The 100,931-nt window shown below is 43.1% G+C and overlaps 1 protein-coding gene across 3 annotated transcripts; it reads right to left on the bottom strand.

Annotated features, from left to right (window-relative positions):
• Positions 1-12,284: 12,284 nt before the first annotated feature.
• On the bottom strand, positions 12,285-95,189 carry SCN10A (sodium voltage-gated channel alpha subunit 10). 3 transcript variants are annotated; one of them, XM_045555659.1, is made up of 27 exons: positions 94,920-95,189; positions 93,311-93,438; positions 90,342-90,422; positions 75,085-75,213; positions 74,049-74,140; positions 71,736-71,927; positions 71,153-71,216; positions 67,722-67,863; positions 67,378-67,575; positions 66,528-66,698; positions 62,936-63,229; positions 59,672-59,783; positions 52,603-52,841; positions 49,776-49,949; positions 39,137-39,496; positions 37,142-37,588; positions 35,600-35,740; positions 33,842-33,965; positions 32,673-32,827; positions 29,551-29,724; positions 25,228-25,350; positions 23,667-23,951; positions 22,343-22,396; positions 21,314-21,451; positions 19,128-19,232; positions 17,356-17,626; positions 12,285-13,498 (listed from the first exon to the last, which is right to left on the bottom strand). In XM_045555659.1, the coding sequence occupies exons 1-27, from the start codon at positions 95,187-95,189 to the stop codon at positions 12,285-12,287; spliced, it is 5,877 nt and encodes a 1,958-aa protein (XP_045411615.1). The 3 variants fall into 3 exon arrangements, with proteins under 3 accessions (XP_045411615.1, XP_045411621.1, XP_045411624.1); XM_045555665.1 differs by having other exon boundaries at positions 35,600-35,737; XM_045555668.1 differs by lacking the exon at positions 62,936-63,229.
• Between the last annotated feature and the right edge of the window lie 5,742 nt (positions 95,190-100,931).

Genomic DNA, 100,931 nt, shown 5'->3' with positions numbered 1-100,931 from the left:
TTGGTGGTTTGGCATTTTCTTCCATTCTGTGAGCTTCCCCATAGCCTTCCAGCAAATTCCTTTTATGCTAGAATTGTTTTCCATTGCTTGTAACCAAGTAACTCTGACTGACACAGAAATTGATACTTAGAGATGGGTGTTACTATTAGCAGATTCTAAAATGTGGCATTGCCCAAACTCAGGCAGGGTATAGGACACTAAGAGTTTCCTATCCCCAGATCCAAATCTGGAAATTTCTATTATGCTTGCTAGCTATAGCCTGTTGCATTTGGATACTGGAACCACCTGCCTCTTGCAGCAGGAGTTTAAGGGCCTTGATAGAAAACTCTAGAATTGGAAAGGTGTGGGCTGATTTTGCAGGCTTAATAAAGTCACACAAAGAAACAAACTTTGTCTAAACTGGCCCATATGAAAGCAGAATGGGAGGGCTTTTCTGTCTATAACCAGGACCCCAAGATTTCTGCACCAAGCTAATAATGGTGGAGAAAAGGCAGGGCGGTTGGAAGCAGTGGTGTGCCAGAGCCAGCTCACACTGGCTCAAGTTGGCAGTGCACGTCTGTGCCCCATTCTGCCTCAGGGATGTCACACTGGGAGCTTCACACAGGCCATGGTGGAAGTATTTACACTGGATAAATCAGAAAATGCTACATATTTAGAGATTTTTGTTTTTCTCCTGAAGAGCTGATTGTCAAATGCTTACCAGTGCACCACTGGCTGGAAACATAGAGATGGGGGTAGGCATGGGAGCTGGGAGAAGCCTAACATCCCCTCTTCCCACCTCCCCTCCTCCCCTAGAGGGTCCTGTTCCTGCGCTCCCCAGAGGGCAAAGAAGACATTGCTCCAGTGCAAAGAGCTGTCCAATGGGATAAGACTGGGGTAAGAGGCAGGTGAACTGTGCCTCCAAACTCAAGCCTATTGTTTTTCAACAACGTCTTTGTACAGTGGCTGACTGAGGCCAGGTTGAAGGCCATCCAGCTGAGGGCTGGGGGTAGGAAGGGCAAGAGGTCTATTGCTAAAAGGCAGTAACATCCAGGTTCCAAGTCTGGATTAAAGGACCATAACCCAACAAGGTCTGACAAGTTAGTAAAACGCAAGAGCTAGAAATCCTACTAGGGGTTAAGGGAGTCATATCTCCAGAGAAACTTCAGTCCAGGCAAGTAATGGCCCATGATTGCTCCACCATAGAGGCAATTTCCAGGGCCCAAGGTGTCAACAGAAAGTGCAATAAGCTACCTATTCCCAAGGAGGAATCTCCTCCCAGTGCTCCTGCCTCTGGAGGAAGTAGGACAGTGGACGAGGAATTATTCCAGAAAGCAGGACCCAGAAAACACTCCACTGCCAGGTCAAGGAGTACCTGCTTCAGGGGATGCTGTGGATTGGCACTTCTGGGTGTGGTTTCTCCTTCTCTAAATAGAATTTTTAAAATTAAAGCTACATGTTTGTCCTGTAGTACTGTATATCGATTGGTTAGCATTTGGGTCTTGGGCCATGAGGAGCTACCTCTGGACTGATCAAAAAAGAAAGCACTTCACTCATTTGACAAGTATCTGTGAATTTACTTCGATACTATTCTAGTTGCTGGAAATACATCAATGAGAAAAATGGGTAGAGTCCTTGCCCTCACAGAGCTCGCATTCTACGGGGGAAGACAGATGACAAGCAAGTGCATACATGATATCCCAGAGGGTGCTATAAGTGCTGTGGATGTGGCTGGGAATTGGGTACATTGGTGAAAGAACTGAAGAAAGTGCGGGGACGAGTCGTGGGGATATAGTGGCTGAGAGAAGAGCAAGTTCCAAGGGCCTGTGCTCCGAGGCAAGGGCTGCCTGGTGTGTTTAAGGAACACAAGGAGGACCGCATGGGTGAAGCATGGTGAGCGAGGGGGAGAGTGGACGAAGTGAGGACCAGGTTATGTAAAACCATTGTAATGACATCTACCCAGAGTACCACAGGAGTCATGGGTGGATTTTGAGCTTTGGTTGCTGTTTTTTTTTTTTTTTTTATTATCTCACTCTGTTGCCCAGGCTAGAGTGCCGTGGCATCAGCCTAGCTCACAGCAACCTCAAACTCCTGGGCTCAAGCAATCCTCTTGCCTCAGCCTCTCGAGTAGCTGGGACTACAGGCATGTGCCACCATGCCCGGCTAATTTTTTCTATATATTTTTAGTTGTCCAGCTAATTTCTTTCTATTTTTAGTAGAGACGGGGGTCTCGCTCTTGCTCAGGCTGGTCTCGAACTCCTGAGCTCAAATGATCCTCCCGCCTTGGCCTCCCAGAGTGCTGGGATTACAGGTGTGAGCCACCGTGCCCAGGTCTGGCTGCTATTTGAGAATAGACTGTTGAAGACAAGAGTAGAAATGGGGGACTTGTTAAATAATACTAGTGAGAGATGATGGTTACTTGGATAAAGTTTACAGAGTTAAAGTGATAAGAAGTGATCAAATCCTAGAAGTATTTTGAAAGTCAAGTTGCCAGGATTTCTGATACCTATTTTTGAAACATTCTCGACTTGAAGCAGAATGCAGTAATTGGACAAGGCTCTAGATTGCCCACCTTTGGGAAAAGGGAGAGTGTTGTTTTATGTGAGATAGTTTCATTATGTTAGGAAGGCATTTTTGATATTGCATGTCTGGAAAGAAGAATGTGTGCTGACACTGGGCAGTTAAGAGGTAGAATGTAGTGGGCAGCTATTGTTTTAGCCTGTTCATCATCTACTTCTTCTTTCATATGGTCACAGAACTTTTCTATTTGAGAACTGCTCTTGGCTGGGCTTCTGATTCCGAGGGTGAGCCCGTGATCCAGGAATGGCCAGTGTGCTGCATGTTCTGGACACGATGTTTGCTTAGCCAAAGGGATGTGATACAGTCAGGGCCAATGGCATGCCTCCCTGGATTTTTGCTGGGATTACTGGGAAGGAATCAAGTTTCCCTTCTCAGGTATGAGGAACTCACAGGGTAATTTTTGCCACACTCTGGAGACAGCCTGCCTGCGAATGGAGCCAATGTAGAAGAAAGCAGCGTCAAGAGGGAGAGATGATATCCTGATGGCATCACTTGAGCTCTAGGATCCAGCTATCCCTGAATCCAGCTGCATCTCTGGGTTTCCTGTTTAGTAGATGAAAATGTTTTCTTTTTTTTTTTTTTTCCATTAACTAACTTGGGTTGGATTTCTATCACATGAAACCAGGACTAACATGTGGTCAGAATGCACAGTTTTGATGAGACATTTCTGTACTGATTAGTAAATAGCTGCTGCCTCAAGCCTTTCCAGTCCCCCCGACCCTCACTGCCTCAGCTGTCCTGGTCCCTCCTTTGGTACCTCCCTCTAGACCTGCCCACAGCTAACAACTAAAGGGTTAGTATCAATACTGAGCACAACAGGGGCTTCCGGAAGCCTGCTTTGGCAATATGGTCAGTCCTTGCTAATCGGTTGGTGCCAGACAGATTGTTATAAATTTTATTATCACCATGATACCATCCAAAATAATTCAGAGGGAGACAAAACTTTGTCCCCGTTGTGAGCATATTCTACCCACTCCCCTACTCCCTGCCATGCTTGCTGCACAACGGCCTGGTCACATTTCCCCAAACTCTTCACCCATGTGCACATCTCCTGTGTCTTTTCCAGTTGTTATTCTCTTTTCCTAGAATTTCCTTTTTTATCACCCACTATTGACCTATTGAACTCTTTCGCCTCCTTTTACAGCTCAGCTCAGATGATCCAACTCAAAGATACAAATGTCATAATTGAGAGTAGTGGAGAGTAACTACTTCCGTGAAGAGGCAGGAGAACCTAAGCTGAACCATTTAAAGTTTCTTTTTTTTTTTTTTAAATTGTGAGATAGAACATAGATACAGAAAATGCATGAGGAAAATATGTGCAGCTTAACACATAGATGTAAGGACAACACTCACAAAGAGAACCACGTGGGTGAGTAATTAGAACACCACCAACATCTAGCCACAAATGCCTCCTTTCCTCTAGCAGTAACCTCTACCCTCACTTGCTTTTCTTTGTGAAGCCCCAAACAATATAGTTTAATTCTGCCTGTTTCTGAATCTCATATAATCATGTAGTAGATATAGTTTTGTGTCTGGCTTCTTTCACTTAATATTATACTTGTAAGATTCATTTAGAGATGCATGACTGTATCTCATCTATTTTCCTTACTGCATAAAATTACATTTAAAAAAAATACACAATTTATTAAATTTATTTTACTGCTGATGGGCATTGAGTTGTTTCTAATTTGAGTCCATTATGAAAAATGTTGATAAGAAATCTTCTTGTACATGTCTCCTAGCACATGTGTGCATGGATTTCTCAGGTTTCATACCTAAGAATGGAAAACCCGATTCATGGGTTTATATATTCAACTTTTCTGTGTAAAGTCAAACTGTTTCCCAAAATACAGTCACGTGCTGCATAACAACATTTCAGTCAATGACGGACTGCATATATGATGGTGGTCCCATAAGATCATACGGAGCTGAAAAATTCCTACTGCCTCGTGACATCATAGCCATAGAAAAGGAGTAGCAATGCATTATGCATGTGTTCATGGTGATGCTGGTGTAGACAAACCTACTGCACCACTGTATGGAAGGATAGGACATACAATTATGTTCAGTACATAATACTTGATAATGATAATAAATGACTATGTTACTGATTTATGTACTCATTATGCTATAGTTTTTATCATTATTTTAGAGCGTGCTCCTTCTACTTACTAAAAAAAAAGTTAAATATAAAACAGCCTCAGGCAGGTCCTTCAGGAGCTGTTCCAGAAGAAGGCATTGTTACTATAGGAGATGACAGCTCTGTGTGTGTTACTGCCCCTGAAGATCTTCCAGTGGGACAAGATGTGGAGGTGGAAGAGAGTGATTTGATAATCCTGACCCTGTGTAGGCTTAGGCTAATGTGTGTGTTTGTGTCTTAGATTTTAACAAAAATGTTTGAAAAGTAAAAAAAAAACCAATTTAAACTAGAAAAAAGCTTGTAGAATAATGATATAAAGAAAGAAAATATTTTTGTGCAGCTGTAAAATGTGTGTTTGAAGCTAAGTGTTATTATAGAAGGGTCAAAAAGTTAAAAAAATTAAAAGTTTATAAATGAAAAAAGTTACAGTAAGCTAAGGTTAATTAATCACTGAAGAAAGAAATTTTTAAAATAAATTTAGTGTAGCTTAAGTGTACAGTGTTTATAAAGTCTATAGCAGTGTACAATAATGTCCTAGGCCTTCACATTCACTCACCTCTCACTCACCGACTCACCCAGAGCAACCTCTGCAAGCTCCGTTCATGGCAAGTGCTCTACACAGGTGTACCATTTTTTATCTTTTATGCTATGTTTTTACTGTATCTTTTCTATGTTTAGATATACAAATACTTACCATTGTGTTACAGTTGCCTACAGTATTCAGTGCAGTAACATGCTGTACAGGTTTGTAGCCTAGGAGCTATAGGCTGTACCACATAGCCTAGGTGTGTAGTAGGATATGCCATCTAGATTTGTTTAAGTGCACTCTTTGATGTTCCCACAGTGACAACATCTACTAATGACACACTTCTCATGTATTCCTGTCGTTAAGCGACACATGACTGTGGCTGTGCCAATTTACAGTCTCTCCAGCAGTGCAAGTATCTGGTGTTCTCCACCTTTGCCAACACTTGATATTTGTTAGACTCTAACATTTTTGCAGATCTAATAGATGTGTGGTGGTATTTCACTGTGGTTTTAATTTGCATTTTCCTGATTTCTCATTAGGTTGCACACCCTTTTAATATGCTTATCAGTTATTCAGATTTCCTCTTTTGTCAAGTGCCTCTTCAAGTCTCTTGCCACTTTTTCTATTGTATTGTCTACTTTGTATTGATTTACAGAAGTTCATAAAAATCTCCTCTCTGAATATTAGACTTTTGTTGAATAAACCTGTTTTAAATATTTTCTTCCCCTCTGTAGTTTGCCTTTTCATTCTTAATGAACTGATGTTCTGGATTTTAATGTAGTCACATTTATCAGTCTTTTCTTTATTCTACAGTCATGTAGATATTTCCTCTATTATCTTCTAAAAGCCTTGTAGATTTGCCTTTCACATTTAGATACACCTGTAATTGATTTTTAAATATGATTTTAGGTAGGGTCTAATTTTTTTCTCTTTCTTATGGAAACACAATTGTCCCAGCACCATTTATAGGAAGACAATTTTTTCCTCACTGCTCTGCTATCCCATCTTGGCCAAAGTGTCCATATATATGCTTGGGTCTGTTTTCTTCTCTTATTGATTCTCAGCTAAATTGTATTATGTTCTGAAAACATACACTATATGCTTTTAATTCCTTGAACATTTTTTGAATCTTATTCTTGGCCAGGTATATGGTCTATTTTTGTGAATATTCCCTAAGTATTTGAATATGAATTTTGCTGTGGTTTGATTAACATTAATATTTACATGGTGCATTTTTTTCTATCCTTTTATTTTTACCCTTTTGGTAACATTGGGTTTTAGGTGTAGCTCTCTGTAAACATCATTTATTTGAATTTTTTAAATCTTGCCTGACTTTCATTGTCTATTTCCTGGAGTCCATTTACATTTAATGTAATTTATGACATATTTGTGTTCAAATATACCACTTTACTCTGTCTTTTCTACTTGTTTCTCTTATTCTGTATTTCTCTTTATCCCTTTCTTACCTTGCTTTTTAGATTGGCTAATTGTTTCTTAAGCATATTTTCCCCCATCCTAGTTTGGAAAGGATATACTTGTTCTTGTTAGTGGCAACCCTAGTATTTAAGTCATTCATTCTTACCACAGTTTAATAGTAATAAAAGCCTTTCTTTTCCTTCTTAATAATAATGTCTTAGAACCTTTATCCTATTCATGTCCTCTCAACTTATGTGTTTTTGTTGCCTGGTATTTATCCAGCGTTTTCTGTATTTTCCATGGGAGAAGTGATTTGAAGAACTTACCTTGTCACTACTGGAAATCTTGGAATTCCCTTTTTAATCTATTTTTGAACCTTCAGCCTGTGTTCAGCTCCAGACTGAGGATCTGTCTTACACTGCGTCCCTGCACTCAGGAAGGTGACTTCAGTTTTGTCTTGAGGCAAACGCTCTAGCCCACCAAGGCTCTGCTTACACCTACCCTTCTGTGTTGACTGGATGTTCCTGAATGTTCTTCACCATCCATGTCTATGTGTTATGCAGTTTAATGGTGTAAAAAGTCAAATCAATGTTTATGGTAGAGGCATATTTTTGAGAACCTGCAGGTTCCAGATATTCATACAGTCAACACCATTGTTCTGTCTTATTTCCCTTCAGTGCTAAAGCATCCTCACATATTCTGGGCCAGAGAAATTCCAGTGCCATCTCCAATGTGTGAGGTGGAGAAGGTAGTTCTGGCTCTCAGGTTTGCTCCCCTAGAAATCTAGTCCCTACCTTGTAACTGGACAACCAGGTGAACTTTAAACTGGATCTAGTGAAATTTTCAAGAGAGAATCTTCCATTTACATAAGATATATTTCTGAAAACTCTGTGTAATGCAAGATATACGTATGTTTGTGTATGTATGAGTGTATATATAGGTGTGAGAATATATATAAAACATCCTTTTTCCAATGGCTCACGTTATAATTTGGGAAATGCATCAGTGTGGGAAAAATGTGGAATCTACTAGTTTCCCAGGACTCCTGTAACAAATTACCACAAACTAGGTAGCTTACAATAACAGAAGTTTACTCTCTTACATTTCTGGAGGTGAGAAATCTAAAATCAAGGTATTGGCAGGGCTATGCCCTCTCTGAAGCCTCCAGGGAGAACCCTTGCCTTTCTTGCCTCCTCCTAGTTTCTGGTGGTTGCCAGCAATTCTTGCCATTCCTTGGCTTGCAGATGCATCCCTCCAATTTCTGCCTCTGTCTTCACATAGCTGTCTTCTTTGTGCCTGTGTGTTTCTGTGTCTCCACATGGTATTGTCTTCTCTGTGTGTCTCTATCCAAATTTCCCTCACATTATAATGACACCAGTCATTGGGTTAGGGTCCACTCTTCACCTTAATTTGATTATATCTGCAAAGACCTCAATTTTCAAATCAAGGTCATATTCACTGTTACCAGGGTTAGGACTTCAAAATATCTTTTTAGGGGATGCAATTCAACCCACAACATGGGACAGAAGATGCAATAAGAATACCTTTGAGAATATTATCTACTTAATAAAAGTCATCTGATGGTTGGGTAAATTTAATTCTTCTACATCACATCATAAAAATAAACCAGTGCCCAAGCTCTCTGTCCACGCAGCTGTCTTATAAACACTTGGGGTAGTACCATCTCAGATGGCTTTTTCATTGACTGTGTGGGGTTTAAACATTGAAGAAGCTGCACAGTCAATGTCTGTGCTCCTTGGTTCAGTGGCACTAGGGAGGAAGAGCCATATGGTTGAACTCTTCTTTTAGATATAAACCAGGTATCCAGAGAATAGCCGGGTTGTGCCGAGATGGCCTATGCCCTCTGCTATCCACCATCATCTTATTAATCCGTATCTGTGGGTGCTGCCAAACCCCAATAAGCATCTGGAAAGCCTCTCTGGCATCTGATGGGCCAGCAGTGACAGAAGAGGGAGAGCAAGTCCCCAGAAAATCTCTGACCATAAGGCATGTAAGGTGGATCCACCTCTATGCTTTGTAATGGTACAAAAGGAAAAATCTTATGAAATGATCAAATCTATATCCATTGAGTTGACCTGATCTTTGTGATTGTGGCTGAGAATGTCCTAAAAGTTAATAGAAGATCACAGCTGTCATTAAGATCCTTATGTCCTATGTTGTCATATAGACTCTTTGCTTTCCTTCCCCTGAAGACCTGCTATGTGCCTTTGGCCTGGGTATAGTCTTCCACCAACCCTTGCTCCATTCATTGCTTAACTCTGATTTGTCTTTTGGAGCTTAACTCCTACGTTATCTCTTGTTCTTGGAGCAGCACTTGTCACATAGTAGGTACTTAATAAGATCTGTAGGATGAATGAAAGAAACTATTGGCCATACCTTTTATCTACCAGATCTTCTTTCTCAAAATGCCCCTTTTCTTTTGATTATACTAATTATGCAGTCCTGGCCCCAGGGGAATGTAAAAACCCTCTTCCTTGAAGTCTGATTATGAGATGTGAAACAGGCTCTGGAGTGTCTATTTTATTTATCTTTTCAAAGAACCAACTTTTTGTTTTATTAATTTCCCTTATAGTATTTTTGTTGTCCTTTTCATTTAATTCTGATTTGATCTTAATAATTTCTCGCCTTCTGCTGGGTTTGGGGTCAGTCTGTTCTTCTTTCTCCAGCTCTTTGAGTCTATTCATTAAGTTGTCTATTTGTAAGTTGTCTGTCTTTTTGAAATAGGCATTTATGGAAATGAATTTTCCTCTCAGGACTGCTTTAGCTGCATCCCATAGATTTTGATAAGTTGTGTCACCTTTGTCATTTAATTCAAAGAATGTTTTGATTTCTGACTTAATTTCTTCCTTTACAAAATTGTTATTCAGGAGAAGGTTGTTTAGCTTCCATGACTTTGAGTAGGAATGAGAGTTTGTTAAAATGTCTATACTACCCAAAGTAATCTATAGATTCAATGCAATTCCTATTAAATTACCAACATCATTTTTCACAGATTTAGAAAAAATAATTGTACACTTTGTATGGAATCAGAGAAGACCCTGTATAGCAAAAGCAATCTTAAGCAATAAAAACAAAATGGGAGGTATTGATTTGCTAGACTTCAAACTATACTACAAAGCTGTGGTTCTTAAAACTGGTTGGTATTGGCACAAGGGCAGGGACACAGACCAGTGGAACAGAACAGAAAACCCAAATATAAAACCATCCTCATATAACCATCTAATCTTTGACAAAATAGACAAAAACATACTCTGGGGACAAGAGTCCCTATTCAATAAATGGTGCTGGGAAAACTGGATAGCCACATGTAGAAGACTGAAACAGGACCCACAGATTTCATCTCTCACAAAAATCAAATCACGGTGGATAACAGATTTAAACCTTAAATGGGAAACGATTAGAATTCTAGAAGAAAATGTAGGAAAGACTCTTACAGACATTGGTCTAGGCAAAGAATTTATGAAGAAAACCCCTAAGGCAATCGCAGCAACAACAAAAATAAATGAATGGGACCTGATTAAATTAAAAAGCTTCTGCACAGCCAAAGAAACAGTCATGAAAATAAACAGACAGCCTACAGAATGGGAAAAAATTTTCGCATACTACACATCAGATAAAAGACTGATAACAAGAATCTATTTAGAACTCAGGAAAATCAGCAAGAAAAACTCAAACAATCCTATCAAAAAATGGGCAAATGACATGAATAGAAATTTTTCAAAAGAAGACATAAGAATGGCTAAAAAACGTATGAAAAAATGCTCAACATCCCTAATCATCAGGGAAATGCAAATCAAAACCACAATGAGATACCACTTAACTCCGGTGAGAATGGCCTTTATCAAAAAATCCCAAAACAACACATGTTGGCGTGGATGCGGACAGGAACACTCATACACTGCTGGTGGGAATGCAAACTAGTGCAACCCCTATGGAAAGCAATATGGAGATACCTTAAACAGATTCAAGTAGACCTACCATTTGATCCAGCAATCCCATTATTGGGCATATACCCAGAAGAACAAAAGTCATTCTTTAACAAAGACACCTGTACCCGAGTGTTTATAGCAGCACAATTCACAATCGCAAAGATGTGGAAACAACCCAAGTGCCCATCAATCCACGAATGGATTAGTAAACTGTGGTATATGTATACCATGGAGTACTACTCAGCTATAAGAAATAACAATGATACAACATCTCTTTGGTTCTCCTGGAGAGAGCTGGAACCCATTATATTAAGTGAAGTATCCAAAGAATGGAAAACCAAGCATCACATGTACTCACCAGAAAACTGGTTTCCCTGATCATCACCTAAATGTACATCGGGGAAGGATACCAATTGGATATCAGACTGGGATGGGGGGTGGGGGGAGGGGATGGGTGTATGCCTACATGACGAGTGCATTGCGCACCCTCTGGGGAATGGTCATGCTTGAAGGTGCAGACCCGGGGAGGTGGGGGGGGAGGGGATGGAGGTATGACTACATGGTGAGTGCCAGGCACACTGTCTGGAGAATGAGAATGGACGCGCTTGGGACTCTGACTCGGGGGGATGGGCGGGACATGAACAATGTATATGACCTGAACTTATGTACCCCCATGATGAGCTGAAATAAAAACAAAACAAAACAAAACAAAACAAAAACAGGCTCTGGAATGTATCCAAAAGATGCCTCTGTAGCAACACAGCAGAAAGGTCCGGCCATTGCAGCCTCTGAAGAGAGTGTTTTTCTCACCTGAACAGGGCAGGGCACAACTCAGACCATGAGATGCGAGACATATAGAAAGTGTCCATTTAGTCACCCCTCCCACCAGTCTTACAAGGGGCGGGGGAGGAGGACTGAGTTTTGAAGGGGAAAGACCGTGGCCCCAATCAGCCAGGCAGTCAGTGGAAGAGTGAGGATTAGAACCTGCATCTCCAGGGCTCAGGACAGTGCTCCTTCCTGCACCACCCGGCCTCAAGCTCAAACTACAAAACATTAGGATCCCTGAAAGTGAGTATTATGTGACACATGTTAGTATCACACAATTGAGAAAAAAAGTGATGCTTTAAGATATAACATTGGTATTAACATACCTTTAAAAATATTAATTTTAATGGACATCTCAAAGGCCTTTCATGACATAGACCACAGTGTTATCCTGGGCCAGAGCAGTTGTTCAGAAGCTCTCGACATGCAGTCATGCAAAATCCTAAATAACATTGCTAGTCTTTATGCGGCGCTTCACAGAGGACTTCCTTGGACCTTCAGCGATGTCCTTGCAATATATCTTTGGAAGTTCTGGTTCTGAGAAATTTGTCTCAGTAAATATAATCTCTGGTCACAACCAAAATAAAAAGACAAGGGACATTGTCTGGAAAGTAAGAGAATCCATCATGTAATATTAAAACTCAGAAGGAAGTCACAGTGGAAGTGCTCTTGGCTTCTGACTCCTTTTGGTATATGGAGGCTTTTTCAAAGGTGGGTGCCAGTTTCATTCCCTGCCCAGTTTGACATTGTGACCAGTGGCATGCATTGGTGAGGTTGTAGCTGGGTGCCATCTGTAGTGGGAAAGAGTTATCACAGGGCAGAAGACCACATCAGAACAGGACAGATCCATGCTGGAGTGTCCTCACTAGGGCCCAGGGGCAGTCACCTCCTTACTGGTGGCTTCATCTTCATTTTGCATTGAGCTAGATGTGCTCATATTGACTCTATCACTAAGGCCTCTAGTGACACTGTCATAGGATGGCGGGAAAGATGTGGCAGATGCAGTTGCAGATTTGTCTGGGAGTACACAATTTTCATTTGCCATGAATGCAACAAAGCCCTCATCTGGGAGTGAGGCAGCCTCCTCCTCAGCCCTGGGCACACGTGGAGGGTTGGAGAGTGTCAAGGAGCGGTGCCGCACATAGCTCCGATAGGCTTTTTGAATGACAGTGGCTGAAATGTCTTCTTGCTTCCACCGGAGGGTGGTTGCTATTGGTTCATAGGATGATTTTGAAAGATTAGTTGCCATAAACTTCTCTTCCATGTTTGCTTTCAGAGAATCCAACTCCCCGGATTCGCCTAGCACGTTCTTGGTGAAAGCAAAAAGGATGTCCAAACAGTGGATCTTATCTCCAGGGACCAAGGGCAGGTCCATCTGCATTAATATATTCCGATTGGGCTTTGGGATTTGCAGGGGACCAGAGAGAGTGTCTGCAAAGTCGGAGAGGGCAGAGAAGGTAATAAACTGGGTGGCCTCGGGATCGAACTTCTCCCAGGTCTCATAGAACATGTCAAAGTCGTCCTCGTTCAGGGGCTCGGTGCTCTCCTCTGTGGCCACATTGAAGTTCTCCAGAATCACTGCAATGTACATGTTGACCACGATGAGGAAGGAGATGATGATGTAGGTGGTGAAGAAGATGATGCCCACAGCTGGGCTCCCGCAGTTCCCTCGGGAGCCATTGCTGTTGAGCAGATTGGGGTCACAGTAGGGGGGCCCCGTGTTGAGGATGGGGCTGAGGAGGCCATCCCAGCCAGCTGACGTGGTGATCTGGAAGAGGCACAGCATGCTGTTGGCAAAGGTCTGGAAGTTGAACATGTCATCAATGCCAGCCTCCTGCCTCACATTGGGAAAGCTGGACATGCCAAAGATGGAGTAGATGAACATGACGAGGAAGAGCAGTAGCCCGATGTTGAAGAGGGCAGGCAGGGACATCATGAGGGCAAAGAGCAGCGTGCGGATCCCCTTGGCTGCCCGGATCAGTCTGAGGATGCGGCCGATTCGGGCCAGGCGGATGACCCGGAAGAGTGTCGGGGAGAAGTAACTTTCAAGTGACTTGAGAATTGCAGAAAACACCAGGCCTTTAAAGAGGGGGAAAATTACCCAATTAGTATCTCCAACCATGAGCTCTGACGAAGTTGGCTGTGACCACACACCCTCATTTCTGCTCGGTACGGACCCCAGTTGAGCAACCATGTGCAAGGACTGGGTCCTCCCAGCCTGGCATGGTGGTTGGCACAAAGTGGGGGCTTACTAAATGTCTGTTGCCTAAATCCTGTCTCCCTCAAGTAAGTCTTACCCTTCCTGCCATGTTCTTATCTTTCTTTCCACCCAGAATATCTTCTCAGTCAACCTCCGTGATCAAAACCCTATCTTCTGTAACTCGTTCAGCCGGAAGTGATTACAGCGCATTCCACATGCCACAGTCCTTTGCCTGTTTTCGTCTGTGACACAGACCCTGCTCCTCCCTGAGACTGCAGGCTGTGGGTCATGCCTTTTCCTCCACCCTGGTCCTGTGCTCTGTGACGGCCAGGACCCCCTGTGATTCATCTCCCTATTTCCCGCTGTGAAGATTGACTCAGTTCCTGGCACATTGTCCCGTGGATAATTGTACAGTGCCTAGTGTGTTAATTACCAGGGGGCCTGAGGAGTGGGGCAACTTGCTGACAGCTAACGCAGAATGGCTTTGAATGGCCAGCTGTCTGCATAATGGCTTAATTCGTTTCTTCCATTTCCAGCTGTGTTTGAACTCTATGTTGAGGCCTGGAGAGGGGCTTTTTTTTAGGGTCAGTTACTGCCCCCAACCCCAATTACAAACAAGGTTGGAAAGAGGAAGAATGTGTATGTTCCCCTATATGATGTCTAATTTGAAAAATTTTGAAACTTGGTCTTGGGGACCTATGGAGACCTATTGGGACCAAAGGCCTCCACCAAAGATGAGGCAAGGTCTTTGGGTGAGAGAAGTGAGGTGAGTACAAGATGTGGTAGCAAGTTCTTTGCAGGGCTGCCTTGACCTCTTCCCCTACCTGCCCTTTGTTGTGTGTATACAGGTGGTCACAATATCATACTGGAAGAAGGAAGGAAATGGAAGGGACTTGAGAAATAATTATATATAATTATACTTTTGGATTATAAAATCTTTGTGAAAACCCTTCTGTCTCTCTCTCTTTTTTTTTTTTTGATTCTTGCTCTGTCACCCTGGATAGGGTGCAGCAGCATCATTGTAGCTCACTGCAATCTCAGACTCCTAGGCTCAAGTGATCCTCTTGCCTCAGCCTCCCAAGAAGCTGAGACTACAGCACATGCTACTATGCCAAGCTAATTTTTCTATTTTTAGTAGAAATGTGGTCTCACTGTTGCTCAGGCTGGTCTGGAACTCCTGAGCTCAAGCAATCCTCCTGCCTCAGCCTCCTAGAGTGCTAGAATTACAGGTGTGAGCCACTGTGCTGGGCCAAAAACCCTTCCATTAAAGTCCAGTTTAACTGGCACATTTTCCCATAACCTACTAAAATTTTCTGCCAGACAACTGGTCTGTGTCTTAATTTAAATTGCCCCAGAATCCTATTTCAAAGGAAAATGAGTCCTCATACTTGTAACAATTAGATACTCAATGTGTGTCTCGCTGGTGAGAAGGAAGAGAGGGAGACAAGCAGGGCGGGCAGAGGTTGACGTGTGGGTTTGTTTGCTTGCTTTCTAGCTCTCTCTGTAAGCGATTTCTGTTCCATGGAGAGGCAGAATGCTGCATAGGTCACAGGAACTGGCAGTTAAGGTGTTCCCATCATAGAACTAAGTATTTTGGATATATTTTGTTTCTATATTACTTACACATACGCAAGCTCCCTTCTCTAATATAAAATCAAAATGGCCTTTAGAGTTTCTGACTTTGGAAAACAAACAAAACAAAACAAAAACAATCAACCAACCAAAAAAACTCCCATTATGGTAAATGAAATAAGCCAGAAACAGAAGGACAAATACTACATGATCCCATTTATATACAGAATCTAAAATAGTCAAACTCATAGAAACAGAGTAGAATGGTGGCTTCCAGGAGCTTGGGGGAGAGGAAGTCAGGGAGGTGTTTGTCAAAGGGTACAAGTTTAAGCTATGCAAGATGAGTAAGTCCTAGACATTTACTGTATAGCATAGTGCCTATAGTTAATAATAGTGTGTTAAAAATTTGCTGAGAGGGTGGATCTTATTTTAGGTGTTCTTAGCACCCAGTAAATAGATAGATAGATGGATAGGGCCAGAGGAAACTTTTGGAGGTGGTGGATATGTTTATGGCATTGATAATGGTGATGGTTTTATGGGTATATACTTACCTCTAAACTCATCAAGTTGTAGACATTAAATATGTAGAACTATTTATATATCAATCATATCTCAATAAAGTGGCTTTAAAAATGTAACAGCAGTATCAAAACAAAACAAAAACAAAACCTCCTCAGCAAATAAATGCAACCCAAGGTTGTGTTTCACCACCAGGGTGGAGAGACTGATTAAACTTTGTATTTAGATGCTATCAGCTTTTGATAGTAAATCAATGAGAAATTCAATCTATATCCATGCCCTGACATAAAAAGTAAGCAGGTCAGAATATAAGCGATCAGGATATATTTATAATGCAAAGTGAAGCTGGTAAGCTGGGATTTGGCCTTCATAGGATCAAACTTTGGCTTAACCACAAGAAGTCCAGGGACAGTCTCTTGGCTGTTGGTGGGAGGCAGCAAGTTCATTAAAAGAACATAGCCTGGTCTAAATTCAGCTCCACCCCTTACAACCTCTGTGACTTTGCATACTTTTTAAAATCTGAATCTCAATATTAAATGTATCAAAAAAGGATAATAACACCTCCTTCCCAGGGCAGCTGTGAAGATTCACAGAGCCCAGCCCAGTGCTCAGAACTCAGTGAGTACTCAATTATGGCAGCTCTGCTCCCCACGTTAGCCTCTGACTCTATTAATTTTCTCTGAACACCACTGGGCCCAAAATACTGGGCCTGTCACTCAATAACACTCAGACTGGGCCTTAACAGCATTGATCTCTTGGTATTGATCCCTTGACTTTTCTATCACTTATATTCCCTAATAGGACAGTTATATAGAAATTGAACTCCAAAGCCCAGACTTAAGAATATTCTTCTTCTTCTTCTTTTTTTTTTTTTTGGAGACAGAGTCTTGCTCTGTAGCTCAGGCTAGAGTGCAATAGCATCGTCATAGCTCACAGCAACTTCAAACTCCTGGGCTTAAGTGATCTTCCTACCTTAGCCTCTCAAGTAGCTGGGACTATAGGCCTGTGCCACTATGCCCAGTTAATTTTTCTTTTCTTTTTTTTTTTTTTAAATTTTTCTATTTTGTGTAGAGACGGGATCTCACTCTTGCTCTGGCTGGTCTAGAACTTCTGAGCTCAAGCAATCCTCCTGTGTTGGCCTCCCAGAGTGTTAGGATTACAGGCGTGAGCCACTGCACTTGGCCAAGAATCTTCTTTGAATAATCTCTTCCTCAACTTTCCTCACTGTGATGGCAACCCATCTCCTTTTCCAGAACCTATTTTATGATTTATCTCACATGATAACACCCACCCCCTGCTTTCAAGACTGTAACAGTAAGGTCCACTGGAAATTCCATCATCTTACGGTCTCAAGTTCTCAGAAGGAGTGATTGTTCCCTGTCAGACCCGAGGTTCTGGCCATGGGCTGTGCCCACAGTAGGTACCTGAAAACACTTCCTGACAGCGTGGGGAAAGCCAGCAGAACCTCTTTATTGCACCGAAAGAGCAGCCCAGGGGCACTTTAAGTCTACTGCTCTTGGAAGGCTGCACATACAGATAAGATACATTTTTAAAAGTTTGTTGGTTGTCCCCTGGGTTTTGAAAGAGTAGCCAAAATGACCCTAAGCAGAGGCTAGGCTTCCCCACCAAGTGGCTGCCCACTTACTCGCAATGGAGAGAACCACCACGATGAAGTCAAACACATTCCAGCCATTGGTGAAGTAGTAATGCCTCAAGGCAAACATCTTCATGACACACTCGCCCGTGAAGACAGCCACAAAGAACTGGTTGATTTTGCCAAGGACTTTTGTCTTTTCTTCACTCTGCTCGTCAGTCTCCACCATCATGGTGATCATGTTGAGGCAGATGAGAACCATGATGACGATGTCAAAAGCTTGTCTGGTCACAATGTCAAAGACGAAGCCCTGGTACTTGTTCTGAGAAAACAAAAGATGGTAGAGTCAGAGCCTTTGGGCCAACATAAACCAGGCATCTGGAGGGACTGGGTACTCCATGGATGAGTTTTGTCTCCCTCACATTCCTCCTCCAAAATCTCACTTTCAGCTGATTCTACCTCATTGCCCCAGTTTAAGTTCTCATTACTTCTCCAGGCCCCTTGTTATAACCAGACACCTCCTTTGTCCTGGTGCATGCTTATCCCTCCATTTGCAATGCCCTTCTAGTCCCCTCTCTTGAGTATCTAAATTTCAATAGCTCTGAGTAATCCATCTCTCTTCAGCCCCACTGACTCCAGGGAGCTTTCTTTAATCTCATTAAACCAAATCGCCCTATTCCTTCTTTGGCTCCCACAGCCTTTTCAGTCAGTTTTGAGTTCTAGCATTTCATATGTGCTTCCCTTCTCCACTAGACTTTGGACTTTTTGAGGTCGGAGGCCCCTGGAGGGATTCACCACCTGCTGACTATAGAGTCCTTGGGCTTTGAATAAACATCAGAAGTAGAATTAATGTCTTGGCCAACAGAATGTATGTCTCCCTAATTCATTTAGAGAAAGGCCTGCTCCTTTGTTGAAGGTCTTTGAACTTTGCCCTTGTGTGGGGAGGGGCTAAAGGGTTTGTGCCACATCTTAGCCACAGAAATATTATGTAAAGGGACAAGATGCCAATTCCATTCACTGGAGTGGATGGCTCAGAAATCCTTTGAAGAAGTTCAGCATAATTTCTGACATATCAACATCTTCACCCCCAAACCTGTTCATCCCTTCCCAACAGGGGTGCTATCTTGGGGCCACCTGGAGGTTTGATGTTTTCTATCTCCTGGCAGAGGGCTGAGGTGATATCATGTATGGTTTGGGTGTTGCTTTTAAGGGAGGAATACAAGGGCATGACTCTTGAGGTCTTTGTGAAAAAAGGAGTCAGAGTAGAGGTTGGCCCTAATTTTTGTCCAATCTTTAAACTCCAGAGAGGGATGACTCTTGGTTCCTATTAGGCCATTTGACCATGACCATGACTGGATCGTGGATCCCAGAAGAGTTAGGTTTTGGCCATTTCCTCTCTTATCGCTCTGGAGTTTTGGGGTGGCATGCAGGGTGAGGCTGGTGATCCTCTGCAACCTAGATTGTGATATATAACCACACAAACGGTTCATCTCTGGGCTCTAACTGCCCTTACTGTCATTTAGCTTAATCTGCTTCTAATTCTGTGCTTGAACCCTAAAACTGTTCGGGGAACTCAGTATTTCCCCAAACAGGTTCGTTTGGAGCACCTGTAGGAGGTATGTCCACTCCAGAAGGCCAGAGTTTCTTCTTTTAAACTTTTCATTCCTTGGGCTTGGGAACCCTCTTCACCCTTATCTTCAAACTTGACCCGGATCTCCTCCTCCACAAACAGCACTGGCCAGGCCCCTACCTGCCATGAGTGGAGGCTAGCAGGTTGGATTCACAGACATGCTCTGCTGCTAGAGGAAAGTTCTGGGGCTTACCAGAGGACGTGGGATGGGCTTCTGGGGCTTCTTGGAGCCCAGTTTCTTCATGGCGTTGTAGTACTTTTTCTGTTCCTCTGTCATGAAGATGTCCTGGCCCCCTAAGTGCAGAGAGGGCCACACTGTTGTTATTAAAGCAACAGGAACACTCAGGGATACCAAAATCAGCACACACAGAGGAAAAGGACTGTCTTAGCCTTCTCCTCTCCTCTGCAGACAGACGTGCCAAGCCCAGGATCAAGAAGTGTCTTGCAACAACCAATGACAGAGCAGAGGGACTGCATTCCATCTCTGACTCCCTGCCTGGGTCTTTGAAGCAAAGCTTGTTTCTATTCTCTGGGAACCTAGAGATGGTGCCTGGACAGAGTGTGGGAGGGCTTGGGAACAGAGCTCAAGGAGCTCATGTTGGTTCAAATCTGAGCCTTGGATGCAGCCTGTTCATTCCAGCCGAATTCACTGGGCTTTTAGAGCCCAGTCCCTGCCAGGGGGCGAGAGATTTCCTCAGGGCCTCTGGAGCAAATACTCTGGGACACAGGCCCTCAAGCCCTTTCTGCAGAGGAGGACCTGAGGAAAATTACTGCCTCATCCTTGGGTCCTTGGTCTCAGAGAGATCTTTGATTGGTTCTCCTGAGGCCCTGCCCGTCATAATACCCTCTGCTGCTGTAGTATCAGAAATGACACCATTGAAGATGTCTTCCTCCCTTAGAATTGGGTATTAGTTTTCTTTAGGGACCTTTTGGACTTGCTTCATTCAAACCTCACCTTTCATTTCCCGACATAATTTGAAAGCCACCCATATCAATGGCATGTTTGTGTAAATTAGTCTCTGCAAATGCTGGGAAAATGGGCTGAGATCTGCAGGGTTTGAGGAAAGATTTCAGAAAATTTGTGGACACAAAGGGCTTCCTAAGAGGATCATCTTAGTGGGAGCCAGAAGCAGTGGGTAGGATCATGCTAAGAATTCTGGGCAAGGATTGAGCCTGTGCAGTTTCACGCCCAGCGTGATCACTGGCTCATCTCACTTAAGAACCTAACATGGCCAGCTCTGTCTCTGGGCCTCGGTCTCCTCCTCTGTAAGATGGGAGAAAGGATTGATTGAATGATCTCCAAACTCCCCAGGGTACTGATCACACTTGTGCACTCTGCTTGCTCCCACAGACCTCTCCTGCCCTCTTCTAATGCCCAGGACCCTGGCTGAGGATTTCCTGTAGACAAGATGCCTGCCCAGTAGATACATATTCTAAATTACAATAGTAACGCTTAGCATCTATGCCCACTGTATGTTCAGCCCTAAACTAGGTACTCTTTGTACAGGGTTTTATTTACCTCTTACTACAATTCAGAGAGTACTTATTATTAACCACATTGAATGAATGAGAAAACCAAGACTCAGAAAGGTTTAAAATATTGCCAGCATCACCCGTCAGGCAAGTAGTTGCGACAGGAATGCAAACCCAGGCTTCAGAGTTTGTGCTATGTGACTTTCCACATGACCCCTTTTCTCTCTGGATCTCGGTTCACACAAATCTAATAGGGTGCCCTATGTACTTCAGAGATATGGAGAGAATTAAGTGAAAGGATAACATGAAAGTATTTTATATCTTTAATGCCTTCATATTCTATAATTAATATAAATATGAGAAGTTATTTGGAATTAGGTTCCTATTAATCAGAGTCAGCACCCTTGGAGGCAAAAGCCTTCCTCCCCTTTCCAAGGAAGTTGGGATTCTGCCAACGCTGGAGCCCTGCTCTTCCTGAGGTGTCCTGACTCAGTCCTCTGGGGGCAGAGCCCCCAGCAGAGCAGCAAGTGCTGGAGAATGTTTCCCCCTGTTTATATTTCCCAAGGGCTCACCTGAGACACACCCAGCATGCCTGGTTCCCATTGGGAAGACCAAGGTCACTTTGGGAAGAGGGTTGGGACCCAAGGGTGAGGATGGGAGGAAGGCACTCTACTGACAGAGAGAAATGCAACTCTTCCAGTAGCAGCAGCAGCTGCCGCAGGCACCAGGAGTGAGGGCGGCAATCAGGGGCCCAAGGTGGGCATTGGTGTCAAAGGCTGAAATTGGGCTTCTGATCAGGCATGAAGGGCTATGAGTAGTGTTGGCTTTAGCTATGAGGCCAGAGTGGGCCAGGGACAGGAAAAATAAGATTCACCTCTGCAGCAGAAACACCCGAGCTGCACTTATCTTTTTTTTCTGTTGATTGAAGTTGTCAATTATGACCCCAACAAAGAGATTCAGTGTGAAGAAGCCGCCAAAAATGATGAAGATGACAAAGTACAAGTACATGTACACATTGTCCTCCCACTTGGGCTGCATGTTGACCTGTGACCAGACAAGGCAGAGGGGAAGGAGGGTGGGTGTCTTAGTTTAGGTTCACCCTACAAGCCAGACCTGAGACAAGGAGCTGGGTGCAGGTAATTTATTTAGAGGTGATCCCAGGAAGCAAGAAGGAGGAGATGGAGAGAATGAGCAGGAACAGGAGAAAAGCTAAGGAAGGGGATGAGGTTAAGCAGCCATGATTATGGGCAAGGGGTGCTCAAGCCTATGGGGCCTCTGAGGAATTGCATAGAACACACCTTGGAATTGCACCACCAAGGGACAGGGAAGCTGGAGTATTTATCTACATGCTCCTAAAACTTACTGGTATGGGTTGCCCCTGGGGACATTAAATCCCTTGTCCTTGGGGGAGGGGCTGCTGAGCAAGCTCAGAAGCACTGAAGACAGTCTTCAGACACAGGATCAGAAAGGCAGCCTGTGGGTGAACTCAAAGATGGGCTGAGGGGCAAGGGAGGGCCTCGACCATGTCTGCCACAGTGGGAAGGGGTCCTTCCCCAGCAGCACCTCCTCACCTGGCTCTCAGGACTATACCTGAAATTCCATCTACTTCCTTCCCATGCCCCTTTATTCTGGCCACCACTCTCGATCCCACCTCTGTCCAGGGAGTGGCCTCACATACACTGTCCTTTAGAGGTTATCTGGTGCTTTCTTCAGTGGTGAACAGAGGAAGACCTTGAGAAGCCTGGGGAGTGTGTGTGGAAGGGGAAACACCCAACAGAAGGGCAGCTGGACATTGCTGCCAGGAGGGAGAGTGTGAGGCTGCTGGGTGATCACCCCTTCTGGTACCAGGGCAATCTTCATCTCACTTTAAACACAGACTTACATTGGCAGGAGGCATGAAGGGAAAGGCTGTAGGCACAGTGGGCCAAGACTCACCTCTCGGGAATCGACAGCTGCGTACATGATGTCCATCCAGCCTTTAAAGGTCGCCTGGAGACAAGGAGCAGAGGCCACTCAGTGTCTGCTCATCCACCTACACTGGAGCCTTCTCAAGCTATGGTGGCCCAGTGAGAGAGGGTAGGATGCCCAGCTAAGAAGTCTTGAGGGGGAAAGGGCTTGGGCAGGAAGAATGAAAGTAAAGGCTCCTGGGGTGACTTGGCTAATCTCACATGAAGGTTTAAAGTAATTCCACAAGTGGCTGTTTCAGAATACAGTGGCATTAAAGGCATGGAGCCTTCCAGAATATAGCACGGACTGGGCGCCTACATGTCTGGCTCTGGTGCCAACTGCTATGAGGCTGCTCTGTGCACTTGATCAAGGCTCCCCCTCTTGAGGCTGCCATTTTCTCAACCACTTTCCTACCTCATACACATGACATAACAGTGTGGTATCTTCCCATCTGCAAGAGGAGGAAGTTGGGAATAGAAGACCTCCACATTCCTGTCTTCAGATTTAGCATTCTCAAGGTCTAGAAACTGAGTTGTGTTCTCCAGCATTTGCATAGAATGAAAGATGTCTCATGTCTTGCACTCCTAGACCTGTTACAGTACTTGATGGACTGTTTTCATTCACTTGTTCATCTGTTTTTCTCATATAGTATCAGTGCCTGGAGCCAGTTCTGACTGTATCTCCCAGGGCTGAGCACAGTGTGTGGCACACCATAGCTGCTCAGAGATTGTTTGTTGAATGAATGCATGAACACATGATAGAATGCAGGAACACCTGGGTAACTGCATGGAAAATGTATAAGTTATTGTATCAACACTTGAATGAATAGAGGGCTGAATGAACAAGTGGATGAAGGCAAGCGATGAATGAATGAATGGTGAAAGAAAATGTGAATGTGTTTGACTGTCATTGTCACTGACATTATCTATCACTACAATAGACTTAATTAGACATAATTAATTATCACCTAAGGAATGATGTGAAGTAGAAGACTGAACATGTGGCTATGCCATGCCTATTTTGTACAGGTAATATGTTCTATGTCATCACCTGATGAAATCCTATGGCAACTCCATCCTTTTATTCTGTTCTGTGAGCCCACACTTGTCTAACTGCCCCAGTGTGAGGTCACACTCATTAATAAGGCCCTCTAGCTTCGTGGTGTAGTCTGTAAGAATAGGGAATGACCTCAGTTCTCACTCAGTGCTAACCCTTGCTAAGTCTCTATATAGCATCTTCTGGGAGACCTCAGACTCTCCATTTTATTGAGTAGCCAAAGAAATAGACATGGTTGATGTCATGGTTGACTCACCACCTGAAGAAGTGCAAGGTAACCCATTGCAACATTATCAAAGTTGACTTTCACATTGACCCAGAAGAAGTTGCTGGTGTAGTTTTGAATCACACAATCAGACTTGTTATTCACAATTGACAAAGGCACAAGAGAAAAATCTTCCTTGGTGGTGTTGATGCACCTCCCAAACTTCCCTGCGAAGAGGTTCACGCCCATGATGCTGAAGATGAGCCAGAAGATGAGGCAGACGAGGAGGACATTCATGATGGACGGGATGGCACCCACCAGCGCATCCACCACCACCTGGTGGGAAAGAGAAAAGGACCTGGAACTCCCAAAATGTCCTAGTCCTCCCTGCTGGGTCCCATTTGTACACTCATTCAGGCTGCTTCATGAGCCAGTGGCCTTTGGATGCAAGAAGAAAAGTGGTTTAATTAGTGCAATAATTCAGCCTCAGAAGACCGAGAGATACTGGCCAGCTGAAGATGGGTTTAAAGCTTTTTCCCTAAACCTTGTTCAGGGCAGGTTTTAGTGTCTTTCCTCAGCATTGAGGAGCTATATGAGGTTATAAGCACAAACATACTCATTTAGGGGTGTGAGTATGTGTGTTGTACTTATACATGTAGACTTCTAGAACCTTGCTTTATTCTCCTTGAACACAATACACAAAATACAGTTTAAAGAATACTTTGATCAAGAATTACTGAAAACCTAAATCCATATTCACAAACTTGCTCATTTGTAAATCTGCAAACAAGGACCTGGATATAAAATAAAATAAAGTTTAAACTATTTCAATCTTAAACTTCTAGCTAATAAAGGTACCTGTTTGTAAAGGTACAAGTTAATTTCAAAAGTCCACTTTTGCTTATGAAGTGGACTTGCTTTGAACCAATGATGGTGGAACAAAGCAAAACCTCACTTTCTGCTCTGGAAGGCTTTTGTGATCAGGAGGAAGGGACAAGGACAATCACCAGTCCCCAGACAAGGCTCAGGCTGTGGGCATTCATCCTGAGGGAGGCTGTGAGGGCAAGGTGGAAGCTGACAGGGATGGATGAGGAAATGTGGATGGAAGGGAGAAATCCACAGGACCTGATGACTGAGACAGGTTGGAGAGAAGATGAATTCCAATGAGCGGTGGCTGAGGTGCTGAGCTGAGGATGTCACTGCACTTCAATGGAGTGTTAGAGGAAAGACTCATTTGTCATGGAGAGACAGAGTACTTGGTATGTTCTGGAGATGTCAGGAATAAGAAGTAGAGGCAGAATTGGGAGACTGAGATAATAGATGCTTGTGGAACCATAAATTGGAATCACTTCACTAAGAGCAAAAGTAAGGTCTGGGTCCTGGTGGCTGTGCTATTTATGGGTGACAAGGAAAGAGGGGCCCACAAAGAGACTTAAAGGAGAACTAGGAGAGTTAGGACATGCAGCACCACCGAAGTCAGAGAAGGAAGTGAAGACTCACAACTGACCTTTGGAGGTGTGGCCTGGAGCTCGTGGTTGGTGGTACAGAGGGTGTTAAGTGGGCAAGGATTACCAAATGCTGCAGATCAGAGAAGTTTTCAGATGGGTCTTACCCTCATGCCTTCAAATCGAGACAGAGCCCGCAGCGGCCTCAGGGCACGGAGAGTCCGAAGGGCTTTGATGGGAGCTATCTCAGAATAGTCCAGGATCTTCGCTGTGAGGCTTGTCAGTGAGATCTGAGAGTAGGAGAGAGAGCAAACAAATCACACTAGGGGTCCAGAAAGGCAGTTGTGGTGGAAGGAAACAGGAAGTCTCTGCCCAGCTTCCCACCTCTACTCCTTTAAGCCTTTGTCCTAGCTCCCACCTTATTACAAATAGCAGTGAGAGGTCTAGAAAGAGTTCAGTCCCTTCCCTTTTATTAAATATTTCATTCATCTGTCATTTGAACATCTGGACAAGAAAAACTCAGTCTCCCGTGTCACTATTCCCACATCACTATGTAGGTGGCCAAGCTCCCGGCCTATCAGATCACCTTCCTTTCCCTCTCGGGGAACCAGCCAGGTCCCACCAACTTTGAAACTTTGATTGACTTTCAGATACTTGGAGAGATGAAGTCCCTTCATGGGGGCTATTGTGAGGGATGTAAAGTTTGTCTCAATTATATTTGCTCAGAAAGGTGGGGTGGAAAGAATCTTGGTCTAGGTGGGGTCTAATTCCCACTTGATTCTTGATTTTTCTGTGACCATGGGTCAATGCCCTGCAAGCTTAGGGTACTTTCACCCCTTGTAAAATGAAGAAGTCAGACTAAGAATTCCAGAGTTCTCACAGCTCTTCAGTTCTTCAGTAAGAGTGACTGGCATGGGTCCATGAGATCTGACTTCAGTAGATATCTGAGACAAAATGACTGAGTTATGAGCCCCTGTTGGTCTGTCAGTTTTCTTTAAGTTGTGGACCTAGGACTGCAAACTAATGTGGAAAAATGGTCACCCTTTCTAGGAATTTGAAGGTGCCAAGAAGACACCATATGTATAGGCTTGAGCCTCATGAAGGGTGTGCTGCAGTCCCATGAGGCCCTAGCTGCACCATGGATGGTGGGATGAATTCAGACCCAGCTTCTCCTGGGAGCTAGGTGGGATGTACACAGGAACTTCAGAATGGGAGGGCTTTCCACTTGGGTGCAACAACCTTAAACAATGCCCATTCTCTGAATGGGTGGCTTATTCCACCAGTACAAAGAATTGGAATGGGAGAGACCCCCTTCCCCTTTATTCCTGCAAGGCTCCAGACACCAGCAGGTGGTGCCCAGCTGCCTAGCTGGCTGAGAGAAGGAGGTTCAGGGCCAGTTCCATGCTGCACCCTATTCAGTCTTTTGCTTAGCCCTGCAGAAGCCTGCCTCATGTGTGAAATCTGTAGCTGGGGCAGATAGGGGCTGCCACCTCTCCAGCAAAGCCCACCCACCCAGGTCCAGCTCCATTCCCATAGCTCAGGGCACTCGCCACCCAACTGGTTTCCAGGCCCCAGTATTGCATCCATCCATCCAGTCTCCACTGCAAATCTGATTATGATCATCTCTCTCTCTTACTGCCAACCTTCACCTGGTACTTTACCATTCTCAGACCCTCAGGGTAGGCTCTACCCTCCTTAACCTGTATTATATGGTTACAATCTAGTTTTCCAGTTATATTTTACCTATACATTCTACCAAGTCAAACTGTTCCCTGGACACACTTGCATCATTACCTTCACTCAGGGTCATCCTTTAGCTAAGATTAGCGCTCCCCAGTTCTTTTTGCACCTCCTTGCTTCTCCTCATTTCTACATCCTGCATCTAATGCCACCTCCCACGTGAAGCCTTCTCAACCAGTCCACCTCATGAGTGGAGGAAGGCTCATATCTCTGTGTCCCCAAGGCACTAATTGTCCCCAACAGTGCTCACCACATCCCCCCTTATAATGCATGTATTTTCCTGTCTGTGTTGTGTCTGCAAGAAGACTAAAGTGTAAACATCTGGAGATAGGGAGCATTTATTTCGTGCTTTTGTCTCTTTTAGAACACTTCATAAGACAATCCTGTATTCAGTAGTTATAAATAGGCGTTTGATAAATGGAAGAAAAGGTAGAAACATGTTGGGATGGATGGAAGGAAGGAAAAAAAGAAAGAAAAACAACTGGATGGAAAGTTGAAGGATGATTGGATAGAAGGATGGATTAAAGGATACAAAGGTGGATAGGACAGATCTAACGTACAACACAAGGACTATAGTTAATAATAGTATATTGTATTCAGGATTTTTACTAAATAAATAATTATAGCTGCTCTTGACACAAGAAGAAAAGTGGGTAACTATGTGAGATGATGGATATGTTAATATGTTCCACCATGGTAACCACTTATATATATAAATATGTATATTAATACATAATATGCATATTACATCATGTTATATACTTTAAATATACACAATAAAAATTATTTAAAAAATAAAAATAAGGGATCACAGAGACAAATAAATATGGACAGGAAGACAGGTGAACAGAAGGATGAAAGAAGGAAGTCAAAGAGAAAGGAAAAAGTATGGAAGTAGGGAATAGTGGATGGATGGATGAGATGAATGGATGGGGGAAGGATGATGGCTGGGTAAATGACGAAAAGATGAAGAGTTGGATAGAAGGGATGAACGGAAGAAATTAGTGGATTACTGGGAGGTTGATTAAATGAATGAATGGATGGATGAATAGAAGTGAAAGGGATGAATGAACAGATAAGTAGAAGAAAGGAAGGATAGATGAATGGGTTAAAGGAAGAATAGAAAGATGGAAGAATGAATGGATGGAAAGATGAATAAATAGAAGGATTCCTAGATAGAAGACACATGAAGCGTGGACAGAAGGTTAGATGATTAGGTAGTTGGATAGAAGCATGAATCGAAAGATAGAAAGATATAAAGGTTAAGGACCAATGGATGAATAGATGGAAGGAAGGTTAGAATGAATGGTTGGGTGAAAGAGAAGATGGAAAGAAGAATGGAAATGGACAAATTGAAGAACGGAAGTGGAGAAGGACAGATGGAAGAAGGAAATACGGATCGATATTTGTGAGGAAGAAAAAAGGAAGAGTGAATGTTGGCCAGATGGAAGTAGGGATATATGGAAGGAAGGACAAATGGTTGGAATGAATAATCAGCAGGAGGATGGATGGAATGAGCGGGTAACCATTTAAGGTGATGAGGACTGAAACTAGTGAGACTTACATAGGCAGGAGTGACTGTGCCCCTACCAGGGGTGGGGAGCAAGAAGAAAACATTTTCCCATCATTTATAAATAATTATTTTATATGCACAAAATTATCACCTGTGACTCAGATTTCAGGCCTCACAGCTAATCCCTATGGTACAGTGGCCTGATGCTGCTAGCGCACTTGCGTTAGGAAAGGAGAGAATTGAATGCACAGGCCTGCTGTGGAGGACCTGCCAACATAGGAGGCTGGACAGAATGTTCTGTACTGGACTCCATCCAGCTTCAGGAGGCCAGCACCAAATACAGACACATTTCCTGACACCTCCGATGTGCAGACCTTGGTGCTGCTGGCTGCTGGAGTGGGGGAGGCAGAGACAAACACAGCACATGCCTTGCCCTGCTTGCAGGAAGCCTCTGCTACACTACAGTGAATAAATAACCAGGTAGCCATGTTGCAAAGCCAAGAGGGCAGAAGCCTAGACAGAGATAAAGCAATGTGGTCATTAAGACGAGGGAGAAATGACTCCGAGGAATCACATGTCTAAGGGTTAATGTCCATAGGTTACTGTGAGTCTGAACACATGAGCTCCAGCTCATTCTCTCTTCAAAGGGACCCTCTGTTCCTGTCAGTGCCACTGGGGAGGAGCCAGTGGTACAAGCTCAGTGGCTCTCAGCCATGGCAGCTGCACACTGGCAATGCCTAGCCCCACCCAAGACCAATCAGATCAGAATCTCTGAGATAGTGGTGTTTGTTCATTGTATTTTTCAGAGCTCTCCAGGTGATTCTGAAGTACAGAGGCCAAGGACCATGGAGTCAGCAGGTGGGCAGATTCTCTGTGCTCACCGGCCACAGCTCCCCTGGGTCCAGAAGCTCTGTCTTCGGAAGCAAGAGACCCCTGAGAGCCTCATATGTCACCTCGCCTTGGATGTAAGCATGCAGAGGACTGCAGTGGTCTCTCTGGATGGAGGCCTAAGAGCAGGGGACTGACCTGAGGGTCACCATTGTATCAGAATCATGTTCTGCCTGGACTTTTCTACTCACAGGTGTGCAGGGCTATTCTCAGACTCCCTGCTGAGTGCTCAAAGCTTTTCTCTGGAGTAGCCCTTGGGGGCCAGGTCTCTGAGCTTCCTTTGCACTGGCTGTGGCCATTCATCAGAAGTGAGGACCCCAAACCCACGTGTGCCCACTGAGCCACTCACGTTCACAATGAGGAAGTCCAGCCAGCACCAGGCATTGGTGAAGTATTTTTTGAAGCCATAGGCCACCCACTTGAGCAGCATCTCAAACACAAAGATAAAGGTGAACACCCTGTCGGTGTACTCCAGCAATGCTTTCACTCTGGGCTTCTCGTCCAGGTAATAGTCTTCAAAGGCCTGGAAGAAAGGAGCAGAATGGCAGGCTGCCCAGATGCACAGCACTGGGGCCCAGACCGATAGCAAAGGGCCCAGCCAGCCCTGCCCGCAGCCCTTGGGAGCAGCTTTGGTAGCCAGCTTGCCCACAGCATTTTGTTGCCTCTGCTCTGGGGAGGTGAGTGGGATATTGAGATACAAGCACGACTTCCTCAGGGCCAAGTGGGAAGGGCAGCCCTGCTGACACCTTGCAGGATTGCTGAGTGCAAGTGAGAAAGGAAACCTTCTCGCATTGAATTTTGGAAGTGAACCAAAGGGATGCTAACAGTGACTCGGTTTAAAAATAAAAGCATCAAAAGATGTTCACAGACAGTTCACAAAAATGAAAGAATCACCAACAAACCTCTGAAAAATGTTCCATTTCACTGGTAATCAAAATAATTCTAATTAAAGGAAGACGCTATTTTTCTTTTATCAGGGTGGAGAAGATGAAAAAGGATGGGGAAACCCAGTGTTGGTGTGACTGTGGGCAGTTGCCACTCCTAAGTGACCAGCAGGAGTGAAAACCAGGCCAGGCTTGTGGGAGGTCAAATTGGTGATATAAATCAGAGATTTCTGAAGCTCAGCAATTCTGCCTTCAAGCACTTACCCTAAGGACACTGGATGCTGTTGGTGCCCACCCAGGTCCCCGTTAGGGGCCAGTGCTCTCATCCCCCAGCTTCTGGGAGTGTTGGCTGCTACCAGGTCATGGATGCAGATGTCCCCTTTTCCTGAGGGCTTCTTTGGCTGAAGGGAACTGTGTCCACCTTAGGAAATACTTAGGTTATATCTTTCCCTGGGGCAGCCCTCAGCCAGTGGCATTGACATGAAAGTTTTTAAGGGTCCTTTTTGCCTCAAGGTGGGACAACTCTGTGGTGCCCTTCATGTTTCAGGGCTGTCTGTGGGATCAGCGATGGCTGGATTTCCTCTGAACCCACATATTTTCTTATCTTCCAGTTCTGTGTACAGTACTCGGACAGGAATCTGTCCAGCATCTCTGAGGGAGTATACACAGGGCTGTCCAGTGCATATTAGAAGCAAACCTAGGGATTGGTTGAATAAATTATGGCACACTCCTATAATGGAATATGTTGCAGCCATTAAATCAGATAGCTTGAAAATATTTACTGAGAATATTTACTGAGAAATTACAGAATACATAAATATGGCTTTATTTTTGTAATATTTACATATTCTGTGCATAGAAGGATGGGAAGGAGGTATACCAAAATCTTTTCAAAGTGAGCTTCTCTTTGAGTGATAGAATGGGTATATTTTTCTTTACCTTTTTCTATAATTTCCAAGTATTTTCTTTTTTTTTTTGTTTTTGCACTTTGTCATGTTATTTTTAAAAAGTACTCAAAGTAAAAGCATAAAGACTAAATCTGGTGCCAGCTTGTTCAGTCCCGTGGCGACAGAGGTGGGAGTGACGGGGAGAGCGGCTGGGGGGCTGGGATGGGGCTGGAGCTGGAGCAGCTGCTGCAGGTCTGAGCTGCCCTGGGAAGGGAGGGGTGGCAGCAGGGGTGTGAGGAGAAGGGGAATAGAGAGAGAGAAGGGAGGGAGAGCAGAGACGAGGAACAAGGAGAGAAGGCCCACGAGCCAATGAGCTAACGTGCAAAGCAGCGGGTCAGCAGACATGAGCTTACTATTTTTACCCAGGAGGACAGGAAGGAGAGGGGGTAGGTGTGGAGAAAGCACTGTTCAGCCTCCCCTTGCCCCTGCAATTTGGCCCCTGCTAGGTGGCATCCTCAGAGGCTGTCATACCTGCCCCCCTGCACCTGAGATGGCAGACCAGGCCCTGCCCTCTTCTCGCCTGGCTTTGTGTCATTCCACCCCCATTTTCCTCCCTTGTCCTTCACCTGTGCTCCTCCCTAAGGCTGAGGCTGCACACTGTGCAGTTTTGGCACCCCTCCTGGGCAACCTGGCATTTAAGTGGGTGCCCCGATGGTAGATTGTTTTCAGGGAGTAAATGCCACACAAGGGGCAAAACAAGTGAAACCCCTGGGAACTGTGAGTCAGGAGAGCAGAGGGCTCTAGTCCTAACTAGCTGGGGCCCCAGGCAGGTCATTTCCTGTTTTGAGGCTCCAACTGCCTCATCTACAAAATGCGGACAAGCAAGGATGATAGATCCCTTTCTGTGTCAATGCTGACTTGATCTATTGGAATGAGTGGTAGGGACTGTGAAATGAGCCCAAGCCACTGTATAGAGAGAACCTTCCTTCTCTGTCCTACAGCATCTGGCATTCGGCCAGGGGCTTAGAGAGTGTCTCCTAACTCTGAATCTTGCCATGAGACCTTGTTGTTCAAAGTGTGGTTCATGGACGGCAGTGCCAGCATCACTTGGGAGCAGGTGGGAAATGCAAGTTCTCAGGCCCCACTCCGGAGCCACTTAATCAGAACCTGCATTTTAACAAGACCCCCAGGGGATTAAATTTTGAGAAGTGCCATCATAATGACCTTCTGTGAGTTTTGAAGGAGTAAGAGGATTTGCACGTGGTTTGATAAGAAAAGGAAGGCTTGTTCCCTTTGTAGAGGACTTCAGGTAAGCTCAGTGTGTTTGGGAGGCCAGATGGTGGAAAGACAGAGGCTTTGAGATCAAATGAGGGCAAAGTTAGCTTTTGTCACTGACAAATTGGGTGACCTTGGAAAAGTCCTTTGAACCCTCTCAGGCTCAGTTTCCCCATCCCTAAAGTGGGATGTATACACTCAGTCACTCAAATGCTTACAGCCAGGTTTAGCAGGCTGCGACGTGGGCACCTTGGCATGCCCTGCTGCTGAGAGGGGCCCTTACTGGGCTGCAGCTCTCCCTCTAGCCACAAGCTGGGGACTTTCAACCCAGGAGTCAGGAGACCCACTGATGCAGCTCCAGGGCCTTTGCATTAGGGGAGATCCCATCTGGGGGGCTTCAGGGCAGGGGCTGCACCTCCCCTCACCAGAGAGCCACTGCTGAGCAGGATCATGAAGATGATGAAGCTCTCGAACCAGCTGTGCTCCACGATGCGGTAGCAGGTCTTGCGCACCTGCCAGCCCGTGGCCCACGGAAGCTTGGTGGTGTCCACTTTACAGCAGGGACAGCGGCGAATGCATCCTGTGGGGAGAGGTGGCTGATGGTGAGTGATGACCCATTGGGAAAAGGGGATCATTTCTGCCCGAGCCCTGCAGAGAAACTGCTCTGTTGGGAAACCATCGCTACCCCTTTGGGAAAGATTTCTTTCCTGGAGTATTAAGGACAAGGGATCTCTTCCAGGTGGCCCCTCAATCCAGCTCTTCACGTTCCTCCCTGTCATTGGTCTCACCCACTCTGGGTCCTCCCCAACCATCCTCCTTGTAGATACCAGTGGCCCCCATCCTCAAGCCCACCTATACCTGGAAGAGTGACAAGCCATGGGGCATGGGCCTGGTGGTGTCCTAGGGACTGAGCTTTGAGCCCAAGCTGAATCGAGGGGCTACCACACGGCTGGGATGGGGCCTGAGTCCAGCCCAGCCCAGCCCAGCCCTGGGTCAAGTGAAAACTAGAAACTCGATGAAGTGGTTTTTAAAAAAATTTCTATTTAAAAATTATCGAGGCCACAATTACCCTCATAGTATGAACTACTTGTTCATTCACTGCACAAATGTTTATGGAGAATGTAATGTGCCTCGCTGTTCTAAACGTTGAGGAAAAAGAATAAGATACAGATTCTGCCTTTAAGAGTTACTCAAAAGATGAGGGAAACAGACACGCCATGGCCCTCCTCTGGGTCCTGGATGGCCCAAATCAAGAGTTTTTGGTGGTGTGTATGGTGGTGACTACCTTCTCTCTTTCCAACCTCAAGAGGTCTGGTTGTAACTCAGGGTGATGAGGAAGGCACAGCACCTGCCTGCCGTGTCTGCCACGGCATGAGATGCAGACACTGCAGCCAGGCAGCTACCAGTTGTGGCACCTGCGTCTGATGCTGGCACCCTCCAGCCTGGGAGTGAGGCAGTGAGGGGCCCTGCTTGTCTGTCCCTGTGGACTCCAGGCCAGGGCTCTGGACGCAGAGGTGCACAGGTGCATGTTTGCTGAACTGGATTCTGGTCCTTATTCACGTCAGTGTGAGGAGGCTGGCGGTTGCCCCTTTACCTTCTGTGAAGCAGTCCTCTGGTTCTTCAAGTTCATCTGCCAGCTCAGGGATCTTCCTCAGGATCTCCTCAGGGTCCGGGCAGTCCACCGTGCTGCCCTCCGAGGAACTTGTGTCGTCCACTCCCTGCAGGGCAGAAGCCCAGGGCAGTGAACTCAACTCTCGGAGGGGCCCGGGGAATCTGCAGGTCTGGCTGGCCAAGAGCCCTCGTGGCCCAGGCCCACTGCTGGTCCCATGTCTGGTGCCTCGCCAGCTGAGGCCAGGAACACTGATGCTCTCCCTGAAGCCCCAGAGACTTAGCTGTGAGAGGCTGTAAACCCCCAGGCCCCTGATGGAGAGCTGGCGATGGCCCGAGACACCGTAATTACACCCATAACGACTCTCAGCATTCTCTGTGCTTGAATATTTAATCACGGAGCAATGCTGCAGGGGCCTGCTGCCCTCCTGGCAGCTCCAGCCCTATAATGTCTCCAGATGAATTCAATTAGGAGTTGAAGCTGCTCTCATATTAGTAAACCTGATAGCTTGGCTAATGGACCCAAATGGTGGGGCGGGTCCCCATCTGTCGCTCTCAGGTCCCTCCCTGCCTAGCCAGGGTCATGGACAAGAAAACAAAAACAAAACCAAAGCCAACACCCAGAAGTTGTGTACTGAAAACATTGAGTAGGGAAAACTAGCCAGGGAGTTCTTAGAACTCATAGAAGGAAACACGACATCCACGTGCAAAACGGGACAACCGTCACTCAGTGGGAGCCAAGTGGTTTGTGTCCACCCCTTGGGGTCTCAGTTCACCCTCTTATCCTACCCCACTGTGGTTAGCCCTGCCTGGGGCATGCAGCCAGTAGCTGACATTCCTCAGGCTGAAGAGCTTGATAAGTTTGGGGATGAATTACGGCTTCCTTATCTTTGCCAAGCCCAGTGCCTGTCACACAGTCAGCACTCAGCGGCTAGGTGTCAAATTAAATTCTTGAATTTAAGACAGCGATATTAAAGATACTAAACCTTAATAGACACCTCTTTCCCTATAACTTGTTTTCTTCAAAGATTTGTAAGCGAAACCACAAAGTGTATTTTTACCTCTTACAAGATGATCCTAAACCCCAATTCTTCCTGCTCAGTCTCTGTAAAGCTGTCAGTTCACCATTCACCTATAGACAGCCTGTCCCAGCCTCAGCCTGTTTTTGGCTAGAGAAAATCGTGTGGACAAAAGAAAGCGGAGGAGAGTCACAGGGGAAGACTCCCTCATGTGCCAACACCTCCAACTTTTATCTGCTGGCTCTGAAAGATTTTTGACTTTCTTTGTGTATTGTCTTTTGTTTCCTTTTTTCTTGGCTGTCATTTTCTGGGCACTTACTTCATTTTGGGTAGGAGCTAAACATTTGACAAGCAGCATCTCATTTAAGCCTCAAAATGATCGTACCAAATAGACATTACCATTCAGTTTGGTAGACGAAGAAACGGAGGCTCGGAGATGTTGAGGAACTGGTCCTAGGTCCCATGACTTGTGGAGCCTCACTCTTTCTTCCCAGCCCTATCACCAGCCTGGAGTGAGATCGTGGTGATGGCATGGTGAAAGCTAAAATTGTCCTGATTAGCCAGAGGTTGGGAGGGACTTAAACAATTCCCAGGATGAGAAATGAGATTGTATGTCTGAGGCAGTCTGAGTTACCCCACCACTACGCCCACCCTCCAGCATCCACCCACCCACTGGTCAGTGTCTGGCTGGCAGTTCAACCTCTCCAGAAAGCTCACATACCTACCTCTGCAGGGGCCTGGGGAACATCCTCCTCTTTCCACTTCTCACCCAGGTATGGATTCAGGTCCTCGGATGACATTCCAGAGCCTGGGCTCCTGGGTGGCAGGTGGTGCTCACACCTCTCGACTTGCTGCAGCTGCTCCTGCTGGTGCGAGAGTGTCCCACCTGGGCACCTGGCCCCAGCCTTAGATGACCAGTTCTAAATTTAAAGGGATCTTGCACATCACAGACTGCCAGAGCCAAGGACCTCATATATGCAACTAATACACATGCAACTAATATACACGCATACATGCACTTGTATGAAGTGAGCACAAAGACTCTACCAGATAGATCTGTGCTGAACTTTTGACTCCATTACTCACAAGGTGTGTGACCTTAGACAAATTATTTAACCCCTCTGATTTTCATTTTCCCAATCTGCAAAATTGAGAAGGCAGGATCTACCTCATTCAGTTATTCTGATGACTAAATATGTTAGTTCTTGTAAAACACTTTGCATGAAGTGCATGGCTCAACAGATGTTAGCCATGACCACTATTACATGTTAAGAGGTCACATTAGTACTGAACTTGGCCATCTGGAGCCCCCTCAAGAACTCCAAAGTAACTGAAAATGCTTCTGAGTGGCAGACAACCGTCACAGAGTTCATGTCCTTTACTCTGGGTTGGTGATGCCCTGCCCTCGGCTGTCACCCAGACAAAGGCATGTAAAATATGGCAGTTGATAACAGCAGCTGCTGGAACACAAGTGACAGCTGCAGGGAAGAAGGCTATGGAAGAGCTACAGACTCAAAGCACAGCTTTCCGAGGCCACTTAGTGGCCTGGCCAGCAGCTCTGCACGTCCCTGAGGCCCCACAGGGACCCCTGCCTTCCCACATTGTGTGGAAGTGCATGCCCTGAGCCACTGACAAAAGGTTGATGAGGGTTGGGGGTTGACATATCAGCTTACGGTAGCAAGTAACAGTGCAAAATATTTAAAAATATGTATTATCAATAGGCTTAAATGTGCTTTAAATTTGTTGGTGTCAAAAGGAATAAGTGTCATTTCCTATAACAAAACTCATTGGGAAAAGCTGGCTAAATGAGTCATGTAACAATGGGGACTTCCTTGAATGCCGATGAAGATTAGATGACACTTGCTCTTGGACAGCATCCTGTCCTTAAAGGAATCTCGTTAGCATCTCACACACAGAGCCTGGTTGGGCAGAGCGAATAGGGCAGGTGTGTGAAAGATGATTCCCAAGCGCCTCAGAGTGGCCTGGGGCTCCTGCTGCCCCTCCCTCCCTGCCCTGTTGCCTGTCTGGGGATTTCTGACCTTTCCTCCAGGCCCTGCTCAAATGCTTCCTCCTCTGGAGAGGCTGGCACGGTTTAAGCGTCTTTATGTCAAGGACTCCTATGCCTGGCTTGCCAGGCAGGGGCTCTTCCAGGCTGTGCCAGCCCTGATATTGGGAAACCTCTTTATCGTAATTTCCCTTCTTCCCTGGGCCCCAGCCCTGAGGCCCCTCCCCACTTCCTGTGGCTCTCCCACGGGAAGAACTCTTACCTGCCCTTTGGGGATCACATCCTGCTGGGAGCTCCAAGCATCCTCCTCACCATCATCCTCCAAGTCATCGAGATCAGATTCACCCTCAGCAATGGGCACAGAGACCGGCACATTGGGGTTGGTGATGAAGTCACTGTACTCATCCCTGGGGCCTCTGGGTGCCGGGAGCCCTCCCAGGCTCCCCAGGACGGCATTGGCAGCAACGTGGTTCTCGGCTTTGGTGATGGAGAGGGGAAGCTTCACCACCAGCTCGGGCTCTACCTTGGGCCGGGGGAGCAGGCAGGGCCTACTGAAGAAGCCGCAAAGGGCCTGCCTGGTGCGAAGGCCAAATACCCGGATCCGTGTCAGGGCCACCTGCAGGTTGTTCACCTCCCCATCGTCCTCTGGGGCTGCGAGGTTGTCGGCACTGAAAGAGTTCAACAGCAGGGCGATGAACAGGTTAAGCACCTGAAGAGAAGGAACAGAAGGGAAGATCAATCAATCGATGAGCTGAGCCCCACCTCGGCCCACCAGGTCAGCAGCTGGATGGCAGGACAGCCACAGCCTGGGCCTCCCCTGCCCACCGGGGCTGCTTTCTCTCCTATAAGAGTGGACACTCCGAGAGCAGCGGAGGGGAGCCGTGAGGATGTGCCACAGTGCCCTGCCTCATGGGGACAAGGCTTGAAAGCACATTCTCCACCAGGGTGGAGGATCACACTGCTGAGAAAAGGGACATTTAGGGCCAACAGAGAGGAGCAGGCATGGGCCTGCCCTGGGACCACCCTCATCTGCCGAAGCCCCAGCCTCTATTCCTGACTCCAGAATCTTGGGCACATCTCCTCGCTGCTCCCACCTTCATACTCTCCACTTGTGAGCAGGGAGTAGGGACTCTCTACCTTTCAGAGTGACTGTGAAGACAGAATGATACGAAGGATGTAAAATAAGTGCTCAGAGGCAAATGTCCTGTCTGAGAGCAAGGGGCACCTGTGGCTCTGCAGGGGTGGTGAGCCCAGCCTGGAAGGACGGGCTTTCAGGCAGCCCTGCACTCAGGCAGAAGATGTAGGCAGAAGGCATCTCTAGCTCAGGGGCCAGGGTGGAAAGACTTTGAAGGGTCTGGATTTGTTGTTTCACCCCTTCTCTTGGTTTAGCTTTCTCCTCTCTGTAAAACGATTCTGAGAAAGGAGCCCAAGTTGGTTGACTTTCCCGGCTATGCGACAGGGGCTTCTGGAAGACCACATTCTCCCACACAGCCAGCCAGTGCAGGGAGGGCAGGGACCCCTGTGACCAGAGTGGGTGGGGACAAGCTGAGGGTTGAGGGCCAGGCTGGGACAGAGAAGAGTGTTGGGGCTAACTGGTAGGCATGTCTCCAGAGGGGATCCCCCCAAATGGGGGGGTAGATGTTGCTGTTGTCATTGTGGCCGTGGATGTTCTCCATGACCCAGGTTCTCTCTTGTGTCTTGTCTAATTGTGGCAGCACCTATGCTCCTAGTTTGCATCTGTGCAGCTTGGAGAAATCGGTCAGCTCTTACTCCCCTGAAGAAAAATAACATCTGAGCCCCGCTAGAGTGAGCAACGAAATTTTTCCTTTAACAACAACTACCATTTATTGAGTTCCTGCTGCAGCCCAGACACTGCACTAGGCAATTTGCATATGTCATCTCCTGTAATTTAATTCTTCAGTAAACCCATTGAGTAAGCATTATTTTCTTTGTTTTAGGGAAATTGGAGCTTGGGGAGATTAAGTCTCTTGCCCTGGGTCACCCATCTAGTAAATGGAAGGGCTGAGATTCTATACCAGGTCTTTCCGGTAGCCTGTGCTTATTCCTGAAAGCCAGGCTGCCTCCTAAGACACACTTCTTATAAGGTGCCCCACACGACTTTGAAAACCTCAAAAACTCTTCAACCAGGGAGGTGCAATATGGGCATAAAAATGTGGAACATCAAAGCTTTTTAGGATAACCCCGAAGCCTCATCCGTGCCCATGAGACAGTGGCCCCAGTGCGGCTCGCCACTCACCACCAGGTTTCCCAGCACCATCACTGTCAAGAAAAGCACAAGACAGATGGATTTGTCGCCGACTTCCATGCAGGCCCACATGTTCTCAATCCACTCTCCACAGAGGATCCGGAAGACGATCAGGAAGGAGTGGAAGAAATCGTACATGTGCCAGCGGGGCCAATCTTCATCGGGCGCGGAGATTTTCCCCCGATTGATGCGGTAGTTTTCCCCTAGGAGCTGCTTGCCAACCAGAGCGAAGACAAAGACAATGATGGCCAGGATGATGGTGAGGTTCCCCAGAGCCCCCACCGAGTTTCCGATGATCTTGATGAGTGTGTTTAAGGTTGGCCAGGACTTGGCCAGCTTGAAGACTCGCAGCTGCAGAGAAACAGAAACTGTGTCAGGTCCGGGCGGCTGTGCTCACTACCTTTCATCTGAAGTCTTGGCTGGAAACCAAAGGTCTGGGAAAAACAAAGCATTGGTTAAGACAGGGCATTCCCTGGAAGTTGCTTCCAGAGCCCTTTTTCCCCATAAGTTACTAAAAACTATGCTCAGCCTTCTATGGTCCCTAAGTATCAATGTGCTCCATTGACTGTGGCAAAGTCGGGGGTCTTATATTGGGGTGGTGGTCTTGCCATCTTTATGCTGTTCTATAGCCTGAGGCCTGATCCCTCCTGAATGTGCCTATTCTAAGGGGTATGATAGGACTCACAGATAAGTGAGAATAAGCTCACTTTGGACCTGAAGAGAGGCTAGCTAGCCTCCTTTGGGTAGGGCATGCCCCACTGCATTGGATAAGTATTTGTGTACCACCTCTTAGGGCATTTCTCAACTTAGGGCAGTGCACATCCTCTGTTGTTCTGAAATTGCAGGTGTCTATGATTTCACGGACCCAGCATTCACATATTTATTTAACTGAGCCACAAACCTAACCACCTTATTGCACGCCAGCCACACAGGTGCACGGAACTGTGCTAGCCTACGAGGTGTATGAAGAAAGGTATCTGGGCTCCTTCATGGAACTAATGGCTTAGTTACTGAGACAAGACAGAGACTCAAATAGAGTTTATTGTAAACGCAAATATTCTAAGTCCCACAAGAGAGCAAAATCTCCATGCATAAAAACGTATAAACACTTAAAAATATATTTGTATGGTTTTCTAATTTGTTAGAAAGAAATATCTGGACTTGACTGCCAGTCCAATCAGCCAAAGTGTGTTTATGGAGCAACTGCTAAGAGCCAGGGCGTCTGGCTCAGGTGCTGGGATGCTGTGTCGAACAGAACAGCGCAGCAACAATTTTGTCACTCACACGGCAGTGAGTAGCAAATCCAAGGGAGGTTTAATCCTCCTATGCAGTCAATACCATATGCACCACTCTCTGTGATGAGGGTCAGGGGGTCCATGTTCACCTAAGACCTAACTGCAAGTTACTCTCCTCATACAAAAGCAGAGCTTAAAACACATGTGAATTGGTCACAGAAACAGCCGATAAACACAAATAAAAATTGCACATAGAAACTAGACCTCTTTTGTGGAGGGTATTGGGGGAATGCAGAATTTCCTTAACAACACAGTTAATAAGTCTCCATTTTCATAGTGAACTCTGAGCAAGTGCAGAAGCAGAGGCCGGTATAGGGCCTGACATGGGGTAACAGCCACCTGCTGCACCACAAAGCCCTGGGGGCACGACTGGGGACTGTGAGGGGCACATGAACGTGCTCTCTGGCATCTGAGCACAAACAGTAGGCGTTGCCCCTTGCCTTAATCACACCTGGCTGACGGTTTCCACTGGCTCCTTAGTTGAGAGGGAGAGGAATTTATAAATTAATATTAGAGTCTCCTTATTTAATAGAGAGCCTTCTTAGACAGCAGTTTGTTGTCCATAACAAAGCTTATACTAAGCCGAAAGCAAGTTGTGTACAATTCTCATTATAGGGTATGAATTGAGTCATCTTCTATTAATTTTTTTTTGTCTTTGTAAAGGGCAAGAAAATAGGATCTCTCCACTTGCTGTTCCAGAGATTTCTGGGCTTGGGGCTCCTATTCTTCATCAGTCAACACACATTTGCACAGTGCCCGCTGCTGGCACTCAGCTGGCTCTTGCTGATGCCTAGAATGAGTGTCCAGGAGAGCAGCCCCACCTGCACCCATGCTCCCAGGTCCTTTGCCTCTGCCCCCAGCCACTTGTTTTCTGTAGTCTTTGCCCCGCTTAGCATTACATCTAAAGACTGTCTTCATGTTGTTACATAATAATTTATAAATAATTACTTTTAGTAGTTGCTGAATATTCCTTCACATTTAATTAATTATTTCTCTAGTGAATCTCAGAATTAATATAAAAACTTCTATTTAGTGGGAAAAAAGACTGAAAAGAAATAAACCAAGTTGGTAACTGCATATACTTGGATAGAAACTGCCTTGAAGTCAATTTCTAATCTTAGAGTTGAACCTTACTATATTTTCAACTTCAGTGAGAATGCTTTACTTCTAGAGTAGAATGAGAAGAAAGTCTAATACCTGTCCTCTACTGGGAGGTCACCACTTGCTGACGAAATGGGCTGTGCATTGTAAAATATTTCAGAAGACAGGGTAACATGGCAGAGCATGTTGGATCCCCTTTGGGGCCCCCTTTCCATCATCTACAAATGCTGGGTAATAAAATCTTAAGTGCACTGATGATCTGCCAATAACGTAAGCGATTTTTCAGCCAAAAATTAAATAAATATGGGAATTCAGAGAGATAAACAGATTGCTGAAGCCAGCTTTTTCTCTGAACACATTTGCAAAATGGAATGACTCTAAGTGTAGTTTTTAATGGTCTCATGAGGTACGGGGAGCAGGAGACAGTCCAGGGCTTGCCCAAGGTAGTGAGTGTAACAGGAATTTCTCCTTGCGTTAAGACTAGATCCCAAAGAGCTATACCCTCCATGTAAAGAGAAACTAAGCAGAAGCCCAGGAGAACGCAAGGAAAATTGCATGTCTCTGTGCTGCATACCAGGTAAAGGGAGAAAGTTGACACTGAGAATCTGGAACCACCAAGTGGTGCTCACACAGGATTTTCGCTGGAATTCACACTGTGTAGGTATCTGAAGCTGAGAATTTAATTTAGTACAATTGTACAAAGTGCCCTGCAGAAGTAAATGCCAATACTCTCTGGAGGAACCTGCCTTCATCCCAGGTCTCAAAGCATTCCCTCAAAACGTGCCTAAGGGTTGCACCAAACAAAACAAACAAACAGACAGACAGACAAAACCAGAAAGAACGAGGCACCAGGAGTGAGTGAAATCCAAGAGAAACCATACATGTGGAAACAGCCATCCAGTGTCTTCAGATAATAAAATTATTAGCCAGAAATAACAGTATAATTAGATATCATATGCTTAAAGAAGGAAAATAAAAACTTGAAGATATGTATAGAGAATAATAAACCATAAATAACAATAAGAAGTTTTACAAAAGAAACTTCTAGAAAAGAAAAATATAATACTTAAAACTAAAAACTTCATGGAGGAGTTTCACATCCGATTTGACACAGTTTAGGAGAGAAATAGTGGGTTGAGGATATATCAGAAGAAATTATCCAGAATGCAGCCCAGAGAGACATAAGATGGAAAATACCAAAAAGGTGTTAGAGACAGAGGACAGACTGGGAGAGTTGAACACACACCTAATCGAAGTCCAGAAGGAGAAGAAATAGGATGTAGTAAAGGCTGTATTTGTCCCAGTAATTTCTGCAAACTTTCCAGAATTGAAGAAAATCACAAATCTATAGAGTTAAGAAGTCAAGGAGTCCTAAGCATTATTAAAAAAAAAAAAAAAGAAGGAATCCACATCTAGACACACTGTGGTGAAATTGCAGAACACTGAAGACCAAGAGAAGATTTTAAAGCTTTTAAGCTTTTAAAGCTTTTAAAGGAACAGCCTTCTCTTGAGTAATGTAGAAATTGGTGTCTTGAAAAGAGGTATTGGGTATTGCCTTCTTAAAGGCATCACATGTGTGGCAGCAGCTTAGTGATCCTGTGGTGAACAAGGAAACTGATTAAGGCAAAGTGTTGATATGTGTTATTCAGTGGCAAAAGCATTGTTTGCAATGATTCTAGGGCAGAACATGAGCCTTAGGAACAAGCAGCCCTAGGGGAAGGGTTTGTAAAACCTTAGTATTGTGTGTAAGTTTATGTTCCTCAAGATAGTACAAGAAATAGATAAGCCTAGGAAAGATTTTTCTGGTTTGTAAGAAATAAAAGGAAATAGAATCCAGAAATTTAGAGTTTTGAAGACTTAGGCAAGTGTACTGCTTCTAGATCCCGAACAGTAAGTGATGTGATTAAGTCTTCGAGCGTTGAAGACCAGTTAAATATTCCAATGAAATGAAGCAACTCTTAGCCAACATTATAGTAATGGTGCAGCCACTATCTCTCTTGAGCAAGAAAGGCAAGGGGAAAGGAAAGCAAAGAAATAGTTGAGAGCTTTGTTAAAGAACACACTTTGCGTGTGTAGCACAAGAGACGTCTGAAGCCATCTAAATTTTTTGAAGGAATTGTATTGCAAAACAAACCATGATCTCTAACTGAAGAAGACTTTGACTGTTTAAATTTTAAAACAGACCTTGGATTCCCATTTTTCCACAAGCAGGAGGCAAAATATGAAGGCTTTCCAGGCCTTCTTCACATGTGGCTGAGTCACTTCTTGGAGTCTCACCTAGAGCTCCTGGCTTGCATCAGACTATGATATGAGTGAGAAATAGACATGTATTGGGTTAAGATACTGAGTTTGGGGATTCTTTTGTACAACAGCTAACATTATTTATCATTGATTAGTAAAAAAATGTTTTAAAAACAAGATAAAATTAAAATACTTAGCACGAGAATAAGTTGGGGAGGGATAACTGAAATGAAAAGTTGTCCAGGAAGGTAAAGACTTTAGCTAACTTTTCATTTTAAGTTAACTACTTATGCTGTAATTTCTAAGGTAACTACTCACAGAATAAAAACAGAGTAGTTTCCAAATTAGTAAACGGGGAAATTTAGACAAGAAAAAATAAACAATCCAATGTAAATTAAGAGAGAGTGAGCAGGAGAATGAGCACAGGTAAAACAAACAGAAAGCCTCAAATATAATGATGGACACATATCCAAACACATCAGTATTCACCATAAATGAGTAGACTAAATGCTTTGGCTAAAAGACAAAGATTGGATTGTCACAAATGAATAAGAATCCAAAATCTGATTGTATGCTATTTGCAAGAGACATAAAAACCCTAAGGATACATGACTGGAAGTAAATTCATGGGTAAAAATGTATATGGTGAATTCTAAACCAAAGAAAGCAGGGTTATTTCATAAACATCAGGCAAAAAAGACCTTTTTGAGGCAAAAAAACATTTCTAAAGAAAAAGAAGGTCAATCTTAATGCTACAAGTTTCACTTTACTAGGAAGTTATAACAACTTAAAATATGTATAATTTTATACATAATAATATTATTAAATATGCATTAATAATACAGCCTCAAGACAGAACCACAGGAGAAACAGACCACACTATAATCATAACGAGAGGTATTTTTATACATCATCGTCTCAGTAATTGCTAGAACAAGCAGCAGACAATAAGCAAGGATATAGAATGTATGTCCCATACAATGAACTTTCTCTACCTACTAGTTATATACAGAGTATTGCACCCTACAACTGCAGAAGATACATTCCTTTCAAGCACATAGGAACATTTTCAATATACTGTTCCAAAAGAAAATTATCAATACATTTCAAGCATTAAAATACAGCATATGTTCTGACTATAATATAATTAAGCTAGAACTCAATGGCATGAAGATAGCTAGAAATACCACATATGTTTTGAAATGAAAAACCATGTTTCCAATTAACCTTTGAGCCAAAGAATAAATCAAGTCTAAATAAGGAATTATTTAGAAAAATAAGGAAATTCTACACATTAAAGTAGTTCTTAGAAGGAAATTGAAGTCTTAAATAAATATATTGGAAAATGAAATAGACTGAAAATTCCATCTTAAGAAGTAATAAAAGAACAAACTATGTAGAATGGAGGATGTAATTAAGATAAGATGCAGGATTAATTAAAATAGTAAAACATCAATGACATAGAGAAGATCAACAGCTAAAAGTTGGTTCTTTGAAAAAACTAATTAAGTTAATGATCTTTGGCAAGATGGATGAAAAATGATGAGAGAAAGCACAAATAATTATTAATAAGGAGGAAAAAGGTGACATAAGTACAGGTGCTATAGATCCTCAGAAGATAAAAGCATAGTATGCACAACTTTATGTCAATAAACTTAAAAATTTAGATAAGAAGGAAAATTCTTAGAAAAATATAACTTACCAACATCAATTTGAAAAATGGAAAACGTGACTAGTTTCATAATCATTAAGAAAACTAAATCAGTAGTGAAAAACATTGACCTGCAGATGGCTTTACTAGTGAATTTCACCAAACCTACAAGGAGCAAATAATTCTAATTTTACTTAAAGATAGGGTATAGATAGAAAAAGAGGAATATCCCTCAGCTCTTCTTATAAAGATTAGCATAACCTTGATACCTTTATATCAAAACCTGGCAAGGACAACTCAAGTAAGGAAAATTATGGTCAAATATTATTTATCAATATGGATGCAAAAATGTTGATCAAATTATTAGCAAACTGAGGCTTCAGATGTATTAAAAATACATCATAATCAACTTGGATTGATTTATCTCAGGAATGCAAAGTTGATCTAACATTTGAAAATCAATTAATATAATTCACCACTTTAACAGATTAAAGGAGAAAATCATGTCATTATCTTAATACATGCAGAACTATTGTCTGATAAAATTAAATAACCATTCATGATAAATATTCTTAACAAAAGAGAACTTCTTAAACTGATAAAGGTTTTCTTTCTTTCTTTTTTTTTTGTTTGATAAAGGTCTTTTTCTTTAAAAAAGCCTGCCATAAGGCTTGGTGAAAATTTTGAAAGCATTCTCCTTGCCACCAAGAAAATGGTAAGGGTGCTTGCTATTAACACTTCTTTCAACAGTGTACTGGATGTCCTAACTAGCACAGTAATGTAGTAAAAAGAACCAAATGGTATAATGATTAGAAGAGAAGAAACAAAACTCGTTATTTGCACATGATATGACTGTTCAAAAATTTAAAACAGTATATGAATAAATCATTAGCACTAATAACAGACATTTCTGCATACAAAAATATTAACTATAAAAATGCTAGCCAAAAAAAGTTAGAAAAGGACATTGAAATAGATATGCAAGAATCTTTACAAGAAAATTATAAAAGCTATGGAAAAATTATAAAACATTATTAAAAGGCTGAAATGAATGGAGAATATACTATCTTCACAGAGCAGAAGACCACATAATGTAAAGGTTACATTTCTTCCCAAATTGACCTCTAGATTACAGTAATTCCAATGGAAAGAAACAACAGGTTTGTGTGTATGTGGGTATGTCACTTGGCAAGCTGATTCTCAAGAGAGTATGAAAGTGTGCAGGCCAAGATATTCTTGAACAAAACAAGGTGGATGACTTTACTTCCAGACACAGACATATTCAAAGCTGCAATAATTAAGACTGTGCTATTAGTACAAGGATACACCAGTGGACTAATGGAACAGATGGAGCAAGGAAGAGAAGTGATGTCATTTTTTTTGGAGGAAGGAAAAACCAAGAAGGAAGACATGGAATCTTCATTTCTTCCTTCTTCCCTCCACCCTGCTTTCCTTCCTTCCATCCTTTAGTCGATCAACAAATATCTGTTGCGTTCCTACGTATGTGCTGGGCCTTGTGCTGAGTCCTTGGGATAGAATGGTAAAGAAGGAAAATGTGGTTCTTGGCTTGTGGAATAGGAGGATAATTGTAAACTGTGAAAAACAGGTTAATTTTATGAGGTTTGGATATGCGGTTTGGGAGGTCCTCTTGAAGGAGGTGACGTGTGAGTTCAACCCAGAGGTTGAGAGTAAGTGAGCTAAGTGAAGATGAGAGGAAAAGCATTCTAGGCAGAGTGAATAAATTTACAAAGACTCAAATCCAGGAAAAGCTCTGTTATATGTGAGGAAGAGGGAGGAGGCCTGTGGCTGGAGCAAAGTGGGCAAGAGGAGACTGTTTGGAGAAATGGGCTGGGTCTGATTAAACAGAACTTTGTACACCATCATAAGGACTCTGGATTTTATTCTCAGAGCTGTGGGAAAGCACTGAAAAGTTACTTGTGACAAATGTACAGTCTAACATAAGATGTTGCTAATAGGGGAAACCGTGTGTGTGTCAGTGTGCATGTATGTGTGTGTCTGTATCTGTGTGTGTGTTTGGGGGGGCGGGGATTGGTATAGGAAAGCTCTCTGTAGTATCTGCTCAAGTTCCCTGAAAATATAAAACTGTCCTGAAAAATAAAGTCTTTTAATTAAAACCAAGAAACCGACCAGGGAAGCTGTGTGATTTTTCTCTAGTAATACCCACAGCTCAAGTGCAGGCATGGCAGAGAGAAATATTTTACTTCAACTCTAGGGTAGGGTTTTGCCAAACACAAAAATGCAAAAAGGCAGAGGGAAAATGTGATTGAGTTTGTTTTCAAGGCCATAATAATATCGGTGGACCATGACATCTAAGCCAGGTCTGAGGGAAGTGGAATAGACCCCAGGAAAGTGTGTGGTTGGTGGGTGTGGTTAGGGAGTTGTGAGCTGATCAGCATGCTAAGATCAGGAAGATGGGGGTGGGGAGAGAGGTATGTGCCTGGAGAATTCTGTAGGACCAGGCTGTGAAGTAAACCTGCCTGTTTTTGATTGTCTGAGACTTTAGACTTTGGAGGATAGAACAGAAATAGCATGCAGACCTTAAAACACCAAGCCTCTGTTTCCCCCAGTGTACCAAAAATGATCTTATTTTATTAGAAAACTAACTGTGGGCCCTGCCAGGGTGCAGGAGGTGTGGAATCTTGCTCCCTGGATGATTGTGCAGAGAGGTCTTACACTGGCCATCAGATTAGGTGCCTTATCATCATTTTCTAGCTCCTTAGAGAAATCTCCCCTTCTAAAAATGTGACTTAATTCTGATCTTCTAAAATTTCCAGGCTATGGATAGAGTCCTGAAGCCCCCTCTGCCCTTCTCCTCCCTGGGTTGGTGAGGGCAGCATCAGCTTAGGCAGATGCCATCAACTAGCGGTTCATGGCACAGATGTGTTTCAGGACATGCTTTAGAGTGTTTTATTAAAAATTGAATTAGTAGCCAATATTAAAATATTCACATAAAAGTCTGGATTTCTGGTTTTTAATGAAAAATTAGAAACTCTGACAATAATGGACAGGCCACCTGTTTGGCATAAGTCACATTGGTTTCTGTGTACATCCCCCTCCCTGGAGTTGTGCACTGCTTTGGGTCTGCCTAGGTGGGACTGAGTCATCTCTGCCTGTTTACTGGGGGCAAATAGCCAGTGCCCAAGCCTCTTCCTCAGCCAGCTTGATTTCATTGCCTGTAGGCACATTTGAGTTTGCTGCCCCTAATCCAGTTAACCAAGCCCAGGAGCTCACTGGCCCCTGAGTAGGGCCCCAAGCAGACAGTCTGTCCTGGTGTCTCTCTGCTCCCCTGCACCACGCGACCTCTTCAACCTCTGGATTGCCCAACACTTGTCAGAACCTTTCAGCTGGCATTTGGTGAGACTGCTGGACACTATCTCCTTCATTTTGTCACCTCTCTCCAAAGCTGGACACTGGGAGCATCCTGAGGTCAAGGGGTTCGTGCTAACTAACAAGTCATGACATTTCTTTAGGCCTCTTGCCTCCTCCCAAGAGTAGCAAGATGCCAGACCTCCTCCAGATGGCCTGGGGACTTGGGAGAACCCAGAGACCCCAGACTCTCCTCCAGGGAATCTGCCAGATTTGGCTGACAAACGTGGCTCTGACAAGAGGGTGGCCTGCAAGGCAATGGGGGCGCAGAGACTTGGATAGGGGAACTTCTCCCTAGAGGGTGGTGTCCCAGGGCTGAGTTTGGAGAAGGGCCCGCATGGCATGTGAGGCTAGCTGGAGGCAGATTTTGGGGTGCGTGATATCTTGGGGCTGTGATTTGGGGCACCAGGGGATCAGAGTATGATCTCATGGAGGCAGGAAGGAGCTGGGACTCTGCAGTCAGACAACATGGATTTGAGATACGAGTCTGTGGCTTGTTTGCTCACTTGGCAGCGGGGAGACTCTGGGTCATCCTTCAGTCATTCTGCCTCAGTTTGCCTCGTCTACCCAGGGGGATATTGAAAGCAGCTATCTCTCCGGGTTGTTGTGAGCATAAAATGAGGCACATTGTATGGAGGGTTTAGCACTATGCCTGACACATTGTAAGTGCTCGATAAATGTTAGCTGCTAAGGTTATTGTTGCCATTGTGATGCCATAAGAGAACTTGGTGCAGATGAGGAGTCCAAGGCCCAGAGAGGCGAAGGCACGTCACCACTTTGTGTCAGTGAAAAGCTGGGACCAGAGACCCAAGTCTCCAGGCTCCCAGGAACCACGTCCTGCCTCCCTCCCACAAGGACTCGGGGTGGGGGCCCCTAAGGACAGTGTCTGCTCCCAGGGGCGAGCTTCCCTGGATCCAGCTGGGAGTGTCCCCAGGTCACCAAGGGAAAACATTACCAAGCGGAAGGTCCGCAGCACAGACAGGCTCCCCTTCTTGACCACACTCAGCTCCAACAGGCTCACGGTGACGATGATGCAGTCAAAGATATTCCACTTCTTCTGGAAGTAATAGTAGGGATCAAAGGCAATGATTTTGAAGACCATTTCAGCAGTGAAAAATATGGTAAAGACCTGGGGATGGAAACAAGTTTTCATCACAGGGGGGTCTTTGGGGTCTGGGGCAATGACAAAAAGGGCAACAAGGAAATGTTTTGTTTGCAAAATAGCAAATCCTCTCATTTTGTTTTTGTTCATTTCTATATTATCTGTGTGCTCCTGAGGGTTGGTTATGGGAACAGTCAGTGTGACAGAATAGAGAAATTTCTGAACCAGTGCTTGGGGACTGTGCATTAGAGCCCACATTTCCGTTTTTCCATGTGAGTGATGGTAAGAGTGGAGTAAGCAGACAGTCATTCGGATAATTATTATCGTGTAATTGTGTCAACGATGGGTCAGTCTGTTTCAGTAGTTTAAAAGTATGGGTTGTGAGACAACACAGACCCAGATAAAAATTCCAGCTGAGCCACTCCCTAGCTTGGAGTGTATGTAAGCTTGGACAAGTAATGCATCCTTCTGGTACCTCGATTTCTTCATCTGTGTAATGGGCATAAAATGAGCTAATGCATGTGCAATGCTTAGCAAAGGGCCTGGCAGATGCTAACTCATTAATAAATAATAGTAATTAGCAAGAACAATACACATTGTCTCTAAGATTCTTTTCAGCTCTGAGTGTCTTTAGTTGTCACAAATAGGGCAGAATTCTGACATTGAGAGAGGCCAGGACCAGACTCAACCTGCAGGGAAGGGAGACGGGGGAGGAAGAAGGCAAAGACCGGAGTCAGGTGCTTTTCCTTCACATGCTGTCATCCGAGCCTCTCACCAGCCTGGGAAACAGGCAATTGCGTCCCTGGTAAGGTAACAGGCTGCGAGTTTAAGTGACTGGCCTAATGCCACAGACTGCAGCTGTGCAACTGAGAGCATCTGTGTTGAGCGCCCTCCGTAGGCAAGCCGGTGTGGTGTGGTGGGCGGTAGCGCTGAGGTCCCGCATCTTCCAGAGACCTGGGTCAACCCTGACTCCACCCTCACCAGCTGTGCAACCTTGGGCAGGGTCCTTAACCTCTCTGAGTCTAAGCGCTCTCTTCTGTGACGTGAGGGTGATGATATCCTCACAGTGCTGTTGTGGTGCTGAGGTAACATTCGCAAAGCACCCGATTCATCACAGGCACCAGACACAGGCAACACATCCTTTCTTTCTTGCTTTTTAAAAATGGCACCGTGCTCTGACACTGTGAGACAGGCCTTTTCTCTCTCTTGCCTCAGCTTTTCCAACTGTAAAATGAGGGTGTGGGATCCAAGATTTTTTCCATAAGATCCTCTGTGGTCCAGGCTGACTTCTTAGAAATAAGTATTTTCCTCTATTTCCACTTTCCCTCTTCATAACAACTTCAAATAGAATGTGACCTCTTAGCCTAGGTGCTGCCAAAACATCAGGCGTGCTGATTCCACAGTGTTCTGGAACCTACTGCAGTCCCTTTCACACCCCTAGGTTATGGGGGAGGGCAGGTTTCTAGGGAAAAGTAGTCACATTTCCTCCGGGACCCCCCCCTACCTAAGCCTGCAGCTATAAGGTGCTGGACAGGAAAGCTGGGTGGTCCTGGGAGACCAGACAGGTCACTTCCAGTGCGGTGGACCCTGCTGCTATGGACCCAGATCCTTCCTAGCCTCTGCTTATCGTGTGTGTGTGTGTGTGCGCGCACACACACACACACACACACACACGCACGTGTGCACACACACACACACACACACACACATAACAGCACGTTCTGTGAGGTGATTTAGCTTAGGGGTTAAGAAGTGTGGGCTTGGGAGCCAGTCCGTCCGCTTCAAATCCTGGTGCTATCACTTACTCACCTGTATGATCTTGAACAAATTATTTAGCCTTCTGTGTCTCAGTTTTTTCATCTGTAAAAGGGGATAATAATAGTACCCACCATACAGGGTTGTTATGAGAATAAAATTAGATAATCCATGGGAAGCATCTAAGACCATGTCCAGACTTGAGTAAGTATTCAAATAAAGCTGGCTATTGTTGTCATTCCTGTGGGAGGGGCAAGGTTGGGGGCAGTTGCCCTCCCTGAGTCAGATACTTTTTTCAGCATGTAATGAAATCCAGTATGGACTGTACCTTGTTAAAAGTAAGTAATACTAACAGATAATGGAGGAAAATTTAAAGCAGTATCATGTCTAAACTAGGTGCAAAAGAAAAGTTCTGACTCCCTGATGCTTTTGTTACAACTGCAGACATGTTTCCATGTTCCCTCCCTTCCACTACCTTCCCCTTCCTTCCCCTACTCTTTCTGTACTTAGGTGACAGCGTTGAAAATCATGGCCATTGTTAATTGCAGTAATAAAAGTAATTAAGCTTGGAGGAAGCTTACAAATCCATAGATTATCTTTAGATGGGAAAGTGACATTTATCCTCATTTCAAGGTAAAGGCAACTGAGACCCAGAGAATTCAAGGGGCTGTCCTATGTTCTGCAAAGAGCAATGAGCTGCCTGCAGTTCAGGGCTCTCTCAGTCCACTTTCCTGTGCTTTTTCATCCCAAAACAATTTCCACCAGCTCAGCCTGTGTCCTTTAGACTTGACCTCCTGAACCCAGTGTCCACACATCTCCCACACTGCTGCTCTGCTCTCAGCTAGCTGGCTCAGCACACCAACGGATGAGGGCATGCCCCCACCCCCCAAAACCCCCAGCCATGACAGTGCGGCAGAGCACTCACAATGTTGCCCGTCTGGAGCATGGCTTCAAAGGCGGGGCTCATGCCGTGGTGTTCCATGGCCATGAAGACTGTGTTCACCACGATGCACAGGGTGATGGTGAGCTCCGTAAAGGGGTCCGTCACAAGCCCAAAGAGAATTGTCTTGAGCTTCACCCATGTGGGGCAGCACTCCCAGATCAGATACTTCTGAGCCAAGCTGGTCAAGCAGGGTGGGCACCTCTGTTCAGACTCCTCGAGTTCTGCATTACAGGGGTGGTCAATGACAGCTGTCAGCCATGTGTCACCTTGGACTCCCATCCCATGGTCATCCCTAGACTTTGTTCTTAGTAATAACTACCACCTCCAACGTCTTGATTTCAGCCCTCCCTCTCCCTGTTACCATTTCCTACTTTTTGAGCTCCTTTAATCCTGCCACTCCAATCTAATCTCTGTCCCCATCCAGTCCTTCAAACCACTGACCTTACACATTTTTCCTGCCCATTACCTATGTCATGTCCTTACTTCATCTTCTTCCTAACTCTAAGTTTCCAACATATCTGCAAGTCCACCCCACATTCTGTCTTCGTGTTCCTCACAGTGCCTGGGTTGCCTGACCTCTCCCACTGTGAGGGGGCCCCTTCCTCCTCACCTACTCAAGGCCTGTATCATCTCCTTCTTTCCCTTCCAGACTGTTCCCATCAGCATGTAAACATGCTTTAATTCTATCTCAACTTTGAAAAACGTCTTCCTGGACCCCATGTTCTCTTTCATCTATTGTTCCCTCAACAGCGAAATACTTTGTAAGAGTTTTCTACACTTAACCTTCTTCAGTTTCTCATCTCCTCTTTTCCTCTCTGCAGCCCCTGGCATCTGGCTTTTACCCTTTCCAAATGCAAATCATCTATTTGCAGTCCTCACCTTACTCTGCCTCTCTCTGATAGCATTTGACAGTTCAGAATGCTCTCTTTGAAACCAGAGTCCACCTGGCCCATAGGACACCATGATGTTTTGTTTTTCTCCTGTATCAGTGCCTGCTTCATCTCAGTTCCTCTTTCTGTCTCCCTCTTCCTTTCTTGTCTCTAAATGTTGGAGAACTCAAGCATTCTCACTGTGGTCTCTCTTTTTTCTCTCTCTCTAGGTAACACCACTGAACCCCATGGCCTTAAAAAACCCTCTGTATGCATTCCCCCCAAATTGTATTTCCAGTTTCTGATCTATTCCTTGAGCACCAGGATCATATCTCTTGCTGCCTACATTAAATCTCCACCTGGATGTGTACCTGGGGCCACCTCTATGAAGGACAATTTCATAGCTTTGGGTTTATCTATAAATTCCACTGCAAGACATGCATCTTGTAGATATATATCAGTCCATGTGGGCAAAGAAATGTGATGTCCTTTGTTTACAATAATAATAAAAAAGAAACAACTGGTAAAGTACATTATGAAAAAGAATGAGGCAGATTTATTTGTGGTGATGTAGAAAAGTGTGTGTGTGTGTTTGTGTGTGTGTGTGTGTGTGTGTGTGTGTATGAGTGCTTACATATGCACAGAATATTGCTTGGAGAATACAAGAGAAACTGGAGGGGATGCATCTGGAAATAGGGGACGGAGCAGGGAGGGTCTTTAGTACATACACATTTGTAGTGTTTAAATTTCTTTTTACCATATGCATTTTTTTTAAATGAGCTTGCAGAAATAATCACATGCTCTCAAATTTTGCTAACAGTCCCCTTTCCCTATAGGTGATTAAAAAATTTGTATATGGTCAAATTTATCCATGTTTTTCTTTGCTTTCTTATGCTTATATCTTGCATATGAAGGCTTTCTCACTGCAAGGCTTGAGAAATACCTATGTGTGTTTTCCTTTTTTTTCTGTAGCTTCACTTTTTACATTTAAAACTTAAATTTTTATGCATTTGGAGTTTATTTTGGATAAGGAGTAAGATATTGATCAAGTTCATTTTTTCCTATCTCTGGTTACTTATACCAACATTACTTATTGAATACTCTCTCATTTCCCCAAGGATTTGAAATGCCATTTTGTTATAAGTTGTTTTCATATATTTTCATATGCATGTGTCCATTTCTCTTCCACAGATCAGACTATTTTTTTTTTTTTTTTTACTATTGTGCTGTTTTAATTACTTACTGTGGATTTTGGAAACTACAGATGTCAAAACTGGGAAAGCGTAGTTCTCTAAACAAGTTGGCACACTAGGGAGTGAAATCAACAATCTCTAGTTGGAACCAAGGAAAGAGCTTCCCTAGACCTATTTTTGGCACTAGAGAGAAGCATAGGAAGTAGTGCTGAATGAGGAAGCTTGCAGACGTGCCATTTTGGCAGGAGGCAGTCTGTCTGTGAGGCACCATGGGAGAAGAGGCTCAGCTTGGTAAGCAGCCTCAACACTGCTGATCTTGATTAACTGGGGAGATACAGAGGCTAAGAGTATCACACACATGCTAGCTTGAAACATGATTATGCCTCCCTCAAAAGAATCTGCTGTAAAAAGTTGATCCAGAAAGAACTTCCCTCCCTTCTTCCTGTTATAATTAAAGAGGTGCCTCTCCTGTTAATGATCAACGTCTCCATTTGTGCATCCTTTCCTGCCACTGCAGGAATCTGTTGAATAGTCACTCTCTTTTCATAATCTTCGATCTTGCCCATTCTCCCAGGTCCTTTCCATTAGCATGTAAATATGCTGAAAACAAACAAAAAACCCTAAACCACAAAAACAAAAAAATCTTTTAATTCTACCTACTCTCTAGTGTCATCTTACTATCTCCTTCCCCTTAGAGGTAAATGTCTTGAAAATGTTGTATATATACAATATCTGCATTTCTTCACCTCTCATACATTCTTCAAGTGCCTTCAGTATGGCCTCTTCCTATCCCCCTACTCCACCAATCCTCTTTTGCTCAGTTAACCAAAGACATTCCTGTGACTAAAGCCCCTAGATAGTTTTCAAGCTTCATTTTACAGGACCTTTCTATAGCATTGCCTCTCTTGGCCTTTCTATTCTTCCTGAAGAAATTAAGACTCTTGGCTCTGCCTTGTATTTTCCTAGTTCTTCTCCTATTTCTATGCAGTCTTTGTCGGCCTCCTCTGCTGGCTCCACCTCTTCTCCTCAATCAGTAGACGTTGTAGTTTCTTAGACCTCTGTCCTGGACCTTCTTCCCTTCTTACTTGATCCCTTCTATGTCATCCTATCCACTTGCACCTTTTCAAAATTACCGTCTATATTCAAACTGCTTTCAAATATGTATCTCTGGACCATCCTTGTCCCTAAGTCCTAGAGCCATGTATTATAAAGCCAACTTCCTAGTGAACATCTCTACCTGGATGTTCCAAGGGCACCTGAGATCCAATATGTCCCAGACTCAGTTCATATCTTCCCTTTTCATCTTTCCCCAGTGAAGCCCCTGCTCCCCCAAGTGCTCCCTTTATGAGTTGCTGCACTTGTATGCCTTTAGTTGCTTATAGCAGACCATACGCATCATCAGGTCCTAAAACTTTTGTCCCTTAGGTAGCTCTCAAATCCTTCCACTTCCCATTATCCCCATGGCCACTACCCCAGAGTCCAGGCATTGCCATCTCTCACCTGGTTTCCTCCTAACTGGTTTCCCTGCCAACGCACCTCTCGTCTTAATTCCATTCTTTGTAAGTATTCAGAGTAACCTTTATAAAATGCCAATGTAGCTCCCCTGCCTCCAATCCTTTAATGGCACCTCAGTCCCTTAGGATGAAGTCCCACATCCTCAATGTGGTCTAGGAGGTTCTTTGGATCTAGACCCAGCTCATGTCTTTAGCCTTATTTTGAGCCCTTCTCCTTGCTCTCTAAGCTACATCAGGCTTTTTCATTCCTTCAAATACTATGCTCTCTTCTGCTTCAGGAACTTTGCAGTCCTTTTAGCCCCAGGCCAAACTTTCAATATCTCCCTTACCATCCTGCACTTCCCTTTTAAGAAAGAACTGAGCACTCCAGTAATGACTTGTCCATTTCCTTCTCTCCCGCTAAGCATGAGGGCAGAGACTCAGTTGTGCTCACTACTGTGATCCTGCTTCTGGTCTTCTGGTTCGGACAACTGTCGAATCTCAGTTTTTATGCCAAGCATATAGATAGTTCACATGCCTTGAGCTCAGTGAATTGCCAAGGTCATATTGGCTCAGGTACAATCACTTTCAAAGAGGTGGCCTTTGTGAATTCTACTACAACTCTGACAGCATGAAGCATGTTTAATGTATCCCATGGATATAATGGATATAACATCCAACCAGAGAATGTTATTAAATATGTGCCTTATGCTCAGAAAACCTTGACCTCTTTAACCTAACCTAAGGTCACCTTTACCGAGGTTTTCTTTAAAATGTCATTGTTCCTCCTGCCTTTCCTAGTCTACTCTTTCCTAGGCCTGAGGGGAAGTCTGTCTTAACCCAAGATATCTAACTATTCCTTATTTTCTTCCTTTTTATCAGTTCACATCATTTTAAATTAGCATCACTCTCCACATATCATCTCTGTATATCACACTCATTCACCATTAAGTCAACAAAATATTTGTTTAGTGCCTACTGTGCGCCATGCACTGCTCTTCTAGGTACTGCAGATACAGCTGTGAGCAAAACAGACATTTTTCTGCCCTCACGGAGTTTACAACCTAATGAACAATAATAGCCAACATGTCATAAGTATTTACTTTGTGCCAGTTATGGTTCTAAGCATTTTGCTTGACCTAATTCATTTAATCCTTGCAAGACTCTATAAGCTAAGTATATTTTCACTACTTTATAGTGAGAAACCTGAGACACAGAAAAGTTAGTGGAGCTCCAAGGTCACATAGATTACCATAAATGGTGGAGCTGGGATGCAAACCCAGGCAGCTGGGCTCCAGAGCAGTGTTCTGAACTCCTGCCTCTGTTGCCTCTCACTCACCCCAAGGACTTCTTTGGCCTTACTTACATTGGGATGTGTGTAGGACACATATTTTGTTCATTTCTATTTTATTCTTGCAAAATGCATTGTATTTGCTGTTTACACCCGTGGAACTGTCTCCCCACAATGCTCGTTCCCTTGCTTCATTCAGATTATTTCTGGTCTCCTTAGAGAGAATGGCCTTCCACAATCCCCTTACCTAAAATAACCCCTTTTGCAACACCCCACTCTTCATCCCCTTCCCTACTTTGTTTTTTTCCCCCACTTCTTATAACCAGCTGAATATTTATTTGTGTTTATTATCTGTGGTCCCCCCTCATGCTAGGATGTGGATTCCATGAGAGTGGGCTTATATCATCTTCAGCCCTGAATCCCCAGCACCTGGAACAATGCCACACACGTAACAGGTACTCAACAAATGTTTGTTGATAAGTGAATAAATGAAAAAAGAGGGAAGGAGGAAGCTTAACAGTTTTGGAGAATAAATGAAAAAAGCAAACCATATTTAACATTTGCTGTTAAAAAAAAAAAAGAAAAAGAAAAAAATCCAAGGAACTCACCTGGACAATAAAAAAAATTGTGGGCATATCAGCTTGGTGAAATTTTTTGCAGCCATGAAAACATGTTAGGAGTACAGATGCTAATACAATGAAAAGTGATTATTAAATAATTATCAATGAGGAAAAATGATATGAGAGAGTCTGTACATATTGCTGTTGATAAATGGGCACACATTTCTCAAAACACAAACTCAGGTATGCAAAAAATGTAATTTAAGGGTGTTTTCCCCCCCATAGTTGAATTTAGTTTATACTCCAGGTCCCCAACATGGGAACTTTCTTTTGGTTAATTCAATGCTTGATACTATTTCATTATCTGAGATGGTATCTGAGTTTTGCGGGGCTCAAGGCTGGTGGAGGGCCCTTAGCCATTGCTAAGTGTATTTTACTTGAGTTACAGTTCCCCTCCGGTCTCTGGTTGAAGGGCCATATCTTGGCCTCTCCAAATTCTCTTTTTGGCCCCTATTAATTTCCTTCCATGCCCTTTGAGTAGCGAGGTTATCACCCAGCTACTCTGCTGCCATCATGGAGCCACAGGTTCTCTCTGAGGCTGCCTCAGAGCTTCTCTACCCAGCTGCATTACCAGCCAGCTCTACTCTACAGCTCTGTGCCTTGCTGGGCATGCGAGTCTCTCTTTAAGACTCGCCACCTCTGGCTTTTCCTAAAAAGTAAAGCACAGATTGGCTGCTTTCAAATCCTTCAGACATTTTTTGCATCTCTATTGTTTATCACAACTTTCCCTCAAATGAAGACTTAGCCCAGAGTAGGGAGGAAAGCACACAGGGCCCCGTCTCAGGAAACATTATCATCTAAGCTCCCATATCCCTCTTCTATCCCAGGACAATTTGATTTATCCAGGGGAGAGAGAGAACTGGGTATGTATGACTAAAGTCCTATTCTCCATACCCTGAGGCAAAGGATTAAGAGGATTAAAGGCTGGATTAGAACAGGCCTCGTGCTCAGGGTGAGGAGGATGCACTCATGCTCTCTGGGAACTTGTGTGGACAGGTGGCCATGACCCATTGCCACTCTCTTCCTCTACCCCTTGGCTTGGAACTTAGACACAGCCCTGGGGAGATTGAGTGGATTCCTCCTTGATTGGCAGAACCCTGTATGGACAAGGATTTAGTTAGATCGACTAATTCACTTACTTCAACTCTCTTGCAATGTTCAGCATAATAGGGGCTTGAGACAGAAATTAAATTACAACTGTGAAAGTTACAGCCATGAAAAGTGTCAGGATAAATTTGTCATGTTAGAAAATTAAAGATGGTTAAATTTCTTGCATACCTGAGAGGTAGTCTGAAATTCTCTGGTGACTGCCAGATCACTTTTAAAAATCTAGTTTTGTAAATACATACAAAGCAGATGAATTAGGGAATTTCATTCTTTGGATTCTACTGTTTTTGAAAAGTTGTGCACATAAAAAACCACATTGATTAAGGACAATGGGTTCTAGGGCGTAAGACAGAGGAGTGTTTAGGACATCAGGACACAGATATGGGCCCTTTGACACAGGTTAGGTGCACTCCTTTTGCTGCTCACACAGGGACTCCCAATGTCACAGTGGGTGGACATTCCAATGAGCAGCACTTACCCTCAAGGACGGAGGTTATGATACTGACAACACTCATTGCCCTTTGGGCTCGGAAAGGTTCATTCAAGTATTCTGCTGACAAGAAAGTCTTCTTCTGTCCCGCATTGAATGCCTGCTGAGACACAAACAAGGTCAGGACACTCCCCCAATCTGAAGTCTTCAGTGGGAAAGACAGATCATTCAGTCTCGTATTGGCCAGTCTCATACATAGTCATGTGTCACTTTACAATGGAATATGTTCTGAGAAATGCATCATTAGGTGATTTTGTTGTTGTGTGAACATCATAGAGTGTCTTTACACAAACCTAGATGACATAGCCTATTATATACCCAGGCAGTACAGTGTAGTCTATTGCTCCTAGGCTACAAACTTGTACAGCATGTTAATGTACTGAATACTGTAGGCAATTGTAACACAATGGTAAGTATTTGTGTATCCAAACATATCTAAACATAGACAAGGTACAGCAAAAATATGGTATTATAATCTTATGGGATCACCATCATCTATGTGGCCCACAATGTCATTAGTGGCTCATGACTATAATTGTGAGGTTCCCAGTAAAGCCATGTTCCTCTGCATTCAGGCTTAGAGAAACAGCTCTGGTGCTTGAACTTGGGGTAAGAGCTCAAGCATGAGGACCAGGACATAGAGTTAGGGTGGAACCAGAGCTCAGGTTGGCAGCTACTGGGGTGACCTAGGCTCACCTGAGCCTCTGCAAACACCAGGACAGAGCCTGGGCACCATAGTGGGGATAGGGCTGCCTCAAGGTTCTCTGGATTTTCTCCCAAAGGTAGGTGAAAGCTGTAGGAGCAGTGTGCCAGGCAGTCATTATAAGACTGACTCTGGGCAGTGCATGTGATGTCTACGTAGAGTTCCTACTCCACAATGAACTTCCCTGACCTCCCGCTCACTTTCCTCCCCAACATACAACCCAAATCCAGTTCCACACAGTCTTTCTTTCTTCAGGGAACATTTGCGTGTCTTGATTGTCCAGCTGTTACTTGTCTGCAATAGACAAAATGTTTGTCTCCTACCCAAAATTTATATATTGAAATCCTAACCAACAGTGTGATGTTATTTGGAGGTGGGGCCTTTTGGGAGGTGGTTAAGTCATGAAGGTGGGGACCTGATGAATGGGATTAGTGTCCTTATAAAAGAGACCCCAGAGAGCTCCCTTGCCTCTTCCACCAGGTGTAGACACGCTGAGAAGATGCCATCTATGAAGCAGGAAGTGGGCCCACACCAGACACTGAATCTACAGGGGTCTTGATCTTAAAGTTCCCAGCCTCCAGAACTGAGAAATAAATTTATGCTGTTTGTAAGTCACTCAGGCCATGGTATTCTGTTATAGGAGCCTAAACAGACTAAAACACTGTCTGACACAATCTTTTTGACCCTTCATTCTTTGGGCCTTCACTGGAAGTTCTGTCTGGGTTCTAAGCCAGGCCCTTAACTATAGTCACATATATATCCTGGACTTAGGGAATCCAAGGCCCACAGCAGCTGATTCAGCACTGCAGAAACCATTGAGTACAAATTCAACAAGCATTTATTGAGTACCTACCACCAGTGAAGCTCCTAGGTATACAGTACACAACGAATATAAAGAAAGTTTAGAAAGTTTCCAAACATGAGGACTCAGCAAATGATACTAGTAGCTATTACACTATTTATTTGTCAGACATGTATAAAACTGTAGGCACTTTATTATTTCATTTAACCATTCTAATAATTAGAAATCTTTTTATAAGTTGAGACAAGGAGGCTTAGAGAATTTAAGGGACTTACTAAAGGTGACTCAGTTGGGAAATGCCATAGCTGGGCCTGAAACCCTGGTCCATGCAACATGGAAGGGCTTAAAGAGCTAATCTGTCAGTAGCATAATTTAACTAGAATGAATCAAGTTAAGAATATCTAGAAATGTGATAATCTCAGGAACAGATGAAAATGGTGAGGGGTCTCTCACAAGAGAGGCACAAAATGCTTCCGATGAGGCACCTCCCAGAGAGCCCTGCAGGCTGGCTTTGACTTTAGCAATCTCTTTTGATGATTCTCTGTTTGCCCTTGAGACTTACTTTCTACCTTCTCTGCCCTGCTCTGCACCCTATACAAAATGCATCACCTTCACCCTCTGGTTCCAGTCAAGTTTGACCAATGGGAGGTGCAGACAGGATATCAGAGAATGGAAGGAGAGACAAGTCAGGTATTTACCCCTTGGCTTCTTCCCCACTGGGTCATGGCTGGGGAGCAGCTGTTCTCCTCTGCCTAAGGCCACAAGGTCTATCAGGAAGCCTCAGACACATCGCTCCAGCTCCTGCCCCATTCTGATTCTGGTCCTTTGCTTTACCCCTGCAGCATATGTGTATCACAGCTCCCTACTGTTGCTAGTTTCTAGGTGATTCACTGTCCCTTATTAGTTCTCTGAGCCCAGCCCCCACCTCTGTAAATATTTCACTAACCTCTCTCCACTTGCCCATCGGAGCGGTTCATCTGTTTCTTGCTGAGACCTTGAATAACATGGCATCAAATCAAGGCAACTCCATAGGACTTATCTGAGTCAGTAGAACCATATATTGTTCTCTTTACAATTCTGTTTGCAAATTTCTCTGTATCCCTGGCTAGCCAGAGAGGGCAAATGAAAAACTCTAGAAGCATCATTTATGGAAACAGGAGGGAGAGTTCAGGTTAAATCATAGTTCTCAACCCAATGAGGAGTCCCTATTTTTCCATTGTACTTTAATTATCCTATTAAAGAGTGCTGGCCAGTTAGTCAGAGTTGCCTAATTTATACATTTGTCAAGCTATTTCTTCTTTGAGTAAAGCTTGGGGGACTTTGCTTCTGCTAAGATCTGTCCTGAGAACCTCTCAGAATTTTTCTGGGTCCCATTTGCCCAGTCTAGGGTGGTTTGCACAAATTATAGGCAGGAAGACAAGGCTTTCAGTTTTTCTCATACTCATCTAGGGAGCAAAAAGTCCCATTTCTAAAGCTGTGATGATGAATGGGGAGAGGAAAACACTGAGAAGAATATGGGGTCAAATGCAGAATAATCTGTAGCACTGTATTGCTGGTCAACACCTGAGTTCAACCCAATCTTTCTCTCTGGGTCTCACCTGCCCTGTCTGTAAAATGGGGTAGGTTAGGAAGTGTTGAACAGAATGCTGGCTAAAGAGCCTTTCCATTGATGACACTCAGGGCTTCTTGGCCCATGGCCTGTAGCTGGAAGGCAGCCCGAAAGAATCTGGAGCATTCACAAACTCACCGAGACTTCAGTGGCTCCAGGGACAAGCTCACTAGTGGGCAATGTGGGGTGTCCATCTACTCCATGCCTGGAGCCAGAGTTGGGGGGTTGAGGCAGTGGGCTCCTAGGGCGAGGGCCTTGCTGGCCAGCACCCCCACCCAGCAGCAGGGAGCCTCGATGGCTTTCGTGGTCTCCAGGAAAGACTCCATCATCTGTGACTCCATCAGGGAGTGAGATATCTTGGCCAGGGGCCCGGAAATGGAACACACTGCCATGGCTAGCCCGGCGTCTTCCAGAGGTGAGGCCTAGGAAAGACTGGGCATTGCCCCAAAGGAACAGGAAAGATGACAAGTTGGAATCTAGTCCTCTGCCAAATCTAGAGCTCAACACTTCCCTCCACCCAGCCCCATTTCTCTGCCCTTATTCTCATGACCTTCTAGTAACTAGATAAAGGCATAGATCTAAGGGATATTTTAGGTAGACACGGGAAGGGAACAGGGGAAGGGAGATTCTAGACTGATCTGGTGAAAGGGCAGGAGAGAGGAGAGATTACTGAGTGTATAAGTTCACCTTGGACTTAGATAATCATGGCCAAGAATGTGTCAGAGGACAGCCTTGTCACTTGGATGGGTCAGCTGTTTGCCAGCCTTAGGCCATAGGGCTACACAAATCTGTCCTAAGTTCCCCTCTCCACATGCAAAGTTGTGACCTCAGGAGACTATTACGCATACCAGTACTGGAACAAACTTGGTGAGTGGTTGTTGAATGAATGAGTACACTTCATTGTCTGAAAAATTAGGTTGTACAATTCATTAAATCCAGTCTGTATGAGTGTGAGAGTTTGTGTTGCAAAAAAGGAGATAAGAGCTTTACAGTGTAAAGCTTCCAGGATCCCTCGAGGCAAACTTTAAATGGTCAACAATGGAGAGATTGAAGAAAGAGTTGCAGCCTAATTTCCTGGAAGAATAATGCTATTCCTCCAAATAAATGAACATTTCCTATCAAATTCTTCCATTGAGGAAACTGTGTGGCTTACAGTTGCCAGAGAAAAAGAGCTAATTCATAGGCCCAGAGCCCTGAGACAGTTAGTGTGCTGGGTTAGTGAATTCCCATGACCACTGTAACAAGCAGTCAATTCTGTAACAAGCCATCAACTTTGTCCTTAGATCATATATAGTATTTCTAAAATCTAAACATTGACTTCATACCAAACTCTGATTGTACTGTTTGACTCCTCCCCTCCTTAATTCTTTTTATTTACTAAACTATGAAAGTGGAGTGTCTTGCTAATCTTTACTTATCCACTTAGACTACAGAACTGAAGTTTCTTTTCTTGATGATTTAAAGCCCAATCCTGTTTTGTAATAATTATTGCAAGCCTAGTATTATTAACAGAGCACTATTTGTCTAGAATACATGTCCAAGGACTAAAGAACTCGTAGAAATCTATTATAGAAGTCCTTCCCACTTTTGAAGCAAAGGAGCAAAAATGACAAATACATATTAAAGATGAAGACACTGAGTTATTTGCACTTGGACACCAAGTAAATCCATGAAGAAAATGGAAAGAAAATGTTGGTATCATATTTAATAGCCAGTGCCTCCTTGGACACCAATTGTTTTCAGAATTAACCTATTTGACAAATGATGGGCAATGTCCTCTGAGTCTAGGCATTTGAGTTGCTTTAAAATGTATCATCCAAGCAGGCAGCTGGTCTCCTGTGGGTTCCTGGAAACTCTTGCTATGTCTCTTCTATACCTTACCCCCAACATTTATCTCATTGCTATTGGTCATAAAATGGTTTTATATAAAAACTGCCTAAGGTCTATTTACCAGATGAACATAACTTGGAAAAGAGGAAGGGGATGCCTTCTTGAATGGGCTCTAATGAATCAGTTAGCATTAAAGAACTACCCAAACAAGGCCTTCCTGTCTTGGCACAAATATGTTCTTCTTTCTTCCTGGAAAATACTCCTCCCCAAACTTTCCCCAGTCTTCAATTACTAGAGGAACCCCTATACACTGCTTATTATTCACCTCACTTATCCCCTCCTCCAGGAAGACTTTCCTGACACCCACCCCCATAAGAGTGAATGTTTCCTCCTCTATTCCCAAAACACTATGTATGTATCTCTAATACAGTATTTAACACGTACCTGTTTTTATATCTTTCTCCTCCCCCCAAATGGAAATCTTTGAGAAAGAGATGATATTTTAGTCATCTCTTTATACCAAGCATCTAGTATTGTTGAATGAACAATAAACAGTTCCCTTTTTTTCGTTTTCAAGGTAAGCTTCACTGGAGAGAAAAGAATATGCACCAAACAATTATTGGACAACCAGGTGCTAATCTGTGTGAGGATGACTGAATGGGGAAAATTAAAGCCCAATTCAGAGTGTCATTCACGTTTTTATGGAAGCTGTGATTCATACTGTTCAGTGATTGCCAGAGCCCTAGTCAAATCTCCTTTGCAACATTGTCTAAACTGTGGTCCATGCATGCCAGGTGCTGTGCAGAAGACGCAGAGAAAGAAAGAGAAGAGTGCAGATGTAGATAAACAAGGAAGTGTGGGTATGTCACTGAGGTCTGTGGGCATGCAAGTGTGTCTGTGTATGTATATGGACACATAAATCTGGGGGTTGGAAAGATGGTGTTGCAGAAAAGCAAAACATCCTTCAGGTGAGCACAGGAAAAGAGATTGAGAGGGAAGTGAGAGGTAGGAGACCTGAAAAATAGCCATGTGGATCCCCTTTTCCACACTATTATTGTGGGAATCACCTTCCCACAAAGGAGTATTATTTTTCAGGCCTATGGAAAGGCAAATTTGGGGCACTCAGGACTTTCAAGGGGCAGGGAAGTGTTGGAGGAAACTTGATGAGGGAAGCTGAAGTGGAAATCTTGGAGTTGGAGGCATAAAGTCATTCTGGGAGAAACATAATTTCTACAGGGTTTGTGGTGAGGTATTGAAGCCATTCCCAGGCTGGATTGTGTCACAGATGAGTGTTGTGCCAACAACAGGTGACAGCTTGAGCTGCAGGGCCTGAGGCATGAGGTCAGAAATTATACTCCATAAATATGTACAGTTATAATGTATCCGTTAAAAATAAACAAACTAAAAATACTTGATGCCTCAGGGGAAAAAAACAAAAGCTTGTGACTAATTTCAGCACCATGGACAGGGAAGCCCCAGGCTTCAGAACTGCGATCAGCATGTCAGAGGGCAGCTGACCTTTGATGTCTACAGATACCTCAAGGTCAGCATATTCAATATGGACTTCCCATCTTCCCTAAAAACCAGGGTTCCTCCTCCAGGGCTCTTGTCTTAGAATCACCACCCATCAAATTGCCCAGTCCTGAAAGCTGGGAGGCATCTTGGACTCCTCCTTCCTTTTTCCACATTCAACAATCCCAATCTTATTGACCCTTCCTCCTGAATAATTCTCCTGTCCTAGTTGAGGCCCCACTGGGGAGGGGTGTCTGGATTACTAACATCCTCCTAATCTCTGTGCCTCCGGCTATCTCTCTGCTACCAATCTCTTCCTGCTTCAACCCATTGTCCATAACAGCTGCAAAGGTGGGTAATCTTTAGAGCACAAACTTGAGCCCCTTACCATCCTGCGCTGGTTGTAAGGGTCAGGTTGGGGTGATTTGTTGTCATCTGTGGAGCACTCTGAGACTCTTGGCTTCATTCTGTTCTTTCTCTCATTGGTATTTTTGGAGGTTAAAGGTGATCCATTGTGGGAACGGAGAGAGGCTGTGTCAACCCCCAGTGCTGCCAGCACCTGAGGAGAGGGAACAGCAGCTGCAACCAACAGTAATTGTTTGGGCTTAGTACAAATGTGTCCCCAGACATTGGTGTCATGGGGGTGAGGGATCTGAAACAGAGAAGGTCAAGGCTAGGATCTGGATGGAACAGCCACCTTTGTATCACTTCCCTCATTCAGACCCTGTAGTAGACTCTGTTGGTGCCCACCCAGGTCCCTTTTACTAGCTCTGCACACCACTCCCCAGCTGCTTGAGTGGTAGCTGCTAATGGCTCATACCTGCAGCATTCTGCAGGAAATTTCTTTTGGCCGCCTGCTCCTGGGCAGGTATGGGAGTATGAGAAGCCAGCCCCCTTGCCTCAAGGTAGGGATAACTGTGGCACAAGTCATACTCCAGAGCTCCCCTTGGGATCAGGTTGAAGCTAATCTCCAGCTGAGACCACTCCTTGTTTAGTTCCACCCCGTATTTCCTTCACTCACCTTCTCCTGGGAGCACTCTCTCAATAAATCACTTGCACAAGAATCCTCATTAAGGTTCTTTTTTTAAGAAATCCTGACCTAAGATGATTCTTGAGGTGAGAAAAATCCTCTTACAGTTCCCTAGGATGGCAGCCTGAATCTAAGTGGCCAGTCCAGACTTCTGTCTGAGAACACACAATCTGCAACTGACTTCACAAAGCTTCTGCCCCTCACAAACCTCCTGCTCCTTACGGAGCATCTCAAGGGCCTCCTGGAACTTCTTCTCCTTTGCTTCAATTTCATCAATTGTGGCCTGGTTCTGCTCCTCATATGCCATGGTGACCACAGCCAAGATCAAGTTGACCAGGTAGAAAGATCCCAGGAAAATGACAATCACGAAAAAGACCATATAGATTTTCCCAGAAGCCCTCAGGGTCTGCGGATTCAAGGGGAAGAAGAGAGACCTGTACCCATAGCACATGAGCCCCAGAAGTTAAATCAGGCTCCTCCAGGAAAAATGTAGTCATGCCTCCAACCCACCAGCCTCCAGCCAAGTCTGTGTGGGGACATGCAGACAGATACCTGCTGGTAGAGGCGTTCCCAGGAATCCTGTGTCATGAGGCGGAACAGTGAGAGGAAAGCCCAAGCAAAGGAATCAAAGCTCGTGTAGTTAAAATCTGGGTTGTCAGAAGTTTTAAGGCAGATATAACCATCAGGGCAGTGGCTGCAGCAAGAAGAGAGAGGGCCATCTATTGCACAGTTCCTGGTTACTGGGGGCAAAGCAGCCCAGGGCTGCAGAAAGACCACAGGGCTTGAAGTCAGAGATTAGAGTTCAAGGCCTGGCCTTCCTCTTATTAGCTGAGTGACCTTGCACACTTAGACTCTTTAGGTCTCAGTTACTCTCATAGATAAAATGGGAATGCTAATACTTTCACTTTAGAATTTCATGCACCGGGGAGTGGCCTGAGGAAGGCCAGCTAACTGCACAAACATGATCCCACAAGGTGTCGAGTTCTGCCAGTTCACACTAGGGAAGGGAGAGCCAGTAGCAATAATGCAGACTTAAAACCTGAGCCTGTTGGCACCACCTGCAGAGTTGTCTATCAGAAGAGGACTCCCATTAGCCAAGTTCACTGAGAAATTACATAAAACAATGAAAATAACAGTTTCCATGTACTGAGCACTCACTGTGTGCCTCTCTCTCCCCTAAGAGCTTTACAAACACTGTAATTTAATCATCTTGACAATCCTTCTTTACAGATGAAGAAGCTAGGGTTCAGAGAGAAGTCAGTTGCCTAAAACTGTGCAGATGCCAACATATATGTTTAAAAGGGGAAATATAACCATTAAATAGCTCAATACTTTGTCAGCCCACCCTGCTCCTGAAGACTGGCCTATGAAGACAGGTCAAACTCGAGATGACTGCCTGGCGCTAAGGTGGGGAGTGCTAGACTCCTCTCTCTCTCACGATAAGGGGATGAGTCGATGTCAGGAAGGGTCTGTCAACCCAGAGCATGTGAGGTGCTCTCACCCAGCCCAGTGGAGAGGGCCCCGTCGAGGCAACAGCAATGCCTTGTTTGAAGGTCAGGATTCCTCCGCCAACACAGACCCCTGGGGCTGTCCTTATTCCTGACATCCTTGAGAACACATTATCCCAGGACCCATGCAATTGATTGGAGCTCCTACAATTTCATTATAATAATTATAATCAATTCCAATTCTATCTCCACAATGATTGAAGATTGCAAGTTCCCCGACTCTGTGGACCCACATTTAAAGGCAGTCTCTTGGTTTGCTCTCCCAAGGGGCTAGTCAACCCATAACCTGTAGGTTTCCTAATTAACTCTGAGGGCAGCCTTATTTCTGTCTTCTGTAGAACTCCACTGTAGCCACTACATATGAACAGCTCACTGCTCCATGTATCAACAGCTAACTGCTCTGACGATTAGATGTGACCACTGTGCAAAGTTTCTTGCCTGGTGCCTTCAGCATAGTAAATATTGTATTAATATATAAAATGAAAATTAAAATTCTTGCTGTTTTTAACCTTAGAGGCTACTGAAAGGATGGACTGGAATAACATATGTGAAAGAATGCTGAAAATAGTCATCAAGTATTTTCTAGTACACATTCTCCACCTTGAGACCCCAGACTTTCCTCCCACAGTGCCATTGGTCAGTGTGGGCCTTTGCTCATGTCTCGGTCTTCTCAGCACAGGACCCGGGGTTGGCACTCACGGCACGTGCCTTCAGGACTCACTCTGTCCCTCGTCCTGAGCTGGCCTCTCCCTGCCATCCCGGCCTGGTCCACTCCTCCACTGCCTGGCTGGGGCCTGCCCACAGCAGGCCTGGCCTCCTTGGGAGCTGAGGAGGATTCTAGATGGAACCCACAACTTTACCACAGAAAGTACTTGGGCTGCTCTGGATCCATTGCCTTGAGAAACACAATCATCTAAACAAAAAAAAGGACATTGAAGGGGCTCTTGGTTTAAATTTAAGTCCAGAGCAAATGAAAACTGATGTTAGAACAACCCTCTCAGGGAGTGAGGGCATTGTGAGTTCTGGTCTTCCAGGCTCCCAGCCATGGAGGTGGGAGAAATGGGCCTTTCTGATCTTTTGCCTGAATGCATTCTGCTCACACCTTGCTCCAGTGCCAAAGCAGCAGGCAGAGCTGAGGGGTCCGCACCCCTTAGCTTTGTTTTACATCCTCCTCTGCCACCTGGAATGACCTCCATTCAAACTATCTCTTATTCATCCAGCCTGGAAACATCTTACCTGCCTCCAGGAAGCCTTCTCAGACCTTCTCCTGTGCCTCACACCGTCACCTTACTGTGTTTCCCCAGCCCGTGGAGCCTCTAGCACAGCGCTTTTCTCCACAGTGCAGTACCTTCATGTGCTTGTGGGAGAAATTGCAAACTGGCAGCCTGCAGGCTGGATTTGGCTTGCAGAAATATTTTGTTGATCCAACAATATGTAGATATTTTTTGGAATTGGTAGCCAATGTTTATAGTTGGGAGATTTTATGTAAAAGTCTGTATTTCTTGCTTCCATTTTAAAAGTTGGGAGAGCTAAAAGCAATGAACCCACATTTCCATATGGCAGCCAAAAGCTGGACTGAGCAGTGGATGTCCCCTTTAGATGGGACATGAAGTCTCAGTTGCCAGACTCCCACCTGGCCCGTTCCACTCATTTGTTGTTATGTGTCTGGCCTCTGTAAGAACTTGAGATTGCAATGTCTGATGCATATGTTTCTTCTTCTGTTATGTGAGGGTAATAAAACCTACAGGATGGAGTTAGCTGTGATGACTAAATATAGAACTTTAGACACAAATAGATTTGATAAATATTAGTTCCTTCCTGGAGTAATTTGCAAAAATTGCCAAAATTTTTCCCCTTTCTGTATGTACACCCCTTTGTAATATGACTTTGTAGCTCCTTCCATTGAGAGGTGGAGTCTGTTTTCCCACCTCTTGGATCTGGACTCCCCTGTGACTTGCTTTGGTTAATAGAATATAGAAAAACGGACACTGTGTCAGTTCTAAGCCTAGGCCCCAAGAAGCCTTGTACAGTTCCACTCATTCTCTTGGAACCTTGTCTCTTCCATGAGGACAGCCCCAGGCTAGCCTGCTGGGGAAGGAGAGAACACACAGAGCTGAGACAGGGCATCTGGACCAGCCGTCTTCCAGCGGATCTATTCACTGCAGATGCATGAATGAGCCCAGGCAATTCCAGCCAATGTCCAGCTGATCCCAGTCCAAAATTCTGACGCACAGAATCATGAGCTAAGTAATTGGTTTTTGTTTTAATTTACAAAATCTTGGAGTCATTTGTTACGCAGCAAAAGCTAACTCATTCACTCCCTTCCCATGAGCTCTGGGATGGCAAAGACCATGACTCATTCATTGCTATACCTCCCTCAGGACCTGTAATTCATTCTCTGCCCAAGAGATGCTGAAGACAAGAAGCAGAAAGGACTGCTGGGCACTGGTGCTTTGTCACGGGTTGGGCACTCACCCTGAATCAGATCCATTGCCGCACAGTAAGGGATCAGAAGTGCCTGGCTTATTAATGTAGAAATCTGCCAAAGGAAAAAGAAACGAAAGCCTCACAGATGGTTCTGAACCCTCCAACCCAAGCCTTCTGTGGCAAAGGCAACACTTCTTCAGTCTTCTGTCTGAGGGAGGTGAGCTGCCTTTGCTATGTGCACTCAGTGGGCATATCCCTGTGCTTTGTGCACACAGTGGGCACGTCCCTTTGCTGTGTACACTCAGTGGGCATGCTGGGCCACTGGAAGGGTTAAAGCCACACCCGAGAAGAGAAGAGCTGAGCAGTGACTTCAGCTCTCAGCCTCCCCCAGCAGAGGCAGAATGACTTGCCTCTGGATTTATAGCTCATTTCCTCACAAAAGGGACGCTGGACAACAGGAAATAGGGTACCAAAAAGTAAAACACAACTCAGGAGAAGCATTTCAGCAGCAAAGAGGAATCAAATGTATGTCCACACACACATGTAGGGGCTTCACACCCCTTGTCCTTATGTCCACATGGTCCCAAGGTCCCAACCAGACCTTGGTCCCTGTGGCATAAATCCCACTCACTTTCTCTGTGAGTTGAGTAGTTGACCACCTCGTTGAGAGCTGTGTGATTCCTGACGCATTTGTTCTTGAGGTTGCCCTTGAAGAGTTGCAGGCCCACCAGGGCAAAGACACTTAGGCAGAAGATGGTGAGGATGGTCACATCAGCCAGCTTTCTCACCGAGTGGATGAGGGCCCCCACAATGACCTTCAGCCCTGTGGGAAGACGACAGCAATGCTTCCACATGGACACAGCAGCACGAACAGAGCACACCCCTGCATCTTGGCCACTTCCACCCTCGGTCGCCCTCACATAAAGGAAGGAAGTATTTCCACACTCCAGGGCAGTTCCAAGCCCAGTTTCTCATCTTAACCTTGCAATTACTTTGAGAGGCAGGCAGGGACTACCCTTTTCATTATAAGAATGAGGCAACTGAAACCCAGGCAAAACATTTCTTATCATCTTAAGGCTAATAAATTTCTTACACTGGCAATTCAATTAAAAAATACTATTGAATATCTACTGTGTTCCAGGCTCTGCGCTAGGCACGAGGCTACTAACTACACTCCAGTCATCTGGCATCTGTCTTTCTGTGCTCATTTTAATTCTGGGAGGCAGCCCGAGGCCTGGAACACATAAACCTTACTCTGAGTGTGCGGGTGCACGGGGAGGGATATAGAGATGCAAGGGAGATAGAGTGAGACGGTGGGGGAGGGAGCGGAGAAAGAGAGAGAGAAAGTGGGAGAGACAGACAGAGACACAAAGGCACAGGGGGGTTGAGTTTAGCAATAGAATGGGACTATGAGAAGCAATGAAAGAGCCACTGAGGCAGAAACAGAGAAAATCTACACCAAGCACAGCTGGCAGCATAGATGAGGCCCCTGCTTGTTTAAGGAGGGATAATTTGTTGCTCTGGCAAATGAAATCAAGTTCTTTGGGAGAGCAGCTTCACAGATAGCAGAAACAGCTCTGATCACACAAGCAGTCTGGGAGCTGTCTTTGGCTTGTCACTCTGGTTGACAAATAATCCATTGAGCACCACCTGTGTCCGTCCCCGGGCTGTGAGCTGAGCAGTGGTGCTGTCTGACAGCTGAGGGTAAACTCCACATTACTGAGCGATGGACACACGGAGGAAAAGCCCTTAACTGAAGCACGGGGGTGGGAATGGGGTGCAGGGAGTCTGAGGAAGTTGGGAAAGACCGGGGAGTCTCTTTGAGGATGTAAACCTCAGCAGAGCCCTGAGGAATGAGAATGAGTTGAGCAGCGAGCAGGAAGACGAGGAAGGGGCGGCAGAGACAAAGGCTGGGAGGTGAGTGGAAGCATGGAGCACCTGTGGAACTACGGGTAGATTCTGGAACACAGTGCAGGTGGGGAGAGGTGAGAGATGAGGCAGAAGAGAGAGTCTGGACAGGCCAGGACTTGTAAACAAGACCCAGGTCTTCGTGGCTGAGAGCAGGTGAGAAAGACACTAAGGGGGCAGAACTGTGGGTCTGATCACCAAGGAGTTCACCCCATGGAAGTTGGCACAGAGTTTCCCGTCTCTCCCTGCACAGCCAGATGTGGAATGGTCCAAAGGGACTTCCACTCTGGCCTGAGTGTTTCTGTTTTACAGGTGAGGGGACGGACGCTCAGGGGTGAGAGGAGATCACCTGCCAGGCCACAGAGTAGAAGCATTGAGTCCCGTTTCAGGACATTGACCTTGTCTCTGGCCTCACCATCCCACCATCAACCTAATGGAGGATGAGGAGCAGTCACTGGGCTACTGCTGACAATAGAGACCTTGGAGATCCAATAAGATGAACTTTGGTGGGCTAATTTTGGTTTTGAATTCGCAGTAATCAAGAATTGCCTAATTCTTTTCTCCTCTGAGGATCCAAAGACAGGGCTGGGACTCAAGATTTTTGAACTTTAAAAATGGTGAAGACACCAGAGTCTGGGACTGCTTTCTCCCTTCTTCCCCATTTCCAACTTTAAACCTTCAGTTTAAGGGAGAAATGAGAATCCAACTGGGAGACTTGCCTGAATCCCACAGCAAGAGCCAAATGAGGACATGACCTGCTTGTCATTTATTGACGGTGAGGCCGTGTGGTAGGTGGACAAAGCATTGGCCCAGGAATCAGGATGTTAGGCTTCCAGGTCACTCACCTCCTGTTAGCTACGGAGCCTTGGCCTTGTGTTTTCCCACACTCTGGGCCTCAGTTTCTTTGTCTCCTAAGTGGGGACAATAGTCCCTGCCCTGGAACCTCACAGGGTTCTTGTAAAAACCAAAGAAGGGCATTAGTCTGGGAAAACTCACATAGGCTCTGTGAATAAATGTGCTGGTTAAAGCAGCTCACCTGGGATCACAGAAACTGTTTTTAAAGCTCTAAGAACTCTAAACGTCCGCAGGCCTGAGATTCCTCGGAGATCTGTCGCTGCACCAACGTATCTGTAGAACCAGAAGTCAAGTCAGCATCTCTGCAAGGAGAGGGTCCTATGAATGCATGCAGCATAAATAAGGACAACTTTGGGTAACAAGAGCCTACTAGGGGCCAGGTGTGGTGGCTCATGCCTGTAATCCTAGCACTCTGGGAGGCCGAGGTGGGAGGATCACCTGAGCTCAGGAGTTCAAGATCAGCCTGAGCAAGAGCGAGACCCTGTCTCTACTAAAAATAGAAAAAATTAGCCAGGCAACTAAAAACAGAAACAAACAAAAAAAAGTTAGCCAGGCGTGATGGCAAACGCCTGTAGTCCTAGCTACTCAGGAGGCTGAGGCAGGAGGATTGCTTGAGTCCAGGGGTTTGAGGTTGCTGTGAGCTAGGCTGATGCCACAGCACTCTAGCCCGGGCAACAGAGTGAAACTCTGTCTCAAAAAAAAAAAAAAAAAAAAAAAAAAAAAAGCCTACTAGTGGCCCAGAAAAGACACTGAGAAGCTAGTGGCACTACCATCTATAGACTGACACTGAACTGATTTAATTATTGTACTATATCTTTCAGAATGGGCCATTTGAGAAGATGCATTGCAATCTAGGTGGCTCTGTGAGCATATGGATGGATATTCAAACATGAGGGCTTGGCCAACCACTGTCCTCAGACACTGGTTCCTCAGGGAAAGACCTCCATGTCAGACAGGTACAGGCAGAGCCTTGTCTGATCCACTTTGACAGCCATTTAGCAGCTAAAATTCGAGTCTTTGACTTCTCCCTGTGGGCGTGGAACTAACCCTGGAAATTGAGCTGCAAAGCAACACTCTGTGGCAAGAAAACCGCAGGCCATACAGCTCCACGTGAGGAAGGGGGACTTAGATGAAGAAAAATCCCCAGAGTGTGATCCTGGACACACCCACAAGCCCCACACGGACATACACATAAACCAGCATGGAGAAATACTCACGCCAAGGTAATGACGCTAAAATCCAGCCAGTTCCAAGGATCTCGCAGGTAAGTGAACTCATTTAAACAAAATCCTCTCGCCAGGATCTTTAACAAGGCTTCAAAGGTGTAAATGACAGTGAAGACATACCTGGGAAGGAGGGTGGAAAAGGAGTGTTAAATGTGCCATGCAGAGAGCACAGGTGGTTCCTTCTGCTTCCAGGAGGAAGGGATGAGCTTCTGTGATTGTCCCAAGGGCACAAGTGCACAGAACATCACCAAAGTGATGACAGGGAAGAAGGTAAGGCAAGGAGACAAGACACAAGCTGAGGAACACAGAGGTATCACACAAACGAATGGAGTGGATGCACGTGTGTGGCTGGGCAGCGGCAACCTCTGCTGCTTGGAAGGTAGGCAGATGGCAGTGGCGGGTGAAGAACAAGGATCCTCCTATTCCATGAGGCTCCCAGAGGCTCCCTGCCCTGCGGGAAGCTAAAGGCTCATTTCCCAACCTGGTGATGGTGGAAGATGTGGAAGAGGGACAAGGCCTGGCTACATGTCTCCTCTCCAAACTTCTCTACCTCCGACTGTCTTTTCTTCTTATGCGATGCCTGGCCTATCTGCATTCCTTGCCTAGGTGTCATGGAAGAATAAAGCATCTAAATCCACAAACATTTTCTTAGGAGGATGGATCCTAATAGAGGAAGTTACCTCACAATAGCTCTTTTATTCTGCTCGGCTCCTTGTTGGGTTTGGATTTGAAGAGATAAATGTGGAGCTGAGGTTGGGAGTAGGATAGTGTTTCTCAAACATTCAGAGTAACAAGTTCCCAGCTGCTACTAATACTGCTGGCCTGGGGAACTACCCTCTGAGAACCACTGACCCAAGGAATTCAGGTGCACACATAAACCACAGTAATTTTGAATACATTAATATTTTTTAAATTATAAAATCATAAACTCTAGCATTAAAATAGGAAGACTTTTTTGATTAAATATGTTAGAGAGTACACATGTATTTACCTACAAATTCCTTTTGAAACCCATCTAAAATGTCAGTAAAGGAAATTTTTTTAAAGGCATTAACCGACTAGGATACAGATGATGGAGAACACAACAGCATTTTGGAAGCTAGAGTGCAGACGGATGACCGGTAACTGACCAAGCAGACCAAGGAAAGCTGACAACGGGCCGGAAGTGGGGAGTGCCCAGAAGCGAGCCAAGCTGTACTGCAGAGCCTCAGAACTCAGAGATGCTGAATGCCTCTGAAAGTGGGGCTTGGGTGATGGTGGCAAGTGGGCTTGAGGGGACTGTTTGAAAGTTTTTTTTATAAGACTCAGCTGGGCTTTCTAGACCCCACTTTATCCCATCCATTCAGTGAGAAACTGCCTCCTCTGCTTTGGAGATGGATTGGATGTTCATTCTCTTAAGAGTTTAACAAGAGGGAGACAGTTGTGTACTGAAACATGTGTATAAAGGAAAATTTACATACTAAAAGTCAAGCAACTCCCTTCCCTCCTCATTTCTGTCTCTCCTCATTTCTGCCCCTCATTAAGGTCCTAGAAGCCAGTCAGGTTTATAGCCCATGAAGATGCTACACTTTTAATATGAACAGCCAGCCAAAGAGCATCAGGAATTTGAAGGATGCTTCTAACTCCAAAAACCAAAGTAACCAAGTGGGGGTGGAAGGAATAAACAATAAAAAAGAGACAATGCAAGGAGCATAAAAAAAGTTAGAAGAAGAAACCTTACTAATATTTTTAGAGAGGTAAGAGGGGAGAATATGCCACATGCATAAAAGAACAGAAGGCTATAAAAATTCAAAGAACAAAAAACATAATTTTGAAAACAAAAATATGATAGCAAAAGTAAAACATTAATGGAAGTACTGGAAATTAAGTTTTGGAAATCTCACAGAAAGGAACAAAAGGCAGGAATGGATAAGAAGTGATAAAAAGTATGAAAATTTAGAGAATCAGACCAGTAGGTGCAATGTCTGACTAATAGGAGGTCTAGAAATAAATAGAGAAAGAAATAGCTTTGAGAAAATTACCAAAGAAATAATTCAAGAAAATTTCCCCAAACTGAAGGATCTAAGTATTTGGTTAAAAATGCCCATACATATTCAGGAAAACGAATGAAAGAAGCTTGTATCAAGGCACAACATCACAAGACTTCAGAATATTGCACATAAAGAGAAGCACCCAACTTTTTTTGAGGAAGAAAACAAAACAGGTCACATACAAAGGATTGAGAATCAACAAATCATCAGACTTCTCAATAGCACCCTTGGGTATTAGAAGATAATTAGCAATGCCTTCAAAATTTTTAGGAAAATAATTTCTAATATAGAAGTCCTTCCCCAGCCGAACTGTCAAAGATGAAGGCAGAATAAACAAAATTACAGATAGATGAAGTCTCAGAAAATTTACTTTCCAGTTACCCTTCTAAGAAAGTTGCTAGAGGATGTGCTCCACCAGAACAAGAAAGCAACCAATAAAAAGAAAGATATGGAATATAGGAGAGAGGCAAAAGGAATCCCAAAAAAGGATGGAGGAAGAAAAATGTCTAGAGAAAAGCTGTGCTTCAGGCCTAGAGAACATCTAGGTCAGAATGAGGCAGGAGATAAAGGACTTCAGGAGTGATTTCTGCAGGAAAAATTGGAGCAGATGGATAACCTGATGTGGCCAAATAAATTAAACAAATAATTAAACATCTGGAAAAGAGTCTGGGAATAAATTAGGGATAAATGTATGTATACCATGGGGTATTACTCAGCTATAAGAAATAACGGTGATATTGAATCTCTTTTGTTCTCCTGGAGAAAGTTGGAACCCATTCTACTAAGCGAAGTATCCCAAGAATGGAAAAATAAGCACCACGTGTACTCACCAGCAAATCGGTTTCCCTGATCATCACCTAAGTGCACATTTGGGAATAACACCAATTGGGTATTGGACAGAGGTGGGGGGTGGGGGGAGGGAATGGGTGTATACCTACATGATGAGTGCGATGCGCACTGTCTGGGGAATGGACACGCTTGAAACTCTGACTCAGGAGGAAGGGGGGGAGCATGGGCAATATATATAATCTAAAGTTTTGTACCTCCATAATAAGCTGAAATAAAAAAATAAAAAAAAGAAAACTGAGCAAATAAAAATGAAATCCTTATTAACTCCAGGAAAAGCAAAAACGTTGTGCAAAAAGGAAATGTAAACAAAGTGTACTGCATGACACAGCTGTAAACAGTATTTGCTTAGCAGTACTTTGATGTAATCATATACTGTAATCAGACACTGTACGTATTATCTGATGATCTAACCAAAAATTATAACAGGAAGAGGAGGGTGAGAGGAAATGAGTGTGTGTATGTGACCCTAATTTTTTCCATAATAAAAAGCCAATAGATAAAATCTGAAATGGAAAGCTAAAAAAGTGGTAATATGAGTATATTATTGGAGATAGGGAGCTATCAGAAGAAAGAGGTAAAAAAAGCTGAAAGTGCTTGCCTTCGGAAAGATGAGATTCAGGGTAAAGAGATGAGGAAAATAAAATTGCTGTTTTTTATTAGAATCCTTCTAGAACTAAGTGACATTTTAAATCATGAACATATGTATCTTAAATAAAAGTAAAAATCAAATTAAAAAGTGAATAACAGTAATTTTTTAAAATATCTGTGAGAAGAGAAATAGTGTTTGAAACCATTCATGAAATAAATCTGTATCTGGCTGCATAGCTGCTTGAGCTGTCAACGTCCATATCCTGTTGTTTTTTCCCCCCATTCTTTATGTTTTCTAAATTAGAAAATTTTAACTCAGAATTATAGGTTGTTGGGAAGCTTTGACGGATATTTCTGGCTTGTCAGATCAAACACAGACCCAGAAATTATGGAGCAAGTTCTCTCTAAAGACTATTTTCAGTGTTTCACCAGAGGACAAGTGGCCTCGCTTAACTGCCGCTAATGCAGTCACATGCTCTCGTTGGTGGGATTTGGCTCTGCAAGGTATTTCTTCATCTTCGCTTGCAGAATTGGGGTGTGATTTTTTAATATGCTTAATGTGTTTCTTCCTAAGTGTTTTTTCTGGTGAATGAGGAAAATCTTTGGGTGCTGGGAAAAAGTCAGACTCTCAGCCAGTGAGCCATTTGCACCACTGGTCTGTTTTAAGAAATTCTGATGTCTGATCATTAAAAGTCGTGATATTTAGACACTGAAGTCAAAAATCTATACTATCCAAAATCCTGAATGGATCACTGAGATCTACAAGTTGTATTCATAAAAATGGTAATTAAAAAAATTTCATTCCTTATTTTTAAAACACTGTGCAAGCTTTTTTTTTTTTTTTGCCAGCCAGAGCAATTCAGTGTGGGAGAGCAGCATCTCTTACTCACTTTTCCGTTTCAGCCCAGTATGCCAAGGAGACGTACACTAAGTGGCCACAATCAGTTTGTATTCACAGTTTCCACTATGTGCCTCAACAGTAAATCAGAATCTGGAGGCATGTTATAGACCCCCAGCTGTTTTCTGGGAATACAGTATGTGCTGGCATTTGGAAACAGCCTCTTCTGTTTATATTGTGATGCTGACCTTGCTGGAGTTTCTTCAAGTCAGTTTAACAGCGTCCCCTCTGTCTTTTATTTTTTTCTTTTTGAGTCAAAGTCTCGCTCTGTTGCCTGGGCTAGAGTGCCATGGTGTCAGCCTAGCTCACAGCAACCTCAACTCGTGGGCTCAAGCACTCCTCCCGCCTCAGGCTCTGGAGTAGCTAGGCTGGGACTACAGGTGCATGCCACCATGCCCAGCTAATTTTTTCTATTTTTAGTAGAGAGCAAGAGCAAGGGTTGAGAGCAAGAGCAAGAGTCTTGCTGTTGCTCAGGCTGGTCTCAAACTCCTGAGTTCAGGCGATTCTCCTACCTTGGTCTCCCAGAGTGCTAGGATTACAGGTGTGAGCCACCGTACCTGGCCAACACTCCCTTCCTCTTAAGAAATTTTTGGTAAAATATACATAACAAAATTGACCACTGTAACCATTTTTAAGTATACAATTTAGTGGCATTAAGTACATTTACAATGTTGAGGAACCATCACTCACTATTCATCTCCAGAACTTTTTCATCATCCCAAACAGAAATGTACCCATTAAACCACAACTCCCCATTCTTACTCCCTGGGGACTTCAAATCTACTTTCTGTCTCCATAGTTTGCCTGTTCTAGTACCTCATAAAAGTGGAAACAAACAATGTTTGTCTTTCTATGCCTGGCTTATTTTACCTAGGGTAATGTTTTTTCAAGGTTCATCTATGTGTGGCATGTATCAGAATCTCATTCATTTTTAAGGGTGAATGGTATTCTATTGCTTATGTATATATTACATTTTGTTTATCCATTCTGTTGATGGACATGAGTTATTTTCACCTTTTGGCTGTTGTGAATAATGCTGCTGCAAACATTGGTGCACAAGCCAATATACCTTTTAAAGTCTGTTTCATAGTTTAAAACTAATCTTTAATTAAATTATTCTTTTAAAATTAGCTTCATGATAAATAGTACACAAAGTCACTGAAAACTACTCTCTCAAATACATAATGAACATATGCTGACAACTGATTTATTCATAGTTTTGTTTAACTACAAAGTAAAATGTCTAGTTGTTCACATACAGTAACAGTCATTGATTTTAAATGCCAATCATATTATAAGGAATACAATATATATGATTGAGAAATTCTACCAGTTGTTTTTCTTGTTTCCTTTCCAACTATAATATTTGTAATTGATTTTGTAGCTGGTTTCATATCTTATCAGCAAGAGTGCAATTGTGCCTGTTTTTGATATGAGGATGAATGATGACTCTATAGTTTTGCTGTCCTTTCAACATTTAACATCAAATTTTGAGCATTTTATACTGGAAAGCCTTATTTTGAGCTTGTACTAGAGACAGTCAATTGGCTTAAAAGTGAGGTTGATAAGCTTTATTGGAAAATAATATGGAAGTTTTGATAGCTTTATTTCATTATTTGACAAAAATGTTAACAGATAATAAACTGGGTACTAGGACCAAAAGATCATTGGTTCAATAAAATTCAATTATCATTATTCATTGTCATGATTCCTATTTTTCTTACACATTTTTGTCTGTTTTTGTGAGATTATCCACATCCATTGTCCACTTGTCTCATGACAGACAGATTTATGCTTTATATTTATGATGGAGTCCATTCATTACTTGTAGTTGTGACTTTATTTCATTTTGTAGGATTTATATTTCTATTTTTGTCATTATTGTTATACTTCGGCAAACCACTTTTGAGATGATTATTCTTTTTTTTTTTAATTGTAATATCATGCAATGCAATAGTAACAATGGCAAGTGCAAGTTTAACAAACATAAATAACTATCAGATGTCAATAAAATACAGTAGTCAAGATAAATGGCCTATCGTTAACTCCATGTTAACCAGAATGAACTAAGTCAGTCCTTGAAGCACATACACTGCTATTGAGAACACAGAAAGTCAGAAATTCTATGAAAATCATAATCTTACATTTTAGATTTTGAAATTATTAATATCTGCACATAAAATTATGGCATTGCTTTTCCTTCTGAATCTTTCAAATGATTTGGGGGTATTGAGAGACTTCTGGTGGCCAATAGAGATCCTTAGATCACTTGTTGAGAAACATTGTAGGGGATGGAAAGAGCTGAATTGCTCTGCAAAGCAAAGTAATAATAATTTGGAGTTCCCAGGGACAATGAAGGAAAGAAGACAGTGAGGGTGAAAGTTGAAACATCCCAAAGGGACAGTTTATAAAAGAAGATTACAGGCTAGCCTCATTTAGCAAAATAGGTAAAATGAAATACTGGCAAATTGAATCCAGCAAAATGATCAGCTGGAACCATTAAAAATAGATTAGCAAATCTATTAATGTAAACTACTATATTAACAGATGAAAGACTATATAATAATAACCTTAATAAGTATAGAAATATTGATGGAAGTCAACACACACTCATAATGAAAATCTTAAAAACAAACCAGAAATGAAAATATATTTCCAAAACTTGATAAAGAATAATTATGAGAACCCTACAGACATCATGATAATAAAAATTAGAACCACACTTTTAAAAATCCAGAGCAAAAGAAATATGTTCACTGTTATAGCTTTGATTCAGCGTTGTGCTAACAGTCCTGGCAAATTCAATAAGAGAGGAAAAATAAACAAGTAGTATAAGAATAATAAAGGAAGAAATAATTTCATCATTAATTGCAGAGAATATAATTGTTTAAATAGAAAATCCAAGAGAATCTATAGAGAAATGTAACTCTGAGGAGCTCTGCAAAGTTGATGGATGCAAAATCAATAGTTAGAAATTAATAAGATTGAGGTTTTTACAATAAAAATAAACATTCAAAAGGACTGCTACAATTGCAATGTACCTAGGAAGAAGACATTACAAAGTATTATGGGACAATATGTAAAAGAAGACCTGTGTAAATTAAGAGATCAGCCATGCTGATGTGTGGGAAGTCTTCATATTGTAAATGTGGTAATCCTTCCAGAGGTAATAAAGAAACTCAGTGCATTACCAAAGTTTCAACAGAGCTGTAAGAAAAGAGCTTGAAAATTCCCCTTAAACTGGTAGGCAAAGTAAAGAAACAAGAAGAACCAAGATAATTTTTAAGAAGAAAAACAAAGAGGGGCACAAAAATCAACCATGTCAATTTTTTTGGAAAGCATTTAAATCAGTGTGCTGTTGATGTGGGGAGTAACGAATAGGTTACTGAGAGAAGCAGATTCAAGCAGACGTGGGAATCTGGTGCATGACATGGGCAGCAGTAGGAACCACTTGGGAAATGATGATCTATTCAAAATGATGTTGAGATAACCCCTGTGAAAAATGGACTTTGGAAGCTTATCTCGTACTGTACACACAAAAAAGTAAATTCTAGGAGGATGAAATACCTAAATGTACAAAGAAAAACTGTGACTTTTAGAAGAAAATGTAGGAGAATACCTTTATGGAATACTATATGGCTGTAAAATATGAATGACTTAGGTCTGCATGTATTCATTTAGACAAATCGTGAAAACATAATCTAAATTTTAAAGAAAGCATCAGATACAGCATGCATATGATATGATAGAGGGCATTCACATAAATTTGAAACCACACAAAGCAATTCTTTGTGCATGCAGCGCCAGACACCCATTCTCCCATTTGCTATAGGTTCAGCTTCATTTTGTGTATTCTTTTCCAGGTGAGAAAACATTTACTTTTCCACTGTGGTTTTCCCTGAAACCAAATTGCTGTAATTTTTCCAGTGTTTTCTCAGAATCTCAGTATGGTTAGTGGTGGGTGTCCTAGGGCCATCAAAGTGTTCCTTTAATGATTCTCTGTGAGCCCAGGGCAGGGGGATAAAGGGAAAGTTCTGCTCTGGACACTGTTAACACCCTACCCCCAATACCTTTCATCTCCTCCTGGTGTCCAGTCTGGCACATTCTTCCCAGCTTCGGCCCAATGAATCTATGTTTTTTTTCTGAGCACAAGAAGGGATTGAAAATGGAGTATAGATCTATAATATCTTCCCACAAGCAGATGAATAGGCAGGCAGGGAAGGAGGCATGGAGCTATTGTTATCAGCAGGTAATAGTGCAAAGTTAATGTTTCAGGGAGGAATAATGGAAGGGAGGGAAGATAAGCGACAGGAAATATTTATGTCTAAAGGGTTGTATCAGGAACACGATGATAGGATTCGCTTCTGATTCCTCACTGGCTTTAATTTAATTTTTTCTCAAAAATACATGGCATGATCTTTGGAGCCCCAGTCTATTCTAGGGACATTTACTCTCTTCTGTGCTCCCAGCAACAACAAAGCGCTGTTATCAGCTTGCATTTCAAAAAGAAAATCTAGTCTGATCATTTCCACGAGGCCAAGGATGCTCAGTGTTATCCAAGTCCTGCCACATAAATTCCTTGAACTAGGGCAAGAAAAATAGATTTGTATGTATATTTTATATTTTTTCAAAGTATGTTTGTAAAGGAAATTGTGTCAACAATGCAGTTAACATAAAATCTGATAAAGAACGGATGGATTTAATAATTAGTGGGAATGGAAATTGATCTAACTTTGGAAGACAATTTGGCAATATCTCAAAAATTAAAATGTACATCCCTTAGATCTGGCAATTTTACTTCTGGAAATTCACCCCTCAATTTTACACACATATGTGTGCAAAGATAACGTGTGTAAGGATATTCACCTGAGATTTAATAGTTATGGCAAAATATAAGGATTATGTTGATTAGGATCAATATGAATGTCTATTAATAGGACAATAGTTAAAGAAATTTTGCTTCATCCATGTAAGTCAAATCTATTCCACCAATTTCTACAAAAACAGATGCTGCTGGGATTTTTATTGGAATGTCACTGAATCTACAGATTAATTTGGGTAGTGCCGACATTTTAACAATAGTGAGTCCTCTAATCCATTAACATAAGAGATCCTTAAATTCATTTAGGTACTTTAAAATTTCTCTCAATAATGTTTTGTCATTTTCTGCCATAAAGGTCTTGCACATATTTTTTATAACAGCTTTTGGATTTATTAGTTGTACTATTTTTCTATTTTCTAATTTATGTCTTCTCTTATAATTATTAATTTCTTCTTTCTGTTTTTCTTTCATTTAATTATTGTTCTTTTTCTAATTTTATATTAGCTACTTAATTTCTTTTCAGTTTTTACTGATATAAATCGTCTATGCTTCTATGCTGTGAATTATTCCCCGAGCATACCTTCAACTACACCCTACAGGTTGTTATTAAACTGTTTTTTATCATTTCTTCCCTAGAAATTCTATAATTTTAGTTTGTAGTTTGTCTTTTATCCAAGAATTCTTTAAGAGAGGTTTTTTAAATTACTAAGTGGAAAGGCCTCTCATTTTTTTTTGATTTTGTTATTATTTTCTAATTTTATTATATTATAATTAGAGAATATTTTCTTTATTATTTCTACTTTTGGGAGCTTATTGAGGTTTTTGTCCTGGCTTAATATTTGGTTGATTTGTGTGGTATTTTAAAAAGGAAGTGTATTTTCTATTTTCAGGGAATGTAGTTTGCTATATGTTAATTACATATCAATAATTATATTATGTAGATAATCTATAACTTTTCATTTTTAATACATTTGATCTGTTATAGACTGAAATAAATTAATTAAACTTTCCTATTCCTACAGTGTTTTTATTTACCCTTATACTTTCATAATTTCCAATTTATGTATATTGTTTGCACATCATTTGTTGCAAAGATATAAATTATTGGTATGGGTTATTTAGCATTATAAAGTGTCATTTTTTTTTCCTCTTTAATGTTTTTTGTACTAAATCCTACTTTCTCTGATATTGAGGTCAGGGCTCCTGCTTTCTTTCTGTTTGCCTTTGCTTATATCTTTGCCCATTCTATAATTTCAGCCATTCTGTATCACTTTAAGGAATATCATTTTTATTCAACATAGAGTTGGATATCACTTTGTAATGTAATATAAATTTTTTTAAGTAGGTGAGTCAAATCCATTTATAGTTATTGAAATGACAGATTTGCTTAGCCTTAGTTTACTTATATTACTTTATTTTAAGTACTTGTTTTTAAAATATTTCATCATCTGGTATGTTTTATTTATTTTTTGTGTACCATTCTTCTAATATTTGGAAGTGTTTTGTTTTGGGGGGTTACCTTTGTAAATATAAACTTATTATTACCAATTTATAATTATAATTAAAATTACAAAATACATTGCCCTGAGTGTGCTATTTTCATTAAACAGTATCTCTGATTTTCACTTGGTACTTCTCTTTCCTTTCCTGTCTGTTTTACCCATCGTCTGACGGTATTTAATAATATCTTTTGCATGCTTACCTTTGTACCGTTAAATATAATTATTTTTCCATTCCTTGATTTATCAACTTGAAAGAATGCTCTTTAATTTCTTGCTATTGTGCTCCCACGTTCTTTCCTCTTTCTGCTCTCATTTTTTGCTATTTGTATCATGTCAACATTTCCAGGGCCTCTGGGCTGTGTAGGGGGGTAAAGTGCTTTTATTCTCATTTTTATTGCCCTCTGCAGGTACTGTGGTTTAACAAGCCCTGATCTGCTGAATGACTTACCACTCTTCCACCCACTTTTGGTCTTCCAAGATTGTTTTGACATCATTTGTCCTCTGTGTTCTCCTTGCTCCTTCTCTTTGTTCATGTGTATTTATACTGTTCTTACTCCCATGCTGTCATTGTATTGGCATTTTGAGAGGGTGGAAAACATATGCATGCTCTCTTCCAAATTTAACCAGAATCGCAAACTAACTCCCAAATAACTCATTTTGAACAAAAATGTTTTGCATTAAAATTTCAGAAGGATAGACATTTTACATGCTACATGATCTCAGTCATATTAACTCTGATTTCATAATTTTATGACTTCTCTACCTACTTAATAGCTTCTGATTTATATTTCTCAGTATGCTGCATTTTGTGAAAAGGCATTTACTTTTAAAAATTGTTTTTAAAGCTTTTTATTATGATATGTAACATGCATAATAAAAATGCACATAAAACATAAATGAGTTGTTTTAAAATAAATGCTTGTGTATTAGTCAGCTCTGGCTGCCGTAACAATACCATATATTAAGTGGCTTAAACAACAGAACTTTATTTTCTCACAGTTCTTGAGGCTGGAAGTCTGAGATGAGTGTGTCAGCGTGGTTGGGGTTTGGTAAAGACCCTCTTCCTGGCTAGGAAGGTAGACAGCTACTTTCATCCCTGTGTCATCACATGGAGGGGAGAAAACTGCCTCTTAAAAGGGAACTAATTTCATCAGATAAGGGCTTCACCCTTGTGACCTCATTTAACCTCAATCACCTCCTTAAAGGCCCTACCTCCAGCATAGTAACATGGGTGGTTAGAGTTTCAACATATGAGTTTTTGAGCATTCACAATTCTGTCCGTAGCAGCTTGTGTGACAACTACCCATGTCACAAAATGGAACATTATGAGCACTTCGAAATCCCTTCCCCAGTTACACCCTCTCTCCTCTGCCCTTGAGGCTATGATTCTCCTAATTTTTGGAACTTTTCTTGCCTTGCTCTATTTATATTTTTACCTCCTAACACTAAAGTAAAATAGCTTAGTTTTGCTTGTTTTCTAATTATGCATAAATGAATCATACATAATCCTTTGTGTTTGGCTTTTCTGGTTTAGTATTATGTTCTTAAGACATCCTTGTGCAGAGCTAAGGTTTATTCATTTTTGTTGCTGTACATTATCTCATTTTAGAACATAGTTAATGTATTTAAAGATTTATGGACATTTAGGTTGTTTCAGTTTTGGGTTTTTACAGACAATGTTCATAAACTTTCTTGCAGCCGTATTCTGGTGTGCACTAGTACATATTTATGTTAAGTGCAGGTCCCTAAGAGTACCCAGTTAGAGGAAGGCAGCGTATGTGTATCTTCACCTTTACTAGATGACATCCGCTGCTCTTCACAGAGGTTGTCCAGATTTACATTCCCACTAGCGGCGTCTGAGTTTCTGTTGCTCCATGTCTTTCCCAAGACGTGGTATTGTTACACTTTAAAATTTTCCTCATTTGATGAGTGTGTAATCATCATCCAGTGTGCTTTTAATTTGCACCTCCTTTATAAAAAAAGATGGTTAAGAATACTTTCATATGTTTATTGGCCATTTGGATTTCCATTTTGTGAAGTGTCTATTCAATTTTTTGCTCATTTTACGATCGCTCTGATATTTTTCTAACTGATTTGTGGGCATTACTCTGCATACAAACATGTTGCAGATACATGTGTTGCAGATGTCTTCCACTCAGTAGGCTTGCTTTTTCACTCTCTGAAAGTTGCCTTCTGATTAACAGACATTCTCAATTTTAGCATACTAAAATGCAACCATGTTTTCCTCTATGATTAGTGCGTCTCATGTCACATGTAATAAAGCTTTCCCTAACCTGAGGTCATAGAGAATTTATTCTTCTTCTTTTTTTTCCTTCTGAAGGCTTTATCTCTTTGTATTTCACAAAGAAAGTTGGGTGTAAACCCACCTAGAATTGATTCTACATGTGGTGGAAAGTTGGATGTTCATTATAGTTTTCCCACTGGGATTCCTAATCCTTCAGCATAATTTACTGAAGACTGCCCCTTCCCCACTGTTCTGGGGTGCCACCTTTGTCACAAATTAAATGTCTGTGTATGCATTGGTCTGTTTATGGACTGTCTATTCAGTCACACTGATCTGACTAAATGTATACCAATGGCATTCTGTTTCCTTATTAGATCTTTATAGCAAATCTTATCGTCCAGTAGAGTGAGTTCTTCCACTTTGATTTTCTTCCTCAAAAATGTCTTGGTGGATGTGAGGGTGATCTGGCTGTGACATCTGTCACTCCATTGATCACCAGGGTTGGTTCGGCTAATCTGGCTGGATAGTTGGGTGTCTCCTTCCTCCCTCACCACTCCGTGTGCGTGCCTCCCAAAGCTGCACGCTCCCTCAGTCGAAGACGATGAGCTTCCCTGCTTCCTCGATAGAGGAGGACTGTTCTTCAGTCAAGGGTATTCGAGTAGCTGTGCTCCCCTGCTAGAACCTCCAAACAAGCTCTCAGAGATGTCTTGGCTATAGTTTGCTGTTTGCATTTTCAGATGATTTTAGAGTCAATTAATTGTATTAATTAATTCTTATATTAATTCTAATAGTTGCCCTCTAGATTATGTTGGGTATCTTATGTACTCAATCTTAATATCTGTAAATCACAACATCTTTGATTCTTTTTTGCACTTTTTATTTGTCTTCCTTGCCTTATTACACTGGCTAGGACCTTGTTTACAAAGTTGAACTGAGACCAGACATCCTTGCTTTTTTTCTTCTGAACTCAAAGGGAAAGTTTTCCATATTCACAATTAAATATGATGCTTGCTCCTTTAAAAAATGAATGCCTTTTATCAGAATGAGGCAATTTTCTTGTATTCTAATTTTTCTAAGAGTTTTGAATCATAAGTGGAAATTGAACTTTATCAAATGGTTTTTCAGCATCAATTAAAATGACAACATGAGTTTTTTCCTTTAATCTACTTACATAAATAGAAAATGTTTTTCGTTGTGGCATATATTGCTGTCATAGTCAGCAAAAAAAAAAAAAAGTTTGAAAAAAGGGAAAGCTTTGCAGAGCTCCTGTTATTACGCTCAAAGCTGTTAGACTGAACCTGTGGTGGGGCATCTCTCCAGATGTGTTGGTGCAGAATGTTTTTGGGAAGTCACAACATTCTGAAACTATAGAATTTTTATCCACTAACCTAAGTTAGAATAACCTCAGGCATATTACGGTCACTTTGAAGCATATGAACCATGATAACTTAGCTTCATTTATGAGTTATTTTCTGAATGTATTCCAGAGCCATTTGTTCCCAGTTCTATCTGAATTTTGCTTCTGCTTCTCTTTCAGGGTAGGCCTTCCCTAAACTTCACTCATATTTGCATCCAGCAGGTGAGAGTGTGTGTGTGTATCTGCGTGTGTGTATGTTGGAATTGGAGGACTCATCTGCCAAAAGCCACCCCAGACCAATGAAATTAGACCCTCTGAGGCTGGGACTCAAGCATCAATATTTTTACAATCTCCCAAGGGAATTCCAATGTGTAGCCAAAGTTGATAACCACTAATTTGTATCTCCTTTTTTTTTTTTTTTTTTTGAGACAGAGTCTCGCTCTGTTGCCCTGGCTAGAGTGCCATGGCGTCAGCCTAGCTCACAGCAACCTCAAACTCCTGGGCTTAAGCAATCCTCCTGCCTCAGCCTCCCAAGTAGCTGGGACTACAGGCATGTGCCACCATGCCCGGCTAATTTTTCTATATATATTTTTAGCTGTCCAGATAATTTTCTTTCTATTTTTAGTAGAGACGGGGTCTCGCTCTTGCTCAGGCTGGTCTCGAACTCCTGACCTCGAGCGATCCTCCGGCCTTGGCCTCCCAGAGTGCTAGGATTACAGGTGTGAGCCACCATGCCCGGCCTGTATCTCCTTGAAGCTGAAAATCATGTGTGTTTATGAAACAAAGTCTATAGAAGAAGAGACCTAATTATTATTAGACAAAGACAAATAGATGATAGGATTCAGCATTACTCATGTGAGACCTGGAAGGATTAATAAAAGACAAAGACTGTCAAGTGAAGGGAGAAAAGAAGACAAAAAGAGGATAAGATACAATAATGATAGCAAATCTACTCACTCAACTCCATCTGGAAGATCATTTTGGGTCATGCACACACAATTGACCAAAATAGTGACTGTAATAAATAAACTGAACCACCTGAGAGGCCTGTGTTAAGGAAAAGCTAAGAGTCAATGTGTCTCCCTGATGTCATCCAGAATCACTCTGATGCCAAATGATTATGTTCAGAACTCTTAGCTTACATCAGCTTTATACGGTCTTGTCACATAATAACTGCTAACATTTACTGAGTGCTAGGCTGGGGTGAGTACTTTGTCCACATTATTTCTAATACAGCTAGTCCACAGGTGGATGTTATTATCTACAATTTGGAGCTGAGAAAACAGGCTGACAAAGCTTAAATAACTTCTGAGTTCATACAGCTAGTCAACCATGGTGCTGAGAAGTGAACTTAGATCTGTTTGGTAATGACCCTCTGCACAAGATGAAAGGAAATAGAACTCCTTTTCCAAAATGTCCTTCTGCCCTGAAGCCTTCATTAAACTATACAAGGTGGCCTGAAATTTCAGCTGGCAATGTATCTTTTATTCTAAAAGACAAAGAGAAGTTAGAAAGTTAGAAAGAAGTGGAGGAGTACAAGCTTTTGTGGGGATTAGTTTAGTCAGATTGTTTTCCTGACTTAGCTGGGATCAGTCTTACTGAGGAAATGGACTTCTGGCTCGGGATGGTGGAGGCAGGCACAGGGCATGAAAATACTGGCTCAGGGAGAAAATTCCAAATGGGATTAAGCTGCAGTGGAGAACCCTGAATAGCCAGAGTGGAGACTATTAGGAGGAGAGAAAGGGCAAAGGGATCACCACAGGGAGACACTGAAAGGAAGGTGAGTGGTAAATAGCTGGAAAGAAATGTTGGTGAGGAGAATCCAAAGATAAATTTCTTCCACTTGGACATTTTTTCTCAGGATTAGTTGGGCTCCTAACAACACTTCCTAAGGAAGAAGGCTGAAGATAAGCTCGACCTACAGGGAGAGTACAATAGTCATCTTTCATAATTTCAATTTGAGCAGAAATATTTAAATATATTTTAGTTTTTGGTAAATGCCTTGAATGTGCCTTGTTTTATAGTTACTTAAGAACACATCTATTTTGAAAAGGGAAACTCTATCAATTAAACCACATTTTCCTGCTGACTTACAATTAAGAAATATGTTCACATGGGGGGAAATGTTAATCCAAGGATTAAATTAATATCATATCCCCAATTCTACAAACCCTTAAAAGTAATATGATATCTTATGTGTACTATTACTTATGAAAGCATTCATAGCAAATGTGATTGGAATTATATAATTTTGATGAAAGATCAATAACAGGACCCTGAGAATCCCCCATCTTGAATAGTATCTTTTGGGGCTGGAGTTACCAAATTCATGAGATTGACATGCATACTTTTGTGAGAAGGGGACTCCTCAACAGCTTTTCTGTTCAGCTGTGACTCCACCAAGAAATTATTTACTCATCAAATCTCAAGATGGAAAGAATATTCACTGGTCACTTGGTTCTTTTAAAGGGATTTTATTTCAAATTAGTTGTCCCTTAGTTGTCTAGATGTAATTCAACCAGGGTCCATAAAGAGGAGTTTGTATGTTGCTATTTCTCTTTATTTGTAATTTCTCTGTAATTGCACATATTTTTTAAAAAGCAACAACTACCCAAGTAGAAATGACACACTGAGAGAATAATTACCCTAATTCATGTCCATCGACTGCCTACTTCCTCACTGCAGACACTGCGCAGAGCAAGATGCAGGCTGGACCACTTAACTAGCTGTGTGACCCTGGGCATTTACTTAATGCCTCTGAGCGTCAGTTCCATTATCTGTAAAACAGAGATGCTAATCCCTGCTTCAGAGGCTTCTGTACCCATGGCAGTGTTGACACTCAGGAAGTATTTAGCAAGTGGGAGCCTGCTATTATCACTAAATATCCTTCAGTAGAATTTGGAAATTCAAGATTCAATTCATAAAATGTAATGCTTGCTGGTTAGCCATAAAAAAAAAACATGGAAAAAGCAAATGTAATACAACTTCATCAAGTGACTTCATGTTGAGTATTCAGAGTTACTGGCTCTATGAGAACTGTCCAGCAGTCCAGCAATCCAGCAAGCTGCCTCAGAGTTGGGGGACGGGGGAGAACTCATTTTTACTGGAGCCAATAAGAGGCTGGCTACCAACTGTCAGGCAACTAAGGCAAGGTTGTTCTTGCACATCAACTCCCTGGAAGCCAGGGCTGAACTTGTCATTATGAACTTTCAATCTGGAGAGTCAACAGGGAAGATCCTCGGGAACCGAGCCAAAGTCTCTTTTCTACTAGTCTGGCTTGCAGTAGGAAAAAACCTGAAGGCAGCTTATAATACTACCTAAAACTATTAGTATAATATAGATATTTGACCAATGTGTCTCTAATCATTACATTCCCACGTGGCACGAACCTCAGACTATTGACATTTTTAACCTCTGATAGTTTTAGAGTAACTTGCGATGTTGGCAGTGCTCTGTGACCAATGAGGTCCCACTGAGACAACATGTGCTGTGCCCGCAATGGTCTATTTTCTTTGTCCTCCGAGAAGTATTGCTCTTTTGCCCAGTAAGCAGCGCTCCCCAGTGTGGCCATGGCACAGAGTAGCAACCCATGCCTGTCTAATCTGCCCAGAGAAGCCTTCAGGTCCTCTTACTTGTTGTTATGTTGTGGTAACAGCAAAGCACATACCAGGGTGAGAATGTGCCTGGGGGCATCAGCAAACCTCCCCTCATAAAGAGGACATTTTCCAAGTTGTGCATCCACAGGTGTGTCCAGATTAGTCTGAGGTGAACTGCTTTGGGGCACTGGACACATTAAAGCCACAAACAATTTTTCAATTTAATGACCTCATTGTCTTGGGATTCAATGGGACAAAGGCTCTATTGCTAAGCTCTAAAGAAGGTACTGGACAAGGCCTGATCCTAACATGTGGAAGAAGCAATTGTGCAAAGGATATGAGTGGACAGACATTTTGATGGCCGTTCTTCTGATCAGGTTGAAAGGACTGAATAGCCACAGGGCCCGAGTGGCACTAAACCGGGAAATGGTCCTCCCTTTGTTCAGCACCATAAATGTCTAAAACAAAACAAAACAAAACAGAAATTGGACCTCCAATGAGAAGCAAGAGTCCTTACACAGCCATGTTTCTGGGTGTGAGTAGCGTCATCTAAGGCTCATGATCAAGAAGGTCTCCAGGGGCAATGGGGCCCTTGAGAGCCACACAGAGGTGCAGGGAGCTGGAGAGGGTCCGGGATGAAGTCATGACCTCACCCTACCTGCAAGACCCCAGCCTCCATGGCTGACTGTGCACCACAATGAGCACTGAGAGTGATCTAAGGGACACACAGCTGCCCCTGGGGCTGGTGTGATGCCCAGGGGAGGATCCTGGCAGCAGGATGGTGGAGTTCTGGTTGCATTTAATTTCCCTTCTGCCTAGAGGATCATCCCTGGTCCTGTAATATTCCTTCTGTTCTCCACCTCCTAGATCTTTGCCACTTAAACTCTCTCTTGTTTTCTTTCTCTGAACATTTAGGAGGATATAGGCTCTTGGCAGAGGAGAGAAGGGAGAAAGATATTCCAGTGCCTTTTCTTGTTCTCTACAAACCATATCAAAGATGATTGATTTCTACCCTTCCTAATTCCCAAACATGTATTCACCACTTTTTTTTTTTTTTTTGGCTGTGAAGAACATTTAAGATATAATACAGATGAAGTACTTGTCATGGAGAAACTCTTGTTTAAACTAGTGGTTCTCAAATGTTTTCATTTCAAAAATTTTTACTCTCAAAAATTATTGAGGACCCCACACATAATGTATATGTATATACACATATTATATATCTCTGTGTGTATATATCTCTTTTATAAAAGTAGCATGAATAATATTTCATAAGCAATAACTATATTGGAAACCAAGATTCTTGAAATTATCTAAGAAAATTAAAAACATACAAAATTTTAAAATATCAGGACACATTCAAGGGAATTCCAGTTGCTGTTAGAGTGATAATGTCATCTCCCATCAATAGCTCACACATTCACCAATGTATGTTCATAAGAGAGTGAGAGTGAAAAGGATGAATGATATCAAAGTATTGTTATGAAATAGTTTTGATTTCAGGAATCCACTAAAAGGGCTTTGGGGACTCCATGGGTTCCAAGATAATACTTTGAGGACCACTGGCTTAAATCATCTTGTTTTTTGTTCCCTTTGCCTCCATTCCCCTCTTGCAATCTCAAGATCTCTGTTCTCCACCTGCAAAGAGAGCCAACACCTCTGGAGGCCCTAGGCCAGAGCTCATCCAAGGGAACAGCCAACTTTCCCCACAAGCTCTGCAGCAGTTGTCTGCTTATGAGGATTTGGGTTTAATTAGCTTCTATCAAAATGTCATAAAGACTCAAAGAGAGCATCAAAGAAGTGAGTTAGATATATTTTTTAACTGAGTCTTTAGCAGACTGCCATATCACCCAGGGTTCAGGAGGACTCCCTGGGCTGGGTGGGACCAAGACTTCCTCTCCAAGAGCTGAGAGCAGACATTCTTACTGGTAGCTCTTACCCGATGTGTGCTGTAGAAGGGGTCTAGATCCTCCAGGGGCTCCCCGATCAGTTCTTCTGGGAGGTCGCCATAGAACTTGGGCAGCTGGTTGCAGGCTTTCAAGTCCAGCTGAGGCCGAGGCTTCTCTTTTTGGTCTTTCTGCTCCCTATGCTTTCCTTTGGCTTTCTTTGCTGCCTCATGGGCAGCAATTTGCTTCTCAATCTCAACCAGTGACTCTGGAGTGAACCGACGGAAGTTGGTAGTTTGCAGGATCCCAGAAGGGAATTCCATCTTCTCATTCTTCTTCAAGAAGCATTTATATTCTTATGAAAGTGGACATAACCAAAGAAAGGTGACAGCTTGCCCACTGGCCCTGTCCCTACCATCTGTCCCACATTGATTGTCAGAACATTTCCTCCCCACCTTCCCCAGCTCTGGCTTGTCCCTTAACTCACACTGGGCTCCTCTCAGGAACTCATTCCCCTGCAATGCTCTCGGGGTAGGCTGTTTATTCCATCCTACTCCAGCTGCTTCAGCATCATGTCTTTGCTCCCTGTGCACTTCTAAGTCATTGCTTCTTCACCACTCTGTAACATCCCACCACCACCGCCAGATTCAGCCATACTTCCCTCTTCCTTCATTTCTAGAACCATTGAGCTCCAGACACTCTCTCACATTCATCAAAGACTTTGGTTCATGATATACTTTATCTTACTTTCTGACCATAACCTTTTATTTATTGACATTTTCAGCATTTCTCTCTCTCTCTTTGAACTTCATTTGGACCTCCAGGTTACTTTCTTCATGGTGAACTCTTCTCTCCATAACTAGATCAGATCCATGGCCCACCCACCATTTTAGCCACTCTGTCATCCTCATCCTAAATCCCAAACCTAGGTCAATCTAGAGCAGTCTAATTTAGGTTTCTTTGAACATAGACTACTGCTGAGGGGTGATGGGGGACATCAGTGCTGCCTGGGAATGATATGGTTTCCCTCATCAGCAGTTTCTTCCAGTTGAGATTTCAAATATGCTCCATCTTTTCTGACAATTCCCAGTCTCCTCTTGCAGGAAAGCAATGACCAGGTGTCCTGGTTCATGGAGAAAAGCAGAACTTCCTCAACTTCATACCACCAAACCTCCAACTTAACTGCATTTGCACTTTCTTTCCTCCTTCCCTCCTGTCACAGCAAGGGGTTTATCATCCTTCATTCTGACTAAGGCCAATCCTTTCCCTCTGCTTAGGATGTTTTCCTCTTGCTACCTCATTTTTCCCTCACGCTTTGTCTCCTGGCTCCTTCCTATCAGCATTTAGAGATATTTAACTTTCCTCTGGCTTCAATAACTTTCATGTGATGCACAGCCCATCCAGATCTTCTCTCTTCTCTCCCTGCATTCTCTGCTGGATCTTATAAAGGACTCATTTCCACTCACTGTCTCTGGCCACTCTTTAGTCCTTGCAGCTTGGCTTCTGTCTCCTACCTTACTAAAATTCTTCCTTTCAGGACACCAGAGACCTCCCTGTAGCTAAATTCAGGGAGCCCTTCTCAGTTCTTATTTTGATGGTCCTATTGGCTGTTTTGTCCACTTCCTCCTTTTAATACTCTATTTCCTTGGCTGCTGTGATACCCTTGGTTTTCCTAACTTTCTGCCCCTTCTCCATCTCTTCTTTCTCATCTTCTCCTATAGACAATTGTAAATTTTGGGGCTCTCTATGTTATATACTCTTAAAAAAATGATAACAATAGTAACAACCTCAACAGCACTGATATAATAGCTAATATTTTCTGAGATTCCACTATGTTCCAGACTCTGGATTAAGCAATTTATAGGACTTATCACATTAACCATCACTGTACCTATGAGGTATTATCTCCAATATACAAACAAGAAACCAAAGCAACAAAGTTAAATTTTCCAAGATCATACTACTACGTGGCAGAACAGTACTTAAACCCAAGTCTGCTGATGCAATCTCCTAGGAGCATCTCATCCATTTGTATGTCTTCAGTTCTCATCTATGTGCAGATAACCGAGTCTTTATTTATAGCTCTCCTATGTCCTTGGGGCTCAGTTCTTCATTTGCCATCTCCACTTTAGTGTGTCGCAGGCACCTCAAACTCAACATGCCACAAATTAAATTTACGATCATCTCCCCACTGTTTTCTAATACCTGCCTCTCCTCTATGGCTCTCTCCCTGTGCTGGCCCCAAATAGCTTATTCTGTGCCTTCCCACAACCTGGGTATCATCTTTACGTCCTTTCTATTCCATTCCCATATACAATTAGACATGTAGTGCTGCTGATTCTATCTCCTTAGTAACTTCTCTCTATGCGTCTCCAATCTCTCCATCACACCACTGATCCAGCCTTCCAAATAGCCTCCTATGTGTCCTTTTGATACCCCATTATTCCTTTCTAACCTATTCCCCAACTGTAAACAAAAGATCTTTCTAAAATGTAGGTATGGTTATGTTATATCCTTATTTAAAATCCTTCCAAAGCTCTGCATGGCACTCAAGATAACCCACACTGTGTGCTGCCCTTCCTAGCACTGTAGTTACCAGCCATACTTTTTAACTTGAATTTGACCCATTTCTTTTATGTTAAGGCCTTTCCATGTTCCCTTTCCATTTCCTGAAATTATCCTCCTACTTTGTCTGGCCTGGCTAATCCTCTCTCGTTCTTTAACTCTAGGCTTTGAGGCAACTCTTTCCATTTATGACCCTATATGAAGTCTATGTTAGGATTCCTAATTTATGTTTCCGTAACTCTCTGTGCTTTCCCTATAAACCTCTGATTTGTAATTTCTGTTTGCCTTTCTATTTCTTCTACTAAATTATAAGCTCAGTGAGGGTTAGGCACACATCTATTTTGTTCAGCATTGATTCTTTAGAGCCTAGTACAGTGCCTGGTATATAGTACATATCCAGTAGATATTTGTTGAATGAATAGTGGTAAATACAAAGCTCAATAACTAAAAAACTAAAGAACATTTTGTTTAGAAAAATGCAGCAAAAATCACAGATCCATTCATAGGAATATAAGGAACCAAAGAGATTATCAAATCCATTGACTTTTTAAAGCTAGCACACCCCAAAGTCAAGCAGATGGTGTCAGAGGCAGCACTTGAATCTAATACTCCTATAGTGGAGATACTGCTTGCTCCAGCCAGACCTAGAGCCAGCTCTTGAATTCAACACCCCAGTGATGAAGAAGCGGTAACTCTTGTACCTAATGCCCATATGTGGGAGACCCTGTTGACTGTCACCAGTCCTCCCATATACTGTAGTTGTAGGAGGAGCTCTCACCTCTCTAACGCTATCCCTCTTCCTTAATGTTCTCCATTACTTTCTCCTGGAAACTTTCCCTGTTCCTTCCCTCTTCTCCTGGCTATTTGTACTTGGTCTGTCTCTTAGGGAACTTTTCAAAGTCAATTTATATTGAACATCTGTCTTGTATTTCCTTCTATCCTCGAAGTTCTATGTGCTGTATGTTTTTGTCTTGATTAATGTGGTATGTTTATGCAATGGCCATTCAAACACAATTGACTTCATCAAATCCAATCAGCGTCTTTAATTCTTCCCTCCAGTAACAAGGACTAAGTTAACTTTCTCTTCCTTGTCTGGGGGAGAAGAGCTGCTTATATGTTGGAACCATATTTGAGTCCCAGGCCTCAGTTATAGAGGAACAATTCAGGGATTCCCTCAGTGATGCTGGAATGCAGTGTTGAGGCTTGAGAACAGGACTAAGCCAGAAATACAGGCACAAGAATTGGGACTTGATGTCAAAGCAGATTCAGCCATGAGGCTGGCTTGATGTCAAGTGTCTAAAATTCTGCTCATCCACCATAAATCCCTCTGGCCAAGGACAAGTTTGTTCTCAGAGCTGGAGGTGGGACTGTACTCACAGGTGATAATTGTAGTGGTACAATGCAGGTACAAGGGCCTAGTCCTTCTCTCAAGATTTCCCAATCAGAAGAAATAGCTCTGGACTTGGGATCCCTTGATCAAAGTGGTTCTCTTTATTTCTATCTATTGCCCAATGTCTTTATCGGGCACCCTGAGACAAACACTTGGTTGCAAGTAGTTTATCTGAGAGCTTATTCCACGAATGCCATAGAAAGTGGAAAAGTAAGGTAGGAAGGAGAAAGCAGTATTTTTATGAGAAGACTATTCTTACGGGCACCCAGGGCTCAGAGTTGTTTTACTGAAGGATGAAAGAAAATACAGGGGTTTTACTTACCAGTGCTGTCTCTCATTTACTGAGAGTCACACCAGGGATGTTAATTCTATGGAACTTACATCAGTGGCCAGAGAAAGCCCTAGGAAGAGAGAGATGTAGGAAGCCTACATGTAGGGGAAGTGTCTGCAGGTGAACTTTGGGCTAGATTTCTGGGATATGTGCAAGGTGCAGATAGTGACTGGTACATTCCTGGACTATGATGCAGCTGCTGTCAACCCTAATTGAGAATCCTTATTTGGGGGTCCATTTGAATGCAGTGAGGAAGGCACATCCTTTGTGAAGTAGCCATATCAGAACTATGTGTTACAGGATTAGCCTGGGCCCTGGATTTACTTCTTGGATTGATGGCTGGGGAGGAGCCAATCCAAGAAACTTCTTATATTCTGCTTCAGTCCCAAGCCCAGCCCTGGATTTTAATTAGTCTGCATGAGTAGTTGCAGGTATATTCACTTTAGTCCAGTATCTCTTCCTGCTGAGCAGAAAGTGGCCATTCAGCCCTTCCAAGGTGAGCCAACAGGGACGTTTTGTTCCCTTTGCCTTCTTAATGCAGGTAGGAGAGGGCTTTCTCTATTGCTCTCCTCTAAAGATCCCATGTCTTCCAGAGCCTTTAGGATCTCTGAGGGGAGGTTAAACTTCCTTAATGCTAACCTCTATCATGGGCAGAACAGATTAGCTACAGGGCCAATCCTTTCTTCTCTGTAGTGGTGACTCTCTCTGGCCTTAGCCCCCAAGGGCCAGACCCAGGCCTACAGAAATTCCTCTCACGGGAAGCCCCCCATCACTCACATTGACTGATCAATTATAGGGGTTTTGGCTCAGAGCCTTCAGAGAGGATTGTCAAACCTTGCATTTCCCCCAGTGTGTTCTGCAGAGTTTTAGTGCATTGTAAATAGATGTTCTGTGGGAAAAACAATGTTGGTAAAATTTTCCCATTATAATGTATTTGTTTAAAAGTGTGGAAGGCACTAACATATTGTATGGTTATTTTTGTTATATAATTGTGTGCTTTTAAGAGTGTCAAGCATTCCTGAATGTGGTAGAGAGAGGAGAAGAACCAGCTTCTTGACTTCATGGCTGCACTTGACAACTGAGAATGTGCTTCTGCTGACACCTTACAGCTTGGCAGCATATTTGTAATTTTTTTGTTCTTAATAAATTATTTAATTTCCCTAATTGGTTACTTTTCTTTCAAATATAAAGTTTTTCTTTAAAAAAATCATATGAATAAGATTTTGATTATTTCTTCATGTGATTTATTCATGAGCCCATTTTTGCTGTTTACTTTAATTCAAGTGCATCTTACATCTCCTGAGAGCCCACTGATGACTTAGCAATGCATGGTGATTTTAAAGTTGTTCATTGGTCCTATAAGTTTGCAAAATCCTGATCTCAGACATATTCTCTAATGCTGCTAGAAAAGATCTCTGGGATCCCTGGTCCACCACAGTCCCTGCAAACCCCAAAAGGCAGTCCAATAACTTTCTAGGTTTTCTACAGGCCGTAATGTTCTCAGGAAGCTGTTACTACTAGAGCTAGTCTGGACATAAACAGGATGGCTTACCATCATAGATAGCTGGGGAAGTGTCATGTGGCATTTTCCCTGATTTATCTAGAGAAGCGAGATCTGGAGCTCCTACAATAGCCATGCATCCTCTTAGTTCTCTGCAGGAACCACTGGCTCTGTGGATAACATTGTTCTCCTGCCTTCTCTGGTACAGGGATTTTTAAATGCCAGTCCACAATCTAGTGCTGGTCCAGCGGCATCACCATCATAGGGGGAGTGAGTTA

This window comes from Lemur catta, chromosome 1, assembly GCF_020740605.2.
Source record: "Lemur catta isolate mLemCat1 chromosome 1, mLemCat1.pri, whole genome shotgun sequence".
NCBI lineage: Eukaryota > Metazoa > Chordata > Mammalia > Primates > Lemuridae > Lemur > Lemur catta.
Note: the sequence above shows the minus strand (reverse complement) of the source record. Positions and strands in the feature narration are given on the sequence as shown.

Excerpts from the sequence above, each read along its gene's own strand:
- SCN10A (XM_045555659.1), bottom strand. The coding sequence starts at position 95,189 with ATGGAATTCCCTTCTGGGATCCTGCAAACTACCAACTTCCGTCGGTTC. Across the intron at positions 71,217-71,735 it reads CTACTCAACTCACAGAGAAA|ATTTCTACATTAATAAGCCA; the intron begins GTGAGTGGGATT and ends TTCCTTTGGCAG. Across the intron at positions 37,589-39,136 it reads TGGTGCTGGGAAACCTGGTG|GTGCTTAACCTGTTCATCGC; the intron begins GTGAGTGGCGAG and ends CCTTCTCTTCAG.